Source organism: Acomys russatus, chromosome 23 (genome assembly GCF_903995435.1).
Source record: "Acomys russatus chromosome 23, mAcoRus1.1, whole genome shotgun sequence".
Taxonomy (NCBI): domain Eukaryota; kingdom Metazoa; phylum Chordata; class Mammalia; order Rodentia; family Muridae; genus Acomys; species Acomys russatus.
The window spans coordinates 10865883-10995717 of NC_067159.1; the positions used below are offsets into that span (position 1 = coordinate 10865883).

The 129835-nt window shown below is 47.0% G+C and overlaps 4 protein-coding genes and 1 pseudogene across 4 annotated transcripts; 2 read left to right on the forward strand and 3 right to left on the reverse strand.

Moving 5' to 3' along the window:
- Window positions 1-25978: 25978 nt before the first annotated feature.
- On the reverse strand, window positions 25979-36870 carry Ampd2 (adenosine monophosphate deaminase 2). The gene is made up of 18 exons (XM_051165635.1): window positions 36768-36870; window positions 32459-32589; window positions 32078-32208; window positions 31704-31772; window positions 31499-31610; window positions 31038-31224; window positions 30642-30783; window positions 30442-30531; window positions 30055-30184; window positions 28928-29122; window positions 28711-28842; window positions 28397-28560; window positions 27995-28121; window positions 27740-27903; window positions 27347-27467; window positions 26886-27059; window positions 26602-26712; window positions 25979-26504 (listed from the first exon to the last, which is right to left on the reverse strand). The coding sequence occupies exons 1-18, from the start codon at window positions 36853-36855 to the stop codon at window positions 26298-26300; spliced, it is 2475 nt and encodes an 824-aa protein (XP_051021592.1). The 5' UTR covers window positions 36856-36870; the 3' UTR covers window positions 25979-26297.
- Window positions 36854-38394, forward strand: LOC127206147 (uncharacterized; annotated as a pseudogene).
- Window positions 38395-45950: 7556 nt separating this feature from the next.
- Window positions 45951-53510, forward strand: Gnat2 (G protein subunit alpha transducin 2). The gene is made up of 8 exons (XM_051165796.1): window positions 45951-46068; window positions 47839-47881; window positions 48226-48367; window positions 49222-49379; window positions 50860-50988; window positions 51180-51309; window positions 52606-52759; window positions 53310-53510. Exons 1-8 carry the CDS (start codon window positions 45951-45953, stop codon window positions 53498-53500), a joined length of 1065 nt encoding a protein of 354 aa, XP_051021753.1. The 3' UTR covers window positions 53501-53510.
- Window positions 53511-61647: 8137 nt separating this feature from the next.
- Window positions 61648-101106, reverse strand: Gnai3 (G protein subunit alpha i3). Its single transcript, XM_051166068.1, has 9 exons — window positions 100931-101106; window positions 80563-80605; window positions 80325-80466; window positions 74658-74815; window positions 72297-72425; window positions 68868-68997; window positions 68364-68517; window positions 63406-63616; window positions 61648-63316 (listed from the first exon to the last, which is right to left on the reverse strand). Exons 1-8 carry the CDS (start codon window positions 101046-101048, stop codon window positions 63426-63428), a joined length of 1065 nt encoding a protein of 354 aa, XP_051022025.1. The 5' UTR covers window positions 101049-101106; the 3' UTR covers window positions 61648-63316; window positions 63406-63425.
- Window positions 101107-105051: 3945 nt separating this feature from the next.
- Gpr61 (G protein-coupled receptor 61) lies at window positions 105052-106553 on the reverse strand. Its single transcript, XM_051165878.1, has one exon. It carries the CDS (start codon window positions 106404-106406, stop codon window positions 105057-105059), a length of 1350 nt encoding a protein of 449 aa, XP_051021835.1. The 5' UTR covers window positions 106407-106553; the 3' UTR covers window positions 105052-105056.
- Between the last annotated feature and the right edge of the window lie 23282 nt (window positions 106554-129835).

Here is a 129835-nt window from a genome sequence, read left to right on the forward strand (position 1 = left end):
GCAGCCAGAGTAACCCCTACATAAATTATAATTGATTGGCCTTGCTGATGGCCTTATAATGACCTCAGGAGGAGCCTAAAGTTTTGCAAGACTGGAGATTGGAATTGATGATGTGAGAGAAACTAACTTCTAAAGGGGCCTGTTAAAGGGAATTTTCCATCTGAAGTTTAAAAAAACAAAAGCGGCTGTGAATTTTTTGTTGTCAGGGCCAGATGAGGGTCAAAAGTCTGCAATCTTCAGATCCGGAACTGCAGCAGTGATCTGAGAGGAACGCAGGCAAGGGTTACAGTCTCTTAAGTGACAGGTGGCCAGCACGCGGGATCAGACATAAAAGGATAACCATAGGAACTATGATTTTCCGGCTTTAGAGAGCTTCAGAGTGGAAAAGAAGATGCTTTATCAGTGTCTGGCACGGTCGTTGTCCTCCTGTGACTCAGCAGCTTCTGGAAGGTTCCTAGGCATTTCTTTTTAATATTTCCATGGGTGGCTGGAGAAATGACTCAGCAATCAAGACACTGAGGATTTCCAGCATCCACATCAGGTAGCTCACTACCTCCTAACCTACACCCACTTCTGGCTTCCACGGGCACTTACACACATGTAGTACATATACATACATGTAAAATAATAAATCTTTGTTTTTTAATTCCACTGGGCGGTGGTGATACACACCTTTAATCCCAGAACTCAGGAGGCAGAGGCAGGCGGATTTCTATGAGTTTGAGGCCAGCCTGGTCTACAGAGCGTGTTCCGAGTTCCAAGACAGCCAAAGCTACACAGAGAAACCTCGTCTCGAAAAAACAAAAGCAAACACAAAACATTTCCAATAGAATGGGTGCTCTGCGCTTTGGAGGGAATATGCATCCTTTGAGCTGATCAATTCTAACTTGCGGATAAATAACTTTGGAGCTTCATAAAATCCTTATGTTGGCTCAAGGAAAACTTTTCTCAGGCCTAAAACAGAGTCTGTTGTTGCATACAACAGGGAAGTGGTTTGACAGTGCAGCTAGCACCTCTTACTAACATTGGAGGTCCCTTCCGCTCCTTGGTCACATTTCATTGTCATCCCAGAGCATCTAAGACTGGGGGGTGAAACTTTCAAACAGGCGGCCAGCATCTTGTTAACTTCTCAGGAGGCCATTCCGAGGCCTAGGAGGGACCGATCTGGTATTCATTAAAGCTAATGGCTACGTGTTAAGCTGTGGGGATTAAGGGTGCTTTGTTCATGTAGTTTCACGGTTCTACTAGCTCTTTCTATTTTCCCCCAAGAATTAGGGATGATGAGAAGAAACTTTGCAGAGTGCATTAGCAACAACTTTAAATGACTGGGTTTTTTCTTAGAGAAAGAAATGAAATTCCACGTTGAAGAGAAAACACCAAGTCCTCCCCACCCCCTTTCAAAAACATTTTTTTTTTTTCCTCCTCGAAATTAAAACTGTACAAGGAAGGAAAAGCTTCACTTTGCTCTGTGGGGAAGGAGATGGGAAATAATCAGAGCTCATTGGCAGCGCCCTGCAGGAGGCAGTCACATAAATATATGTCTAGAGGCTAGAGGGTCCTCGGGGGACCTTGGCTCTTTTCCATGGTCCCTCGCTACACTGATTAGCAGCACACTGATGGCAGTAGGGCGGGTGCTTAAAACCTCTTTGGTAATTCCTGTGAAGTCACAGCTGCTCATTTTCTTCTCCTCATGAGACACTTTCTCAGCTACCTTTGAAGTTAACCTGGGAATCTGAGCAGACGTCCCGACTGGGCACCGAGCGCTCAAAGCTTTCCGTTTTTCCGCCTTTTTGAGTCACTTATTTGTGATAATTAGAAGCAATCTCTTCGAAACCCTCCAAAGCCAGTCTTTTCCGTATTTCTTTGTTACTGCCGCTGTGTTGAGCACAGGGCTCATCTGAAGCACTTCTCCGAGCTTCTAGGTCCTGTGCGCAACAAATATTCCTTTTAATTGTATTAAAGCTAAAAGTCCAGTTGTTGTTTTATAGCTTTTTTTGTTTGTTTGTTTATTTCTTTGTTTGTTTGTTTTAGGGTTTTTTGAAGGAGTGTTGAGGGGTGTTGTTTTGTTGTTGTCCTTGCTGTGGGTTATGTTTCGTTTTGTTTCAGTCTTAGGTGCTTGGTTTTGTTGAAACAGAGTTTCACGCTATGGCCCAGACTGTCCTGGAGCTCTATGAAGCACACTCTGACTGCAGCCTCCTGAGAGCTGGGACACAAGGCGTGAGCACAGCACAGCTGGCTTAAAAGTTTTTTCTTAATCTGTTAAGTTTTATAACTCTTGCCAAAACCAGAAAACCAACATTCAAAGCTGACAGATCCCCACCTCACCCCTAAATGAAAAATTACCTCCTATGACCAGGCATGCTTTTCCAGATGGAAAGCCAGATAAGGAAAATTATTTTAGATAGCAGAAGTGATTTCACTCCTGGAGTGGTCTATATTTTACTGGTGAATTTAGGTCTGTGGTAACATTTTTAAAGATTTTAAAAATTGTGTGTGTGTGTGCGTGTGTGTGTGTATCTGTGTGAGTGTGTGTGTGTGTGTGTGTGTGTGTGTGAGCACTAGTGCACATGGAGGCCAGAGGCGTCTGATCCCCTGTACCTGGAGTTACAGGAGGTGGTTATCCACGCAGTGTAGGTGCTGGGAACTGAACTCTGGTCTTTTGCAAGAGCAGTACATGCTCTCAGCCACTGAGCCATCTCTCCAGTCTCCATCATAACATTTTTGGGGTTTTTGTTTGTTTGTTTGTTTTTGTTTTTGAGAGAGTTTCCCTGTGTAGCCTTGGCTGTCCTGGACTCACTTTGTAGACCAGGCTGGCCTGGAACTCACAGAGATCTGCCTGCCTCTGCCTCCCAGAGGGCTGAGATTACAGGCATGAGCCACCACGCCCGGCTCCATCATAACATTTTACAATATGAGAAAATAAAATCAGGCCAGAACTCTCCAAGTGACTTTTTAACAAGAACATTTAAGAGTAAAAGAAAAGCACAGAGAGTTAACCGAATAATTTCATGAGAAAAAGTTCTAGGAACCCACATGTAAAATAACTAAGTCACTTGGACTGCAAACATCTAGACCCTAAATCCACCCCTTTAGTGCGCTATCTTTGTGACAGATTATAGTTGATTTTCACACATAGACAAAAACAAAAAAAGAAAACCAAACCCCCAAATTTATGATGTATATTTTTTTTTTGCATTTGAGGCATGATCTCTAGGTAGCCCAGGCTAGCCTCACAGTCTCTCTCTTTCAGCCTGTGCCTCTCAAGTGCTAGAATTACACAACGTACCATCACGTGCCCTGCTTAAAGCTTGGAATACGTTTTTCAGCACACAGTGTAGTTCTGTTAACTCTACACAGACACATAGAACAATTACCTTGGGTGGCTGAGACGACGTGCCCATTCAGTAACGGTTGGCATGCTCGGCGCCATCAGCCCCAGGCAGACTCCATCCTTGTACTGCTGTGTGTTTGTACAAGTCTACTTCTGTTAGACGTCTCCTCTGAGCAGACTAGTGCAATATTCATTTCCCTATGAATGGGTACTTTCACTTCCCTGGTGTATCCATGTTGTTGCATGCTGCAGAATTCCTTTCTTCCTTAAGGCTAAATCCTAGAGCCCATTTTCTTTATCCATTAACCCACCGGGGAGCATCTAGGCTGTTTGCATGCATTGGCTGTGGTTAGCTGTGCTGCGACAAACAGAAGGGTGGCGGTATCTCCTTGAGATATTGATTTCAACTCGGGGAGGCTTATATCACTGGACATGGGGAGTCTGGGATATGTGGTGGTTGTGTGTGTGTGTGTGTGTTTTTAACTACCTCCATACTGTTTCCTTACCACCTTCACCGTTTTCTATTCCTGCCAGCAGTACACGAGTATTCTAGTTTCTGAGCTTGTTATGGGGAGGGGCGTTAGCTATTCTTGCTGCGTGTGGAATGATAGTTTGTTGTGGTTTTGATTGCCTTCCCCCTCAGGATGAGTGCTGTTGAGAGTCTTTTGACATATCTGTTAGGCATCTTCATGTCTCCTTGGAGAAATGTCTTTTCTTGTTGTTTGCAAAGATGCCTCAACAAATGGGAATCTATCGGCCTTGCCATGTTAACAGAATGAAAGATAAAAATCACGTGTCATTTAAGTAGACACAGAAGTAGTATCATGTGGAATTCAACCATTCTCGTGATTAAAACACTCAGAAACTAGATAGAGAAGTTTCTGATTTTTTTTTTTTTTTTTTTTAATTATGTATACAGTGTTCTGCCTGCTTGTGTTTCTGGACACCAGAAGAGGGCACCAGATCACATTATAGATGGTTGTGAGCCACCATGTGGTTGCTGGGAATTGAACTCAGGACCTTTGGAAGAGCAGCCAGTGCTCTTAACCTCTGAGCCATCTCTCCAGCCCAGTTTCTGAGTTTTTTAGACCCATATGTCAACAAGTATGTCAACATAACAAAAACACACATGTAAGAAGCCTACATCATAATTAGCTATTTTCCTCAAAGAGCATATATTATCTCTGCACATGTGCTTGGTGCCCAAGAAGGTGCCCGAGAGAGGGCACGGAGTCCCCTGGAACTTGAGTCACAGGAATGGTGTGCTGCCATGTGGGTGCTGGGAATTGAACCTGGCTTCCCTGCAAGAGCAGCCCCTGCTCTTGACCCCTGAGCCATCTCTGCAGCCCCTTCCTCCAAAATCATAAACAAGGTGAATGATGATAGCTCTCACAGTTCCTTTTCCATATAGCACTGGAAGTCATGGCACAGTGATCAGGCAAGCAAAAGGGATAAAAGTACCCACAGTGCAAAGAAAGAAGAAAACTCACCTTGGTTTGCTAATTGTGTAATCTTACACCTAGAAAACCCTTGGTGTGTGTTTCAGTGGTAGGACACTTTCCCAACATGCGCAAGGCCCTGAGTTCAATCCCCACACCAATAAAACTAAATAGATAAGGGCTGGAGAAATCACTCAGCAGTTAAGAGTACATCCTACTCTTGCACACGACCCAAGTTTGGTTCCCAGCACCCATGTCGACGTCTCACAAGTGTTTACGACTCCAGCCCCAAAAGATCCAATGCCCTCTCCTGGCTTCCTGCACTCACATACACAGGCCACACACAGGTATACCTAGTTTTAAAATTAGATAAAAACCTTTGAACCCATTAAAAAAAGCACCTACTGCTCTTCCCAAGGGCCTGGTTTCAATTCCCAGTACCCACATCAAGGGCTCACAATCTTCTTCCTTTTTGGTGTGGGTGGGTACCTCTGACACTCTAGCCCAGAGAGATTTGACACCCCTGGCCTCTTTAGATGCCTGCCCTCACGTGCAGACACCGCACACAGACACACAGAGACATGTGGTTAACTGTAGAGCTCCATTGGTGGAAGGCCTGACCTTCATCAGTCCTCACTCTACAGTCAAAAAGCTAAGCTGATAGTGAGCATGGTGGCACACGCCTTGAATCCAGCACTTGGGAGGCAGAGGCAGGTGGATCGCTGTGAGTTCGAGGCCAGTCTAATCCACAAAGTGAGTCCGGAACAGCCAAGGCTACACAGAGAAACCTTGTCTCAAAATAATAATAATAATAATAATGGTGATGATGATGATAATAATAACAACCTACGCCGGAACTTTCTACCATCCTCAAGTCAATTCACACTGGCAAGGTTGAAACCTGAGACCTGAGTCTATAGAATCCTTACAAGAAAACACCTTGGGACCCTGGTGTCACTAAGCAAGACTTCTTGGAGGTGACACCAGAAGCAGACACAGCAAAAATTAAAAACAGACAAGAGAGCCACACCAAGCTTCAAAGCTTCAGCAAAGTACAGAGAGCGACCAACAGAGGAGGAAAAAAACACTTGTGAATTGCATGCCTGATGAGTTTCTAACTAAACACACAAGGAACACCCACTGCTCAGCAGGAAAATATGCCTTAAAGCCTTGAACTATACACATTTAAAATACAATTGGTTTATTGGCCACGCTGCCTAAAGCAGCTGAGTGAACGGCTGTAAGTTCTATAAACAAGCAGAAAACCATTCCCTATTCTGGGCACATACCTGGGTCTCTCTGTAACTACTGGACTCGAAGCAATTAACTGTCCAGCCTAATTTCTTTAATTACAGTAACCAATCTTTTATTTTGTTTTGTTTTCTCTAGACACAAAATAGTCCAAGAGGGAAAAAAAGTTTTAAAACTTTTGAGCTATTTTTAAATGTATTAGTTTATTTTGAAAACAGGGTCTTACTTATCTCAAGCTGGGTTCAAATTCACCTTGTAGCCTGGATGACCTTGAACTCCTGACCCTGCCGACTGCTAGGATCACAATCCAATACTTGGAATAGTAGGACTCAAATCCTGGGCATGCTGGGCAAACCTGCTACCAACCAAACTACATCTCCAGCCCCTTTAATTTTATTTTTAACTGATATGTAAAAGAGTATACGTGCCAGGCGGTGGTGGCACACGCCTTTAATCTCGGCACTTGGGAGGCAGAGGCAGGTGGATCCCTGTGATTTCAAGGCCAGCCTGGTCTACAATGCAAATCCAGGATAGCGAAGGCTACACAGAGAAACCCTGTCTCAAAAAACCAAACAAACAAACAAACAAAAAAGATTATACGTATTAATAGGCACCACATTATTTTTGGTATGTTTATACATCACGTAATGTTTAAATCATGTTAAACATATGTCACACTTAATTATTTCTTTATAGTTTAAAAAAAAAAAAAAAAAAAAACAACAGACTCAGGCCAGGCGTGGTGGTGCTTTCCTTTAATCCCAGCACTCAGGAGGCAGAGGCAGGTGGCTTACTGTGAGTTCGAGGCCAGCCTGGTCTACAGAGAGAGTCCAGGACAGCCAAGGATACATAGAGAAACCCTGTCTCGAAAAACCAAAAAGCCCAGACTCTTTCCTTGCAGCTTTCTGAAGAACACATGGCATTGATGTTATCTGTGGTCTCCTGTGCCATAACACACCAGGGGTTCTCTTTCCACATCTCATTGCTCAGACCTTCTGATAAAGCTAAAACAAACACACATGTGCTATCATCTCTAAAAGTAATTAAAAGTATGCATCATAACCTATGTGTTTGGCTCTTTTTCCACAACTCTTTTTTTTGTTTTTTAACAGATTTATTTATTTCTTATGTATACAGTGCTCTGCCTGCATGTACACCTGCACAACAGAAGAGGGCATCAGATCACACTATAGATGCTGTGGGCCACCATGTGGTTGCTGGGAGTTGAACTCAGGACCTTTGGAAGAGCAGTCAGTGCTCTTAACCTCTGAGCCATCTCTCCAGCCCCTCTCCACAACTCTTAAAAAGTAATTTTGTTTGGAATCAGGAGCCTCTGTCCAGCCCGAAATGGTAGTGACTTCACCTTGGACTAAACCCCACCCAGACAAGTCCCACACAACCATTCATTCGAGTCGCTCTTCTAAGGTTTGCCATCTTACACCATGTCCCCTCCGGCTGACACTTGCTCCCTTCATGTGGCCCCAGTGAAAGCAGATTCATGTGTCCACCTAACCACTGTTTGATTTTTTTTGGTTTTTGGTTTCTGAGGGGTTTTTTTTGTTGTTGTTGTGTTTTTTTTGTTTGTTTTTGTTTTTGTTTTTTTTTTTTTGGTTGTTGTTGGTGGTGGTGGTGGCTTTTTGTTTGTTTGTTTGTTGGTTGTTTGGTTTGGTTTGGTTTGGTTTTGGTTTTGGTTTTGGTTTGGTTTTTCGAGACAGGGTTTCTCTGTGTAGCCCAATTTGGCCTCTGTCTCCCGAGTTCTGGGATTAAAGGCATATGCCACCACTGCCCCGCTAAAATTGTAGCCCTAAGAGACAGACTCTCAAGTGCTATAATCTTACCTGTTGAAAACCCAGAAGACTAAAAATTTTAACCTGAAAGGTCACGACCTCAAAAGATTAAAAATCCCAAATGTTCCCGGGCATGGTGGCACACACATATAATCCTAGCAGTTGGGGAGATAGAGGCAGCTGGACCTTTGTGAGTTCAAGGCCTGCACGGTCTACAAAGTGAGTCCAGGACAGTCAAAGCTACACAGAGAAACCCTGTCCCAAAAACAACAACAAAACAAAACAAATCCCAAGTATTGAAATCGTGAAGGGTAAAAACCACAACTCTTGTTTGGCGGGGAGGGAGGCCCAATAATGGCAAAAACAGCTTGCATAAGAGGGGCAGAAAGCCAGACTCTGAGGAGAGAATTAGCATGTTCTGTGATTTGCCTGCTGTTCACATTGCGTTGGGTGGACATTAGGAATGTGGTGGAGCATTTTCAGGGCTTGCCTACATGTTCCCAGAGCAGATTACTGTGGGAGTTTGAGTGGACTAGCCAGCTGGGAAGATCCGCCTCCGTGTGGTACTGTTACCGACCTTAGGGTCAGAGCCTGGGATCTGGCATCCCAACAAGGTAGGCTGAGCCATCTGTCCCCGATACACCAATTAAAGAGACAAGTGATATTGAAAAGCAGAGAAAGGAGATATATTCAACAGGGCCACCTTGGAAAGAAGAACAAATAACAAGATTGGGTGACACTCAGGTTGGTCTTTGGGGTACTGATGTGAGAGGCTGATCCCGCCCAGCACTCACGCAATGTCTTGGCTCCTGTCTGTCCTGCCTGGAGGTCTGACAAGTGTAAGGCTGTGTGAAATCTCTTCATGGGAAGCAAGTCCCTTCACTGCCAGCTGGCACTGAGACTTCAGCCTTTCCCTTCCTCCAGTGTGGGATTCCCTGCAAGCTTTATCCTTTTCTGCAAATTTCACTCTGTGGAAGATCAGTCCCATCACGCTGACTCGCCGACTTTCTGTGCGAGCACCACCCGTGCATGCAAAAATGTTGAAACTTTCTCGGTGTGAGACGGCATGCTCTCTTTGTACATCTGCCTTTGTGGAAGACAAAGTTTTTAAGGATTCCCCGTCTTTGATCATGTGCTTACTCTGTGGTGACTTGCAGAGACTTTTGTCTTGTTACAGACTTGTAGTGCTGGAGATGAACACAGGGCCTCACACACTTAAAGAAGCTATAGCCCTGCACTCCATGTTTTGGTTTTCTTTTGTTTTGTTTGTTTGTTGTTGTTGGATGGGTTTTTTACTGGGTGTTTTTTGTTGTTTGTTTTCTTTTCTTTAGTCCTGATTGTCCTGAAATTCACCATGTAGACCAGGCTCGCCTCAAACTCACAGAGATCCACCTGCCTCTGCCTCTGCCTCTGCCTCTTGAACTCTGGCATTAAAGGGGTACACTGCCACACCCAGCCTGTTTGTTTGTTTGTTTGTTTGTTTAATGATCCAGAGTTTTACTAGGCTTGCTTACAGGAGTATGGGCAATCTGCCAGCAGCTACATCACTGAAGAACTGTCTCCCCACTCCCCACGCCAGCAACCATTAACTACACAGAAAGCCTCAAGGTGGTTTACTCTCTTTTGTGTCTGGAGACAGGCTGCCCTCAAGTTCCAAATCAGCTAGCCTCTCTGCCTCCCTGGTGCTGGGATGCCAGGTATATGGCCCCATCACTGGGCAACAGGATCGCTGGGCAGCTCCATTGCTGTGTTGGTCCATCGCTGTGTAGCCCCACTGCTGGGTTAGCCCATTGCTGGGGGGTGCCATTGCTGTGTGGCCCCATCACTGGGCAGCCCCACCGCTGGCCAACCCCATTGCTGGGAGCACCATCGCTGTGTGGCCTCATCACTGTGTGGCCTCATTGCTGTTTTTGACCAATCCTGTCAACAGACTTAGGTTGGGGCTTCTGAGACAACTCAGCAGGTTAAACCTATAGGCATCAATAAGTGTGGGGAGTTGGTTGTTCTTTTATGTAAAGGGTTGGTAGAACTTCAAAGCCAAAATTATTATGAGTTACCGTAGACTTAGTCATACCCAGTCTATTGCTTACCTCTGTGTGTGATGTAATATTCCTGTGAAAGGAACTCCAAAACTGCTTAATGAAAGTCACTTTAAGGACAAACCAATTCTAGCAAAAAAAAAAAAAAAACCTCTCTGTTAGTGGACCCTCGATAGTCAGCTTGAGGAAGCCAGAGACTTGAACTCAGTGTCCCTGACCCCTTGGGTTACCTCTTCGCTTTCCTATAAGGCCAATCCCTCTATTTCTTTTACACACACACACACACACACACACACACACACACACACACACACGCACGCATGCTAGAAATGTTAGACCACAGACCCCACTAGCTGCCGCCTCTCTGGCGCAGAAAAGAGGCCATGCCTCCTCTGCCGCTCAGCTCTCGGCCTCCTGTGGGTGTAGAGTGAACTCACAGGCAAACATTCGGTGCCACCACTCTGAACAATATAAAAGTAAGGCATTTCCTGTGCTGCTCTCAAGTCCTCTCTCCGTCTCTCTCCCGTTCTCACCTCTTTAGGTCCCCATCATGTCGTACATGCCAGCTTGTCCTCTTACTCTTTTCTTTCTCTCTTTCTTGGCAGGTTTTTAAGGAGAGCCTCTTGCACTAGTTGCTCTTTGTTGCTAGGATAAGCTACCATGATCAAAAAGCAACCTGCGAGCCAGGCATGGTGGCGTCTTTAATCCCAGCACTTGGGAGGCAGAGGCAGGTGGATCGCTGTAGTTCGAGGCTAGCCTGGTCTACAAAAGCGAGTCCAGGACAGCCAGGACTGTTACACAGAGAAACCCTGTCTCGAAAAACCTTAAAAAAAAAAAAAAAAAAAAAAAAAAAGCAACCTGTGGATGTCGTGGATGAAAAAGTTTACTTCAGTGTTTGGCTCCAGGAGGGAGCTTGCCTTCATTAATGGCGGAGGAGCCACAGCAGCAAGTAGCAGGAAGCAGAACAAGCAAGCACGTTTTCAACTGCAAACATGGAGCTGAGAAAAGCAAACACAAAAACGGAACAGCCTGTAAATGCAAAACCTGCTCCTAGTGACGGACTGGCTCCGCCTCCTACAGCAGCAGCCTTCCCAAACAGTGCCGCACATAGAAGAGACTGGGAGTTCAAATACATGCGCCCATGGGGAATCAATCCAAACCTCCATACCTCCTCTCTTTTCCTTGAAGGCTCTGCCAGGCTTGATAGAGCTCCGAATTGATGTCTCACCACAAGGTCCAGTCACAGACACACACACCCGACTCTTGACCACAAGACACTCACCTAATTAAGATCATTTGGAAGAGTAATTTCACATCGGCTCCTTTCCCAAAAATGCCACTCTGACTTTTTAAAAGTATTATTATGTGTATCTGTGTGCGTGTGTGTACCATGCATGCCAGTGTCTGCAGAGGCTAGAGGTCTGTTGTTAAAGCCCCTGGAGCTGCAGTTCCATGCAGTTGTGAGCCATCATGTGGGTGCCGGGAAGTGAAATCAGGTCCTCTGGAAACAGTCCTGCTCTTAGCCTCTGAGCCATCACTCTGACTTTTAACACCACACAAGCCTAATGACCTAAATTTGATCCTCAGAACCCACATAAATATAAAAAGAGAAAACAGGCCCCACTAAGTTGTGTTTGGACTTCCACATGTGTGCTGTGCTGTGTGCATGTCCACATACACACAATATAATAAAAAATGATTTTTAAAAGACTTCATTAAAATATTTTAGATGGCTACAGTTCTAAAGCGGGGTGTGCACAGTTCCCCACCGCAGTGGTGTGTATTTATACATTTTTGCTTCTTCGCTTTACATTACGAGTGCTGTTGATCTGCTCAAAGTAGCTATACCCACAAGACCAGCATTAATAAATCACAGTATTTACAGTTACAAAGCTATTTGTGTTAGCACTGCTGACTTTTCTGTGATGCACCTTGGTACAGTGCTCTGTTGTAATCTTATGTTTCTCAGGCAGTTTCTAAGGCAGGAGATTAGTGAGTTTGAGGCCAACCCATGCTAGACAGTGAGTTCCAGGTAGCTTGGACTATATAGGGAAATATCACCACCAACACCAACACCCACCACCACCACCACCACCACCCACCACCACCCACCACCACCCACCACCACCACCACCCACCACCATCACCCACCACCACCCACCACCACCCCCACCACCACCACCAACCATCACCACCATCACCACCTACCACCACCACCCACCACCACCATCACCACCACCACCAAACCACCACCACCATCACCACACCACCACCACCACCACCACCATCACCACCACCACCACCACCCACCACCATCACCACACCACCACCACCTCCATCACCACCCACCACCACCACCACACCACCACCACCACCATCACCACCACCACCACCACCACCACCATCACCACCACCACCACCACCCACCACCACCACCACCACCCACCACCATCACCATCACCACCACCACACCATCACCACCACACCATCACCACCACCATCACCACCACCACCACCCCACCACCACCACCACCACCACACCATCACCCCACCATCACCACCACACCCCACACCACCACCACCACCATCCCACCACCACCATCACCACCACCATCACCCACCACCACCACACCACCACCACCACCACCACACCATCACCACCACCACCACCCCACCATCCCACCACCACCATCCCAATCACCACCCCCCACCACCACCCCCACCACCACCACATCACACCATCACCACCACACCCACCCACCACCACCATCCACCACCACCACACACCACCACCACCACCACCACCACCACCACCCACCACCACCACCACCACCACCCACCATACACCACCACCCACCACCACCACCCCACACCACCACCATCACCACCCACCACCCACACACCACCATCACCACCACCACCCCCACCACCATCACCACCACCCACCACCACCACCATCACCACCCATCACCACCATCACCACCACCACCATCACCACCACCACACACCACCACCATCACCACCACCACCACCACCACCACCAATCACCACCACACCACCACCACCACACCACATTCACCACCATCACCCCACCACCCACCACCACCACCACAACCATCACACCACCACCACCACCATCACCACCACCACCACCACCCACCACCACCACCACCACCACCACCCACCATCACCACCACCACCACCACCACCATCACCACCACCAGCACTATCATCATTATCATCATCATCATCATCATAGGGCTGGAGAGATGGCTCAGAGGTTAAAAGTACTGCTTGCTGCTGGGCATGGTGTCACATGCTTATAATCTCAGCACTTGGGAGGCAGAGGCAGGTGGATCTCTGTGAGTTAGTGGCCAGTCTGGTCTACAAAGCGAGTCCAGGACAGCCAAGGTACAGGGAGAAACCCTGTCTCTAAACAACAAAACAGAGTACTGCTTGCTGCTTAGGGGGAGCAGATGATGTCTTGATTGACTGTCTATGCCCCTCAGAGACATAGGAGCCAGCAAGCCTTCCTGTCCATGTGTGAATATTGATAGTGTGTACAGAAAGCATGCACTGCAACGTCCTCCTCCCCTACAGAGACCTGCCACGGGGACTAGCTAACCCCAGACCTGCTGGGTCAACAAGTAGAACTGGGAAACCCTGACACCCCAAAGTTACTAGATTACCAGTAGACCCAGCTGCAAACTGAAGCAACTAGTATGCTGCAGAGACTTAAATCCCTATAAGGTTTCCGGCATCAACAACTCCTACAGCGCCCCCTGGTGTTCGAATGTGCAACTACAAGGCAATGGCCCGAAGGATCCTTTAAGACCGTTTTATGGAAGAACGCGTCCTCAATCAGCAAACACCACACAGCCATACAGCCACCGCTACCTAAAAGGAAAGGTATTTTTTTCCTTAACAAATAATGCCATCATCTCCGTGATCTATTAGGCCTATATCTTCCAAGAGAGCCTACCTTTTCCCGATTCCCACAAAGATGGCAGGGGATGAAGAACACCATGGGTTTGCACATAAGGCAAAGGCACAAAGGTGCACAGGACAGAATGAGGCAGAGGAGAAACAGCAGAATTCCCCTGCAGTGGAGTCCTTGGGGATACGTTGGTGTGAGTATGCAAAGCATGGCTGTGCTGGACCATCCCAGCTACACAGGTACTGAGCTTCTGTTTGAACAGGACTAGGGTGGTGTGGGAGCAGGGGTGGCTGGACCATCACTTAGGCTCATGTGGGAGGCTATCTGCAGCTTCCATACCCAGCCAGGTGGCAACCTCAGGCACAAGAGCCAGTGGTGAAACAGGGGTGAGGGGTAGATATGGTCAAGATATGCTGCATATATACATCTATATATAATTACCAAGGGATATTTTTCTAATTAAGAAACAGGTAGAAGCCAGGCGTGGTGGTGCACACCTTTAATCCCAGCACTTGGGAGGCAGAGGCAGCTGGATCTCTGGGTTCGAGGCCAGCCTGGTCTACAAAGCAAGTCCAGGACAGCCAGGGCTCCACAGAGAAACCTTGTCTTGAAAAAACAAACAAACAAACAAACAAAGAAAGAAAATGAAGAAGAAGAAGAAAGAAAGAAAGAAAGAAAGAAAGCCACTGGAGGCCTATTTCTTCAAAATTATTCTAAGCCAGGCAGTGGCTTTAATCTTTAATTACACCTTTAATCTCAGTACTCAGAAGATCAAAGTCTCTAAATTCGAGGCCAGCCTGGTCTACAGCTGGAGTTCCAGGACAGCCAGGGCTACACGGAGAAACCTTGACTAGGAAAGGGGGGGGGGAGTTATTCTAGTGGCATCAACAAAAGAAGGAAATGTCAAACTGATGAATAAAAGAAACAGAATAGTATAAAAAGTTTCTCTTGTTGACCCCTGGCAGAATGAATAACACAGAAGAAAATGCAGCTTGCCAGGCAGGACAGGCTAGCCAGAATCTGGTGACAAACCAGTGGATTGTGAGTTCGTCTGCTCTAGATGTTTCCCCGGCCACTAGCAGTGGGCACCACAGGGGCTCAGCTTGGGACCTGAGGTCAGATGGAATTTGAAGTCTGGCTCTAGCATCACTACGCTTAGGGGATTTTCCAGAGTCTTGCAGGTGAAGTTATCTTTGAGCATCTGAATTTCCCATTAAGATGCAGTGACACACGGCTGCTGCAGAATGACATTTACAGGCTGTGACAGAATCTCCATCTGTTAAATTAAGTAGATACTGTCCAGCGGGCTGTGTGGATTTGAAAAGGAAAGCAACCCAGGGAAAGGAGCAAAATAGAATGTTGGTTAGCTGGTTGGGCCTGGGAGCTCAGGAGCCCCAGGAGGCAGCCGGGGAGTCTGAGCTTCTACCAACACCCCATACTCATGGGGGCTCCTCGGGGAGTGCTCAGGGCAAAGGCTGGGGTATGCAGTAGAAACAGGAAGTCCTGAGAGTTAAAAGAGACAGCGGGGTGCTTGCTCTGATGGCGTCTGTGGCCTGTGCAGGACCAAAGGTTATGTTGCTGTCTGTGTACCATAGACCATGCTGAGGTTCATTGTACATGGTGACACTGGAGATCAAGTGGACGTCCATGGTCCCTGCTGTCATCGGAAGCCATGTGGACATCCATGACCCATGCTCCCACTGACTATAAAAGGTAAGGAAGCCGCTACCTTTGCAGTGGTTATTGATGACTACAGACTCACAGTTGAGAAAGATGGACATAGAAGGCCTCTGTGATGATGCCTGCCCCAACCCACCCCCCTAAAAGTAATAGCCTAGACAAAAAGTCATCAAAGAGAACTCTTTAAAATGGTGATAACAGTCAGGCAGCTTCTGGCAGGGGTGCAGGTGGGAAGCACTCAGTTTTCTTTAAGGGACAGCCCACTGGGAGTATGACAATACTCCAATGAGAATATGGGAAACACAAATTGGGTTACTTCTTCTTCTCCTCCTCCTCTTCCTCCTTCTTCTTCTTCTTGTTTCTCTTTCTCTTCTCCTCCTCTCTTCCTCCTCCTCCTATTCGTTTTTTTAGGGGGTCACAAGTGTTGGGGGTACAGGCCTAGGAGGATTGGGATATGAGTGTGATTGAAACTCATGATATGAAATTCCCAGATAATCAATAAAAATCTATGTTGTTTTTAAAAAAAAAAAAGTGGCCTTAGTGAATGCCAAATCCATCCTTATTCTCCCCTCCCCGATCCCCCTGGACTCTACCACCTCTATTCCTCACTTTGTCTTTTATTTTTTTACAAAGCCTGACCAAAATCTCCAGGATATCCCGAAAGGACTCAGAGATTAAACCCTGGGCCAGGATTCTGATGTCGCGTCCTCATGGGGCTCACTTCCTAGTTCTGAGACAGGCAGGGCCACGTCATTATCCATTCTGAACAATACTGACCCCATCTTGTTCTGACAGCCTTTGAGGCTATGGGTAGAATAACCACACTCCTGTTTAACCCACAATACCTCCGTAAAAGCGAAATATGGAAAGTCAGGTGCCACAAAACAGTTATATCATAATTTTTTTTCCAAAAAGTAATTGATCTTCTCTAGATCCTCCAATAGCATTTCGGACACAAGTCCCAAATTGTCCAAAGTCCCCCATTGAAGCTCACCTCTAAATACACAGAATGCCATCTCTACACTAGACACCTATGGTAGAGCCTGCACTGTGGTTTGGGTGTGGAATATCATTCACGGGCCCATGTGTTGAAGGCTTCTCCCCAGCCCGTGGCACCAGTGGGAAGCAAACAGTGGAAAACAATTTTTTTAAGAGTTATTTATTATTTATACAGTATTCTGTGTGCATGTATGCTTGCATGCCAGAAGAGGGCACCAGATCTCATTATAGATGGCTGTGAGCCACCATGTGGTTGCTGGGAAATTGAACTCAGGACCTTTGGAAGAACAGCCAGTGCTCTTAACCTCTGAGCCATCCCTTCAGCCCCAAACGGTAAAATTTTTAAGAGGTAGAGCCTGGCTGGAAGAAGGTGGGTAACTGGTGCCATATCCTTAAAGAGGACATTGGGCTCCTCCTTATGTGTGATACTTCCTGGTCTCCATGAGGTAAAGCGACCTTCTCGGTCACGTGCTCCTTTGCTGAGTACTGTGGGGCCCGCAGCAAAAGGAACAGGTGCCAGGACTGCAGGCCTCTGCATGGGAACCAACATAAACGTTTCCTGTTTTTAAGTTATCATGGGCACTCTGCCCCGTGACAGTTACGTCTCATAGACAAGAGAATGAAAGCTCAGAGTCCATATTCTATTCCCAAAGGCTCGTGTTGATAAGTGACGGCGGTGCTGCGAAACTGAGTTTTTTGTTTGTTTGTTTGTTTGTTTTTGTTTTTTTAATTAATTTATTCTTGTTACATCTCAATGTTTATCCCATCCCCTGTATCCTCCCATTCTTCCCTCCCTCCCATTTTCCCATTATTCCCCTCCCCTATGACTGTTCCTGAGGGGGATTACCTCCCCCTGTATATGCTCATAGGGTATCAAGTCTTTAACCCAAAACTTGTACCTCCCTGAGGCCCAGTCTAAGGCACCAGCAAAGACTTGGACTTGTCAGCATGCATATTTTGTCAGAGCATACCAGCCAATCATCACACACACACAAAGACACAGACACACACACAGAGACAGACAGACAGACAGACAGACAGACAGACAGACAGACACACACACACACACACACACACACACACACTCTAAAGGTCAGAAGACAACCTCAGATAGAATCCTTCGCAATATTATCCGCGTAGTTCCATGTGCATCTCGGATGTCTCGGCAGCTAGCCGGGCCCTCCCACACGTGGGCAGCCCATGTCCAGTGGAGCCCAAAGCACGGAGGGTTCAGCTCACATGTGGAAAGCCCTCTCTGACTTTGTGGCACTGCCCCGGGTGGGAGTGAGTGGGTAGAACGAGCACGCTCAACATTTTCCTGAAGTGGCAATCCGGAGAGGCCGAGAGGCTGGAGTTCATTGCCCATGCCCATCTCCGCATCAGGACCAAGCCCTTCCCCTGGTGAGACGGTAACCATACCCTCTTCCACAACCCCCATGTGAACCCACTTCTGACTGGCTACGAAGATGAGTTAAAAAACAAACAAACAAAGACAAAACCTGGACCTCCCCACAGGCAACAAAGGGACCACAGCACCTGTTTGGACCTTTACTCTGCGTGTGGACCACGAAAGCGCATAGGATGCTAAGCTCACCTTTCCTTGTATCAAATGGTGACCATCACACCACGCTTCCATCCCTTTGCTTGTAAGAGGAGATGGTTTTAAATAAATAACTTAAACTTAAAAAAGAAAAACAAAACAAAACATTGTCCCTCACATTTGAGACAATTAGCCTAGACTAGCTGGCCAGTCTAGCCCCAAGGAACCTCCGGCCTCCACCTCCGTGTTATGGGTTCAAGAATAGCCACACACTGACCACTGGAACATCGGACTCAGACTGATGGAAGTTTATTTGAACGCTGAACAAAAATTGGCCCATCAGGGACCTAATCTGGGCTTGAGAGCTAGACTATGACATCGGTCTGTTTCTAAGGCAGGTTTTTAAAAGAAAAACTGTAACCAAGTAACAACCAGGTAACCAGGTGGGAAGCAAGGGGAGGGCAGCACTGCATCATTTTGACTAGCTAAACACAAGAAGAATTGAATTTGTCTGAGCACAATGGATCCAGGTGGCTAGACAAAGCATTCTAAGCCGATTGGCTGGGAGTTAGGGTAGGGGAGCTCTCTGGGGCTTTCCAGCTCTCTGGGAGTGAGGACCATAGCAGGATGTTGTGGCCTTAACTCTAAAAGAGCATCATGTATCTTTAACCCAAGCACAACATGCATTTATCATCTGTCATCTTTTCTAAGCAGCAAGCATTGAACCTTCCTGGTTTCAGGCACCTAGGGCCTGAGAACTTAAACTTAATTTCATCTTATCAAAAATGGACCTTTACTCAAAATGGAGATTTGGGAGTAAAATGGCTTCTGATCAGCTAAGACTGGTAGCTGGCGTTAACAGAGGGGCCACAGTCATGCTAGGAACTAAAGTAGGTTTCAACAGAGGGGCAACAGGGTTTAAGCAGGTTAATCAGGTGACAACAGTCCCCAGCACTGGGATTCCAAACATGCAGCCCCAAGCCCAGATTTTTCTTTGTTTTTGGGGGGTGGGGTAGGGTGGGGTGGGGGAGGTTGTTTTGTTTTGTTTAGACAGGGTTTCTCTGTGTGCTAGACCTGGCTGTCCTGGACTCACTTTGTAGACCAGGCTGGCTTCAAACTCAGAGATCTGCCTGCCCCTGCCTCCTGAGTGCTGGGATGAAAGGCATGTGCCACCACTCCCAGCTCCAATCCCAGCATTTGTATGTGGATTCTGAGATCTGAACTCACATCCTTGCACTTGAAAGGAAAGTGCTTTACCTACTGAGTTACCTAACCAGTTAACTACTGACTTTTATTTTTCAATTGCACTTTTTTTTTTTTAAGTTTTTCAAGAGACAGGGTTTCTCTATGTAGCCTTGGCTGTACTGGACTCGCTTTGTAGACCAGGCTGGCCTCGAACTCACAGAGATCCACGTGCCTTTGCCTCCCCGAGTGCTGGGATTACAGGCGTGCGCCACCATGCTCAGTCATATTCATTGTTTTTATTTTATGTGTTTGGGTGTTCTGCCTGCTTGGATGTCTGCACACCACATTCCCACAGAGGTCAAAGGGTGGATCTCCTAGAACTGCAGCTGCAGCTGAATGCAGGCTGACATGTTAGTGCTGGAGAATGTCTGTTATCACTCAGCAGCTGTTATGTATATGGTGCTCTGCCTGCATGTACACATGCAGGCCAGAAGAGGGCATCAGATCACACTATAGATGGCTGTGAGCCACCATGTGGTTGCCAGGAATTGAACTCAGGACCTCTGGCAGAGCAGTCAGTGCTCTTAACCTCTGAGCCATCTCTCCAGCCCCATACCTTGGTTTTTCAAGATAAGGCTTTTCTGTGTAGCCCTGGCTGTCCTAGACTCACTCTGTAGACCAGGCTGGCCTCGATCTCAGAGATCCGCCTGCCTCTGCCTCCTAAGCACTGGGATTAAAGACGTGCGCCACCACCACCCGACTCACCTACAGATCTTGCCTGCCTCTTAATGCTCTGCTCCATTCCCACAGCTACCAACACATGCAGATCACTCATGCCAGGATGGAGCAGAACACTGTCCCTCCGCAGAGACAACTTCTGCCCCCAGAGACACCTACCTTCAGGGCCACACTAGAGTGGCAGAAAGGTCAGCTTTGCACTTGCCTGTTGAGTCATCTCATTACTCAACCTCGGTTTTCTCTCTTTAGAAGAGGGAGGAAGCCAGACCTGATGGTTAACACCTGATCTCCCAGCACTTAGGAGGTTGAGTGGGGCAGAATGGCTGCTGCTAATTCAAAACCAGCTGGGGCTACACAGTGAGTTCAAGCCCAGGATACAGAGAGAACCTCTGTATCCAGAAGGAAAGAGTGGGAATACGATGCTGGTTGCCACGCAAAGCAGCCCCTTAGTGCATGACACACACTCACACGGAAAGGACACAGACCTGAGTGTACTGAGATGCTTTATCCTGCTAGAAACACACTGGTCCCTTCATTATCTTTCTTAGGGCCCCAGGCTGGGGTCAGCTGGTCTTCAGCCCTTTCCCTACTACATGTCTCAGGGCTCACTCACTGCCCAGCTAATAGGCTCACAACCAGGCCAGTCTTTCACAACAATGATGAGATGGACACTCTAACCATTCTTGTGGCTACTTTGCAGCTGGGAGCTGAGGCTGCCACAGAGACAGCAGTTCCACTCAGCCTTTTCCAGCCAATGAGAAGCACCAACCTGAAGGCTGGACCTGAGGCTGAGCTGCTCTTCGCGGAAAGAAGGCTGGAGGCAGGGCTCTCCTCGCCCTGCGCAGACCCCACATCTGCCTCTGAGGACCCTCCCTTCTGAGAGTACCGAGCATCTAAATGCAGCCGTTCCCACACACGTAACTCTTCTTTGGTTTAAACTAAAGGGGCCTCTGTCGATTTGCTTTTGAAGTCACCCAACTATGAGTAACTCACTTAGAATTGGCTATGACTACAATCTGGAGCAGTTGCCAAAAGTACAGTTTACACCCTGTTTTCAGACATAATGACGTTTGTATGGATACTAAAGTTAACAAACATTGAACTTGACGTGCTGGTTTCTGAAGGCATTTCTTTAGACATTTGTTAGCTTTGAGTTCTTTTTCTTATTTTAAAGCCTCCAAAGTTCTAGCCACCGCCCCCCCCCCCCACCAGCTTTCTCTGAGCCTTTGATAGCCCACTCCACAGGTTTGCACCCAAAGCCAGAGATCCTGAGTCCTAACAACACCAGACACTGCGGGAGGCCCTGTTGCTTCTCCCTGCACAGACTACCTACCCCACCCAGGTCATCGGCCAGGCAATGTCAGGCTGAGCGACTTTACTCCCATGTAGGACACAGAGTGAATTATGGAACATTAGACTAAATGAGAGTTAATGTTTAAAATCTGATTGGACTTTCCTTGAATAAATTCATCCATGAGGCAATAGTGTGACAGGATTTGGATGTGCATGAAAGCTGTTGTCCTTCTCCAGTTCTCCAGGAGGGGGTGCTCAGAGAGCAGCCCAGGTTTACTGTCCACTTGGTCTTGCGATCGCAGTGTCTAGGTGTAGACTTCACTCTGTGCCAGCCCCAGGGCCGCAAAAGGGAAGGTCCACCTGCGGCTTGCATGCCTTGTTTGGGGCATTTTATTTTATGTTCTATTTTTAATTTATTGGCTTTACATTCCAAGTGCAGCCCCCTCTCCCTCTCCTCCCCCTCTCTCCCCTCCTCCAAATCCCACCCTCCCTCCCTCATACCCTCTCTCCCCTTCACCTAGTCCTCAGAAAGGGGAAGCCCTCCTCCCCTACCATCTGACCCCAGACTATCAAGTCTCATTAAGACTGCCTGCACCCTGCTGCCCACAGAGGAAGATCTAGGGAACAGGAAGGGCTGGCAGGTGGACCGAGTGAGAGGCCTGGCAAGGCAGAGGGCAAGCAAGCAAGGGAAGGGCTCTGCTTCACTTTATCAAGTGAAATGGGCATCCAAACTGGCAATTCTCCCTTATGGGCATATAGCTAGGGTGAGAATCTCAAACCTCGTGCAAACCGAAGTTGAAACTTACCAGAATCTTACCTAAATCCAACGGCGGGAAGAAACCAGCATCAGGAAAGCTCCATGGATAAGAATTCCGAGGCATGGAGAGGGAAGTGCCTTGCCCATGGTCACACAGACCAGGAGCACACCTAAGGCCTGGGTGCTATGTACGGCTCCACAGTGCACAGCCAGTCACACACCCCAGGCCTATTTATTACTAGTATATGTGCACATACACACATGCCATGGTGTGTACATGCCAGTGTGCACATGCCAGTGTGCACATGCCACAGTGTGGACATGCCACAGTGTGCACATGCCATGGTGCATGTTGCTGGAACACAGTTTTCAAGGATCAGCTTTCACTCTCCATGATGTAAGACCCAAGGATGGAACCAGGGTTATCAGGCTTGGCAGCCATGCCCTTCACCCACTGAGCCATCTCACAAAGCCAGGGTTAGTTATTCTTTTGTTGTTGTTGTTGTTTTGGGGTGTTTTTTGGGGGGATTCTTATTTTGTTTTTTGTTTGTTTGTTTGTTTGTTTTTAGACAGGGTTTCTCTGCGTAGCCTTGGCTGTCCTGGACTCACTTTGTAGAACTCACAGCAATCCGCCTGCCTCTGCCTCCCGAGTGCTGGAATTAAAGGCATGCGCCACCGCCGCCCAGCTTACTTATTCTTAACAGAGAAAAGCTATGACGGTAGCTCATCATGGGGCACGGCACAGCAATGAAATTTATTTATAGATTATTTTAACAAAATGTGAAAATGTTAATAATTTTAAATGAAATTTATACATAACATAATCTAGATTTTTTTTTTTAAAATCACCCGAAGTTAGTGCGTGGTGACACACACCCTCAACCTCTGCAACTGGAAAGGCTGCATAGAGGGACCGTGAATGGAAGGCCAGCCCGAGCTGCACAGGACTCCTGCCCTAAGAAACAAACAAAACGCTCCTTGCAAAAAAAAGAAGCTGGAATAGCAAGATGACTCGGTAAATGATTGCTGCCTGACAGACTGAGCTCCAACTCCAGGACCCATGTGGTGGAAGGGGAGAACCAGGAGACCTCCACAAACGCTCCAACACACACACACACACACACACACACGCACACACGCACGCACGCACGCACGCGCACACACACACGCATGCACACAAGCCTGAGCTCCAACTCCAGGACCCATGTGGTGGAAGGGGAGAACCAAGCGACCTCCACAAATGCTCCAACACACACACACACACACACACACACACACACACACACACACACGCATGCACGCACGCGCACACACACACGCACGCACACAAGCCTGAGCTCCAACTTCAGGACCCATGTGGTGGAAGGGGAGAACCAAGCGACCTCCACAAATGCTCCATCACACACACACACACACACACACACACACACACACACACACAGAGAGAGAGAGAAATAAATATAAATATTTTTTGAAGAAAAAAAAGACTAGAAGGAAAACACAAATACATAAAATATATTCATGCATACATACAGCTCAGGTACACAGGCTATAAGCAAATACTTGGTAACCCTGGTAGGCAAGAAGAGGCTTTTTACTTCCTATTTTTCTGTATCTTCAAATTCCTCTTCAAAAGCGCTTTTCTACTAAGGCATTTTACTTATATATTTTTGTTTTATACCACTAGCCAGAACCTTACCTCCTGTGTGGTTTCATCTTAACTTTTCAGTCCATGTGGCCATCTGAGGCTGTCGGTACAGTGAGACCAAGCGGCCCAGGTGGGAGAAGATTATCCTACCCGCTTTTCCGAGCACTCTGAACTGCACATCAATCAACCTGGGGCTGCCCATGCGTGCTTGTTTAGCCTGGCTGTGAGGTTCATTTTCCCAGCTCTGTGATCAGTGATTCCTAAGGTAGCCCATGCCTTTTAAAGATCATTTGTTCCGGGGCTACATGTGTAGCTCACTAACCTAGTACATGAAAGGTCCTATGTTCAATTCCTAGCACCACAAAATCAAATTAAAAAAAAAAACTTTTTCCCCCCCAAAGATTCACTCTTGATACATGTTGGAAAGAGAAATGTCTGCAGAACTGAAAACCGGAGTCCAGTTGATACGACATTTTGTTGGCCAGTGACGTGCTGAGGGTTGGGCCAAAGTGCAAACTGTGAAAAGCTGGACAGGAAAATGACAGAAAGGATCTGACTCAATGCCAAATTCAGCGAATGACTATGGAGACTTGGTGCTAGTATGGACAGGCAGCGCTGGCCTTCAAGGAACGCTCTAGAAGGAAAACTCCTAATCCTGCTTGCTTGATTCCAAAAGCTAGCTCCCAGCACCCTTGACAAGCATTGTTTAGGGAAGAATGCAGACAAGACCCAGTGAGATCCAGAGGACCTTAGACCATGGCACTTGTCTCCATCCTGTTGCTGGCGATTTCTATCTCCTCGGTCCATTTCTTTAGGCAGAAACCAGTTTTGTTTCGGACAGCCTTCTGCTCATGCCCCTAATGCCAGCATTCAGTTTAGATAGGTGAAAGGCTAAAATGAACTGGCTAGGAGCCAGTGGGAGGCAGACGAGTAAGTTATAACTCTGCCTTGGGGACAGGGACACCCACTACAGTCCTAGGCCAGATCCAGATGGGTACTCCTACCTGCTCAAAGTCAGGTGCTAGGGGCGTGGGGGCTGCTGCGGCCTCCATGGGCTCCCAGCCAGGTTCTCTCTCACACAGGCTTACAATTCTGAGGCAGGCGGCCCCTGGTCCCTGTCTACCCAGCAGCAGCTATCGACGCAGTACGTACTGTGTGCTGTTCGGGACCCATTTCACTTCTCTTCTTCCCACAGGCAGCAGACTCCAGCCACCTTAGTGGCAAAGGGGCGTTCTGCAAATTGCACCACAGACTCTAGGTTGAAGGTGGATTGCTAGAGACGTGTGCAAACACAAGCAGCTCCAGCGCCTTGCAACACAGTCTGACAGGTGTATCTGTCACCACACTTGCCACCTTTTATGTCAGAATCCCTGAGGGAGGGACCTGGAAAAAAAGCATTTGCACAGGCTCCCTAAAAGCCTCAGGCAGGCGCGTGTAAGGACATATGTTCTCACCCACTATGCTGTCCTGAGAGGCCTCATGGGACACATGAGCTGGCAAGAGTGCCATCCTTCAAGCTGGGGTGTCAAGAATACACTCTGGTCCTGGAGCTTCGTGTCCCCTTCAGATGGGGGGCTCAGTGGCATCTCCTCAGTCCATGTGCAAATGCACCAATCCACTCCATCCATGCCATGCATCCCAGACTGCACTGTTGGTCACAGACGTAGCAGCATACATTGTAATCCAAGCACTCAGCAGTGTTGGAGGAGGAACGCCAGCCTGCTACACAGCGGCCCACGCTGTACCCTACCCAGAGTGCCTTACCACCCTCCCGCCCTTCCTCTCCCTCTCCCAACAGAGACCTTCACATGCCTCGTTAATTAAATAATCTTTTATTTCTCATGCACTAGGAAAAATGGGTCATATGAAACACTGTTCTTCATAGCAAAGGCCTCAGTCTAGAACATAACACATGAGGCTAGCTGGGATCTGGGTCGGGTCAAAGACCTGGAAACCCCCCAAGGAAGGTACCACTCCCCAAGGCTAATGAGAGACCCAGCATCCTCAACAACAGTAGCCTCCAAATGTAGACACAGATCAGGGCAGCTGTCCCCTCCCACAGGGGTACAAGGGAGCTGGTAACATAGGAACATGTAGACTGAAGGAATTGACGTGGCAGGAGCAGTGGTCCAGCCCCTCAAAGCTAGGCCTCCAGGGCCATGAGCAAGCCTACCGCTTGCTCTGCACAGCACAGACAGGCTGGGACTTCACTGAGGCTGAGCAACCAGTGCCGCAGCACAGGGATAATGAAGACTTCCAGACTGCTCCACGGCCGCCTAACGAGAAGGGAATTCAACCTGAACTCTAGCCAAAGCCTGGATTTGCCGAGGTAGGGCTCCCGGGGCTAAAGGGGCCAGCCCCATACAACCATCCCTAGCCCCTGTGGACACTGAAGACACCAGAAGATAGCCAGACTGCCGACAATCCTGGGATGGGTCACTAGCAGGGCCAACCTTTCAATCTTAGCCATCAGGTACCACCTGAGCCAAGAGAATACTGAAGCCGATTCCTAGACTTGGTTTCACTGAGGTGACCCAAAGGCAAGAGACGATCAAAGACATGCGGGACAGAAACAAAGAACAGAGACATGCAGAGACCACACCAGGTGGGAGGGGTCCAACCAGACACAATCAAGTTGCTGAGATGGGGCAAGCACTGCCTAGGCCAGGCTCACTAAGGCCCTGGGCTCATGACGATGCCCACTTCCTCCGGGATGGTCTCCAGCATCTCACTCTGGACGGCCTGTGTGATAAGCGCCAGCTCCTGGCACAGGGTCTCGTGGCGGTAGCCCACGCGGATGTCTGGCACATTGGTACGGCGGATGTCATTGCCCTCAGGGCCCTCCTTGGTATAGTTGGGTCCCAGCCAGTGGCTCTTTACCTGCAGGGGGTTGTAGGTAACAGGCAGAGCTGCAGGCAGATCCAACCACCTCCCCAAATGCAAAGAAGGGGGAGAGAGGTCAGGTGGAGTGTCATACCTTGTGGGAGAAGCCACTCATGAGCACACTGTTACGAGCCAGTTCACACATGTCGCAGGAGCTGAGCTTCCACACCTGGGTGGCGATGCTGTACTCTTCCATCAGGGGCTCCTACAGAGGCCAGGTTCCTTGAGAGAAGCATCAAGCCCCTGCAGTCTCTCCTTCCTTTAAGGGCTTGGCTAGCAGTTGCCACACCAGCAAGGGGCAACACCAGCCCGAAAACACGCCAGGCTCCCCTAGTCACACACCCACCACCCCCGCTTGCCTGCTGGGCTGGGTCTGACCTTGGTGAAGTGGAACTGCAGGGGATCATCTGTGGACAGCGAGACCATGAGGCCACGGGACAAGTACTCAGGAAGAGGGTTCCGGTGGTAGCTGAGAAACAGGCTGTTGTTGCTGAGCGGGGACATGGCAATGCCAATCTGAGCCAGGTAGTACAGGTACTGCAGGACAGGGGCCTGGGCAGGCAGGAGGAATGGAGTGCTGCTTGTCATGCAAGGACATGCTGGTTCTGGGGCACAGGGAAAGTGGGGGTGGGGGACGCAGGCGACCAGGGTAGGTCTCACCCAAGAATGAGAAACCCAAGCTGGGCTCCTCAGCAGAGCATTGGGTGGGAAGAGCTAATTATACTGGGAAGGAGGAATGTGATCTCATGGCGAGGTGAGGAGGAGGGGGGATCAGGAGGGCAAACAGCTGCATGTGGAGGCTTGGGGCGGGGGTGGGGGGGCAGGATGTAGATCCTGACCTTGCGTAGCAGCAGCCCGTGGGAGATGTTCTCGGCCAGCATGAAGGCTGACACCAGGTGGTGGATGGGTCCAGCCTCCCCGCAGTGTGGCCTCAGCACAAACGTATGGAACCCTCTCTGCCTGAGGGGTGTGAGGAGAGGACTCAGCACCAGAGCCTGGCAACGCCTAAGCTCACCCTGACCCAGACTCCGCCCCCCCCCACCCCCACCCCCGCTCCCCCTGACCCCATACCACCAGGACACGTGTGCCCTCCAGCTAGTGACTCTGGGAAAAGAGCCTAGTCAGTCTGGGCACCAGGGGCAATGAGTGTGTGAAGGCACCCACTGTGGCCTCAGAGCTCGGGGCGCTCAAGCAAGGCAAGCAGGGGGGTTCGGCACTCCTCCAGGAAGCACCTGCGCAGGTGGTTCAGCATGGCCATGTTGGCAAAGGTATAGTACAGGTAGTAGGCATAGGGTGGGTTGTCTTCCTCCATCCAAGCTTCAGGGAGGGGACTCTCCAGGTTGAAGACGTGGTTCTCCGGCTTGGATTCATCATCCACGCTGTCAAAACCATCCACCTGGCAAAGAGCTGGTGGGTCAGGCCTAGAGCCACAGCTGGGCCCTCACCCAGCCACTCTGCTCTCACCCAGCCTGTGCCACCCCGCTCACGTGCTCCAGAAAGAGGTGCAGCTCTGGGTGGCTGGCAGGGTGCACAGTAGCCTCAAACAGCGGCAGGAAGATGTTCTCCAGCATCTCCTGGAAGTTGGCCAGCTGGCCCTTGGTGCGGTACACATCACTGCAGAGAAGACAGGACCGCAAGCATTACGCAGGTCAGGGCCAACAGCAGGCCAGAGTCAGAGTCAGAGCTGTCACGAGAAGCATGGGAGTGCGTTTGAACCGCAGTGGGAAAGTAGGACACCCAGACAGACCAGCCTGGACAGACTGTGGGCCGGCTTGGGAGGCCCCCCTCCTGGCACCTAGAGTGCCTAGTTTGGCTACTGAAGGCTCAGCCATCCTGGTACAGCAGGAAGCAGGCCCTGGCCACTCCCTCCCACGCTAAGGGACACTCACAAGAGGCGGGGCACCTGCACCAGCCAGCGCACATTGGGAGAGTGTACTTTGTGCATCACCGCCCAGCGTGCCAGCTTGTCCCACTCGTCCCTCGAACGCCCGTAGATAGACAGTCGGAGCTCTGCGTTCTGGTATTTGCTCTCTTCCAGGTCTGACATCACCTCCTAGACGCCAGAAGTAACAGCATCTAGGTTCCTCCCTGCCCCGTGTACCCATCCCACACGCTCAGCAGGCTTCCCAACTCCCTCCTCCCGTCCCTTGAGCCCTCCCTACACAGGGGCTGCAGCTCAGCCCCGGGGGAGTCGCCTCCATACCTTGATGATATGAGCAAAGTACTTCCCGGAAATCTTGTTGTCGGTTTTAATGAAGATCTCTCGGAGGACGGACTCCCCGATAGGGTTGTATTTGGCGTTGAATTTGTCAAATCGATGAAAGGTATTCCTGTCCTGGAGGGGATGGGAAGGCCCAGGTCACCCCTGACCCCTGGTCCCAGTGCGGAGCCAACACCCCAGCCCACGGCACGTGACAGACCGCGTGCACGTCGAGGGTGTCCACGCTCAAGTCATAGGCAGTGAGGTTCATGCTCTCGAAGACCTCACGCAGCGTCTGCTCCCGGCCCTGCTCGACATGCACGATCTCCTCCAGGTGGCGCTTCATCGCCCGCTTGATGAAGCGCAGCAGATGCTTCTGGTTCATGCAGGAGGAGGCATGGATGTGCGTGTCCACCTGCAGTGGGAGAGGAGACTGCCATGTCCACCAAAGGCTGCGCCTTGGGACTGGGGAGACGGCGTGGCCAGTAGGTGTCTGTCTGCTAAACAAACATGAGGACTTGCAGTTGGGATCCCCTGAGCCCACATAAATGCCAAGGATATGAAGCGGCCTGTCTGTAGTCTTTTTCCTTTCAGATTTATTTATTTATTTAAGTATACAGTGGTTTGCCTGCATGTACACCTGCAGGCCACAAGAGAGCATCAGATTTCATTATAGATGGTTGTGAGCCACCATGTGGTTGCTGGGAATTGAACTCAGGACCTCTGGAAGAACAGTCAGTAGTCTTAACCTTTGAGCCATCTCTCCAGCCACCACCACCTCCCCCCCGCCCGTCTATAGTCTAGGTTCAAGCGAGAAACTCTGCTTCCATGTATATAAGGTAGAAGACAGGCAATGTCAACTTTGCCTCCCACCACACATGTGTACACACGCATACATGCTTGCATGTGCACGCACGCACGCGCATACACACACACACACAATGTGACCACACACTCACAAACATGCATGTACACAACATACACACCATAACATATACATACAAAGTTGGGGAGAGATGGCTCAGCAGGTAAAGGCGCTTGCTACCATACCTGACAACCTGAGACAAGCCCCAGAACCAACTCAGTGGGAGAAATGACTCCTGGGAAGCTTCTCTCTGTGTCCCCATGCCCGCCCCACATACATACACAAATTAATTAAAACGTAATAAACTTTTAAAGGAAAGGTCCATGACCAAAGCAGCGGGTATGAAAGGGTTCTCCATATTGGATGCTGCGGTTGGTAGCGAGGGATGGGGAGAGTAGGGAGGGTGGGGTGGGGGTTGGGGTGGGGGGGAGAGTGGGGGGGACAGTGGATCAGGACACAGAGGCCACGAGCTGAGGGCCCACCTTCCGGATGTTGTAGAAGTCCCGGTGTGGCACCTTCTTCTGTGCAGCAAGCTCCTTCATCTCATTAAGCAGAACGTGCATCTGGAATTTGGAGCTCAGGTACTGCAGCCGGCGGTAGCAGAATGACTTTCTGGACAAGAAAAGAAAGAGAAAGACTCAGATCCTGGTGGAGGTTCCTGGGGAGGGACGGAGGTTGAAAGGAAGAGGCAGGAGCATAGAGAATAAGGTCAGCCAAGGGGGCAGCAAGCAAACCAGGGTTAGATGACCAGGGAGTGGCAGGAGCAGGAGACAAGGTGACAATTGTCTGAGGCAGGGCAGGGCAGGGCACGGTTGAGGCTGGAGAATCTCGTTTATGAGATGAGCTGAATGGGACAGGTGCAAACTTACATGGGGCCATTGATGATCAGGGCCATCAGCACGTTGACGTCAGCTACAAACTCCTGTAGGTCGGGGTACGGCAGCTCCACCTCTGGACAGCTAGCACACAGGAAGCTCAGGTGAGGAGAGCAAGCCAAGTCCTCCTGCCCCTCCCAAGCCAATGCATTACTCCATGGGGTATACCCCAACACACCCCACACCCCACTTACTGCTCATCAGGGTCCCTGCGGGTGTAGACATGCACCACACCACGCACCATACGCAGACCCCAGCCCAGGTCCCCAGGCATGGTGCTTGGCTCACAGCGCTCATACGGGTGCTGCTCCAGCACTGGGGGGTGCACTGGGGCATCTGCAAAGAGGGGAGGGAAGAGTCAGGGCCAGGGAACTTCAAAGGCCAGCAGCTGCCCAGTCTATGGGCTCCATAAAGGGCAAAGCATGTCAGCAGCCCCCCCCCAAAAAATAATTCCCCAACCTCCACCCTCCTAGATATCAAGAAGCCAGGAAGAGGCTAGGGCGGGGGAGAGGCAGGCAGAGCAGAAGTGCCGAGGCCCCAAGCCTAGACAGCCAGGGCAGTTGTAGTTGGGGAGAGATGGGAGCTCCCACCAGCAGACACAGGGGTATCAGGACTCTGTTCATAGGTTCGAGTCTCCAGAGGCTTCTCAGCCAGCTGCTGCAGGTAACGGCGAGTGGTAGCACAGAAGCTCTGCTGTGATAGGGCCATATACTTCTCCCGGATGAAAAGCGCCCGCACCACACTTTTGGCTGCATCTAACAGGTCTGTGAATGGCACCTGAAGACAAGGACAGGCAGTCACTCTCTTTGGTCTCTATCCACACTCGGGCTCATACTCACCTTCTCAGCGGTGGTCATCCCCAGACCTCACACTGCACACCCCACCTCCACCGGTCTCAAACCCAGGAGCGCACAGCCCTCTCTGGTCCCAGCATATGAGTGAGCCCAGAACCTCGGCCACTCCAGGCACCAGAAAAAGAAACACCCTCTCCAGCATGCACCAGAACCCTCTAGAACATGAGTGCAAACCTAAGGCTTCACCCCACACTCACCCCACACTTCTCCTCCCCAGAGATGATGACCCGCTGAAATTCCCGTTCGAGGACCACATCACGCTCCCAAAGGCCCCTGTCACCCTGCCCCTCTCCTTGCTCCTTGTAGAGCCTATAGGACAGGAAAGGTAAACAAAGGTCGGGGACAGTCACAGGGCAGACCCCAGCCCCACATGATCTGTGCGTGCCCCTCTGCCCTCCTCACTGTAAGTCCGAGTCACTGTCTGTCTTCAGGAAGTCTTGCTTGGCCCGAAGCAGAATATCCGGCTCCAGCCTAGAGGTGAGCGGAAGAAGGTCTGGTTGAGCAAAAGCAGCGGCTGCAGCATCCAGGTCGCAGCACTGCGCCAGCTGCTTGCGCACATATTGTCACCTGCAGCCCACGGGCAGGCCTGCGGACCCTTGGCTGCTCTCACCCCACTTCAGAGATGAGAAAGCAGCTCCAGAAGTAAAGTTATCCAGTAGACTCCGAGCCTAACGGAAGATGGAACCAGCCGTAGCCCGTCCCTGTATGCAGCCTCCCTGGTGGACCTCAAAAACAGACAATGGGACAGGGACGGGGCAGTAAGCAGACTGACTCACTTGACATCCTGGCTGATCTGCCTCTCCAGCCGCTGCCTCCTTTCCTCTAGCTGCTCGATGGGGCTTTCCTCTGGGAACTCGTAAGGGGCGCTGCGGAGCTCACTCTCAGCCAGTGAGCGGCTGAACAACTCCTAATACCAAGGAGGGAAGGAGGAAAGGTGGGGGGGGGGGGTGCTCTTACCTTCAAGCCCTCTGCTCCTGCCCTCTCCCCCCCTCCCCCGCCCCACTTCAGAGCCTGGGCAAGGAGTGAGCACAGGAGCCAGGGTTCCTGGGAAAGGATCAGGGACTGCCAAGCATGAGATGAGGGGTGGTAGAGGTAGAGGGGGTATAGCAAAAGAGGCAGTGTTTGAGGTGAGGTGGTGCCAGGGTCCCAGGTGGTACCTCAGCAATCTCCTTGCATTTGCCATCCATAGACGTGCGAAGGTCGAGCGGGAAGTGCTTGAGGCAGGGGGCAGTACCCTGCAGGGAGCGGGCAGACTGCAGTGGTGAGGTCCCCAGACCACTCCGTGCCTCTGCAGAGACAGAGATGTCAAGGTCAAGGGGAGGAGAGACAGGGCCTGGATGCCTCTGAAAATCAAGAGCCTGGGGCCACCCTGGGGCCAGACCCTATTAAAAAGCCAGGACCTAGACACTGGGCAATACTTCCACTGAGACAGAAGAGCCAGCCATATGGGACTCCTAAGGGTATTCACCCACATCCACACAGAGGCCTGCTCAGGGATGAGGTCCTGTGCCTGCCTGTGGAGCAAAAGGTCCCCGTCAAGCCTGGCGTGGTGACGCACGCCTTTAATCCCAGCACTCGGGAGGCAGAGGCAGGCGGATCACTGTGAGTTCGAGGCCAGCCTGGTCTACAAAGTGAGTCCAGGATGGCCAAGGCTACACAGAGAAACCCTGTCTCGAAAAACCAAAAAAAAAAAAAAAAAAAAAAGGTCCCTGTCAACCCGCAAACAGAACTTGAGATGGCGGTGGCCCACTCCCTTAGATCAGGAGAAACTACCTGCACATGACTATTTTCCAGAAAGGGGTACATACATACACACATACACACACACACACACACACACACAGACACACAGAGCACTCATTTAGAACTAGTGGTTACACCACAAATCGTCAACTTCTACCAGGGTCAGATCTAGCCCGGGCCTAACAGATGTCTCACTGAAAAGTACAGAACCTGGACCTGCAAAGCACAAAGTACAGCAGCCACCCAGCTCCGACCTGAGAAGCAACCCTTAAGAAAGAGGACCTGGTTGGCAAGGAACCCTGTCTCCCTCTGGAGGCCTGTCCTCTCTCTCCCAGGACCCCAGAGCTGTCAAGATAAGGGGCTGATCCTAGGCTACCCCTCCCCACTGCTGGCTGCCCTTCCAAAGGGAGCTGCCACGGTCTGAGCCACTTAGGATCTAGGCTGGAGGCCTCATGGAGGGCCCTGGGAAAGGCAGACTTGGAAGCCAGAGGGTTTTGTACTCCAACATGGGCTCTACCTACTACAAGGCTAACCCTGGATGTCTGAAGCTGCTAGTCTCCTGGGCGGCCTAAGCTCCCACCAGCCCACCAGGAAGGAACCTCTCTGGCTCCTTCAACCGTCTGAGACTCCTCATGCAGGAAGCTGTGCACAGACCATTTGGTTCTCCCAGCCAGCTGTAGACAGTGCATCCCTCCAGAACCTTCTCCATCGCCTCCACTCTGACTTAGAAAAGGACTCAGGAGCCACCTCTAGGCATTATGCCTTAAGGTCTCTGTACCCACTTCCTAGGATTCCAGGTATGGTCCCAAAGCTGGACAAAGAGAGGGGTGCTTACCCTAGATCAGAACCCAGTTACCTACTTGCCTTGGTCCCTACTGGAACCCTACCTGCAGAGTTCAAAAGTGCTCTGGTCAGCAGCCCTGTGCCCCTTGCCTGCCTGTTTTGCCTTGTGAAGCTGCAGCCAGTCCCCCAGGACAGCTCAGGGGCTGGCATGGGCTGTACCAAGTGCAGCTATAAGCAGGGGAGACCCTGGGATGGCTGCAAGTAGGGAGCTGGGAGAGTTCAGGGGAGTTCAGAAGGGGGAAGGGGCAGGAATTGGGAGGTGAGAAGAACTCATTCTAAGTGGGCCTTAACCTCTTCAGTGCCAGGAGGCCCACCCAGATCCCGGCATCTCAACAGGGAGAAACAAGACAGGCTGACACAGCAAGGCAGCCTGGCAGGGGAGGAGCCAAGTCTCCTTAAAACCACAGCCCTAGGAGACAGAGAGTGGACACAGTCTGGCTGGTCAAAGGGTAGGAGGAGAGACCATGAGGGAGGCCAGCCATCCTCCCTTGAGGCCTGTAGTCTCTGACCAGCTTCATCTGCCCACCATTGTCTTTGGGCCCTGACTACAGACTCTTCGGGAAAGACAGGGCCTTTGCTACACACAGGAGCTAACTGATAGTTTGACAATTAGCCTAATATTCCTAGCGCACACACCAGTTCCAAGCCCACCATCAGAGTGGGAACCACTTGTTCAGGAAGAGTACTTTGGAGTATGGGAGGAGCATTTGGAAGTCATACGGGACTCTCCTTTTGTTTACTTGCTTGTCTTAACCTCTGGACACAGGCTATAAACGGGTGAGAAAGTAGCCTTGTCCTACCTGGCGGCAACCCCAGGAGACTCACAGGGGAATGCCATACAAGCTTCTGTAAAGCTTAGGTCCCTACTGGAACCCCATGGAACTGCAATTAGGGATTCCTGGGACCCTCAAAACACTTCCCGTTGGACGCCCTTCAGTGAGGAGGGTGAGAGCTTCTCTGAGCCCAGTGCAGGGCCAAGGCTGACAAACAGGGAAGAGCAAAGAGAAGAAAGAAACCTTGCAGGGGTGAAAGGTAATGCTGTTCCTCTCTTGCAGGAGAGCAGAATAGGGGGAGAAGCAAAGTCAACACCTACCCACCCAATCCAGGGTTTGAAGTCTTTGATCATCAAGATCCTACGCAGGGTGTTGGTGGCACAAACCTTTAATCCCAGCACTCGGGTGGCAGAGGCAGGTGGGATGTCTGTAAATTCGAAGTCAGCCTGATCTACAGAGTGAGTTCTAAGACAAATAAGGCTACACAGACAAACCCTATCTCAATAAAATAAAAATAAAAATAAAAAAGGAACCCAGAATCTTCTTAAATACAGATCCAGACCACTTGGGAGTTTTGTTTTCTATCTTTTGCTTTACTGGACCACACCTGAGGCCTGGATATGCCAGGGAAGTCCTCCACCACCTAGCTGTATCCTTATCCTTTTTTATTTTTACTTTCAGGCAGTATCTTACTAAGTGTCCAAGCATGCCTGGAACTCATGATCCTCCTGCCTCAGCCTCCTAAGTACCTCATCACAGGTGTACATCACTATACCAAGCCACCAACCACCACGTCTACGCCCCTGAAGGCAGACCGCAGACAGAGCTGCAGAAATGAAGCCAAACCCTCTCATCTGAAACCTTTTCCTATCAGACAGCCCCTGGCCTTCCACAGAAGTGCTGGGTGAACAGGAAAGGACCCAGCAGCCAGAGTCATCCTCCTAGTCCAGTCACACGACTGCAAAAGACTACTAGGGGACTCACCAGAGGTGACAAACAGGCACTAACTTCCACACTTTCTCAGACCAGGACCCGTCTCCCTGGCCCTGTGCCAAAAGGTGGCATCCTCAACACCACACCTACACACAGCCAGCCAAAGGGGGACCATCCTACCAGCTCCAGGATTCACTAGGCCCTGACCCCAAGTACAAGATGCTCTCATGGTCTGACCACCTAAGGGTCTCTGATTCAGCACAGAGCTAGCCCCAGGGCATACACCTACAAGACAGATCTGAGCACAGAGAATATATCTCAGCACAGTACAAAGCCTTAGTCCAACACCTTCAGCAGTGTAAGATCATGCTAGAGGAGGGCAGTCAGGGTGTGAATACAGGCAGCCATGAGGGGTTAATGAAACCCAATCAACCACCCAAAGGTCTTTCTCTAGCCCTTAGACTTGAGAGCTACAGACACCCTAGTAGCTAAGTCCTCACCAGGACGGACACAGCCGCCACCACATGACCAGCTGCAAATGGTGCAGAGATGCCCACAAAGTAGGAGCCAATCCGAAGGGTGCAGCGTACACAGCCCACCAGCCATCATCCCAAGGACTCCCCCACTCTGCTAAAGAGACTCACAACGCAGACCAGGAACAAGCAGACAGGAAGGATGATACTGGCACCGGAGCCCTAGCCCTGGTGTGTGTGCCAGCAATGCAGGACCCCCACATGTCACCAAGGAGGGAGTTCTAGATCTAGGGTCTTGGATGAAGTGAAGGCAGGACAGGCTGAGCCTGCCTGCTATAGGCACAGACACCAATCAGAGTAGCCAGTCCGCAGTCAGTCCCACACCCCCCCCCACTCCATTCACATAGGCGCCACACGCAGTCTTGGCATCTGCACAAGCAGACACGTGTGCATTATATACCTCTTCTGCACCCACATCCACACCCACTCCTTGTTACGGTGGGGAGCAACCCTGACATGGTAACCTCAGGCACCCCCTCCCACCTCCCTCCCTGTGCCACCCAAGCCACCTAGCCAGCCCTGGAACGGAGATCTAGGCACCACTGCAGAGAGGGTGCTTCAGAAAGAAGCCCCTCTCTGAGGCACTCAGTGGCTTGGACAGGCGATGGGAAAGCCCAAGCCTGAAGCCAAAAAACACTCACCTGGAGCGGCAGCGGAAGCTTGCAGGCTGGCCCGCTTCTTAAAGGGATATTTGGCCTTGGGTTTGCCTGGTCCAGGATAGGATGCCATGGCTAGGGCCAAGGCGACAGCGGAGGAACCTCACCAGCTGGGGCCAAGCTCTCTTACATCCAACCCCTTCCTCCGCCCCGCCCCCAGCGGGAGTGACTGATGCAGGAAGCAGCGCCCCGCAGGCGGAAGAGGCCCTGGCCACGATTTCTTATGTTGTCTAGGCAACCTCGGGGAGTGGGGCCTCCATCCTGCCCCTTATCCCTCCCTTCCCACTCTAGTCGCGAGAGTGACGTGACTGATGGTGGCTGGGACCGGGGTTGGGGGATGGCGTGCAGAGAAAACAGATGGAGCAACGCCAGCTCTCAGCCCTGCACCACCCTCACCCAACCTCGGGAAGCCTCATCCCTTGCCAAAGCTTCAAGGCAAAGAAGCCAAAGGCAAAGAAGCCAAAGTCCGGGCTAGGCTGGTCCGGCCAGCCAGAGAGAAAAATAATAAGCAAGAATACAGCCTGAGCTTCTCCAAGCTCAAACCCCATTTCCTAAAGGGACAGGGCAAGGGTTCTCATGAAAACCAGGCGCCTCTAAGGCAGAGCCCCCCTCTTTTCTTCTCCAAATGACCCCTGCTCTAGGGACAGCCCAGCTCCGGGAGAAGGAGGCAGAACTGAGAACTCGAGCCCAGGAGGGAGGGGCCTGTCTTGGGAAAATTCCACTGACCGGCAGAAGCTGCCGCCTAGGAAGACAGGAAGAGTAGGAGGCAGGGTTCTGTCTGAGATCTGTTGGAAAGACCCCAGGCTCCTCAGACTGGTCCCCTTGTCTGCACATTCAAGGTCTGCTTCCCTAAACCCTTCTAGGAGCTGTTCACATCCCCTAGGTCTTGGAGGCATTGCTAAGACCATCACCCTCTTGTCCACGGACCAAGGCACCTCTGTCCTGGGGTGCCTCTATCACCAACACAGGCGCCACACACTTACCTGAGGCCATACTGCCCTGAGTCCCGAGTGGCACCAGGGAGGCTGCCTACGAAAGTCTGCACAGCGAGGAAGCCCGGCTGAGGAGGGGAGAGGGCACCCCACCGGGACGAAGTCACGCCACTGGCCCCTACACCCTCACTGAAAAGCGGAAAGGAAGGCAGTTTTTCAAAATGGCTAGCTGACCGGGGGGCGGACTCCCCCGCCGACTTCAGAGGCCAGACTGACCTCAGGAGACCCCGGAGTCGCGACCCCAAGCCCACACTCAAGAGGAAGCAGGCCACGTGCTCCCCAGAAAACCGGACCCGGAATTCGCCTAGGGTTCTTTCACCACTTTGTGGGTATCAATTAGGGATCCAACTCCCGTGGCCCGACTACGGGGGAGTCACGCAACAGGTGCGACCCCGCCGAAACCTCCCCGGCAGCGCGCCAATCTCGCCTGCCCCAGGCCCCGCCAAGTCTGCGGCCACGCCCCGTTCGGCCACGCCTCCGGCCCCATAACCACGCCCCCACCATTTTTTCCTGTTCGCCAACGCCACGTGGGCAACCTCCTGGCCAGGGTTGGCCAGGTTTGGCCCTTTGGTCTTGGGCGATTTCTGTGCGTCAGCTTCCTCATCAATAAGATGAGATGAGATAATAACAGCACCTCATCCAAAGGAGTTACAGACGATTGGCTCTAAAGCCCCCTTTGCACAATGCCTGGCACAAAGTCAGGTAGCTATTATTAGGGTCCCAGAATCCGTTTTAAGCAGAAGCCCTGCCCTGACATTCTCTGCATTCCCACCTGAGTCTGTTTCCTTCTATCGAGCATTGCAAAGCAGGGTGTGCCCATCAAAGCTGGCTCCCCATCCCACATTAGTTTCTATGTTGAGGTTAGCCTAGCCAGAAGGTCTAGGTTCAAATTTAGGCGTCTCCACCTACTTCCTGACTGACGCTGAACTTCTCTGTGGGGTTTACAGGTTAACTTTAGCTCTTACACCTGCTCTCTATGATGCTGGTGAAGATAAATGAGTTAATTATAAGTGCTGGCCTGCAAGTTACTACTCAATCATGTACCCTCTGCTTTGGCCTGGGATCCCTGTTGCCAACTCATTAACTCTCTTTGTGGCTTAGGTGAAATTGGGCTGCTTGAGTGAGGGCCACAGTCACCCTCTCAAACCAGCATTCCCATGTCCAAGGGGGCGGTCCTACCTAAAGGAAACCTGCAAAGGAAAGTCCCCTCGGTGCAATTGATCCTGTCCCTATCCTCTCTTCTTGGAGGAGTCCTTTGCCCCCTCACCCAGCTGATTGAAAGTTGTCTGTGCAACTGCTTTCAGGTTTCCCCATTGTATCCCTTCCCTCCTCTCCCCACCCTGAACTCTGGGGTCCTGAGCCCCATTCTTAGTCCACAGAGACAGGGTTTTTCCTGTTTAGCCCTGGCTGTCCTGGACTTGCTTTGTTGACCAGGCTGGCCTCGAACTCACAGAGATCCCCAGCCTCTGCCTCCTCCCAGTGCATCTGATGAGGCCTGGAGGGAGCCTCCTATCCACTTTTTTTTTTTTGGAGACAGGGTTTCTTTGTGTAGCCTTGGCTGTCCTGGACTCAATTTGTAGACCAGGCTGGCCTCGAACTCACAGAGATCCACCTGCCTCTGCCTCCCAAGTGCTAAGATTAAAGGCATGCGCCACCACTGCCCAGCGTGTCCACTATTCTTAAAACAAATTAAAAACTATTGCCTTGGGCTGTGGGATGTGGGCTCAGTGATAGCTTGTGCCTTACAGGTGGGAGGCAATCCTGAGAACTGGGAGAAAAAAAAAGACAAAAAGACAAAAACATAAACAAAAAACCCCCTATGGTGACCTCCATAAATTTGGGAGAACAGTGGAGGGAATCCAGCTCACAGAGAATCCGTAGGACTAAAAATAGAACAAGGAGATACCTTGTTCTTACTTTATTATGTTTAAATATCAAAACAGGAGCTACTGAAAGCATCCAGATACAAGTGAGAATGAACTGAACTGTGACACACATTATGTGGCCATAAACACTAATATAATCTAAGAGCCATTTAGCAAAATATAGTCAAGTATCTCAATAAGTTTTACTGTTTTGACCCAGTAATCAACATCTAACAAGTCTCCCCCCTTTTTTTAAAAACACAAAAATAATTTTATTAGCAGTTAGAGGAAATGGTCCAGGGTATGCAAATTGTAACTCTCAGTTGCCTGGAAGAAAAGGGGGAAATGTGTTGTTTTTGAAAAAGAAAGAGAAAAAGCAACATTTACGCCTTTCTGAATCCTTTGGACTCAAGAAGGGAAACAGAGCCTACAAATCTAGGGATGTCCTGGGTGGGGCTGGGGGGTGGGCACAGACCTGTTCTGTTAAGAAAGGGCTGTCTGGAAAATAGTGGCAAAGTTGTTCCATATTGCACTGTTTACCACAGAAAATTTGGAAACATGGAGGCTCAACAACAGGGGAATGTTTAAATGAATGCAACAAAATAAAACCATTAGCTGGGCAGTGGAGGCACACGCCTGCAATCCCAGCACTTGGGAGGCAGAGGCAGGCGGATCTCTGTGAGTTCGAGGCCAGCCTGGTCTACAGAGTGAGCTCCAGGACAGCCAGGGCTACACAGAGAAATCCTGTCTCAAAAAGGACAAAAGAAAAAGAAAAAAAGAAACACAACCATTAACATTCTTGGAGAATTGTTTTAATTGTATAAAGACCTTTAGACCATGAAGTTAGATGGAAGAATGGATTTCTAGAACTACACAAATAGGATGGCCCTAATTATGTGACATCTATATGTGATATACACACAGAAAAGAAACACACAGAAAATTACAGTGGAAATCAACAAAAATCTTATAGAATTCTAGTCACCAACACACTCCCCAGACTTAGAAAGTGGGCTATTCTGAATATGGCCTTTAGGCATTGAGGGAATTGTTGAGACTTCCAAGAAAAACCAAAACAAATCCCCAGATTAACAAGCAAACACCATGTGACCATACAGATGCGTATTTCTATTCTGGTAAAATACGGGTTTTGGCTTAATTTTAAGGGTCACGGCCGTACACTGGACCAGGCCTATATGAATCCCCTAATCCAGATCTGCCTTCCCACCCAGCCAATAGGTGCCAATTCCGTTCTCCACCCATCCCAGGCAAACCAGTTCATGGGCGCCTTCATCTTAACCTCCCACCAGCAGCAACACACCCTTTACTGCCTTACCCTCCCCCACCCCCTCATTTCCAGGTCACGTGATCTGTAGCGGTTGTTAGCAAGTCTCCCCGGCTTCCGGGTAAGCATCAGTGTCCCACCTACTCAACACTGGCAAGAATTTCAGGGGGTTGTATTGTCTATGCAGAGCAGAGCTTGGGGAACGAAGGAGTGAGTCATCCTGTGGCCTTGGGCTTTCTGGTACTGAAGCCTTAATAATGCTGTTGCAGTCTCTGGAATCTTCTGTGCCTCTAGGCACAGCTTCCTCCTCCTAACCTCCTCCCACCATGGCATCCCACCTGGACCTTCTTGAGCCCAGCAGGCTCCTGTTTCCCTCAAGACCAGCTTCCCTGGTTTCCGGGACTGTCAGCCCTGGTGATGTCAGGCCGACAGGGACAGACCTCTACGAGCAGATACAAGACTTGGGAGAAAACATCCAAAGCTTGCAAGGGATACTTGCCCAAGGTGATTTCCTGAGCCCCATCTTATTTCCAGATCTTTCTAGAATCAAGCTTGACACGGTAGCCAGCTCCTCTTCCTCCCTCACCTCGGTGGCCGAACACTGCATTTGTATCTCATGCTTGTCCCCAGCGATTTTTCAGACAAATCCTTTAACCTGTCACCCAAGGCCCTTCACTAGCTAGCCTCAATTTTCCTTTCTTGTCCTCATCTCCCAGAACTCCCACACTCTCATGCCTTGTCACATCAAACTTTCTAGCCTATGTCCACATTTACCTCAAACCTTCTTTCATCCTCTGTCCCCAGACTCACTTCCTCCATTCTGCTGGCTCCCTGTGGGAAGTCTGTCCTCCTCACTACCACCCCTTTCTTGAGATATTGTTGTTATTTGAAAGGGTGTCCTTCTGTCACTCAGGCTGGTCAAGAACTCAGGATTCTGCTTCAACCTACTGCATGCTCTGTACACACACACACACACACACACACACACACACACACACACACTAGATGTGTATATAATTGCCTCTCCTACCAGGAGGTGGAAACAGGGTTTTCAACTGCTCTGAGTCCCCCAACATTAGCACCAACCCTTGTTACTCTGCTTTCCCAGCCTCCTCCTGAGGACTACAAGTCCCCAAAGGCAATTCTTCCTGTGTCCGTGTCCCACACTCCGTCTGGGGCACAGCTTCTCACTGAATGTGAGGCAGATCCTGAGATCGCCTTCACTTAGGAAACTTGCCCAAATTCCTCGGGGGAAATAGCGATTTGCTTTCACTCTAAATGATATGGCCATCTAGGGATGTCACTCAAACACCCTCATGCAGAGGGGGACCACTGCTCTAGGTTTCTCTTACCTCTAAAACAGGCACTGTACTTCCTAGCCCGCCCACCCCGCCCCCCTCTCCTCACTAGAACACTGTCCCTAAGTTTAATAATCAAATATGACAAGTAGCGAGAAGGCAGGAATTTCCCTGTACCCTCACCAGCCGGGGGAAGGCCACGAGTCTCTCAACTCGAATGTGAGGATAGGCAGCTACAGACAGAGCACAAGCAGCACCAGAGGCTGTGGCAACAGCAGATGGTAAAAGAAAAGGGGCGTGCCCGCCTCCCCCCAAGTGAGCCAAGCAATGGCTTCTCTCCTGCCACAGGCCCACTGGCTGGCCAGTTTCCTTATTTGTGCAACTGTTCTTTTTCTCACCCCGTGGCATGAGGGCTAGGAAAAGGAAGACTACCGACTTCTCTATTGACTAAGCTAGGTGACCTGAAATAAGCTGCAGAGCCACTTGCAGCCAAGGCAGCCATGGCCCAGCGCAGTCCTAGGCGGTCCCTTCTTTTGAACAGGGCAGCAGCGTTTCAGCACAGCTCTGGTCTTGGTGTAAGTTACCAATGCTGTGGGCTGTGGGCAGGGCAGGGCGGGGCTGATGGTGAGGTATAATTACTGGAGCCTCCTAGCCAAGATTCCAAACAGTCACAATTTCAAAGAGACTCTTGTTTTTCCCTTAAGACACTCCGCACTTGCCAATTCGGATGGGGAAAGCAGGATTACCAGGGCAGGCATCTCCACAGCTACTTCTCATTGGTCTGCAAAGTCTGGTCCCCCAGATACTAGCTGAAAGGAGGGCAGAGGAAGATGATAAGGCACGCTTCTGGGGTCCCAGTGTCTGATTAAGTGGGGCCCTAGCTTCTCTTCCTCTTCTCTCACCGCACTGTCACACAAATTTGGCTCCAAAAGGCACAAATTCAGTCTGTTTACCTTAAGGGCTCTTCCACCTTGGCTGTCCCTGGGGAAGAATTTAAATCTCATGCCTGCACTGCACTCTAGTCCAATTTAATCAGTCTTTAAAACAAACACCTGGGGGCTGGAGAGATGGTTCAGTGGTTAAGAGCACTGCCTGTTCTTCCAAAGGTCCTGAGTTCAATTCCCAGCAACCACATGGTGGCTCACAACCATCTATAATGTAACCTGATGCCCTCTTCTGGCCTGCAGGTGTCCAAGCAGACAACACTGTATACATAATAATAAATAAATCTTTAAAAAAACAAAACAAAACAAAACACCTGGGTGGTAGTAGCACCAGCACTTGTGGGGTAGAAGTAGGCAGATCTCTGAGCGTTCGAGGCCAGCCTGGTCTACAGAGAGAGTTGCAGGGCATCTGGACTACACAAAGAAACCCTGTCTCCAAAACCAAAACCAACCAACCAAACAAGCAAAACAGAAAACCTTTTAGGCTGGGGGTGTGGCTTACTTGGTAGAGGACCAGCCTGGAATGCCCACGGGCCTGGCATGCACAGGGGCCTGGGTTTGATCTCCAGGGTGTGGGGACACATAACTGAAATCACATTACTTGAAAGTGAAAGCAGGAGGATCAGAATTTCAGGGTCTACCCTTGGCTACATGAGACAGCTTTAAAAAACAAAAACAAAAACAATAAAAACCTTTCTAAGCCAGGCGCAGTAGCACATGCCTGTAATCCAGAACTCGGGGAGGCAGAGGCAGGTGATGACTGTGTGTTCGAGGCCAGCCTGGTCTATAAAGCGAGTCCAGGAAAGCCATGGCTACATAGAGAAGCCCTGTCTCAAAAGAAACAAAACAAACAAACAAAGAACCTTTCTAGCAAATACCAGTGTACATACCCCAACTGCACTTCTGTAAAGCAGTTTTCAAATGTGCCAGATGATAATAACCATTTATATTAGGTTCCAAAATTCACAGTTACTGAAATTTATAGATTCTAAAAACATACCCTTTTCAAATATTTTTAACTATTTTAACATGTTTGAAAGACCTTATTTCAGGAGACAGACATAAGGAATAGGCAATTTCTCAGGACACTTCTTCCCAACTTTTAATGACTGTGGGCCAGCTGAGGTATTGTTCAAATGCAGATAATTTATTGAATTTTCTGAGCTGAGGTCTGAGACTGTGTTTCTAACAAACTTCCAGGGCATCCGATGTGGCTATTCCCTGCAATACATATGGGTTAGCAGTATTCTAAGGCACTGGCTCTCAACCCATGGGTGGAGAGCTCTGCACAGGAGTCACATATCAGATATCCTGCATATCAGCCATTAAGATCCATAACAGTAGCAAAATTATAGTTATGAAGTAGCAATGAAAATAATTTTATGGTTGGAGGTGGGGGTCACCATCCATGAGGGACCGTGTTAAAGGGTTGCAGCATCGGGGCGGTTGAGAGCCACTGAGCTAAAGTAACTCTAGGTGAGGAGGCTGCACTCTGCGCTCTGTAGTCTCATCTTCAGTGAACCACTGACCAATGAGGTGTGTCCAGTGTCTCCAACCGCTAGGTCACACCCTTACACCCAGGGAAGGACAGCCTAGATGAGGGTGAGGGACAGAGCCAACCCAGCCTCTTAAACTACCAGCCTGGCGTCCAGCTGCCCAAGGAAGGGGTCTGTTGTGTGAGGTGATACTGACATATTACCCCCACACAGAACACCAGCGACGTGTAACCAGTGAAGCTGGTGTGGGGCGAAGGGAAGCAAACACAATCTCTACCACATATCCCCTTCCCTTCTTCACTTGCCAAGAATTTGCTGAGGACCCACTAGTAAGCCACAAAATCCAAGGTAAATCAGACTTAGTCCCTGAGTGGGAAATAAATTAGGAAAATGAAGCACTATATGAAATCACTATATGAAATGGTAAAGTGGCGGTGCACACTTTTAGTATCAGCACTCGCTTGGGTGGCAGAGGCAGGCAGAGCTCTGAGGTTTTTTTTTTTTAGCCTAGTGTGAATAAGATGGCTACATAGTAAGACCCTGTCTCAAGAAAATAAATAAATAAATAAATAAAATAAAAGAAAGAAAAGAGAAAAAAGAAAAAGAATACTCACACACACACACACACACACACACACACACACACACACACACACACACACGCTGCTAAGGACAGGACAGGCACCCTGAGAGATGAGCCAGCACAAAGGAACAATAATAGGCCCCTGGAGCAGCACAAGCCTTTGCCAGCCCTGGCCCTTTGATCCCTTAAAACCAAGACCTCATAATCTGAAGACTCAACATGGGGGTACCCATAACCTTCAGCTCTTCAAGGCAAATGAATCCACCGGGACCAGAGACTCTTAGGAGATGGGCTCTTCAGACGGGAGAAGGTGGCCCTCTCCTCCCAGAGCTCCAGTACCTTGTCTTTTACCCTGCTGTGTCAGAACCCAGACCATTCCCCTCACTAAAACAAAACAAACAAACAAGGCACGTTAGAGTCTTTGCCCTTCATCTGACTGGCAAAGCTTTTAATTGGCTTGATCTGTCATACCCCTAGACTTAAAGCGGACAATCCCTAGATTAAAAAGTGGTTCTCCAGCTAAGGGAAGGAGTCTCAAGCCAAGGTAGGAAGGGTGCAGGGGCCAGCAGTCTGCACTCTCACCCAGCAAGGGAGCATGATGCTATACCAACCTATTTTCCCTTTTTTCTCTATCTCAGACAGGAACCTTACAGGAAAAATTTTAAGAGCCAGAGAAAGCAGCTCTTCTCTGAGGAGACTGCAGAGATGGGCAGTGGAATCAGCGCCGAGGACAAAGAGCTTGCCAAGAGGTCCAGGGAGCTGGAGAAGAAGCTGCAGGAGGATGCTGACAAGGAAGCCAAGACTGTCAAGCTGCTGTTGCTTGGTGAGTGACGTGAGCAGATGACCTAGTGGAGGGGAGGGTTAACACCCCTCTTTGCTTCTCTGGAAGGTTGATGGGGTCTGGCCGGGTATGCTCTTCTCATCCTGGGCCAGCCTCAAGCCAAGAAAGCAAGCAAAGCCTAGAGCTAAGTTAATATGGAGCCCGCACAGTCACCACACGGAGACCCAAAATGTCAAAGTTACAGCAATTGTTTTACTTTCCCCTGAACTGTGAATAGTGCAAGGACAAGTCTAGGCTACCCAACCACAGTGATACCTTCTTTTGGTTCAACAATTACCAAAGCACCCTGGCCATGCAGCACACACCAAACCTGTAGTCAGAGAACTATGCCACAGAGTGAGTAAACAGGACTGTCTCCCACCAATGGATTCATAAAGCGCCACCACCCAATCCCAACACACAACCTCAAGGTAAGCCTACTGGGTCGCCAAGTAGCCGGGATCCTTCTCCTTGCTTTCAAAATAAGTGCTGGCAGCAGAGATACCTGGTAGGGAGCCGAAGGGCAGAGGGTAGGAGACTTTGACAACGGACACGCCTTCCTGGCTATTAAGTAACTGCTCTAAAGCACCGCCTCCCCCCGCTCTCCCCCACCCCTCCCAATACACACACATCTGAAAGGTTCATCAATTTGATACGCTCCAAACAGATCACTGGCTGGTGCAGAGATGATAAAAAAGTCTTAGTGGCTCAGTCAGGAAAACTGATCATGGCTTCAAAGTCAAAATAAGAAACTGAAACCTGGCTTAATGAAAAACAGCCATGGTACCACTGAAGTGGTATCTGGCTCTAAGCCTCAGCAGAAGGCTGGCTGCCTGGGATGGGGTTTCCACTGAGAACCTCGAGACAGGAGCAGGAAAGCCCAAGCTCACACTAAAGGGGCCTATCTGTAAGCTGGACCCAGACCCCAAAGAATCCCAGAGTTACACACAGGGAGCAGAGACTACAGAGAACAGACATCTTTTAAGCCTAAACAGATTGTCTAGGTTGAGGATAAGCAGCTTAGGGGACAAGCGCAGGCTAAGTGGGAGGTGACTGAGGGATCAGGCCAGTAGAAAGGCCTGAAAGAACAGGAGATCTCGGTGGGCAAGAGGTCAGCCTGAATAGACATTGGAGTGTTTTAGCCAATAACAGTTCCCATCAACATAGCAGGGAAAACAGTATTTCAATGAAGAGACCCAGCTTGTTCCAATCCTACCCAAGACTGCTTGCCTGCATCAAAAACAGGCACTGTGAATATTTTAAAGGAATTTCCATGAGTCTATCAGGGGTTCTCAATGGGGAGACTTTCAGTCCCAGGGCCACTAGATATGTCTGGAGACACCTGGATGTCACAAAGACTGGGATGCTAGTGGCCTCGAGTGGGGAGAGACCAGGACAGTGCTAAACATCTTACAGTGTACTGAGCAGCCACAACAAAAGAAAATCCCCACAGCTGGGGTGGTGGTGCACACCCTTAACCCCAGCACTCAGAAAACAGGCAGGTGGATCTCTGAGTTTGAGGCCAGCCTGGTCTACAGAATGAGTTCCAGGACAGCCAGGGCTATACAGAGAAACCTTGTCCCAACCCCCTCCCACCCCTCCAAAAACTCCAGCCCTCAGTGTAAATAGTGCTAACGGGAAGAAGCTGTTCTAAATCCGGATTGAATGGCCTGAGCTCAAGGTGTGTCTCCCAGAAAGCACTGTTTACAGAGCATCTTCTGTACCACTGGGGAGAACTGGTGGAAACCGGCAGTGTGAACGTTTCCCTTCCAGGTGCTGGAGAGTCAGGAAAGAGCACTATCGTCAAACAGATGAAGTGAGTGGAAACACAACTCCAAGGACTGAGGTGGGGGTGGGGGGTGGGGGGTCAGTGGAGCTGGCAATGGTGTCGAGCAGAAGGGTCTTAGGTTCAAGGAATCCTGAGCTAATGTCTCTCCCCTTACCCTGCACTTGGGGACAGCAGTAAGAATACCAGTGTTTTCCGATGGCCCTTATATCCTGCCCGCCGCACCCCCGCCCCCGCAGTCCTTCATCCCCACCCCGCCCCCACCTCCCCCTTCCCGCCCCCACCCCCGCGCCCCCCCCCACTCTGAGTCAGCCCCAATCCTTTAGCTCTAGTTCCTCAGGTCCAGATAAAAGTTTAGTGTCTGCTTCCTGAAGGATCATTCACCAGGACGGCTACTCGCCGGAAGAATGCCTAGAGTTCAAATCTGTCATCTATGGGAACGTGTTGCAGTCCATCCTGGCTATCATCAGAGCCATGCCCACGCTAGGCATTGACTACGCTGAGCCAAGTTGTGCGGTACGTGATTAATGTTATCTGGTTCAGGGTGGAAGCAGGAGAAGAAATAGACCAGACACCAACAAACCACACGGAGAGGCGGGTAAGGAAAAGTTCTGCGTAACTCAAATCGCATCTGCTAAGCTACAAATCATCTAAGTCCTACAAGAGGAAGCAACCCTTTCCTTGAGCGGGGCCGGGGGGTGGGGGTGGGGTGGGGAGGGAATGGGGGTGGGTAGCGCACTTGGGAGGCAGAGGCAGGAGGATCTGTGTAAGTTCGAGGCCAGCCTAGTCTACAAATCGAGTCCAGGACAGCCAAGGCTACACAGAGAAACCCTGTCTCGAAAAAAAAAAAAAAAGAAAGAAAGAAAAAAGAAAAAAGAAAAAGAAAAACCCTTTCTTATAACAAATGCTTACAAAACTGGCTCCCAGCATCTTTTTGGCTTTTCATCTTATTTTTATCACTTAAATTCCCTTCTTGAGCTTCTTGTCCTAGCCATGAGACTCTCATGAGCTAATATGCTAGCCTTTTCCTCGGTTGTGTATTGCAGGGCCAATGTAGCTTTTACATTTCCAGTCCCTGCAGCACAGGACCTGTATTTTCTAGCTGTGCACTTTCAGCCTCATCTCAAGTCTAAAACCTGAAGGAAGCACCTAGGACTCTCCTCCAGGCACCTCAGGGTTAGCCACAACTACAGAACATGCTCAAAAGTAAATTACTGTGTTTCCTTAAACTGCATCTTCATTCAGACTGTTCTACCTCAGGCTTTGGGAGCCATGCAAAATATTTTGCATTCAGTAAGTTCCCAGAAACCTCCTGGAAAGCTACTAAACTTCTCCTAGCTCATTCTCAGCCAGATTTCTGGATTACACAGGATGCCGGACGACAGCTCAACAACCTGGCTGACTCCACTGAGGAGGGGACCATGCCTCCTGAGCTGGTGGAGGTCATCAGAAGGTTGTGGAAGGACGGTGGAGTGCAAGCCTGCTTTGACAGAGCTGCAGAGTTCCAGCTCAACGACTCGGCATCTTAGTAAGACTCTGGGGAGGAGAGGGGACGGTGCTCAGGGGAGACTTCGCCCACCCTGACGCCCCAAGCCTGTGAGAGATCCTCAAGATTTATTTCTTACTACGTATACACTGCTCTGCCTGCATGTACACCTGCCGGCCACAAGAGGGCATCAGATCACATTATAGATGGTCGTGAGCCACAGTGTGGTTGCTGGGAATTGAACTCAGGACCTCTGGAAAAGCAGACAGTGCTCTTAACCACTGAGCCATTTCTCCAGCCCCCAGTTCCCACTCATTTGCATCCCTTTACAATGGCTCCTTGTGGCCTCTGAAGCTGAAGACATCTCATTCAAAATAGGGGCTCTGCTTAGCAGCCCTTTGCCCTATCTCAAGAGGCAAACCAAAGAAAGATGGTCAGGCACTAAGGGACAATCAACTTTGCAAAGCTGGTTCCAAAAAGATAAGGGACAGAGTTATCAGCCCACAACAGGACGGTATCAGAAGTGAGGGTGAGCTGTGTCAGGACCAAACAGCCCATGTTTACTCCCTCTCTCACCTCGCCTTGAAATAATGTTATCATTTAGTTTCTGGAATCTTCCCTTACTAAGTTTCTGTTCCTGCTGGGTGCACAACATACAGTGTATCTCGGGACCCTTTACTTATTTGTACACTTGCCTTCAAGGTGCATCAGCCCCATTTTCTAGTAGAAAACCTGCAGTCCAGTGACGTTGGTTAACTTGGTAAAGGTTGTGTGCGTAAACAGCAGAGGCTGCACCTAAGTCCAGGTTCACGTGACTGCTTTTATAGTATGCCATAGTGGTAAGGGTTGTGACATGGTGTCACCATGTGGCCACAGCTGGTCTGAAACTCAGCCCTTGTGTCTCAGTCTCCCAAGTCATTCCTCCAAAGTGTTCCTTTATCTGTAAAGTGGGAATGTGAACCTCAAGTCTTTTAAGATTTAGTGAGAATTTAAATGTGAAAATACATGGGACATGTTCAGTTTTCATTCCCTTTCTGTTTTGTCACTTTATCCCACACCTGTCCTCTTAAAAAAAACAAACAACTCTCATGTTCTTATGGAAACTTTGAAACATACGAAAGTGAAATACAGTGAACCATCAGTTTATAGATGACCCCTCAGATCTCCAAATATTGAAATGTGCTCACATGCCCGCCTGACTCAGGAGATACGGGCCACACACTGCCTTTGTGGCTGCTGTGTTCAGTCTCTTAATCTATTTCCTGTCTCTTGATGGGCCGTTGGCCATTTACTTAAGTCTCATTCAAGGGTCTAGAAAGACGTAGTCGGGAGGACAGAAGGCTTGCCTCATCAGGGTGTGGCCCTCAGCTCTGTCCTTTCCTGAGCACACAGCCTTCCCAGAATCTTGGACTCCAGTCCTGCTTCTGTCCCGTTTTAGCTGTGACTCAGCGGGAGACCCTTTGCCTCCTTTAGTCTAGGCTTTGGAGGCTGTTAACGTCACTGATGACACTTTTCTCACTAGCTACCTGAACCAGCTGGACCGGATCACACATCCTGACTACCTCCCTAATGAGCAAGATGTGCTTCGGTCCAGAGTCAAGACCACGGGCATCATCGAGACCAAGTTTTCTGTTAAAGATTTGAATTTCAGGTCAGCATTGGGTTCCCTGGGCATCTCAGGCCTCATAGCGTGTTTCTTGGCCTTTGCTGAAGCCCAGTCTGAATTACTTTCTGCCTGGCTTCCTGCCTCTACTGTATCTGATTTTGCTATTAAGTGGCCACTCAGGGCGAAGTGAGTGACATGCTGGCCACAGCCGTGAGACCAGCTGCTTCTTCCCTTAGGATGTTTGATGTTGGGGGACAGAGATCGGAGAGGAAGAAATGGATCCACTGCTTTGAGGGAGTCACCTGCATCATTTTCTGTGCTGCTCTCAGCGCCTATGACATGGTGCTGGTGGAAGATGATGAGGTGGTGAGTGGCCTTTACGCCAGTTTTGGTGGGACTGGTTTTCCTCATGATCCTCCTCCAAACCTTGTCATCCCACTGCCCCAGCTGGCTAATATTGACAGCCTGGATCTGTCCTGGCAGAGCAACCTGTTCCACGTTTATTAATAACTCCAGAAAACTGTTTTTCTGCTGCAGGGTCTAGGTTAGTACTGCAACGCTCCAAATTTACCGAGCTTGAGTTTGGTCTGAGATTAGAAATCTAAGCATTACAGACCATTATCACAAAACAGGAGGAAATGATGCTAAGTGTCATAGATGGAGGAAACAGGCAGTGCAAGAAGACTTTTGATGTTCATCTTTATGCCAGTTCCCTTTTCTTGAGTTTGAGATAAGAAAGTCCAAGATTTTGTAAAAACACTAATTTGACTTAAAAATCTATTCCATGTTGGCCAACTAGCTGCCAACAGAAAACACAGCCTCTCTCCTCCTGTCACTCCAGCTCTGGTCTATCCTCCTGTCACTCCAGCTCTGGTTCTCTTCCCTTCCCCTTAACCAGTGGGGTACACAGTAGACCACACTGTACCTTTTAGCCAAAATGTCTTATAGCATTATTCACATTCCAAGATCTCTTCCATTTCACCCTGAGTTTATGAGGTATTGAAGTGTCAACAGCAGGTGCATTAACAGTGAGGAAAGCTACGAGATCAGTTTTCCCCCGATTAGATGACAAGGATGAATTCAAGTTAGCTAGTAGTGGCACCCTACAGGTCCCTAAAGGCCTATTCCCAAAATGCTCACTTGAGCCCAGGTTAACTCCGGACTCTGCAGACATACAGCATGTCTCGCCTTCTCTCAAAGTAGCCATGAGAGAAGAGTAAGTGTTGGAGATACAGCACTGGGAAATCCTCCAGCCCTTACCTGTGACATCAGAGCCAAAGAATCCATGTCAGTCATGCCCCAGCCGAAATTTGGGATTCCCCTGACAGGAGCCCAGCAGAATCATCTTGGAGATGCCAGTGACAAAGTGCTCATTGGGGCCTGGTTTCAGCTTAACAGCAGCACTATGGGTGTTACTTTTGCACTCTGGCAGCTAATGACCTCCACACTTAGGTATTCCTGTAGTCGCCCCCAAATCAAAGCTAGGAACATGACAGGAAATTCAAAGGAAGCTGAATGTTTGGTTGTACCCACCACATTAAAAACAGACAGTCTGTTCCCTTGCCTTCCCGTTATATTTGGAACGCTGCTCTGTTCAGTCAGAACAGGAGTAAACAGACATCCATCTGACAAGCTCATCTCACCACCCTGTCTCCTCACCAGAATCGCATGCATGAGTCTCTGCATCTGTTCAACAGCATCTGTAACCACAAGTTCTTTGCGGCCACTTCCATCGTTCTCTTTCTCAACAAGAAGGACCTCTTCGAGGAGAAAATTAAGAAAGTCCACCTCAGCATTTGTTTTCCGGAGTATGACGGTAAGAGCGGACAGGAGTGATGCAGTGATGAGATTGTCTCATTCCATAGGCCAAACACACGAAGGAGCTTGCCTTACGGGGGGAATGGGCTACAAGGTTCAAGTTCAGACATGTCTGGAATAGAGCAGATGGATACACCAGAGCCACCGACGGTCCCCAGGATACCTACCAGAGGGCAGAAGTGGAGACACAGAGACCTCTTTCCTCCATTTCCTTGTTCCACTCAAGTGAGAAGCACCTACGTGCATGAAAGCCCCCACCCCCCAGACAGACCCTGACCGCACTGTCTAACACAGTGGTTTTCATCCTTCTGAATGCTGAGGTGACCCTAACCATAAAATTATTCCATTGCTACTTCGTAACTGTAATTTTGCTACTATTACGAATGACAATGTAAATACGCCACCCTCTATGGGTGTCATGACCCACCGATTGAAAACCACTGGCCTAACACAATACTCCAAGGAGCAAATTAGTCAACTAAAAATTGAGCACTTACAGGTTCACTTATTCCATCTTTCTTTCTTCCTTCCTTCTTTTTGAAAACCAGGAAGCAACTCCTATGAGGATGCCGGGAATTATATCAAGAGCCAGTTCCTTGATCTCAACATGAGAAAAGATGTCAAGGAAATCTACAGTCACATGACCTGTGCTACAGACACACAGAATGTCAAGTTTGTGTTCGATGCAGTCACAGACATTATCATCAAAGAAAACCTCAAGGACTGTGGGCTCTTTTAACGCTCAGCTTGACGGGTATGCATTCTAGAAGCAAGCACAGAATCTGAGACTCTGTGCAGAAAACTAGTCAATGCCCCCAGAACACGGCGAACAAGCCCATTCTGCTGGAGAAGGCATGGAAAATGCTGGAGAAGGCATGCTTCTGACTGTTGTCAAGTAGTACGGCTAGTGCACGTTAAAGAATGCATCCCCAGGGACCCCAAGGCCCAGGCTCCAGTTCTGCTTAGTACAAGAATAGCCACGCTTCATTTCTCTGAAGCCAAAGTCGCTCTTCTCTATAATGAAGGTAACTTCCCCGCCTACTTTATAGGGTCATTGTGAACAGCACAACCCTAACAGAGGGAAAGCACACGACAGATGCTGTGGTTGCCCACGGAAAGCCACCATGAAGGCTGCAATTGATCAGACTACCGCACTGGGTTATTAGAATAAACTCTCAAAGGCTGAGAGCAAACCTTGCTTACACTGGGTGATTAAGTATTAATAAACCCGTCCTGTGTTTTTACTGGCAGATGCATATGCCTCAGCGGACAGAAGATGTAAGCTTGTTTGTTTCTAAGAAACTCATTCAGAAACGATTACCTTTATTAAAAACAAAGCATCTTTCTCTCTCTCCTGCCCTGGATTTGCAGCTCCTTTTTTTCTCTATAAATGACTGCTTAGTTCTCAAGAGTGTCTGGCTGGACTTGAGGATGCCAACACACTCCTATTAGGCCTTTCCTGCTGACACTTCTTTATCACACAATTTCAACAAGTGAGCAATCTGAATTCTCATTCCAACTGCTCCGTGCTTCGCAGGAACACAAAGGATTGCCGAGCTTGCTTTAGGCACTGGAAATTTTTGCAGCTGGGTCCATGTAATACTGGCTGCAAACACTTCCCCCAAACAAACCAGTGGCAAATTATTCCTTTGAACTCTTCAGAGGGGAAATGAAGCTTGCATTTATCTTGACAGGAGGCAGTGAAGCCATGTATAGATTTAGCACTTACAACCACTAGTGAGGAAAGCACTTGGCATCCATGGTTTAGTATATAAAAGAAAGTGCCAATTAAAATGAAAATCTGCTCCTTGCCAGAAACACCCATTCACACGTAGCTGCTTCCAGCAATATTAATAGTATAGAGCCAGCCAGGCTCATGAGCTTGAAATGCACCCGAGAACCAAACTGTGACCACTGAAATGTTCACACACACACACACACACACCCTAACCTGCCACAACTATCACAGGAACTTCTCTAGGTATCGCTACTAACAATTAAAAAACTAAGACTAAAAACAGAAACAAACTCCACTTGGGCAAAGCATCTTGCAAACAAACAAACAACCCCCCCCCAAAAAAAACGCAGAGTGGTGCTGCCCCCCCCAGAATGCTTTAAAATGCATAAAATAAAATCCAGAATTGCAAAGGAAACAAGCAAATGAAACAATCTTATGTGTAGACTCTGGAGCTCAAGAAGCTGAGGTCTAGGCAGGAGTAGGTGTCACACAGCTCTAGTTCCAGCTGCACCCAGGAGGCAGAGGCAAGAGGATCTCTGTGAGTTCTAGGCCAGCCAGGGCAATATAATGAGACCCTATCTCAAAAAACAGAACAGAGATTGCTTACTCAGACCACAAACAATTTTACCTCATTTGCTGCACATAGGAGAGTACCCCTCCTGCTCTGTACTAGATGGTTAGCTTCTTATTCTTTAAAAAAAATAAAATAAAATAAAAATTTTAAATTTATTTATTTTATGTATCCAAGTACACCTGCACGCCAGAAGAGGGCATCAGATCACATTCCATATGATTGTGAGCCACCATGTGGTTGCTGGGAATTGAACTGAGGACTTCTGAAAGAGTAGCCAGTGGTGCTCTTAACTGCTTAGCCATCTCTCTAGCCCATTTCTTATTTCTTTGGCTACTAATATTCACACAAAACTTGCCTCTAGTGTAAGAGCCAATGCAGTAAGTCCTCTGGCAGAACCATCAAATTCTCAAGCCAAAAAGAGTTGCATTTTAGTCTCTTCCTGTTTTCTGGTAGACATTTTAACTGTTTTTAACTGGCTTGCAAATTCACAGAATCTACCTGTGTATGCCCATCTCATAAAATTATTTTCTCGGAAGTCAGAGGGGAAACAGCAGCTCCTTAAAGGGCCATATTCCCAGCTGGTTTTCAATTGCATTAGGGCATAGTTACACACACAGAAGAATGCTTTTGAAGTGCCCTGCTACACGGTCTAACGCCTTAGGCCCTACTCACCCACTCATCTGTACCTTAGAGCAAAGTCAGATGGCTTCTGAAACTCAGCCTGGGCTCCCCTCCAAGGAAGCGGGAACTCGCCTGCTGCTGCCACCTTTAGTCATTACTCTAGCTGAACTGGACAGGCTGAGGACATCCCTCACTCCACTTTTCAGAGCTACAAAGTCAACATGTACTTCTGCATCAACAGCCTGCTTTTGGCTTTTTTGCTTGTTTGTTTGCTTTTTTGAAACAGTGTCTCACTGTGTAGACCATGCTGGCCTCAAACTCACAGAAGCCCACCTGTATCTACCTCTCAACTCCTGGGATTAAAGGCCTGCACAACCACGCCAGGCTAACTGGACTTTTTTTTTTTTTATCTCAGACATTTTGATTATGTACATGAAAAGTTTTGTGTAGAAAACACTAAAACATCTAAAACCAAATCTACACCATACATTCTGCTGCCTTTCTCTTCTTTTGTCTTATTAAAAAAATGTACATTAGTCATTACTGTTAAACGTCATATTCTTCATAAGGCAGCACAAAATTCTTTTCACTAACAAGAACAAATGGCCAAGCTTATTTTCTTCTACTGTGATCTTGGTTCTTAGAATGCTGAATTCAAAAGGAACTCAGCTAAGATAAGTGTGTTCCCAAACAGAATTTAGCAGTCACAAAAAGTGTGAATAAATTGGTTTGGTTGACAGTGCAAGTTCCTGCTCGTAGCCTTAGGTGGCAGTGAGTGAGTGTTAGGCACGTCCCTACCACAGCATGACTAAAGCGTACTGCTGGCAGCCTGCATAATGACCACGAAATTTCACACAAATCTGATGGGTTGTTGTTTTTCTTTAACACTATGGTGATGTGATAGGACAAATATTGTATAGGTCAACTTATCCAAGAAATTTAAGACCATAAAAACAGAACAAATGATGGTTACCTGGGCATAGAAGGAAGTGGGAAGTGCAAGTTACTGTTTAGTAGGTAGAGCTTCCAATTGGGAGAAGAAATAATGGATGCGGTGATAGACGTACAATAGTGGGGATGCACTTAATACTACTTAACTATATACTTAATTATAAAACCTAGAGTTCGTGTTATATATCCTTTCCTGCAATAAAAATAATGGGAAAATAATTGTAAGTGTGCTGGCACACTTTCTTTTTTCTTTTCTTTCTTTCTTTCTTTTTTTTTTTTTTTTTTTGTTGTTGTTGTTTGTTTCGAGACAGTTTCTCTGTGTAGTCATGACTGTCCTGAACTCACTTTTGTAGACCAGGCTGGCCTCAAACTCAGTGATCCCCCTGCCTCTGCCTCCCTAGTGCTGGGAATAAAGGTGCACGCCACCACTGCCCGGCACACTTTCTGTAGTTAAGGGATGATGCATAAAAGGGGCTCCAGTCACTCGGTCTTAAGAGCAATATAAAAGACACATATACTTTAACAGTTCCTGCTCTGACCACAGTACTTAGATTATTCCCATCAGTATTCCCAGATGCTCTCAAGGCGCCACAACAGCATTCCAGCCCCGCTCTGTCCTTAGACATGCACAGACCGGGGTGTGCTGGCAGTGCTGGGAGAAGGTGGTCAAAGGTGAAATGTGCTCACCTCCCACTGCCCTCTGCACCTGGCACAGCCCTCAGCACAGATTCCGGCAGGACTTCCCAGTTGGCCAGAGATCAGGAGTACCACAGCCTCCTGTGGTGCGGCTTGGTGACCTGAAGTTTCTGTGAGGTCAGATAGGAATACCGAACTAGTGGAAGGGAATGTTAGCAGTGTGAGTGAAAAATGAAGATGGCTGAAATATAATACTAAGAACCAGAAATTCAGGATCGGCTCTAATTCAGGTCCTCAGAACGGAATATATGGGAAGCAATGCTGTGCACTAGCCACTATAAGTACATGTGTGGAGGACATGTTTTTGGTAGTGTAGTGTAATCCTGATTATAAAGCACATTACATCTCTAAATGTTCGTTCTATCTGGCTGAATTATAGAGTATCACACCTAGAGAGAACAGTTTAGTGCAGCCCATATTTGGATCATAACAGAGAAAATTTAAGACTGAAAATGACCTGTTCAAAAGTTCACTGCTTCCGGACACGCTGCTGCAGCACTCAGAGAGGCAGAGGCAGGCGACTCTCTGTGAATTCAAGGCCAGACTGGTCTACAAAGTGAGTCCAGGCAAGCCAAGGCTGAACAGAGAAACCCTGTCTCAAAACACCAAAAAAGGAAAGAAAAAAACCAAAGTTCCCAGCTAAGCCAGGTGGTACTAGTGCATGCTTTTAATCCGAGCATCTGGGAGGCAGATAGATCTCTGTAATTTGGAGGCCAGCCTGGTCTACAAAATGAGTTCTAGGATAGCCAGGGCTACACAGTGAAACCCAGTCTTAACATCCCGCTATCCGCACCCCAAAAAGGGTTACGGTTTAAGTAGAAGCTGGGAAAAGAGCAGAACCCAGCCCTGCAAATAATTCCCAGTCTCCTAAGATTTCCAAGAGGTCTTCTCATGATTTTGTTCTACATGCGCAGAGATAAGACGTAAGAAAAGGTGATTTTGGCTGGGTGTGGTGGTGCACGCCTTTAATCCCAGCACTTGGGAGGCAGAGGCAGGCAGATCACTGTGAGTTCGAGGCCAGCCTGGTCTACAAAGCAAGTCTAGGACTGCCAAGGCTACACGGAGAAACCCTGTCTCGAAAAACCATAAAGGTGGGGGGGGGGGGGAGAGAGAAGGTATTTTTTGTGTTCTATCTTTGGGAAATCTCACGAACTGACTTGTCAGTTAAAATACATGAGTAGCCCAACAAATAGATGTGGGCCTGGAGCTAGGCAGAAGGTAACTTGATAGTCTAGACCACACAGTCAATTTAGCCCATGCTAATGCCCTGCACTAGAGCATCACTGCTTACTTATTACTTCTGCCACCCTGTGATCCTGTACGTGCATATTCACCTGTTACTACATACGGTCATCTGCCACATGATTGTTAAATCTTTCATTTTATATATAAATTCTATAAACAAATACAGTAGAAATAAAGGTTTGGGTGCCCCAAGTCTCTTTAAGCACCTAAGATGCAGAAAATGTTTTGACCTAACAGTCCTCACATGAAAATTGTTTGTATGAAAGGCACTTTACAGACATGTGAAAAAAATAATTAAAGGACATTTTTATTTCCCGTGTAGGAGTGTTTTGCCCACGGGCATGGATGTGCACCACGTGTATCCGGTATTCACAAAAGAGGGCGTCAGAGTCCCAGGAACTGGAGTCTCAGATGGTTGAGTTGCCATGTGGGTGCTGGGAACTGAAACCAGGTCCCCTGGAAGAGCAGAGTACTCTTGACCGCTCAGCTGCCCCCTCCTCCCGGCACTCAGAAGTCCTTCTAAGTTACAGATAAAAATAAAAGCTCAGTCACTCACTGGTGACTCTGAGGCTGTGCATATTCTATAAGGGACACCTGTGTTCTCTTTCATACTAGTCTGTTTTGTTGCCCTCAACTATTGGCACAAGTTGCTTAAGGAATTTAGTAAAAAATACGTTTTCTCAGAATGTCTTTTTGAGTTTTAGTTCAGTTTAGCCAAGGCATCTGCATAAGTTAACCATGTATCCTGGGGGGGGGGGTGGGAGGGGCGGGAATCACCTTTTATTCCAGGGAAGATATGAACATCAGGTCCAGACATGGTGTCAGAGGGGGAAATGTACTATCCCGACTCATTCCAAAGTATGTTATCCTCCACAAAAGTCACTCAAAACAATAAAAAAGCAAGTGAGCGAGTGAGTGGGTGGGTGAGTGAGTGAGTGAGTGGGTGAGTGAGTGGGGGAGTGAGTGGGTGAGTGAGCGAGCGAGCGGGTGAGTGAGTGGGTGAGTGAGTGAGTGGGTGAGTGAGTGAGTGGATGTGTGAGTGAGTGGTTGAGTGAGTGGGTAAGTGAGTGAGTGAGCGAGTGAGCGAGCGAGCGGGCGAGTGAGTGAGTGGGTGAGTGAGTGGGTAAGTGAGTGAGTGAGTGGGTGAGTGAGTGAACACTGGGATGAAGGAACAAAGACCTTGATGGTTCTGGAAATCCATTTCCTAGCACGTAGGAAAACCTTTATTTTCATTTCCTAATAATTCATGTAAAAACCAAGTTTCTGTGGCAAGGTTCCAGATGTCCTATGTTTTCCCTTGTGTTTACTGGCAACAATATAATAACATGCTGGTGGTCACAGAGCCACAGGCAGAGTTGCATCGGATCCTGGTCAGGTCTCTGGTTTGTGCCACAGAGCCTGAGGAAGAACACCATAGTTACCTGACAACAGAGGCAAAGCAAGCCTCTGCGGGGCATTGTGGCGCACACCTTTAAGCCCAGCACTTGGGAGGTAGAGACAGGCGGGTCCTTGAGTTTGTCTACAGCGTGAATTCTGGGACAGCCAGGGCTACACAGAAAAACCCTGTTTCAGAAAAAAAACTTTTATAATTTTTTTAAAAAGTAAGATTCCCAAGCGCTAAGACTCAGCAGCCTGAGTGCTAGGTTAGCTTTGACTACAGGACTGTGACCCTTACCATCTGAAGAGGGAAAGGCAAAGGGAAGGCGTTTAACTGAATGAGAGACTGGCTTCACTTTCTATGTTGCTGCCATCCACCGAGGAGTCCTGCAACAAGCGCTAAGTGAAGGGACAGAGATGACTGACAAGTTAGGCCAAAGAAGCCCCGTCTAAAGGCACAGTTAAAGCAAAACCTGAGGTGGGAAAGGGGCATATGCTGAGTGAATGAATTAGAAAAGCCAGCAGTTAATTTTGGTCTAAAAATCTAAAATGCATGTTTAATAATTCATGTGAGAATTCTTTTTTAAAAAGCCTTTAAAAAAAACAAGTCCATTTATTGTATGATTTCATTTTCTTGCAAATAGTAGTCCATCAATTAAATGATACAGTGAGCTTGCACTGTACAGCTCAGAGTTTAAACTAGCCAAGATGACAATACCGCATCAGGACCCACTGATGAACAACTGCAGTAGGTTTTGGAATGTCACGACCGAAGGTAGAGTCTCTTACAAGCCTGAACTGGTAGGGAAGCGAGGAGTCCATAGGGGACCACCTATCTGCCCAAGCTCTCACTGAGGAGAAAATGTAGTTGTCAACAGCAACGAGTATTGCCGCCATCCTCCCAACTTCAATCATCTACTGCTTTTTATTAGTTAAAGGTTAATTTTCTTAGTTGACTTCTTAGATGGTCCAAAGGTCTGACCCATCTCAAAACACCAGCATTTTCCAGAGATAACACCTAACTTTTGGCCTCTTTAATTATAAGAATCAATCTTTTTTTCCTCCAGGCTAATAGGATGTTTAACTCCCACATTCTGATTCTGCCTAAGAAATCCTCTTCAAAATACAAATTAGCAATTTAAAAGCTTCACTGAACAGAAACACTTAAGAATGTATAGGTGAAAAACCTCTTCAGGCAGCTTTGGTGGTTTTATCCCCAGGCTACATCTGAAAAGTCAAACTGCCTCCCTTCTGTTCTAAAGGAAGGTACCTGGATAGAAAGGTAAGAACAATTTCATATACACAGAAAGCAAATAAAAGTGGTGCGTAGAGGCAAAGAAGTGGAGAACTTCTATTTTAATTAACAGAAAGGTTTAAAAAATAGACAGATTCAAAAGAAAATACAAAATGCATTCTGAAGTAAAATTAAATTGGGGTTATCTATTATTTTAGATTATCCACACCATTTCATTAAACCCAAAGTATAGAAAAACTATGAAAACAGCACTCTACTATTTCTCATTCCCAGATGCTGCTATATTACAGAATACAACAAAGGAAAGATAAACTCAGAGTGACATTTATCAGCCCTGTCCTGTGGGAGCCAGCCAATCGCTGGCTGAAGTCAATACTTTTCTTTTTCTCAGGTGACATTTTCCTAGCCCTAAAGAAATGTTTGTTGTCTGCATAATAATGATTTTACAAAACACATAAGGATTAAAAATGTTAAAAGCTGCCAGCAAAGGCACTAGTCACTGTGGCTTGCTTCCCAAGGCAGTTCTGACCACCAGCTTTAAGTGAGTAGGAGGTAACATCAAAAGATGAAACAGATCCAATCCACAAAGACTGGACCTCAAAGGCACTGCTCAAACTACTGATCTGAAATGCTCAAACGCAGTCTCTGCCGTCCCTCAGTGGTCCACTCAGTGTTTAGTGACATTTGTTAAAAATTGTACAAAAGGACTATAGCTCTCAGCACAAGCAAAACGTGAATCAGGAAGCTGGATTACGACTCTTATCATTTGTACACAGACTGGACATAAAGCCCTCAGCCCATATCTGATCATCTATTACATCAAGGAACTAGACTTTCAAAGACCCCTTCTACCTAAACCCACTCTCAGACAAAGGCCAAAGAACACTCAGCAGGGGCAAAAAGGAACAGAAGACAGGGTTTCCCGAGAGGACTAGTTACAAACAGGAGCAATCCTGGACTCTTTACTCACCATTTTAATACTGCTGCCAACTGTAACAGATTAAAATCTGTACACATGGCAAAGTGGAAAAAAGTCCCAAAATCCAAGTTTTAGAAAAAGAACATCCTGCCTAAGGATGACTACTCCAGTTAACACTGCTACAGTAAAGACGATGGCGACAGGGATTTGGCACCACATGTACGAAGGAAAAGCATGCACTGTTAATACACTTTTAGATGTCTCCCAACAAAAAAGGCCATGGGGATAGAAAACAAGGGCACCTTATACAGAACTCCCCATGACTGAGACAAACAGGCAAGAATCAAAGTGGTCAATTTAGTAGATCTGTAGCAGCAAGCCAGTAGTTCTCAACTTAGCAGTTTGCATCTCTAATTGACAGCTATCCTGGGTGTGTCTGTATCCAAGAAGCAGAGCTTATCATGTTCCATCAGTATCAGCCAGTAATTTGGTAATCAGCATAAACAAGGTTAACCTTCAACCATAAGCTTAAAGAAACAAGAGCGAGAGAGAGTCTTACTGCAGAACTCTCCAAAGCGGCTGCTGTTTTAGAAACCATCATGGTACTTTAAACGTGACAGTAACGTAAAGTTCATTCAAAAAAGCTGTATTAATGTAGTCCCAATAACCAGGAAGAATTTTCATTATGGAAATATTACTCCTGACCATTCCAAGAGTTAAAAATGAACAGTTCCTACTAAGAGGAATGTTTTCAAGACATCTGGTCGCATCGTGTGCATAGGTAAGACTGAGTTCTCAGAAGATTCTTTTGCAAACAAGTAAGACTTTTTAGTTAGTCTTCTCGATGAGAAAAACCTTAGAAATTAACTACTGGTGATTTATTATGAAGGAAGGGGGAAAAGTCAGCTACATATTTAAGTTCTGGAATGCAGCACCTCAACTTCAATATGCTCTAAACATGTGAGATTATAAAATCAAGTGATGCCCTGATGATCCAGTCATACTTTGCAGGTGCTCCAATTCCAATGTCTGACTTGAACAACATTCCCTAATACAGAAGATTGTGCTAAAGAGTGCTAAGATTCTGCATGCTGCTGCCGTTCCCCGGCTCCGTCATGCTGGTGGCTGACCCAAGAGACAGCAGGTGATGTCTGCTCTCAGCACGCCTCATTGTAGTAGCTAAAAAAGAAGGACACTGCTAATTAGAAAACATTTTCAAACCTATCAGCCCGTCACAGCAACCGTAACTAAACTGTGCAGAGGTTTACCTTTTAGTGATGCCGTCCTCTCAATAAAGTCCACATTCCTTTAAGTTGTTTTTAATGATGACATCTGTGACAGCATCAAAAACAAACTGCACATTTTTAGTGTCTGTGGCACAGGTGAAGTGAGTGTAGATCTCCTTGGTATCTTTTCTTCGGTTCAGATCTTCAAACTGGCACTGAATGTAAGCAGCTGCCTCTTCGTATGTATTGGAACCTGGGAAAGATAACCAGCACTGTCAGCTCGAGTCCTAACAGCTGTCTGCACTCAGCAGTTACTTAAGAAAAGCAACACAGCCCAACTGAACACAAACAGAACCCTTCCTCGATTTCTATTAGCAGTAGGATTCTCTATAGTCATGAGATTCTTCATGAGACAGACTCACAAAGAAACTAAAATAAAATCATCACACACAAGGAATGAGGAAAATAACAAGTTTCACTTCCTTATCATTTAGTTTTTCAGCTGGAAAAGAAATCTAGAATGTACAGAAAAGAACTAGAAAAGTAGGTTGGGTGCGTTTCTAGAGAACGCAACTGTTTAAAATGTCACAGCCTGCCCCCTGGAGTGATCCTGAAACAAGCTTCCAAAAAGGTAGAGCGTTTATATCAAAATCATTCCAATCCTCAAGCGGCAGTGGCACAGGGTACCAGATGGGAAACAAAGGGTGCTCTAGCTACAGACACGCGCTCCCCTCTACCCTGGCTGGCTTCAAACTCATGACTTCCTACCTCATCTTCCCAAGTGCAGGGATGTAGGCATGATCAGCAGGCACAGCTAGTACCACACTTTAGAGGGTGAGCTCTTGTCTCAATAGAGATGTTGCTTTTTTTTAGAGTTCGGGCAATGGAGAGCAACAGTAAGCCTTCTTTCTAATATATACAAGCAATAGCCATCCACCTTCTACGCCATCTTTTGGCCTGGGGAAGCCGTGGAAACTGCCTGCTACGTCAGGGAAACTATAAAGACAACATACAGCTCTTTCTATAAACCAAAGGCTATTTTCAGTGAGACCAAACATGACAAGAAATATGAACTAAGTGCATAAAGAAGACTGGGAAAGAGAAAGGAGCTCATGAAAGCAAGACTACCACATAAAGTAAAGAACTGCTTGATTTTAGTTAAAGAAAGAACTAAACTCCAAAATAAAGGAAGACTACTTTGTAGATGCCTAAAGCCCCACCCCCACACCCCTCCCTCCTTTGCATGTTTCAAGACAGGGCTTCTCTGTGTGGTCTTCACTGTCCTGAACTCACTCTGTAAACCAGGCTAACTCTGAACTCACGCTGGGATTAAGGGCAATGACCAGGTAAGCACATCCCTTAAAATCTAAAGAAAAGCCTTTAAATTCCAAAGGGCAGACAAGGGAAAGCAAATTTTATCCAGTGAGAACACAGGCTGACACCTAAAGTCAGAGCAAAGTCAGTGGGAAACAGCCTTGGAAGTCGCAACAAAATGGCGTGGCATTGAAGGGGCTTTCCTTTCGTGTAGGGAGCCATTCAACATCAACTTTTCTAGCCCAGATTTCTTCCCCCATCCTCAACTAGTTCACTTTCTTTAAACACATCTAATTCTCATGTCCTGTTCCTTACTCTGAACAGACATTTCTAACATTCCTCCAGCTAAAGGCCTTCAAGTCCCCTCCACAGGTCAGAACTCCAGCATCTCTTCTTTGGTCTATGGCATCTTCCACACGGCTAAGGGCAAGGGCTCTAGTGCTGAGGCCAAGGCTGGCACCCTCAGCCTTGGGGTGGCAGGATGGGGAAATCAAAGCCCTATCTCAACATTTTAAAAATTGTAAAGTTTTTGGTTTAAATTTTGAAGTGTTGGTACATGCACTGAATGTGTAGGTGCCCACGGAGGCCAGAGGAGGGTACTGGATTCCCGAACCCGGGGTTACAGGTGGTTGCAACCCACCACTTGGGTGCAGGAACCAAGTCTGAGCCCTCTATGCAAGCTGCCTGTGCTCTTTATCACTGAGCAATACTTCCAGCATCACTTGGTGATAAGGACATGTCACCCAATGTATAGCTAACCATTTTCAGTATGTTACTCTAGCGCACACACACACACACACACAGAGCCACTACCACCCTAGTTTCAAATTATCATTATCATTCAAGAAAAATATTGTTACCATTAAGTAACACATCCTATACTCCCAAACTATTCTTTTTTCTAAGAATTTGGCTATTTAGACCCATTACATAAAAAGACTCACATGATAAGTGACTTTTGTGTTTGCATTCCTTTACTTAATACAGTGTGGTTTTTGTTTGTTTGTTTGTTTGTTTTGTTTGTTTTAGGTTTATCCAAGATGGAGCACCTACTAGTATTTAGTTTTCTTAATGACTAAGTTAATATTCTACATATATGCCACAATAGGCTTCTTCCTTTATGCTAACTTGAACCTTTGTTGTTGTTGTTGTTTTGTTTTTGAGACAGGGTTTCTCTGTTTAGCCCTGGCTGTCCTGGACTTTCTTTGTAGACCAGGCTGGCCTCGAATTCTACCCTCCCTTGTGCTGAGATTACAGGCGTGCACCACCACGCCCAGCCCTAACTTGAATCTTAATCCTCTCTTTTCCCACCTGCTTGTAAATATTGTTCCATCAATTGGCTCTGCTTTTCTCTTTTGTTATAGGATTTTACCACTTGGCCTATGAACATTTTCTATCTCTCCTTCCCCTTTAACCCACACTGCTCACAGGTAACCTAGGCTTGCCTGGTTCTTCACTTTGTCACCTCTGTTCCTAGCTCTACTCTCACCACTCTACAAGAACAGCACTCCGGAGGCGGAGGCGGAGGCGGAGGCAGGCATCTCTCTGAGTTTGAGGCCAGTCTGGTCTACAAACTGGGTCCAGGACAGCCAGGGCTCTGTTACAGAGAGAAAGCCCTGTCTCAAAAACCAAAAAGAACAGTAAACTCAACAAGTCGTTTTCATCTGCACATGACTCTGCTGACTACTCCCTACTCTGCACTTAGTAAATGTGTTCCTTGCATTCTTAAAAAAAAAATATTATAGTTCTTTTTATACAAGCAGTTATGGGTGTGTAGGTATATGGGTCATGTATGCCACAGAGTACATGTGGAAGTCAGAGGGCATCTTTCAGGAATCGGTCCTCTCCTTCTATAATGCAAGTCCAAGGGATTAAACTCAGGTCATCAAGCTTGGCAGCAAGCACCTTTACCTGTGGAGTCACCTCACTGGCCCACTCCCCTTACTTTTAATATTACTGATTATTTTCTTTTATATCCTTTACACACCTTTATTTCTTTCCTGTTGATAGCTAGTATTTATCTCATTTTATCTTTTGCTCTCCTGACCTTCTAGTCATCTCTCTGGACACCTCATCTATCTCCAGTGTTAATTACTACTTTCTCAAATGTCTGCCTCTAGCCTCTCCCTCCATTCCCAGCATACAAATCACCCCCTAATGGACATCTCTATACGGTTATTCCACAGATGGTTCTGAACCAGCACTCCTAAGTAGTAATCAGATCATAGCAAAAGCATCCAAGTGAGAGAGAAGTGCAGACACTTTTGACTTCCCTTTCACTTTATTATAAAAAGAACATAGTGTCTCACATAAAGCTAACCCTGACCTTTCACAGCTTCCATGGTAGTCAGGCCTGCCATCAATGTGATCCCTGATTTCAAGTAACCATCTGGCCTACAGCTTTTCACCTGCTTTAGCCATAGCTAGAATCTTTTTCCTAGAAACTTAAATCTGAAGCTAAGCAATCCCAGTGTAGCCTCATTGTTTTCATGGAGGAGGCACAGAAATGGTGGCAATGCCAGCTTTCATCTTAAAACTGAGTAGCAAAGAAATTGGTAAATGGACAGAGAAGAGAGAATAAACATGGAGCTGAGGAAAGAGATGAGGTGAGTGACTTCCTTTAGAGGAGCCTAGCGTTGATTTCATAGTCTGAATTTCATCCTTAGACCCACCCGTATCCTTGACCTTGGCTTCTCGGATGCACCTCTGAGCTCTCATCCTAAGCAGCTCTCACAAACCACCTTACTATCTTCAGTACACCACAGCTGAAGTGCTGTTCTTACAGCAGGTACCCACAAAACTCTCCAGCAGCTCCTCCCTGCCACAGCGTGAGGCACAGGGCCAGCCTCTTCCTTGCTACCGCTCTAAACTCCACTCCAACATATGCCATTTCCACAGTTCAGAGTAAGTCAGGCCATTTTTTAGCCTCCATTTTTCTTTTGTTCTGCCTAATGACTTCCATGTCATCCTTCATAACTCACACAATGCCACTGTCCCTGGAGAACGAGTGCACTGGCCATACCAGGGCTGAACTATTATTATCTCTACTTCTGGTAAGACTATTTTTACATAGTATGACATATGTGAGTTTCTTTCTGGAAATGTTAGTTTCTTAAGGAATTTTGTTTTATCATCTCTTTGGACACATGCCTAACTTTAATTTTTTTTGTTTTGTTTTGTTTTGTTTTGTTTTTTGTTTTTTCGAGACAGGGTTTCTCTGTGTAGCCTTGGCTGTCCTGGACTCGCTTTGTAGACCAGGCTGGCCTCGAACTCACAGCGATCCGTCTGCCTCTGCCTCCCGAGTGCTGGGATCTAACTTTAATTTTTATATTTCATTTGCCTCAAAAAATTAGGATATTAGCTGGGCATGGTGGCACACGCCTGTAATCCTAGCACTCAGGGAGGTAGGCAGATCTCTGTGAGTTTGAGGCTAACTTGGTCTACAATGTGAGTCCAGGACAGCCAAAACTACACAGAGAAACCCTGTGTCAAAAAACAAACAAACAACAACAAAAAAATTAGGCCATTGATCTCTAACATTACACCCCAAATTTAAGGGATCTTATTCAGATGCTTAATTCTGGGAGCACTGCTAGCGAATGCATGCGTCGTCAGGCAGTTAGTTGATGGCTAGCTCTGCAGCGCTGGCCTAGGACACACACCTCCAACAGAACCCTGCCCTTTACCTGTGTACTCTGGATAACAGATTGTTAATGGACTCCTCTTTATTTTTTCCTCAAAAAGGTCTTTCTTATTAAGGAAGAGAATGATTGAAGTGTCTGTAAACCATTTGTTGTTACAAATGCTGTCAAACAGCTTCATGCTTTCATGCATTCGGTTCTGAAAAACAAACAGGGTTATGACAGGTTAGCAGCAAAAGTGAAAAGCAGATTAATTTATACACCATGAGGTTTTCAAACAGCAAAGTGAACTCATGGAACTAAGTCAGGCATTACTGTAGCTTGAAGCTGAGCCAATCCTGCTTGTGTAATTCTTGGGGCTAGGGGATGAGGAGGAGTGGCTGACATGGAAAACGGGGAATGGAGCAATTAATGTGGGGAATGTAACCTCACTGACAAGAAAGTAAAGGACATTACGTTTTGGTTCCATGATGGCAACCCATCTTCCTAGAAGTTATGTTCATTTCCGAGCTGTGTCAAATGAACTTTTTACCCCAAGCTTCAACATACCATTTCTTCATCCTCGGCCAGAACAAGGTCGTAATCACTGAGGGCCACACAAAAGATAATTGCTGTCACTCCCTCAAAACAGTGAATCCATTTTTTTCGCTCTGATCTTTGGCCACCTACATCAAACATTCTGAGTAAAGAAAGAAAAGCACAGATTCAGCAATGTCACATTTCTGTTTCTCTCTAGACTGTCACGGGTAAGAAGCACCCCATTATCACACATTCAAACCCTATCTGTGACAGAAAAGACAAGGAGCAAATCAAATGTGTCTAAGTAATTGTCAGTAGCTAAAAGTAGAGCCCGCCGCTGAGCCTCCTCCCTTTCAGAACAAATACTGGCCGTGCCAAAAGTAAGCAGAGTTAAGAACTAAAAATGGATTAAAGGAAGGAAGGATAAGTGAAGAGCCGAACAGTGCAGCTTAAGATAACTGCAGCCATAGCAGCTGGTGTGTGTTTGGTGTTTACCATGGTGCCAGGCGCTACCCTAGACCATCTGGCTCTCTAAGCCCAGTCTCTAGATACTTTCCATAGCCTCACTCTAACTCTCAAACTGGCTTGACTCTGAATAACCAAACTGTATTCTGAATTCCAAGTTTATCTGCCTTATGTTAATAAAAAGTATGAGGAAAATTATGAAAAAAATTAAATTTTGTATAGGATTCTAAGAATTTGATTAATAATTTTTTAAACTCTTGTTCAATGACTATAATTTTGGTATTTATTTAGGTGGCTGAGACAGAAGAATAGCAAGCTCAAGGCCAGCCTGCACTACACAGCAAGATTGCCTCTGAAGTCAGTAAGAACCAGTATTCCCCAACACCAAAGTTTGCTTGAGCCTTAAGTGCTCACACACTGTGCTCTGGTCTAGTCTGTTTAGTCCTGTAAGTGCTGAGTTTATAGCCACAGTGTCCACACTTCCTACAGTGACAGCAACAGCTGTCCTACTGTCTTAGTCAGTACCTGAGTCTGATGGAGTCAGAGCTCAAACGCTCACACACTCAAGATCTGTGTCTGATAGCAATGCTAACGTTTTAAAAGGCTGACGTCTGCTACACTGGTTTAGTGGTTAAAATCTCCAGTAACTTTAACCTAAACTTCCAGAAATTTTGTTTTTGTCTGTACAGAGTAAGAGAAGTAAAGTATCCGTGAGTACCCTAAGTACGTTTGACATAAACATTCATCTTATCTCTCCCTGACCCAACTCTTCCTTCCTTGCCGTTCTTCGCAACCTTTGGTTTTGCATGACAGCTAAATAATGTAATCACAAACTGGCCTTAATACAGGGTCAGCCTGTAGGTTTTAGGAAGACTAACATTTAACCTTACAAATCTTTCAAAGAAAGGCACATTAGTACACCAATAGTTCCAGTTTACACCCCAGTTTCTTTCTTCTTCTTCTTCTTTTTTTTTTTTTTCCGAGACAGGGTTTCTCTGTGTAGCCTTGGCTGTCCTAGACTTGCTTTGTAGACTAGGCTGGCCTTGAACTCACAAAGATCCACCTGCCTCTGCCTCCCAAGTACTGGGATTAAAGGCGTGAGCCACCACGCCCGGCTTTACACCCATTTTCTATAAAGTCCATAAAGCTAACAGAATGCTAAAGTCCCAAGGCTGACTTTTAGTACATAACAACACAGTATTATTCACTGACAGATCAAATTTTATAGACATTACCTCATAACTGAGAGGCAAGTTAGCAATTACACAATGCCTTGCATATGGTAGATGCTCAATAAATGTTTGAATAAATGGATAGTGGCTTTGCCTAGAGAGAAGAGGAAAAGGAAGAGTGATAGTACTTCATAACAAGATATCTACATGCCAATAATAAAGTGCACATGGCGCTTTAGTCTGACTTGGCTACTGATCCGAGCATAGAAAGACAGAGTTACCTAGCTAAAGATCAACCTATGACATCAACCAAGAATGTTTCCCACACTAAATCCTGGTTTTGGTATTTAATTAAAACTGAATTACTAATTTCAGAGTACACAAAGAGACATCTCTTTCCTGTGGCTTCACAGGGTAATCCACACAGTTTCTGTTGATTTTGTTAAGTCCATCAGTACTTAAAGTAAGCAGCCAGTTTACCCTAAAAACCATCCACCAGGTTTCAAGTCCAGCTTAGTGTGCTAAGACTCCAATACTTCAACTGGTAATAGTATTTAAGTCCTGTGTGAACTCACAAATCCCAACCCTCACCAAGGATCTGAGGTGGTAGTTCCCTTCATATGCAATAATGCTGACTTTCTCAAATCATACCTAATCATAACCAAGTAACTTCTTAAAAACATATCATACATTGAAGGAGAAAAGTTTCTGTCACAAACACAGAAAAAAGAAACCAAAACAGTTTTAGTATTTTTTAAAGACCATTAAAAAAAAGCAGAAGCAGAGGCTTTTCTCAGAATTACTGGTGCTATAAAAAAATCCTTTTAAAACACTAGAATGTCCTCTAAACAAGTCACTATCTACATAATCACACCATAAAACACCTCTACCCCAAGCCTGCTTTGCAATGCACTACAAGCTTAATTAAGCATGACACTATTATGCATGTATCAATCCAAAAGCCAAGCAAGTTTAGCTCCACCCCATTAAACTTAACAGGAAAGGGGAACCAGTAAGAGAGTTTTGCTGCTAAGAAAATATTCCTCAACAACAAGGAAAAAAAAAAAGAAAGAAAGAAAGAAAGAAAGAAAGAAAGAAAGAAAGAAAACATCCTATTTTAGTATCACATATGTCAGAACAAAGCCATCAATATAAGTCATTTTCTACTGATTTAGTATAGTTGTGATCCTTCTTTTTTGAGACACTTGGAACTCACTTTGTAGACTAACTAGACTGTCCTCAGACTCACAAAGATCTGCCTACCTCTGCCTCTCGAGTACTGGGGTTAAAGGTGTGCACCACTGTAGCCAGCTTGTTATGATCCTTCTAATAATAGTCTATACATATTTGGCAGCTAACAAAAAAGTGCTGAAAATAAATGTAAACTAACACAAACTGGTAATTCTATGATTAATTCTAATGGTAGGTAAATTATTTAATTTTACATTCAACATTCTCTAAATGGATATAAAAACTGATGCTATCTGGAGAAAAAAATAAATATGTGGGCGGCAATCAGATGAAACATTAAGCTAATGGCCAGTAAGTATTAAGTTTCTAAACCAAGGAACACTGACTGCTTACAAAAACCTTACCCTAGGCAGACAGACCAGGGGAGCGAGTAAGCCAGGTGTGTGGTGTCTGACTGCAACCCCAGCACTCAGCAGGCAGAGGTGAAGTGTGCAAGCTTGAGGCCAACCTGGTCTACACAGCAAGAATGAAGTCATCGAGGGCTACATTGTGAGACCTTGTCTCTCACACAAAAGCAAATAAATGTTGGCTATTGGTGCCAGGCACAGGGAGGAGAGGGCCTGTGACTTACTTGAAGTATAGCTCCTTGAAGGTGAAGTGCGTCTCCACAATGCCTGTAGTCTTCACTCTTGTCCGAAGAACGTCTTGTTGAGTTGGAATGTAGTTGGTCTGGGATATTCTATCCAAATCATTTAGATAACTAAACAAAACACATAGGTTTTACTTGGTAAAGCCAACCATCAACACCACAGGCCAACAGACTAAACTAGGCACTTGGCAAAAGTAGATTCTGGGACTAGCTGAATACTGGCTTGTGTAAGGCCCGAGGCTCATTCCTAAGTGTTAACAAACAACAGAAGAGGAGACCCTGAAACTCACTGAAGAGGAAGAAAAACAGTAAATCTTCAGTATCACAGAATGAGAAAAAATAGGGAAATTAATAGGTTCTATTCATAGTAACAAGAATGGTCTTAAATACACTATAAAGACAAAATTATAAAACACAGCAATTTTATTCTTGCTTAAGAACAATCCCTGAAATCTAATATGAAATGAACTATATACTATACAGTAGAAAAAACAAACCAAATTGGGACTGTGGCACAGACCTATAACCCTGGACTCAAGAGTTCCAGGAAAACCTGGGCTACATAGCAAGACCCTATGAAAATAAAACAAGAAAAAGCTAAAACAAGAATTCTTAGATATTTAAATGTATATCAGCTGCATTCGTAACTTAACTATTTGACAAATCCTTACAGAATGATATTTGAATTATGAAAATTAGAAGAACTACATTGGTGGACATGCTAGCACACGCCTATAAGCCCGGCACTTGAGGATGTACAGAGGCCACAAATCTGAGACCAATAAGGAAGATACAGCTGAAGTTCTAGGCCAGCCTGGGCTATGTAACAAGACCCTGTCTCAAAAGGGGAGGGAGGATGGGGGTGGGGGGATAGAGACAAAAAGCTACATCTTCACTGACAAACCCTGGAGAGCAGGTGGTAGTGCTCTGAGGATGCCAGTCATATCTTCTACAAACCAGACAACTCTGTTAACAACATAGTTGAACTGGGATGAACAATCACAGAGGGAGACAGTTCTAGAAACAACATGTAGTTTGGGGGCCAGAGTTTACTCAATACAGGACAGAGAAACAATTAAAAATCTACCTTAGATGACCACTGAACTGCCTAAACTCAGTATGTGCACATAAAGACAATCTTTTTAAAAAGGCAAAAATCTTTTTACTGTTTGCCAAATCATTTCCTCTAAAAGAGGAAATAAGCTTTATAAATACCATTTAATTTCTTGTAGCGATCAAAAGTCCTTTATCTAGTTCAGAGAGGGATACAGATGACAAGTACTCACCAGGTCCCCCAAAAAATACACTTAAAGATACACCATGAATGTAGGCCCTAAAAATTAAGTGTTAGGGAATCAAATCATGATCACGTGCAAAAGTAAATAAAAGTATGAATTACCAATTCCCTAAAACTTAACACTCACGAGAACTTCTTGACAAGGAAAGAATCTGCTCCACGCTATGACAACATTCTCATCCCACAGAAGCCCACCCCACTGTGGTCTGCCATGAGATGCATGTGGTGCTGGCTTCTGTGGTACAGGCTTGTGACTCCAGCATTCAGAAGTCTGAAGCAGAGGGATCACAAGCTCAGGCCTGCCAAAGCTTTATTATGAGTTCAATGCCAACATGAGTGAGAGACTGTGTCTCAACATAAAAACTAGGAAGAAGGCTGAGGATGTAACTCAGTGGTAAAGCATTTGCCCAACATGCACGAGACTGGTTCAATCCCTAGTACAACACACACATTCACAAGATTAAGTGGTAATTATTACTACCACAAAATTCATTGCACAGCCAATACAGAGAGGATAAAAAGGACTGTCACGCCAGATGTGCTGCTCCGCATCTTTTACCCTAACACGGTGGGCACAGGCAGGTGAATATCTGTGTTCAAAGCCAGTCAGTACTGCATAGTGAGATTCTGTCTCAAATACAGCAATAACAAACCAGGGGTGGTGCATGCGTTAGGGTGTGTGTATGTGTGTGCATCTCTCTCTCTCTCTCTCTCTCTCTCTCTCTCTCTCTCCCTCTGGAGACAGACAAACTTACCTTCCTCCTCTAGCTGGCTATCAGTGCCTCGTCCTATACAGGGGACACCTTCCTCTACTAGATGTCCCATCATCACTTGCTTACCTTCCTCTACTAGATGTCCCACTGTCACCTGTTACTATAAAACATAGCACGAAGATAGCTTTAAAGTGAGACAACTGTAATAAAGGATCCTATAGCCTTCTGGACATTTCTAGTCCTTACACATTTCCTTAAGGATAGGCACTGAACTGTTTCTACAGTCACCAATTTATTTTCTATTATACTTTCAAAGGAAAAGAAGTCACTTACTATGAAGCAGAATCATTGAGCTGATACTCCCTGGACCTGCTGAAGCATGCTTGCACCCCACCATCTCGCCATAACCGTTTAATCACGCCTGCTAGTTCTGAGGTCATGACTCCTTCTTCGGCACTGCCAGCTAAAACAAATAGCTGCCGGGCATCATCCTGAGGGAAACAGTTAAGCGAAACAGGTGAGTTTCTACTTTTTTGAGACAAGGTAAATCTCCTTTTACACACACTCATGCACTCACCAGGGACAGAATCATACTGTAGATGTTACGGAGACCTTTTCTGGCATGAGGAAACTTGCAACTAAGCCTCCATGTCACCCTTCCACTGGGAAATGATTTCCTTTCCTCCTATTTCTCATGTCACACCACCATCCTCAGAAAAGATGTCTTCTGATGAACTCACAAACCTCTATCTTGATGACTTATGATTAATGACGGGTGGGAGTGGGGGATTCTGGTCTGTGAGACAAGTATGTGCAGTAAAATTTCCATTCTGTTAAAGTAAGCCCTGGATGAAGACGGGGAGGATGGGTCAGTGGATAGAGAGCACGCTGTGCAAGCATGAGGACCTGAGTTCAGATCCATCTGAAAGATGCGATGGCACAAGCCGGTAACATCAGTGCCGGGGGAGCAGAGGCATAGGGGCCTGGAGGTCACTGGCCTGGCCAGTCTGGTCAAAACGGCACGCTCCAATCAAAGAACCTCCTTATGGAAATGGCTTCAAATGTGGCAGACAAGCCACTGAGCAAAATGTCCTTGTTTCTACCACAGACAGAATTCTGCCTAAAAATGGGCAAGCTTGGATGCAGGCAGAATCAATGGCCAAACTCTGCCAAGATAAGGTAAGTAAGAACTCAATAGTTCCTGCCTCACAAGTATGTCTGTCAGATCTGAAGACCATGCTCCAATGTTAAAGAGAATTTTGGGTGACTGTTCAGTTAGCAAACTGTCTCTGTCATCTTCTCATTTGGGAAGCTACTAACCTGCACTCCCCATATAGTCAGGTAATCAATTTTATTTCTTCTCAAGTCTCTGATGGGGTTGAAGACCAGATAGTTTAGTTTTGCAATTAAGCTTAGTTGTTTAGGGGTTAAGATGTTTTTAGGTCTAGATAGATGTTTTAAGTTGATAATAATGAGATATGATAGATGTTGATTTACATTCAGAATTTTAGACGCACCAAGATAGGAAAGATGTTTTCTTTACGGCTGCCAAATGCAAATAGCCAAAACACTATGAATGTAACATTTATATAACTCCTGATTGTTTCATGGTTCTTCTTGCTGTAGGTAGTTTATCGTATGTATGTGTAATAATATAAATGCATATGTAAAAAATATTTAATTTTTTTTTTAAATGGCATGCCCCAGATATGCAGAGACACTGTCTCCAAACATACGGTGGAAATGGTAGAGGGAAGCACCTGAAGTCGACCTGCAGCTTCCACATACTCATCTGCCCACACTCACACATGCCTGCAAGTATGTACCCTAGGACTACTGAAGTGTAGCTCAATGGTAGGGCACTTGCCTACTACATAGAAATGAAAAGATTTGCACATAAGAAGTAAAGTCTAAACATGGTGCAGGGAATAAAACATTAATCAAGTTTCCTTCCCCTTCATTGCAGACACCAGAACTGGAAAAGGAGGTAAAGACACATAAAGAGCAGAAAGCCTAGTAATAAGACTCAACCCCTCAGGAAAAAGGGAGCGAGCACCAACAATGTTCTAAGACAGGAGAAAGAGGCAGCAGGAGGGTGAAGCAGCAACAGAGCGATTAAGATCAGAATGCCATGACTTTCAGGCAGTAATTTCATTAGTTTGTAAGCCTTTAAGAAGTCAAATGACCATTTTGATGAGTTCACTTTACTTTGTCCATTCCTGTGCGCAAATTTAAAACTGAACACAACAGGGCAGTGGTGGCACACACCTTTAATCCCAGCACTCAAGGTAGCCGAGGCAGGCAGATCTCTGAATTCAAGGCCAGCCTGGTCTACAGAGTGAGTTCCAGGACAGCCAGGGCTACACAGAGAGAACCTGCCTCAAAACAACAAAATTGAACATCGATTTCAAAGATTTCTCTATATAAATCTATTATTTATAACCTTAAAAAAATCCAAGTAACCATAAAGTTTTTTGGATTTTTTGTTTTTGTTTTTTAAATCACGTAACACAGGCAGCAGAGGTGGTGCACGCCTGTAATCCCAGCACTCAGAGAGGTAGAGGCAGGCAGATCTCTGAGTTTGAGGCCAGCCTGGTCTACAAAGAGAATCCAGGACAATCAAGGCCCACAGAGAAACCCTGTCTTGAAAAAAACCAAAAAAGAAAAGAAAGAAGGAAGGAAAGAAGGATGGAAGAATGGATGGAGGAAATCACATAATACATAAATAAAAAGTAAAGGGAGAAGAGAAGCAATCATTCATATCTTAAGGAGCCATTAAGACAACAAAACTAGCAAGCAGAAGGCACTGCGGAACACAGACACAGTAACACCTACGACTTGTACGTTTACCTGATCACCCACAAAACCATCACACTACTTTCAAATTAACATTCCCAAACTCTGTTTGATACTCTTTCTAGTAATACTGTCGATCATCTTTATAACAAAGGTCATGCACGATCTGTATTTCCTCTCTCCCTCTCGACTCTCTTCTCGTGTGATGTGGAATGTTGAGTGTTATATGTAAGTGTATGTGCATACAGGAGACCAGAGAAAGCTATCGGACGTCTTCTATGGCTCTGCCTTATTCCCTTGAGACATGCCTCTCTCACTGACCCTCAAGCTTGCCACTGAGCTAGAGCGGCCAGCCAGCAAGCTCCCAGGACCTGTCTGTCTCCATCCCTAGTTCTGGGGCCACAGCTACATAGGTCCATATGTGAATCTCTTCTAATGAGAATAACTCAGTCCTTATGCTTCCACACTGAGCCATCTCCCGGCCTCTCTTTTCTCTTTCAAAGTAATGACAACAATAACAACAACAACAACAATTCTTAAATACAAGAGCAAAAGATTAAAAAATCCTTAAGCATTGTACAATTGCCAAAAACACCAAACTACAAATAAGACTTTTTCCGTACGTAGTATACTGCTTTATCTAACATTTAAAAACTACACAGGTCCTGAAATTTGACCTATGCTCAATCAAGTATACAAATAATTAAGCACCTGGTTTTTTTTTTTTTTTTAATACCATGCTACTCAAATTTTAGAAACTCCAAAATAGAGAGGGTCGTTACTACATAGTGGTGCTGCTGCTGCTGCTGCTGCTGCTGCTTAGGGAAACGCTCTCCCTTCCTACTTCCCTGCGCACCAGCCTGCTCTCCCTCCTCACATTAAACCCTTCTCCACGGCTCACAGTGCCCTCCTTACAACCAATGCTGTACCTTCTACTCTTAAGCAGCTACGAAAGAAAACTGTCCACTACTCAGCTATTTTCTTTACATTCTCTTAGCAACCATTAACAATTAAGAGGAACAGAAAGATAGACACAAATATAAACCCTTACCTAAGAGAGAGAAAAGAGAAACTGTCAAGGTTTAAACCTTAAAAAGGAGTGTCGGTTAGGCTAAGTGGATGCGGTAAAGCTAGACGACTCAGGAGCCCCGAGAGAAGCTAAGAATGTCAGCTCCGTCAAGTGACACAGGATTACTCATGGTAACAAGTTGTGTCTGTGCGTGCACAAGAGCATGTGTGTGGAGCAAAGGACAATCACAGGCACTGTTGCTAAGGAGCCATCTGCCTTGTTTGTTTGCTGTTCGGGGCAGGGTCTCTGTGGCCTGTGGCTCACTGATTCAGCCAGGCTGGCTGGCCAGAGAGCCCCAGTGAACCTCCTGTCTCTGTCTCCCCAGCACTAGTTACGGTGCACACCCTTAGCACCTGGCTTTTTTCTGAGTTCTGGATGTCAAACTTAGGCTGTCACACAGAGTAAGTACGTTACTAACTGAGCTCTCCCTGCAGCACCTGATGACATTTGATGATGGAAATAAATGAAACAGAGATGAAGGGTCAAGAGAAATGAAGGTGAACAGAGGGTGGGAAAGAAGGAAGAAAGGCAAAAGGAAGGTAGCTGAGAAACTAAGAGGAATAAGTAACAGGAGAAAAAAATCATCAGTAAAAAACTAATACAGTATTATTAACTAATTATAAAATATAACAAATATTATAGACAAGCAGTTAGATGACATGAAGGAAAGAGAAAAAGAACACAGGAGAATTCTAGTACAAAAAAGAAAAGTCAACAAGAGACAAAGAATGGAAAGGAGCTAAGATATGAATAGAAACTTGACTTTACTTGAACTATTAATTTTCTCTAAGAATAGAAAACTAGCCTGGGCAGCAAGACTACCGTGAGTTCAAATCCAGCCTTGACTACAATTAAGACATTGTCTCTAAAATCCAAAAAACGGAGTCTAGAGAGATGGCTTAGTAGTCAAGAGCATGCTCCGCCTTGTGGAGGGCCAGAGTTTGGGTCTCAGCACGCACAGAGGGAAGCCTGCAAATGCCTAGAGCTCCAGCTCCAGGAAAGCCAGACACCTCTGGCCTCCACGGGGATCCACACACATATGCACACATCTACATGTGGATGCATACAGACACATAGTTAAAATTAAAGTTTTTTAAAAGGAAGAGAGAGAAAAGAAAAACAGGGAAGAAAACAGCCTCTGGGCTAAATGTTGCTCACTTACTCATCCAGCACTGCTGCAGCGCTGACTACAATCCCCAGAAGGGAGGAAAAGGCCCTAAACTATGTCATATGACAATGAAAGTCACTCACGTATTTCCCCTCCCTTTCTTTTAAGCTAGGTTCTGTTCCTTATTTCACCTCAAAGATATATCCTACTCAAGAACAACTCAAGCCACAACGGCTCTTTCAGTATTTTCCTCTTTGACTTCTTGGTAAACTGAGCAGCCAGTAAGAGTCCCTAGGCTGCTCACAAGCATACAGGCAAAGCCCCCAGGTACCTTCCATTTATTTTCCCACAGCACGTAAGTGTGGTGCCACGGAACATGGCTGACATCCTTTGATGTGCTCTCTACTTCTCTAGCATTTTCTTGAAATATGAAAAGTCTCCTGTCTTCTTTTTCCATTGGCATCAAACACACGGCCCTCCGAGTGCACTAAATATTATTATTAGCCAACTTTTAAATTCTGATGTGTGCAAAGCATTGAAGAGTTATATTAGAGTAAGAATAATTCAATTCTATAATCTAGAGCTCAGTGGAAGATGATGATGTAATGATCTTTTTGAACACCTGAAATCACTTCTAAAAATTGGAGAGTTTGTATTTATGTCCTTACAGAATTTACTCTGGGAAACTATTTTTTCCCTCTGACCCCTTGTTCTGATAGCAAGCCTAAACAGACAACACGTGCTTGAGAGTGTACATTTACTATCTGCAACTGCTCTAAGGTATCAGTCAACCGTGCTGAAAGGGAGCACCTGAATAGAGGCATCACAGGGCTCTACAGAGGCCCACTTGCAGGGCTCCCCTGCAGCACTGCCTTACTGTCTGCCGGGTCGCATAGCTAGCACTTTGAAAAAACATTCTCAGTATTCTGCACCATCTTCTCTCTTTGTTCCCTAAAATATGACACAAATGTGGCTTAACTGCGTCTACTGAGGAGCAGCAAGTGAGGAGGAAATGAGAAGCGCTTACTGCTCTGGCAGCTTCCCCAAAATCAATCTTTAGCCGTCCCATGGCTCTGATGATGGCAATGATGGACTGAATGGTGTTGCTGTAGACGACAACTTTATACTGCTTGCACTCGTCCTCCGAATAGCCATCCTCGTGAATGATCCTGCAAAGAGAAAGCCGCAAGTCAATACATCAGCAGAGAGGGAGCCATGAATGCTTTATGAGAGGATGCCCGGGCTGGGAAGGCCCCGGAACTTACTTCATCTGCTTCACGATGGTGCTTTTACCAGACTCCCCAGCACCTGTAGAGCAAACAGACAAGCACAGAGTTGGAATGGCTTCGGAATTAAACAAAGGTGTGGAATAATGGGATTTATGCTAAGTCCACACTAGTAGAAAACACAGATCCGATGGAAAATTTTGTGAGCTTTCATTTCTATCGGCAAAACTTGTGAGTTTCTCAATTACAGCATTTGGCTTTTTTCTTTTCTTTTTTTTTTTTTCTTTTTTAAATTCTGGTATCATTTGTACAAAATAGACATTACTCAAAGATAGCAACATTTTTTTTTTCTTTTCTGGTTTTTTGAGACAGGGTTTCTCTGTGTAGCCTTGGCTGTCTTGGACTCGCTTTGTAGACCAAGCTGGCCTCGAACTCACAGAGATCTGTCTGCCTCTGCCTCCCAAGTGCTGGCTACCACATCTGGCTAACACAGATAGTTTTAGTAACATCATAAGCCATGATATACTCAATGAACACAGGCAAAAATCCAATCATGAATTTGTGGCCTGTGGCGTATTCATAGTTATAATTGTGACCTCCCGTAGACCTGAGGACTCTCAGTCACAGGGCTAGGAAGGCTCCTAACATCAGCAGAACCCACACTGCCTCTACCTTTCAGGATACCGCTCCTGTTGGGGGATGGGGGGAGAACACGGCACTGCATGGCCTCTTGGACGACTGGAATCATTTAAGCTAAGGAGCAAAGGTCAAATAAACTTTCAGATTTGACAGTCTTCCTGCTAGGTCTTCCCTGGTCAATAATTCTTCCACCTCCCAAAATGCCTCTTTCAACGCTACCACCCCTCTCCAACATCAAGTGCTACTTGTGACTCATACATGACAATCCTGCTTCTTCTTTTTAGAAAAAGTAAGGCAGTCAGAGAGCATTACCTCACTGTCCCCCAACCAACTCTACTACTCTCCCTGTAGCTCCATGAAAGTTCTCTAACTTTGATGGGCGAGCTGTCTCTTCAATGTCCTGACACTCTGATTAATACTTATCTCCTGCATTTCACCTCGACTTGTGGCTTGCTTTCTTTTTTCCTTTCTTTCTTTCTTATTTTTAGATTTATTTATTTAGGTATACAGTGTTTTGCCTACATGTATACATGCATACCAGGAAAAGGCACCAGATCTCTTTATAAATGGTTGTGAGCCACCATGTGGTTGCTGGGAATTGAACTCAGGACCTCTAGAAGAACAACCCGTGTTATTAACTATGGAGCCACCTCTCCAGATCCTATACTTACTTTCTAACGTAAGCTAACTTGATGGTTTGAAGCACTGTTCATGAATAAAAGTTACCTTCCAGTGAGTAACATGTATCAGGATGTTCTGTGTCCCTTGATAATATGAACTCATCCAACGCTCCCAGCTCTGTAAGGTAGACACTACTGCCCTCCTTTCCTTTCATAGTGAGATAAACAAAGCAGAAAGGTCAAGTAAGCTGTCCACAGTTACACAGCAGGCGGCAAAACTGACATTTCCACCCTTTCACTTAAAAGTTGGCATGTGCTAGATTCCCAAACCTAGATCTCCAATCTCACTTTCCAATGTTGACTTCAAACTCATCTCCTGCCTTCTGTATCACAGCAGGTGTCCAGGAGGCACCTTACACTTAATGCTCAACACTGACAGAATTATTCATTCCCCATTTCCACCCCAAACAAACCTGCTCTCCCTTCAGTCTCTCATCCCAGAAAGTGGTACTAACATATAACTAACTTGCTATGGTCGGAACTGGCAAGTGATATAAAAGGAACACAGATGGAATGGGGCTCCGTGTTAATACATGTTAAATATTAGTATAATTTAGTTTTTAAAAAATACAGATATAATCTTAACAATTTGGTCCTTGTACACTGGAAACCACACCCTACCTAATTCAGCAAAGCTTCCATACTTCTTTTTTTCTTTTTTAATTTTTTAAGATAGGGTCTAGCTACATAGCCCTGGAAGTATGAAAATTCTATGTACACCATGCTGGGTTTGAACTTTTTAAAAAATCCTCTTCCTTCTGCCACCAATAGCACAATGGCTGGGACCACAGGTGGACAACACTCCTGTCTGGATCATGTGACAACATAGACTAGAGTTGCCCGTGGCCTCCATTTACACCCAAATTATAATGTGTGGGCAGTAAAGTCTAACATACTCTGGTCCCTGCCTACCTCCTCATTCTCATTTTTCTCTGTCTCTACTCTACCCTCAACGTTCTTGTCAGACCAGCTTTTTTGTGTTTCCTCTACATGCAAAACTGGTTCTCACTGGGCCAGCTTCTGACTCACAGTGTTCATATTTGCTGTTCCCTTTGACTGAAATAAATTCTTTGCAAAATCTTCTTCTTCACTCCCATTTCTGCTCCCGTCAGAACAATTCCTGATGAAATTACCTGAACACAAACCACTCCACACTGTGTCACATTTTTTCACAGCACGTACTTTTCTCGTCTTCCCCACTGAAACTAAAGCTCTGCCAAGCCATTTTCCCCTGTACTCCTGGGGGGCCTCAACTGGGCCCAACATCGATTAGTCAAATAAGTAATCAAATAAATATTGAACAAATGTGCATTTAATAAGCATGATAATGCACTAAATATTTTTCAACTTTATCAACACAAATTTTAAGTTAAAATAACATCTGAATTTAAAAATCCAAGATAACTGCATTCTTGCAGAATAAAGAAGTGTGTGTGTGTACATATGACTTTATTTCTGTTCTTACTACAGAGTTGACAACTGGGTAGCCAACTACTGTAGTGAAACTATTTATACACAGTTACTGTTCAAGTAACACATTGTCTTTCTCCTGACACTGTCAAAAATATTCATTCCACTATTCATATGTAGAAGAGCTTTTCAAGGTTGGGAGTGATGGCACACACCTTTAATCTCAGTACTCAGGAAGCAGAGGCAAGTGGCTCTTCATGAGTTCGAGGCCAGCCTGGACTAAATGTGAATCCAGGACAGCCAGGGCTACAGAGAAACCCTGTCTCAAAAAACAAAAACAAAACAAGCATGTTCTTTTTAAATTGTTAAATTCAGAATTCCCAGACTATCCCATATGAGCAATAGTGTAGTGAAGTACTGAGTGCTCTCTTTTCAATATTGAAAATGGTATTCCTACTGCTCATGTCAGATAAAATGGCATACTGCTCACGTCAGACTATTTTGAAATAAATTATAAATAAATCTCTTAATCTCACCACTAATATATCACCACTCATATCATTATGTTCTACTCTATGAACGTGTTCTATCTCTCTCCCTCACTCACCCACTCCTATATTTCTCAAAGGTTCTGGGGGTTGGGAATACAGTTCAGTGGTAGAACACCTGCCTAGCATGTGCAAGGCCTGGTTCCACCCCCTGGATTGCAAAAAGAAGAAAAGAAAATGTCTGCTTGCCCTTCCTTTTATTATTATATTACTCTGTATATATCTCCCCTAGGCACTAGGCATTCAGTCCATCTCATAAATGAAGGCATCTCTTATCACCTGCAGGGTGTTGTTTTCAGTGTGTGTTAGTAGGCATTTAATATTCATAAAGAGTGAATCACATTTCATAGCAGAAGGCCTTGGCCCATTCAACGTGCAGACTCTCATGAAAAGTGCCGCCATTTTGCCCATCTTCCAAGTACATTCTGAAATCTAAGAGGCATTTGGAATTTATTCACTATTCTAGATGTCTCAGTTGGGGGGTTTCTATTGCTGTGAAAAACATCACGACCAAAAAGCACCTTGGGAAGTAAAGGCTTTATTTTGTCTTCCATCTCTCAGGTCACACTCTGTCACTGAGAGAAGTCAGGACAGGAACTCAAACAGGGCAGCAACCTGGAGGCAGGAGCTGGTGCAGACCACCGGGGGTGCTGCTTACTGGCTTGCTCCTCTTGGCTTGCCCTGCCTGCATTCTTATAGAACCCAGGGCCACCAGCCCAGGGTGGCACCATACACAATGGGTTGGGCCCTCCTCATGATCGCTAATTAAGAAGATGCCCTACAGGCTTGCCTACAGCTGGATCTTATGGAGGCATTTTCTCAACAGAGAGTTCTTCCTCCCAGTGACTCTAGCTTGTGTCCAGCAGGCACAAAACTAGCCAACAAGATAAGGTTTACCAAGCTGGAACGTAATTTCCTCTCTCCTTGAATATGTCTCAAATCCCTTGCTTAGCCTCTTGGACTCTTCACATACCTGACTGGAGCTAACACTGGGCCTGCTTCTTCGCCATTTCCAAACAGCACGACTGTAGAAATCATCAGCTTAGTGACTTCCAACTTCTTCAAACACCTCGTCTGACTCTTTCCTCTTGAGGTCTGGGCTCCAGTTGTACCTCTGAGATACAGTGCTCAAGCAGCACCTCCTCCCACAACATCTGGCTCTTAGGCTTTGCCCGTCATGCTTTATACATTGTACTTCCCTCCCCAGCGACATGTGGACTTTGGACCTTCTAATTTACCTACATCTTTTTTCCTACATTACTTCAAAATGCAGTGTGTTAAAAGGAACCTTTATTTGCCTACCTTCTACTGTGAGTATATATATTATCACAATAGAAGGACTTGAATAGCTATAGACCACAGCAGAGAAAACCTACAGCTTGGAGTACTGGAGTATGAGGAACTGAAGATGACCCTGTAGATAATAAGAAGGCAACCCCGGGGGAGGGGAGGCCGTAAGGGAGCAAAGGTTGGGAAGGTCACCGCACGCTATCTCCTCTTTCATCTAAGTAAAGACAGTCCAGAGTATGTCTCAAGTGTATTGTGTTCTTTTCTACTTGTAGGCCATGAAGCAAGACAGATTCCAAGGTGTAAAATGGGCTCAACAGAAGGTGTTGGGACAGTGCCTGGTCTGCAGCGCTGCTTAGCGACTGCTAGCCAACTACTGTGTGTAACAACGTCCTCACTGGTGAGGCCATTGCCAAGTAATGTCAGGGCCTCAAAGGAGCTTACTTCCTAAAAGCTACTTTGATATTGATGTTGATGTTAAAAACTCCAACAGAAATAAATGGCAGTTGTATTCAGAAGTTGTTTCAAAGTAATAAAACTCTAGATGGATCTGGACTCATGCATGTTTAAAACAAAAGGAAACTGTAACCCTGAGAACTCCAGCAGACTGCGTCCTGGCATTAGTCACTCTCTCCAGCCCACCCTAGTGTGTCTGTGGCCCTTGTCTGCTATCTCTGCTCTCACACTTCATGCATCTTGGCCTCAGAGCTTTTCTTTCCCCCAAGTGTCCCCACAGGTCTACCCCATGTCAGTAGGCATGCCAGTGGCACCAGAGATACAGTTTCCTACACTTAGTTCTATAGAGAAATCTTGAAATTTCTAGAAACTCTGTGTTATAACTAGAGCAGAGTCTGGGCGCTGAGTCCCAAAATGACACGATTTGTGAATAACCTAGCAGTGCCAGGTGAGACTCTCTCTTTACAGACCTATTGCATACATATAAGCAAAGACAATCTGCAGCCCCAAACACCAAAATGAAAGCTTGACCAACAAATAAATTTGATTTTTTTTTTTTTTTTTTTTTTTTTTTTTTTTTTTTTTTTGCCTAATTTTCCAGCTGGTGACACCAGATCATAATAAACTCAATGGAACAGTAAACTTTGGTGCTACTAGGCTTTGTCTAGCTGTGTGACTGGGTAAGTCACCTGACTGCAACATCTGCCTCCTTCTCTATAAAACATGAAGAGCTTCAGCCTAGATGTGTTCTACAGTTACACTCTAGGCTAACTAATCTCTTATTGTAACACAGGACTCAAATCAAACCACAAATCCACATCATAACCACTCAACAATTCAAAACAGCCGCTGTAATGCAGGTACTAGACTATTTTCAAGACAGTGAGAAGCTTCATATAAGGAGGCAGTAAGAGCGGTCTGACACGTCAGCTCCTTCATTCATGCTTGAAGACGACCCTATCTAGCAGAGCAGTCAAGTTTCCATGGCTACAGTTAGGGTGGAATGGGGATGGGGTGGCAGCACACAGAAGGGAGGGACGAAGGGAGGTGAACTATGAATCCCTACAACTAAAGACCAAAACAGTACAGCCCACTGCTTCCAATAGGGATGGGTACCTATTGCTTCCACTGCTTCCTACTACGTGGTGGGAATCAAACTCAAGCTGGCAACAAGCACCATCCTGTTGGCCCCATGACTCATTTATTTCAAATGTATGTATGTGCATATATGTCTGTACAGGGTATGTTATATGTGTGTGCACACACTTAATTACTTAATGAATTAATATGCAATAAAAATTGGGCTGGAGAGATGGCTCAATGGTTAAGAGCACAGGCTGCTCTTCCAGAGAACCCGGGGTTCAATTAGCAGCACCCACATGATGGCTCACAGGTGTCCATACCCCAGTCCCAGAGGACCTCACACCCTCTTCTGGCCTTCAGGCTTCGTATGAACATGGTACACCTACACAGGCAAATCATCCTTATACTACCTAAAACAAAGCTACGTCTTTTTAATATGATAACCCTGAAAAACAAACAAAAGGTCAGGAGTTACAGAAGGAAAAATGTCTCTGCACAAACAAAAAGTGTTCTTCATTTCTGTTTAGTAAACACATCCCGCATGCCTGGAACTCCTGCACGCCGTAAACAAACACATCCCGCATGCCTGGAACTCCTGCACGCCGCGGCTTCACAGTCAGTTCAGTTCAGGGATTCTGGTCTGGTAGGAGACATTGGTTTCCATGTACAATTAAAACATTTCCTTGGCCTAAAGCACAAAAGCAGTGTTTCACCCCGTCTACCAGCCCTCTACGTGTGCCAAGTCTGTGTGTGTGTGAACATCCTGAAACACCTACTGCAGACAACCTTCAGTTCTCGCTGAGGCGGTCCTTCAGTTCCCAGGCACAGCGATGACTCCTATGGTGCTGGCAAAGGTTCCTCTTTAGTGTCTGAAATTAACTCAGGATTGCTCCTCCCACCACTCACGTCATTTACCTCTCTCTGGCCTGCCCTGCTGCTCTGAAGTATGTAGTTGACTATCATCCTCGCTCCTAACCTGGCTTGTCATAACCTGTTAATTGGTTTTCTTGGTTTTGATTAGCATAGTTACGAAACCCTTTTCAGCATGACCTGGGAACTCTTCCATGCTTGTATACTTCTCCCTTAAAATAGTCCTAACTAGGCTTGACCTGGCCCCATAGGACAGTGTTAAACCCTGTAACACTAGCACCCAGGCAAACTTGTCTAAGTATCTGAGTTTGTGACTGGTTAGAACTCTAACCGCCCTAACAGTGCCTTCTTTCTGTGGCCCACTCCTCCAACCCAGAGCACAATCTAGGGCCGAGGAGGGATTTAGCAATTAGCTGTGGGGTGACCGACTTATGGGACTATGATATTTGGTGGTTGCCCAATCACATTTTGTAAATGCTACTAGCAATGGACGGAATTTTCACTGTGGGCAGTTAACAGAGAAATTCCCACTCCTCTGCTCTCTGTACTCGGCCGCCCACACTACAGACTATGCTTTCAGCTTTCATCCTATGACCAAAATGACAATAAATTTGGACTCAGCGTTTGCCTCACTCCCCTCTATCCTCTCCTGGCCTCTTTTGCACACAACTACTGTGCTACCCTGGAAGAAGCGGCTATGAATCTGTCCATCCACCACAGTCCCAGCACGCGAGGGTGTGAAGCAGTGAACACTTAAAGGTAGTTGTCCTGGAGATGAATGGATATCCTGAGTGTAAAACAGGGCAGTCAATTGCAATGAAGGCAGAGATCATGGGCGTCTCTTTTTTGAAAGTTACCCATCACCAAACAGGCTTAAATGGTATTATGAGAAAAATGTTATAAAAGGTTGATTGGGCATCCAGTTTTCCACCAAAGTTTCAAAAACATGCATTGGAAAAGACAGCCTTTACAACAAATGGTGCCTGGGAAACTGGATATCCAAATGAAAAAACTGCAACTAGCCTGTATAAAAAAAACTCAGCCTGTATAAAACCGGTTAGAAACAAATCAAAGCTTTAACTTAAGACTTGAAACTCCAAAACTGCTATACAAAAGCACAAGGACAACACTTCAACACATAGGCTCCAATAGCCCAGGACTGTAAAAATGAAAAATTGGAGAATTTTAGCTCCCTGTATACTAACAGGATATTAACATACATAATCTAATATGTGTAATAATATACATGTATATGTAAAAAATTTGCTAAAAAAAAAGAAGAAAAAACATACAGTCTATAAAGAACTCACAAATTAAATGTCCTAAAGCCGATTTGTCTATGACTATGCAAATGAACTGAACAAACAGTTCTCAAAAAAGAAATACAAATAGCCAATAAATATATTAAAAAAAAGTCTCCCTAGCCATCAGGAACATGCAACTTGTGACACTGAGATTCACATCTCACTCCAGTCAGAATGCCTGTCATCAGGAAAACAAACAACATCAGCGAAAATATAAAATAAAAAATAAAAGAAAGAAACCAACTACAAAAAAGCTGGTATAGCCGTGGGAAAAGAAGAGCCCATATATAATGCTGTAAGGATGTAGACTGCTGTAATGACTATGGAATCAGGGTGGCAGCTTATCAAGCAACTAAAAATAGAACTACCGTGACCCAGCTATACCACTCCTGTGTATATAAGCAAAGGAATCTAACCCAGCATATCCCAGAGACGCTTGCATTTCAGTGTTTACTGCTGTACTATTCACAAGAACCAAGGTATGGAACCAGCCTAAATGGCCATCGGCAGATCAATCAGTGAAGAAAACTCTATAAATTGTGTATAAATACACAATGGAGTTTAACACAGCCATAAAGAATATGCAATTACATCATCAGCCACAAAATGAATGGAACCAGAGATCATCATGTTGAATACAATAAGTCAGATTTTAGAAGGACAAATATGTTTTCTCTCATAAGAAAGGTCTAGATCTACATATATATACATATGTATATTGACATGAAAGTATTAAGGGGACCCTGAGAAAAGGATCTAAAGAGGAAAGGGCAGACAAGATAGTAAGAGGGGAGAGAAAACATTTTCTCTCATACTTGAAATCTACCCTTAAATAGATATTCAGATATTTCACACTTGAGGCCTGCTTTCATACTATGTGTGTGTGTGCCTGCGCACAGGCATCCATACATGTAGGTACAGATGCTGGCCATTGTCCACTAAAAATATTGATTTTCCTAGAAGGGGATTTTGGGGTAGGCAGGTATTCTCAAATTCTCCCTCTTTCCTCTCCCCTTCCTCCCTTCCTCTCTCCCTCCTCTCTCCTCTCCTCTTCTCTGCTCTGTCTGTCTCTCTCTCCTCTCTCTTCTCTGTGTCTCTGTCTCTCTTCTCTCATCTCTCCCACCCTCTCTCCTTCTCTCTCTCTTCCCTCCCTCTCTCTCTGCCTCCCTCCCTCTCTCTCCTCTCTCTGTCTCTCTCTCCTCTCTGTCTCTTTCGCTCCTCTCTCCCTCTGTGTGTGTGTTTACACATCCATCCATCCCTAACAATATTTCACTAATTTACAAGGCAGCAGTATGTGGTTTATTCAGTTTCATATCTTTTACAAGTACATACAAAAACCATAAAACAGAACACTACTCAAGGCTCATCTGGGAAAGCACTTGCCTAGCCATGCAAGGTCTTAGGTTTGATCACCAGCACCGTAAAATAAAATAAAACAAGTAAATAAGTAAATAAAATAAAGGGGACTGGGGACGTAACGGAACTGGTATCATGCCTGCCTAGCAGGCAAAGCCCTGAGTTTAATCCCTGGCACTGTATAAACTGTGTACGGCAGCGCACATTTATAATCTCAGCACCGGGGAGGTCAAAGAGCAGCAATTCAAGGTCATCTTCAGCTACACAGCCAATTCAAGGAATTCAAGGCCAGCCTGGTCTACAGAGTGAGTTACAGCCAAGGACACACAGAGAAACCCTGTCTAAAAACCAAAACAAACAAACAAACAAAAAAAAAAAAAAAAAAAAAAAGAAAGAAAGAAAAAAAGAAAAAGAAAGGGCGTTCACTCAGGTCCCCAAATATGTTATTTCTTGAGACTGACATAAGCAGAGCGCTGGCAACGGGCTGGAGAGGCAGGCTTTGCTCCTCACCTTTGCAGAACATGAAACTGTCTGAGAAGCAGTCAGTTGTGAGCCAGGAGCCAGATTATGCTCTGCCTGCCTCGGAGTTCTAATTTTGGCCTATGGTGAGTAAGTTTCCTTTTTCTTTGAAAGCAAGGCAACAAAAACCATCTTGGTGCTAAATCATGTTATTTATGTATGCTATGACTTAAAACTATCTTTATTTGGAATAAAAGGAAATAGAAATGCCACAAATGACTGTAATTCATCAGCAGTCCAAAGATCTCATTTTAATTCATAAAAATAATTCTTTATTATAGTGGGAAGTGGTCTTCAAAGCTAGTAGCAATGCTACGTTCATTAAAACACACAGGTTTCTTGGGAGGCAGGCAGATCAGTCTGAGTTCGAGGCCAGCCTGATCTACAAACTGAGCTCAGGACAGCAAAGATAACAAACAAACTGTGTATTGAAAAACCAAAACAAAACAAAAACCCACATATATTTTAAATGCTAGAATCACATCCTAACTCAGACCCTCAAATGATGATGGCAGCACAGAGCACTTCTCCATGCTGGTGTAATGAAATGTGAACACCACCCTTTAGAGTCATTTACAGTAAGACAGACAAAATGAGCAAGGGCCCACAAAATGGAAGAGTCTTCTATTTTAATCTCCTTTACTATATAATCCCTCAGCAAAACTCAAAGCAGTCTGGGTTTCAAAATGCACTTACTACTCTTTTCAATCTTTTGTGACAGTATTAATTGTGATGGTATCTACAGGAAAAAGCTGGTGGTAAAAACAACGCAGACTCTAGATGCCCAGAATCATATACACTTGTGTGTGGAATAAAATATGCCTTAAGATAGCTATAAAATTTTCAATAAAGGACCAACAAAATGATGCAACAGGTAAAAAGTACTTCTGTGCAATCCTGAGGAACCAAATTTGATCTGTGGAACCCAGGTGGACAAGAACCAAGTCCTAGAAGCTGCCCTCTGGCTTCCCAAGTGCACAGTGCCACCTGCATTCAAACTCTCCCCGTCACTCACACCAACACTATAATATATTTGAAAGTTTTTAATGTTTCAAATATGGGCTACAGAGATGGTCCAGAGCTAAAGAGCACTTGCTGCTCTTGTAGGTCAGAGTATGGTTCTCATCACCCATGCTGGGCAACTCACAACTGCCTTTCACACCTGCATGTGGGCACAATACCTACACACATATACACATGCATGCTCTCAGTTTAAACATTAATCTTAAAATGTTTCAAATAAGCTAGGCAGGTGGTACATAGCTGTGATCCCAGCACCTGGAAGGTAGGAAGATGGCCTCCTGCATCCTGTTCTACACCAATCATCCAGTCAGATCTACCTGCTCACTCATGTTCTGAGCCTTTGTGCACACTCAGAGCTGCAGGCAGTTCAATGTAGAACACTTCCCTAGTGTGGGCTCCATCTCCAGCACCACAAACCACATCAAAAGGAGCGCCTATACCCTTTAAGGAGCATCTCAAACCCCGTGTCTTCCAGGACTTCCTTTTAAAACCAATTCCTATGTCAATCACATTTGACTTGAATGTGCACAAGTTCAAGGCCATCCTGCTAGATAAATTGTCTTAAAAAAATTTTTAAGGGGACTGAGGGAAAGAGAGAACCTTTGTCTATGAAATACAATTAGAAATGCGTAAACATAAATAATGCATGAGCCTTGTGCTGGAGAGTACAATGCTGGAAAGCAGGAAGGTCGATAAAACCTTAATTAAATACAATGTAGCATCCTAGATTGACCCTGGACCAGAAAAAGAACATAGTGAAAAAAACTGATGAAATTGAAATACTGTATTAAAGTTAATGTTTATATAACAGCATTAATTTCTTGGTGATGATAAATGTACCATGGTTATTATTTAGAAAGGCAGCACTAAGGAAAATTAGCCAAAAACTACACAGGAACTCTCTATATCATCCTCGCAGTTTTCCTTAAAATCAACCCAAAATAAAAAGCTTATTTAAATATTTTATTCTAAATTTTTCTTTTCACTTACTTATCTTATGTACATGAATGCTTTGTCTGCATGCACATCTGTACCCAGAGAGTTCAGAAGAAGGCATCAGATCCCCTGAAGTGGAGTTACAAATGTTATTAACTGCCATGTGGGAACTGGAAATCAAACCTAGGTCCTCTGGAAGAGCAGCTTTTAGCCTCTAAGCCATCTCTCCAACCCCACACTACAAATACACTTTAAACAAAGAAGGATTCTGCTGCTTCTCTATTATTGTTGTTGTTGTTATTATTATTATTATTATTATTTTCTGAGACAGATCTCTATTATGCGGCTCTGGCTATTCTGGAACTTACCATGCATAGACCAAGCCTAGGTCTGGAACTCCCAGAGATCTGCCTGCCTTTGCCTCCAGAGGGCTGGGGTTAAAGGTATATGCCACCATGCCCTGCTTTTCCCCAATGAGCTTAAAATACCTTTAATCTAATGATTCTAAAGCCACATTGATAAGCCTTGGTCATATCATAATATACTTACTTGGCTTTTAAACTAAATACACTAGGGGCGCTGAGGACATGGTTTAGTGGCTGAAAGTGTTTGCCATACAATTCTGATGACCTTAATTCAGATCTCAAGAGTCAGCACAAGGAGCTGGATGGACCACAAATGTGTCTTCCCACCAGCACTGCTATGGGAGCGTCATGGAAGCCTGCAGGCCACCTTCCTGCTGTATGTAGCGCAACAGCACAAACAAGAGATCTTGTCTCAAACATGACAGAAAGCAAAACCTGGTTCCTGAAGCAATCCTCCACATGTGTGCCTTAGACCATGTAAGAGCCCCACACAGCCCCTGACATCCGTACGTGACTAAAACAAAGCAAAATGCAGTACACTGTAGCACCGCCCTGGTTCTTGGGATTTAGTAGAATACTATTTAAATTTTAAAATCAAACTTGAAAGGGGAATTTTTTTTGTTATTTAGCCCCCTACAAGCAGGCTATGTAATCGCTAGAGGATGATTAGTCACACGATGACAGAAATCAAGCAACTTTGCTAAGTGTAAATAGTCCAGATTAAAATGGTCATGTTAACAACAAACTAGACAAATAAAGTACAGTTTCAACATGCAAACAGACTTCTGACAAGATATTTGGGATTCAACAGGAAGAAATTTATATGATCAAGTAGAAAACCCTCTCAAGGGCTAGGGAGATGGCTCAGTGGGTAAAGGCACTTGCTGCCAAGTCTGATGACCCAAGTTCCATCTCTGGCTCCCACAGTGTAAGAGAAAACCCACTCCCACAAGTTATCTTCATACTTTCACATGTGTGCTGTGGTGTGCACACCCATCCATACCCACACTCATACCCCCCCACCACAAAAATACATCAGTCAAAAAGAAAGGGAGTGATCAGAAAGCTACTCCCTCCCATTTGAGATAAGGTTTCTCCTTGTAAACTTCGCTGGCCAGGAATTCACTATGAAGACCAAGCTGGCCTTGAACTCACAGATCTGCCTGCCTCTGCCTCCCAAGTGTTGGGATGCAACAGAAGCGTGCACCATCACACCTGGCAGACAACTACTTTAAGTTAACAAGAATTTTCTGAGCAGGGATCAGGCAGTAAAGTGATTTTTAAAAGAAAAGAAGAAAGAAAAAGAAGAAGAAAAAGAAGAAACAACACTGGAGCTGGAGAGATGGCTCCCACGTTTAAGAGCAATTGCTCTCTTGCAGAAGTCTTGAGCTTGGTTCCCAGCACTCACACAGCTTCTCACAACTGTTTATAACTCTAGTTCCCTGGGTCCAGTACCGTCTTCTTACCCTTGCGGGCACTGTGCACACAGGTGGTACACCCATACACACGTAGCAAAACACTCATACACAAAAATATAAATAAACAAACCTATTTTTAAGACAAAAAGGAATTTTTGAGATGTAAAATACTACTTTCCTTCAAAAATCTTTGTATATGAATATTAAAATTGTCACCAGGCGTGGTGGCACACACCTGTAATCCTAGCACTCAGGGAGATAGAGGCAGGAGGAGTTCGAGGTCAGCCTGGTCTACAAAGTGAGTCCAGGACAGCCAGGGCTACACAGAGAAACCATGTCTTGAAAACAAACAAACAAAAATTGTCCACTTGAAAAAAGGACTCAGTAATAAAATGCCCATGGTGTGCAGGAATGGTGTATCAATAGCACAGACATGAAACTATCTCAGCTCACTGTTAGCGTGCTTTCTTAACCTAAGTTCAAGGTGACATCAAAAGAGGTTCATGTCTAAAGACTATCTCCTAACATTTACTTCTAAGCCCGAAGCCATTATTCAGGTACAGTCAAAAGTGGACTTGCAAGCATCTTCCTCTTTTGCTGAGTTCACACCAAACGTATTAGTTCTGTTACAGCCAAAGACCAAAAGGAAATCCATTTACATGGAGTACTATAGCCAGACTAGAACAACTGCCCCCTGTTCCTAACAGTGTTATTGAGTTCACACAGGCTGAATTACAGCAATCATGCAGCTGATCACTAATCAGGCAACAGGATAGCCTGGGCAGATAAGAACTTAAAGATAATGCCAACTCGCTCTAGCCCACACAAGAGCCACACTACAGTGAAGACAACACAGAGAAGTGCATTCTGGAAGAACGGATTTCCTCAGCGCTCTGCAGAGCATTTGTACCGTGGGCAGTTCGTGACGCATGTCTTTAGTTTTCAGCTGTCTTCCTAAGCGGCTCTGTGATGTTAAACTAATTTCGACCACACAGAACAAGAAAAATAACACAAAACCAGCCCTCTTTATAACTTGTTAAATTACATGAATTTCAATCAAGGAACTCCCAAGGCCCGATTCAAATGCCTCACTGGTTCAGAGAAGGGAAAATGAAGCTTAAGAGATTAGAACCAACCTCATAAGGTTTCTCTGTGCCCTGTTTTACACAGCGTCTCCATGTCCGAACTGAGTTATTACCTCTAAGAGATTTATAAACACCAGTGTGTTAAATTCTGCTGGCTAGAAAACACGTCTTAAAATTAATAATCAGAGAGCTGGGCGTGGTGGCGCACGCCTTTAATCCCAGCACTCAGGAGGCAGAGGCAGGTGGATTGCTGTGAGTTCGAGGCCAGCCTGGTTTACAGGGTGAGTCCAGGACAGCCAAGGCTACACAGAGAGACCCTGTCTCGAAAAACAACAACAACAACAATGACAACAAATTTAGCACCCGTGGCTCCAGATGCTTCATAGTCCGAGACCCCATCTTAAATTGGCCTTTACTATTTATACGCTAACTCCTGGAGCGCCTCTTTCTCCTCACTTCCCTTAAGCTTCACCTGAGGAAAAAAAAAATCGGCCAAACCAGATGCCACAAGAAAAGGACAACACAGAAAGCATCTAAATACCTAAATGTGTATTGCTGAATGTTTTCACCTACCCTTTAAGAAAACCTGTAAGCAAAGGTTTTAGGAACAAACTAGTCTGTTTTACCTCTTTCCTTAGTTTTGTTCACCCCACCCCCATTACTCTTAAAAACAGCAGACAGAAACACTAGCTTGAGAGAAACTATTTCTATTTTTTAACTGTTTACTTTAAATTAAAGGTAACTAAATCCAGGTGACACTGACTATTGTGAGTTAGAGCTTTTGAGGACAGGACATCCTGCCTGCAGGGAATTTAAACCTACCTGCCAACTACACAGAATGGCATCTTAACGCTGAGAAGGATCAGACTGGAACGAGGGAGAAGCTGAGGCAGTGATGCGCTTGGTTCTTCGATATGCTCACCTCACTCCCCTCTGTCTATTAGGCATAGACACTGCCGTTTACTAACCACTAGTTCTATAGCCGTGCCCTTTTACTAGAGAGCCTGGCCTGCCGTGACACTGAAAAGGGTCAGCCTTATAGAGCTCTGGTACTCCATCAACTCTGTCACACACGCACCACAAACAACTGGATCATGGTGGGTACCTGGCAAGGTTAGACCAGGCTGATGCTTTTCCTGGAATCTGGATGAGGGACCTAATAAAATCTAAGAGTCTATACGGAAAAGGAAATGGTCGCATTAGTACAAGCAAATGAGGGGTTTATAGAAAAGACAGACTAACTAGGCAGCTTCACAGGCAGCTGGCATCCAAGCATAGGTAAGTGATGAAACAGGACAGGCTGCGTGCTCAGCAACTGTAGTGCCCTCCTGACTCCTGGAGCAGGACGTCTGCTTAACTGCTTCTTCATAGCATTTCTCCACTTCCTTATACCTCTTGGTCTCCCACCACACCCCAGTCTTCAACTCTGGCTGTTCTGGAACTTGCCCTGTAGGCCAGGCTGGCCTTGAACTTACAGAGATCCACCTGCCTCTCTCTGTCTCCGCCCCCTGAATGCTGGGATTAAAGGTTTGCACCATCACCATTTGGCTTCTAAAAAAATTTTAAGGCTTATTTCTACTTTTTATTCCAGTTTCTCTCTTTTTTCTCCAGGTGGGATAGATCCTCACTCGAAGCTGAGCTTCTACAAACCTTATCCTAGAGATGTGGCAAAAAACTACAATGACAAGAGAATCAAAGGAGAATCCTCAATAATCACATTCCATCAGTAGTTTGCAAATTAAATATAAATAACTAATTGTGTAATACAAAATTTAAATACAGTATTCCAATTCTTTGCATACAACCTAGTTTTGCCATACAATATAAATTACTATCAGCACAACATTGAGAATTGAAGATCCTTGCACATTAACATGAAGAATGTCAAGTGTCTGTCTGAAACATCCCTCAAAAATAGAAGCTAAAATGATAGGCCTCGCAAGCAGCCAACAAAGGTTGCCATTTACTGATTGGTATCTTCAAGACCAGGCATTCTACACGCATTATGTCATTTCTTATTATGAAACAGGAAGAATCATTCCTACTTACATATGGTTAAGTGACTTGTTCTGGTTTCACAACCAGTAGACGGAGGTGGGAACTTAATTTGCTCTTGCCTGAATCCAAAAGCTGTGTCTTTGTAGATTACACTAGCACCTCCCAACTTTTGTGACACCATGGCATATACTGGAGAGGACTTTAGTGGAAGAGATTTTTTTTTTCCTTACAAGAGTATGCCATGAAAATGAAATGTAAAGTATTACAGGTTACTAAATACTGACTGGTATAAACCTTGTAAATAATCTCAAGTCATCAAACTGAAGAAGTTTACCCAAACTGTCCAAATACTATTTCACTTGCTGTAAATTCTGAAGCTATCTCAGAGGGAGGTGGTGTTACATCTTCATGATCCTATACACTGGAAGGCTGAGGCAGGTTGAGAGTTGCAGGTTATATACACAATAAGCCCATATCAAATAAGCAAGACTTAAAATTGAACATTCAATCCCAAGTAGCACAGCTACACCACCCTACACACACCAGCTGGGAATATGTATATAATACAGTAGCAAACTGTGGTTAAATGCAATTTGACATAACAAGAACTTCCCAATAACATCTAAAGGAAATCCAAAGGCGGGAAAACAGTACTGAGGTCTTCCTTAGTACTGAAGCCTATGCAAACTTACTCATTTGAACATCCGTAGTGCTCTTACTCTTTAACACTGACTTTTAACAATAATGAAGTTAACGGTGCTCGGTATGTTTTGCTTTGTATTCCTACCATATTTAATCCTCTCAAAGATTCTGAAGGACGTCTATTTTCTATATCTTTAAAGAACTGAGGCCAATGCAAATGACCTTCTAAGGTTACAGTTGGTAAACACGTATCAGAATTTGAAGCATTCTGACTTCAAAGCCCATGCTGCTCATCCCTACATGAGAGTACAGCTGCGTAAGAAAGAAAATAGATGAACCAGGAGAGATGAGAGCAGTGGATTTCACTTTAAACTAAACTGAATAGTCTCATAGTGCTAAAGTAAAACGGCTCACACGACCAAAGGAAACTTTCTGCTACCAAAAAAAGGGGGCGATGGGGATAACTGCAGTACCACTTAGGGTGCTTTTAATATATCATATAGGTAAATTTTACTTTAATAAATACCATGAAAGATCTTTTTTAAAGCTTTAGAAATACTAACTTTCTGTGCCTGAATGTTTAATCTGCACATATGCACATGCGCCATGTGTGTGCCCACAGGTGGTGGTGAGCGCTGTGCGCGATGAGGACCTAAGCCAGGTCGTGTTAGGACGGCATGTGCTCTTAGCTGCTGAACCACGTCTCCAGCCCAATGGAGGACTGTCTCAACTCCACATCCGCCATTATGACACAGCTCAGGTAAGACCAGCTGTTTCCGTAACCTACTCCAACTTACTGGTTTACTTTGCTCAAAATCTGTCCTTAAAAAAAAAAAAAAAAAAACCTGAGAGAGGGGGAAAAAGTTTCATGAATTTGGAGGCCAAGATTCTGTCTCAAAACAAAAAGCTTGGAGGGTGGGGGGAAGAAGCTGGTAAAAATTAAAAACAAATGTTTCTGTACTTTGACCTTTACTTAAACTTTTCAAATTCTGTATGCTATCACGTGTTCTTAGTTAAAGGAACTAAAGGTCTTGAATAAAGATTTTTCCAGATACTTGGATAGTTCTGCTCGCCCAAGTTTTTTCAATGGTCAATATTAATCAAATCACAGAACATGAGACTACACTTTTAATTTCACAACTGACTGATCAATATAGAAAATGCTAAAGTCACTGGTGTGGTAATACGCACTGGAATCCCAGCCCTGGGGAAGCTCACTGCAGGAGGATGAAGACTTGGAGGCCAGCTGAGGATGCAGGCTGTCTTGTCTCAAAACACAAAAACTAACGCAGGGGAGAAAACTAATACTCTTGTGTTTTATTATCAGACTGAGAGGCCCCGTGAACCAGCACAAGCTTCAGCAAACCTATAGGTAATAGTAAAAGCTCAAGTGCCTGCTAAGTCCCAGAAGCCATGTCCAGCCACAGAAGACACCTCTTATACAGACAATGGTAGCCCAGAACCATGATTTGAATTTGTTTCTTCTGGAAGCTCAAACTCCGCTGTGTATCTTTTCCTTTATTTTCAAGCTGCCACTTAGAGCTTCTGCAATACACAAACAAGCACCTGGCACATCTTAAAGCACAAAGTGTCAGAGATGATGGTGGTGGTATCTGTCCTTTGAGGTGTCACAAAGTGAAACTGGAACTTTCCAGTGACTTCTTGGAACATGCTTATAAGACCCTGCGACTCATACTTAGTCTCATCTAACAGATTCCTCAGAAATACGAATAATGAATATGCCTGGATGTATTGGTAAGCTAATACCAGAGAATTTTATATGGCTTACTGGGCCTATCAAAGTTTAAAATGAAATTATCCTGACTAAAACATGTCTGACTATACATAAAAGCCACTTGAGTATAAGGCAACATGCTGTAGTCTGGAAGCCAATTTTTTTATTTCGAAAAACCCAATAAAAAAACAACTCCCTCCCCCGCCCTGAACGTATCACAATCGTTAGGGCTAATATGCCCCACTCCGTATGTTACCCTCTACCAACTCTATTCCTACAGCACCTCATTCCTAGATCGTCCCCACTGTAATCTCCTGCCCTCTATCACAAGCCTCAGCTTACACCATCCCATCCCTTTAATAAAAACAGGAGTTATAGAACCTCAAGAGAAAAACAAAAGTTAGGAAAAGTTTAAAAAGTATAGCTGCCCTCTGCACCCAATTATTATTATTATTATTATTTTATTTATTTATTTTTTTTTTTTACCCAAGAACTTGCCATTTATTTCACCCACCTCCCTCTTTTACGTTCCTGGACAAGCCACCTTATTAGCAGTACAAAAATACGTGCGCTCTTTTTTTACAAGCAGCACGTTCTTTATGTGACCTCTCTGTCCCAGTTTCTCTGTTTAATCATTCAATCCTCCCGGCTTTAGCCTGCCACCAAGTATCAAACTCACACAAACGCCGGACAGGCCCACCAAACACCATTCCCTATCGTCCTCAACACGTTCCAATCCAACGTGAAACCTCCCCTAAATCTCGCTCCCTCCCTTTCCGAGCCTTTCCCGGATTTCCAACACAGTCTCCGAGCTCCAAACTCCCCAACTCTGCTAAGCACCGAGCCAAGCCGGTTACACCCTCTACAACCTGAAATCCCCACGCCTTCCGGGGCCTCAATCATCAAGCCCAGCACCCGCCCCATGCCGGGCATTCCCTCCCGGGTCCCCTTGGGGGTCCTTTCTGCCTGCCTGGCTAGACCCCTACGGGCTCGGGCTGCTCCCGGGACCGGCGCAGGGGATCTAACACTCCAGCTCCGCCCCCAACCCCTCACCGAGCAGCAGCAGCTTCACTTCTTTGGCCGCCTTCTCTCCGTCCTCCCGCAAGTTGCGATCGATCATCTTGCTCCGCTCCACCGCCGCCTTATCCTCGGCGCTCAACGTGCAGCCCATGGCGGCGGCGGGAGAGGGGAACCTGGCCCGGGCTCACTCACACACCGCGGGAACCGCGACTCCTCCGGCTGAGACTCCGTCTTCTGCTGGGCGGTGGCCTCCTCCGTCAGCTCCCCTAGCGCCCGGAAGAACCGGATGTCTGCTGTCGACGACACTTCCGGCGACGCCCAGCGGCCGTTACCACTTAGAGCTCTGTGGTGGTGGGAGGCGGAGGAGGTGCGGGCAGAAGGCGGAACTCCCCGAGAGACTGGCTGTGCCCGTGGAGTGATGGAGATCGGTCGCTCCGCATCTCCCAGCCATAATACCCTTTTACTTATTGGGCTCTTGGACTTGGATCCCAAGTGTAGAAAAAGCGGGACTTCCAGCTCGCGATGCCTTCTTGAGGACGCACAGGTTTGGCGGTGAGGACCGGATTCCTAAATAAGAGCTCACAGCCCTCTGGGAATTTTACCTGGGAAGTCTCCGTCTCCAGAAAAGCCCTTTTGATCTGAGATTGTAGAGTCCGGGTCTTTGCCTAAAGTCGAGTGTTGAACACTTCAGCCAAAGTTCTCTCAGTCTGATCTTTGCGATAGGAACAAATTTCCCAGCCTGGGTTTTCATCCTTTCCTCACGCTGCACCCATTTTGCCAAGACTAGGCGTAGCCTCCTGCTCTTAAAAGTGTATCTTAGTCCTCCTGCCACTACGTACGAATATCAGTGAGCTGTACATTTGCCTGACACTCCTACGTTAGCAAAGGATCGCTCGGCTGCTAGCAAGTAATAGAACATAAAAAATAAGTGTAGTTCATTTATAATATCTCTGTGCTTCCCTTTCTCCAACGTAAACCAATGGGCCTTAGTCCCATACCCAGAAGCAAACCAGCGCCAGCATCATTCCTTAATCTAACAAGAGTTCCTTTGTGATAACCACAAACTTGTCTCTCTAGTGTCACCTGAACATCTGTAAGTCATAACCCTGTGAAGGTAATCCTGAAATACCTTTATTGACAAATGGCCCCACGCTGATTCTCACCACCTGTTTTAGGAACGGGCACTTTTTGCAGCCGTTGAAACCTTTCCCTGGAATTTCGAACATGCTTCTCTTGTAGAAGCTAAGCTTAAAAATACAAATCCCCAAGGGAAAGGTCTATACAGTGAAAATGAATCAATTAGAACATTTAATTAGGCGATGAACCTCAACCACTTCATAACACCAGTTCCAAGGCTGAAAAGTCCCCCACTCATTTCTGAATGACCATTAAAAAGAAAGAGGCTGCTTCTCCTTTATGGTCGCTTCTGGGGGGGGGGGGAGGGTTCAGAAGGCAAAAGGAAAGTGCAGCATTTATTGAGTACCTATTTGCCAGCTATGGCTAGGTGCTTCCATGTCTCAGGTCTACAACCCTGTGAGGTAGGTAATATTGAGCCGCATTGTCACCGAGGAGGAAATAGGCTCAGAGAAATTGAGCAGCTTTCCCATGTCCACACAATAATTACATCTCCCTTCTTTGAACTGTCGGGCCTCTAGAAGGTATTGCATGGGGACAACTGATAACAGAAAGCCTAAAGTTTTTACTTAGGGTGGCAGTCACCTCAATACCAAGATATAGGCAAAAATAACAGGATGATTGTCTCATCCTGTTGCTTCCTCAGCACATAAGGGAGGTTTTGTCCAGGAGCGGCTTTCAAGAGCTAAGGATTGTATATTGAACTTTACCAATCTGTCTCGGGGACTAGAAAATTCCTGGAAGGTTGTCATAGAAAAAGCTGTAGGGAAAATTCTTTCTGTGATAAAAAGGAAAGTTTTACTTTATGATCTGTTCCTATGGGGGTGGGGGAGGGGCATGGGGAACCAATATCTTAGTGTCAGGTTATTTCAGTATGAGTTAGAAATCTCCTTGCATTTAAAACATCCTTTTATGTGAAGCAAGGATTGGAGGGCAAAATTAAAAAAATTAACAAAATGGCTGCCAAGCAATGTTTTACACACACACACACACACACACACACACACACACACACACACACACACCCCTCTTCCTAAGTACCTTTCCTGTTTTTACTGGGCACACAGTGCCATCTACTGGCAGTTTCCATGTCTACCAGCTGATTGGTGGATTGATAGTATATCAAAGTTTTTCCCTGCTATAGGAGGAGGGAGATTTTTCAGCATGAGTTTTATCTCAAAAGAAAGAGAAAAAGTCTTGACGTTGAGAGGACTCTCATTGTCTGTGTATATTTTGTGAGGGGTTTCCTCGGTGGAATAGGCAGTAGACTAGAACACACAACTGACAGGAAGATAGAAACCTGGAAATTTACCTAATCCAAAAGGGGGAAAAGCAGTTTGGCCAGTTTTATTTAGTTGGTTATTTTCTTCACTGAAGAGTTGTGTTTACACACCTCACACTTTCCACAGCCTGCTGAGCGTCTCTGTGCGTCACTTCAATGGCCCCTCAGAAGGCGGAAGCATGGATATCTTCTCCAGGCTGTACAACCTCATCACACCTAAATGCTCTGCAAAAATGCAGGTATCTGATCAAGTTAGACCTTGAACTCCTTGAAGGCGGAGACCGCACATCATCTGTGTGTGTCTCGGGGGATGTTGGTGTTCAACTATTTATGAATTGAATAGAACTGGAGGAGTCGGTATTGATATAATGTAACTTTTATCATAAAATTTATTAGTTGCTCAAAGGGGAAACTACTCCGCTCCAACCCACTTTCCCCCACTGATGGGCGATTCACCAGAAATGTGTTCAGCTATAGACCACATCGACCTCTGCTTCTACCTTGACCCTTCAGTATTCAATCGAGGGAAGTAGAATGGACAGGATCAGGTAGGTGGCCTGTCCGGCTTTCAGTTACTCCCTATCCATTGAAAATTGCTGTTACTAACCAACATGGTCCCTATAGTCTTAATAAACAGCAAAGCCCAACTCTCTGCCCTCTCTCCAGCCTAGGGCTGAGGCAGGAGACAGAGTGAAGTCTTTATCACAGAAGCTAATTTTGAGAGCAATGAATTGGGAGAGCGGGGAGGCATCTCATGGACTGTGGAAACCCCGCCCTTCCTGTGCCCGACCTTAGTCTCTTGTACCCGAGTGTCCAGGGGGGGGCTGGAAGTGGGTCACTGCCATGAGGAGAGAGATCAAGGAGGCCAGTCCTGGAAAGAAAAGATTGGCAGTATTATTGATCAGAGTAATTTACCTGGCCTTTCTGTATCCAGCCACATTACCAATTCAAAGACTAACGTCCACCCTCATCTCTTTGATGCCCAGTCACTCTAGTTACTCAAAAGACAGGGAGGAAAGAGGCATCCTTTTCCACACTTGTCTCTGCTGAGATCAGGACCCACACTTGATCTCCTACATGCAGGAGAGAGCTGCAGAGCATTCTTCTGTCTTCTCCTACACTACCCTAATTACAGTTTTCCTTGCTGCTGGCCAAATTCAGGAAAGAGTTCACCCTACAGGCCTTCTCACTTTAAGAGAAATCTTAGACATTAAAAAAATAAATAAAATAAAAACGCTCTATGAACTTGTGGAGACACTTGGCTAGTTGTTGTTCTCTTTTGTTTTGTTCTGTTTTGATTTTCAACCTAGTAAGCAAATGAGAAGATGCGGGCCATTTTCTTACCTTGTTTCAGTGTATTACTCTGGACTATTACACTGGAAGGAAGTAAACCTCAATGGTCCCCAGAATAAGAGCGCCTAGCCTGCTGCTCCAGTGCCTACCCTTCAGAAGCTCCCCTGTTTCCTGAGGCATGAAAAGTTCACTGGTAGAAAGGCTTTACCTCACCTTTGTGACCCTTTTCTCTCATCACTGTACCCAGATCCCCTCCCCCAATAGTCAAAGATCACAGCCAAGTCCAAGGCTTTTTGCCACACGTCCATCCTGTTGACTCTGGTCCCTGACCCAGGAAACGCCAAGCAAAAGCTAAGTCCAGAGACCCCCAGCCCAAACCCCAGGCAACTGGAAAAGCGGTCCATGAGATCAGAAACCGGCCCCAAGCCTTAATTCTCTCCCAACTGTCCATCATGACTCCAGCCTTGGTGAGGGGGCAGGACGGAGGTAGCTGTCCGACATGATGATGTCGCTTGTGAGTTGCTGTTCCAGGAACTCCGAGGTCTCCTCAGCAATCTGGCCTGGGATTCGAAAGTCAACAGCAGGTGGTGGCTCCTGCTTAGGACTGGGTAGGGGCCGGGAAACCCAGTTCTCAGAGGTCCCCTGGAGGAACTGCAGGAAATTCTCTTCAATGGAGCCCTCCCGACTAGGCAACCTTAACTCCTCCTCCGGAGCTGCCTTAAAGAAGCAGACAAACTGTTTGCTAAGCTCGCCCCGGATCTGACGGTTGAGACATCCGTAGAAAAAAGGGTTGGAGGTAAAGCAAAAGTAGCCGATCCAGGTCACCACGTTCTCCACCTGTCCTGTGGAAATGGGCTGAGCGCTCAGGGCAACGTAGAGATGGAAAGAGAAGTAGGGCAACCAACAGAGCAAGAACTGTCCCCCAACAGCCAGGAGAACCACTGCTGCCTTCCCACCCCCAAACGTCCGGTGTGGAGTGGTCTGGTGAGCCCCGGAGCTGGTGACCATAGTAGAGCGGCTACTGAGAGACTCGGAGCGTTGCCGGGGCGTCTCCATCCACGTGGGCAGCGGCCCGTGTTGCATGGCAGCCACGCGAGCCACTCGGAACATGCTGCAGTAGACCACAAAGATCAGGATCAAGGGGAGCAAGAAGTAAAGGACAGCAAAGACTACCACAAAAAGCTGGCAGTAGGCACTGTGGCTCCATTGGAGAGAACAGCCTGGGTTAACACTGGGAGCTCCTTCCTCCCAGGCGACCCTTCCCAACACTGGCACGGAAGCCATGGCCAAGGCCTTGACCCACACGCCCACCAGCACGGAGGCCACCAGGCCCAGTGTCATGCGCACCTCGTAGCGCATGGGGTGGACCACGTAATAGTAGCGCTCCACGTTAATGGCGGACACGGAAAGGATGGCCAGGCTGACAAAGCAAATGCTCAGGAACAGGTAGAGGCGGCAGGCCACCTCCCCAAAAAGGGCATGGTCAAAGAGGGCGGAGCTGGAGAGCATGGCCAGCGGCATGAGGGTGAGGGCGGCCAGCAGGTCCACCAGACAGAGATGGAAGACAAAAACGAACTTGCGGAGGGCAGGCGTCTTGGCGATAACAGCCATCACAGCAGCGTTGCCAGCCACAGCCGTGAGGTCCAACAGGAGCATGAAGAAGAGGGCCACTGATTCTGAAGCCACGTCCCGCAGCCCCAACTCTGGGACCCCGCTGGCAGTAGAGGGACCTGGGGTTTGAAGGGACCTTCCCAAAGTGGACGAATTTCCTGATGACTGGGGGATGGGTGAGGACTCCATGGGGCCGAAAGAGGACACCCAGGGCACTTCCTGTCACAGGCCCATCCCCCATCCTACTCCACAACCCTGGGATGTCAGCCCAGGCCCAGGCTTCCCAATTTCGTTGGGGGCCTTCTGCTGGAGCCTGTAGGGCAGGCTCTTGTCACCAGCCAGGTGACAAGCTGGGCTCCTGTGTGAACAGAGCGCCAGGACAGGCAGCTCTGAGCTCAGGAGCTCATAACCAGTTTCTGTCAGGAGGTAGCCCGCAGGGCCAGCCCCGGCGCAGGGAAGTAGCAATCACACGAAGGGTGGATCCTCACATGCTCTAAGCCACCTTCCCAGTGGCCTCTGGCTCCTCTTTTCCCATTTCCTTTCCTAGTTCTCCGTGTTTTTCTTCCCCTTTGAGGGCACTCCTAAAGCTGTTTCCCTCCTCCGGGGGTCCGCGCTTTACTCTAGGACGGTGATCCGGCTTTAGGGTCGCTTGTGTAAATTTCCTGAGATGTCATCAGCTTCTCGTTCCAGGTCTCGGCATTACTCACTCTGCAACTCTTGTGGACTCCAGTTTCCTCATGAAGGCATCTGCAAAAGGAAGGCAGGACACCTGTTTCATAACTGTTCGCTGAGTCCGCTCTGGGTGCACAAGCGGTCATGGTTAAACAGCGCCCTCCACATGCCGGGCTCTGCCCTACGCATGCCGTGTCCATCAGCTCTTCTTCTTCCTCACATGATCCTATGAGACAGATGACACCATCTCCATCTCTCCACAGGTAGACTGGCCTGCAGCCTAGAAAAGTTAGGGAGCACACCTAAGATCACACAGCTCAGGTGAGACCAGCTCAAAGGAGTGTGGCTCCAAGGATGGTTCTTTTGCCATCTGTGCCATTCCATGCAGAGGAGTTGCCTCATATCAACCAGAATCTAGCAGGCTTTCAGTAAATCCTTGTTGGACTTGAACAGACCCTACTGATGTCTCCCACTGTCACCTAGACAGGACAGCTGTACTTTAGTCCCTACTGACATCATCACTCCCCAAATACAGGGCTGCCAGCTTGAGGGTGTTGAGGCTGCAGTGGAGACCGAATGCCCAGCTGCTAGGAATGCCGCCTCATCTGCCCCTGAATTCCCGTGGCCAGGGACACACAGCATTTGAAATCTGTCCCTCTTCTCCTTCTCTGTAGCTTCTCAGGGCCGCAGTGTTCTGATGGGTGGAAGCGGCTAACCTCCCACGCCCAGCTCCCCGTGTGGATGGACACTGCAGCTAACGAAGGATTGCTCGCCCCAGAGCTCTCTCGGTCATGACCTCTTCCCACAGTCACAGGACCAAGGGTGAGAGTCAATGTCCAATGTGAAAAGGATGAAGGTGTAGGGGCCAAGGTGGGGGACTGCAGTTACAGAATTAAGTACACAGAAAGCAGAGAAAACCAGACTAAATCAGCAACCCCATATCTCCCAATCAAGTGACAGGTCACATCTGTTTTGTGTGTCGTTACCCACATTAAGTTTGCATATAATTGAAACAGATTGTCCCCAGTGTAATTAACACACACACACACACACACACACACACACACACACACATCCCTCAACACAGTATGCTGAGTTACACAGCTTAGAGACAAGCCACAGACATGCCAAGTCTGATGGCCATTCTGTAGGCAAGTAAATGTTTTCTGGGCCACACTTTCTACAATGTGACATGGAAGGCTTGGACTACAGGACCCTCAAGCTACTTCACTGCTCTGCAAGTTCCTGGGATGGGGACCACTTGGTGGTTGCTCCACTTAAAACAACTCATCCTTTTTATAGCCACAGTGAAGAGAACCCCATAACTGCCAGAGCCCTGTTCCTCTCAAAGTTATTTCACAATCACCATAGGTTTGGGGTGTTACCATAACCCTTGCACTAACCCACTTCTAAGTACCATGCATGCATTAGGTGTTCAGTGTAATTCTTTTTGCTTTGTTTTGTTTTGTTTTGTTTTTTGAGACAGGGTTTCTCTGTGTAGCCTTGGATGTCCTAGACTCACTTTGTAGACCTGGCTGGCCTCAAACTCACAGCGATCCACCTGCCTCTGCCTCCAGAGTGCTGGGATTAAAGGTGTGCACCACCACGCCCGGCTGAGTGCAATTCTTGTGAGTTGAATCAGACTCAAACTGACTAATTGATTCCTGGCCCCAGAGTACAAACTCCTGAAATATTCAGTTATCTGTGTGCCAGCCAGAGGAGTCTCTCCTGAGGAGGATAGCCCAGGCTCCTGAATTTGTGGCTTCCCTAACTTTGGACAACTGCCTAGAGATGTGCTTCTCTCCAGGGAGATGTCAGATTCTCATAAAGCGGTCTACCAGGAAAAGAAAGAAAACCTAGAGGATACCTCTTTAACCTTTACTCTCTACCTCCATTCTCTCCAGGAGTGGGGCCTCAAAGATGTGGTACCCAAAAGAGGGAGAGTCCCACTGTGTGTGGATGGACAGCAGGAGTCCAACCCAATAAGGTACAGCTACAGTCCCTGACTGAGAAAAACACACATGGCTTTCATGTGGACACATGGACACGGAGGGCTGCTGTGCAGCTGTGATGGAACCTTAGGCAAGAAAAGCACTGGGTACTTTTCTTTCTTATAGTTCCACCCACCCCCAAGTCTTGTCAAATTCCAGGATTCCAGTTTACCTTGTCATCGACAGACCAAAATAGTTAGCTACTCTCCCATTGACGGAGGGCGGTGGAGGGGAGGGCCGTGGTGTGACGGCTTCATAGGGGGAAACCCAAGGAGTCTGACTCCACTCCTAGCTCATGTCATCACACCTTCTACCTCAATAGACACTTGCACCTTCCCACTGTGTTCTTCATCTCCTCCTCATCTTCAAGACCTTTTAGTACCTGGAAGGCTTTACCACTCTAGGGTCTGAGGTCTGGCCTCTGACAGGGTCAGGGGACGGATATTCTCATTTCAGGATGTAGGATGTGCACACGTGCCTAGCCCAAGGCCACACATAGGTGCTTCTGGGATTCACACGTACCTGTGTCTCACATGCAGAGCTTCTATGCCAAGGATCAAGCCTGGCCTACCTTCAGGCAAGAACAAGGCCCTCTCAGTCCAGGGGAGATTTTTCTCCCTAGCAGAGCTGCCCACGCCCAGGACTCAGATGCCCATCCTCCTGGAATGCCGAAGGGCCTATTCCTAGGATGTGGGGACCTATCTCTATGACACACAGCAAGGCAGACAGAGGATGCTGTCTGTTGCAGGATGTAGTTACTCGGGCCATGAGGAGATGACCAACCTCCCATTTCTTGGCTCTAGAGATGCTCACAGGCCAACACTACCTTTGGGACACCTGGGAGCCCATCCTCTGACAGAACTGCCCACCATAGGACAGGGTGGGCTGCCCCCTTGGAATGCCACCCTTCTGTAAGGTGAGGCGGCACTGACCACCAGGCCCTGGGTCTGCCTCTCCCCCCACGCCCCCATTCCTGGCCTAGTCGGCAACTCCTACCTTTGCTGAGCAGCTCCCAGCTCCTATGTGATAGCTGCTCTCAGCTGATGCTTCTCCAAGGCTGCTGAAGCCTGAACCACTGCAGTAAGCGGAGAGAGGCAGCCAGCAGAGCAGGATGCTCAGAGAGCTTCTGGGTCCTAGTGGCCTCCTGCTTTCTCCCAGCCCCTTAAAGCCACTTCTGGAGCAAACAGCTGGGCCTCAGGGGCTCCCAGGCAGAGTGCCCAGGAAGCTCTGTTCCTCACATTTCTTTCAGGAATCTGGACTGTATCTCAAGAGCTTCGGGGAGCCAGCTGATGGCAAGCAGGCAGGGGAAACCCTCCCCAGTCAGTCTGGTAAAGAAGAAGCGCTAGGCAGTTAATCGCTGAGTTACCTTGGGCGAGTCATTTCCATTTGGCCTTTGCTTCTTATCTGCTCAATAGGATTCAGGGGTAGATGATCCCCAAGGTTTCAGACAGCCTTATTGTTTATTGCATGGTTCTGTATGATACCAGAACCAAGGTGCTTCTGTAGTAGCCAGAACTCCAGGATTAGACGTGGGAAAAGCCAAGGCTCCAGAGGCTGATGTATCTATCCACGGTCCGACCCCTTTAGAAAGGGACACATTTGTATAGCAGACAGATTAATGAGAATCCCTATCTTGACCCTATACTTGTCCCCCACTCAAACCACATTGCTATTATTTGCTTAAACTGTATGTTTATTTGGAATAAAGCTTGACAGGCTTACAGAGACAGAGGAATCTGATCCCTCCTGAACTATCTTCCGCATGTCCATGCCCGCACCTCTGCTCCCTGACGGCAGAGGAGAAGATTCTCAGGAAGGCTCAGGTTGGTCTGCATGTGTAGGGATGGACAGAGCTGGGAACATCACTCACAGAGTGGCAGCACTGTGTGACAATCTTTTAGAAGGGAGAGCAGGGGTCTGGCCTCCTGCTAGCTATGACGGATATTGCTAGTGACCGATACCAAGGATAGGTTCCCATCATGGCAGCTTAAAATTTCCACAGAGCACAACCCGGGCTCAATCTTTTCTCTCTTTTAAGTTCGTCTTATGTGCACGGGTATTTTGCCTGCATGTATGTACGTGTGCTGCCTGTGGTGTGCAGGGAGGTCAGAAGAGGGTAGGTATTGGATTCCTTGAAATTAGAGTTATGGAAGGAAGTGAGCTATCATGTGGGTGCTAGCACCAAACCTGCGTCTTCTACAAGAATCACAAATGCTGAGCCAACTCTCCAGCCCCAAGATATCCACATTCATTCATTTAAAAAAAAAAAAAAAAAAAAGCAGGGTTTTTCAAGACAGAGTTTCTCTGTGTAACCACGGCTGTCCTGGTACTTGCTCGTAGACCAGGCTGGCCTTGAACTCAGAGATCCATCTCTGCCTCCCCGAGTGCTGTGGTTAAAAGCACCACCGTCTCCCGGCCAGTAGCCATATTCTTGGGGTGAAGACATTGCTTCACATTGTTTCACATTGCTTCACAGCCCCACCAGCAGAGCCAGGAGCCTGGACAGGGAATTCCGATCGGATCCGAGGCTGACACCAGAGCCTTGTGGGGAGTCTCCTGCACATCCAACAACTCCTTCTGGCTCCAAAAGGGAACTCTAGGATTGTTTACTAGATCCAGACAAACGGCTATGAAACTAGTGACTTACCCAGGGGACTCAGACGGGGGGAGGACAGGCTGGCTGCTTTAGGCCCCAAACCAACAACCAAGAAAACCAACTAGCCTAAAGAGGATGAGGAGTGACCTCTGTTTCCACCAGCCGCACTCCCTGACTTCTCAGTGACTAGCAGACTCTTGACAGACGGCATGTTCGGCCCTCACACCAGTGTTTAAGGCAGCAGTTACTCACCTCTGAGGATAAGAGGGCATGAGGTGAAGTGACCATCTCCAGACCAAATACAAGCCAGAGCCAATAGTCTGAGCCTAGGCAGCGCTGTGAACAGCAAAGGCGCTGCTGCTTGCTCCTGACGTCTGCTCAGTGAACATTCAGAGTAGCTACTGGCATCACGCCTCAGCTCGAATCCATTCATTTATTTGGGATTTTTTTTTTTTTTTTTTTTTTTTGAGAGTATCTGGCAGTGTAGCCCAGGCTGACCCTGTATGTGTGATCTTCCTGCCTCAGCCGTCTAGATGTCGGAATCACAGGTCCGAGCCACCATACCCTCCAGCACAAGGGAGGAGGTAAGAAAACCAAGGGGGGAGGAAACTGGATCCGACCCCTCAAATCCTGCCTGCAACCTTTGGTCCAGTGTGCACACCTGGGGGTTCTGTCCCCACAGGGTTAGGGAGACCCCCTCCCCATAGTGCCATGCTCCCCTTGGTCTGGTGTGCACAGTTGGGAGCTAAGCTACAAGATGAGGGAAAAGCCCCCTCCCCACATTGCCTGCCTCTTTTTGGGGGGTCAGGGGGAGTCCTGAGAACTGATTGCTCTTTCCTAAGCTCCTCATGAGCTCCACGGGTTTCCATCCCACCCACCGTTTTCTGTCCAGGATGAAAGCTAAGCAGATTTATCCTTCATCTGTGTGTCCTTTACTCAGCAAATGATGCCGCGTGGCTTTCTGGATGTCCCTCCCCGCCTCCCCGAGGGCCTTCTCTGGTTAGTGGTACCCGCGTCTGCCTTCCCTGACCCTCTGTTTTCTGTCAAAACCCGATCTCAGGAAAAAGTTTATCAATCCGCTCACACCGGAGAGCTGCTGCACGTGACCTCTCTCTGAGGAATACTAACAGGAAACAAAGGGAAGGCGCAAATATTAGGGCTACAGCCAGGAGCAGGAGTGTCTCTGAGATCTCATCATTTTATACCAAGTGCCTGTTAAGCCTCCAGTTCTCCTGTCTGGCCTCCCCCCAGGGTACCAGCATTGTATCCTTTCTGTACCCATCTCCATCCACTGGTCACCCCAACACAGACACCCAAAGAGCGAGCTCCCAGCTGGGGCCTCTCCACTGTGCCTCAGGTCTCAGCTCTCCAGAGACCTGGAGCATCAGTACCAGAGATACCTGCTCCCCAAGGCATCCATCCGCCTCCTCCCCTGCCCCCATCTGAGAGGGCTGGGCTGAGGGGCTGGAAGAAAGGCAAGGAAGGCAGAGGTGAGAGCCTTTCCATTCTTTTTGTTTCCCCCACAGTCTGGCCCACACCCCCTGCCAGGAGCCGAGATCCAACAGTATATTCAGCCTGCAGATGCCACTGGTCATGTGAGCCCATTGCTAGGTTACAGGGACCCAAAAATAAATCCTTCCCAACCAGATTAGAAACTGGGGGCCTCGGATGAACCAGGCTCCAAAGAGTGGCAGGAACATCCACAGTGAATGAACAGGCCTAGCCATGCTGGCTGCTTCCTTTCCAGCAGCCAGTCTCAAGCCTGAATCCTGCCCCCCTCCTTCCCCCTACCCCCCCCCACCGCCGCTGCCGCCCCCCCAAAGGAAAACCGCAGACAGCTTCTGGTTCCATAAAACACAACGAACAGGTTTATGGACGGAGTGGCCATCTCAGTGGCAATCAGGATCGGCTCAAGCCACATTTCTCTATCGGGGGCTCCCATCCAACACCCTCACCAGCCTGTCCCTCCAATGGGCCTCACCCCACACCAGAGCCCCATGCAAAGCTCCACTGACCCTTCGCCTGGGACCCTAGGGGACAATGGGTACCAGTTGCTCTTTTCCAGCCAAAAAGCAGGCACATACAGGCTGTCTTCTGGGTCCGGTTCAGTATCTCCAAATGCAGAAATGGAGGAGGCTCGGAGAGGCTCAGTGACTTCCTGCGCAGCCACAGTTGCTAGGGTTCAGTGTCACTTTGTTAAGGAACCGGGTGTGGAAGAGGACAGGAAGCACAGTAGAGGAAAAGGGGAGAGGGTCACTCAAAACTCTTCCCTGGGGCTGGGCACGGTGGCGTATGCCTGTATTCCCAGTACTCGGGGAAGCAGAGGCAAGTGGATCTCCGTGAGTTCGAGGCCAGCCTAGTACAAAGCAAGTCCATGACAGCCAAGGCCACACAGAGAAACCCTGTCTTGAAAAACCAAAAACCTCAAATCCAAAAAAACAAAACTCTTCCCCAGGGCCTGTCCAGGTGCCCCTACTTGCACTGAGTTGGGGAGTTGTCTCCACCTGCACCCTGTGTGCCTCCTCCAAGTGAGGTCACAACTTCCCTAGGACACACGTCACATGCAGAGCCCCGCCTGCCCCTGCCCCCTGTCTCTGCCCCTTCCCCTGCCCCTGCCCCTGCCTCTGTCCCTGCCCCTGCCCCTGCCCCTGTCTCTGCCCCTTCCCCTGCCCCTGCCTCTGTCCCTGTCCCTGCCCCTACCCCTGCCCCTACCCCTGTGGCCATAGGCTATGGTCCTTTGTGGGATACTAGCTCTACCATTGAGGCCTGGGGAGCAAAATGGCAGAGCAAGAGTACCAGAGCTGAAAGTCCCTGAAGGCTGGGAGTCAAGCTCCAGTGTTATAGCCGAACAGGTCCAGAGGGGAACATATTTGCCCCAGGCTGTACAGCTGGAAAGTGAAGGAAGGTCAAGCAGACCCCAAGCTTCTAGGTTCTAAACCCACCCACCCACCCACCCTTTTATTTTTCTTTCTCTATCACTAAGGATGTGTAGATTTGGCTCAGGGCAACTTGGAATCCTTCCCAACACCCTGGCACCCTTCCTCACTGTACAGGCCCCGCCTCCCCATTCTGCACACCCCTACCATCTCCTGCAGTCACAGAGCACCCCCTCCCCAAGAGCCCAAACTGCAGGCTCCAATTTTCTCAATAACTATATGTTGCACCCCTATCTCTACAGGTACAAAGGCAAACCGACCTTACCCTTTGCTGCACAGAGGGTGGGCCATAAACCACAGGGTGTGTCAAACTGCTGTGCAGAGCCAAAGGAAAAAAGGAACAAACACAGACAGATAGACAGACAGACAGACAGACAGACAAAGCCACTCCTTCATGAGGGACCAAGGAGGGCTTCATGGGGTGGCAAGAGCTCAAAAGGAAGGATAGGGTTGTATTCAATTTTTTTCTAGAAACTGGAAATTTACCATTATTAGCCTGGAAATGAGGCTCAGTTGGAGCGAAGAGCACCTACCTGCCTCACATTGCTCAAAGGCCTGCGTTCGATCCCTGCTACAGAGACGGCATAAACTGAGAATAGCAACGTGCCTGGAATCCCAGCCCTGGGGAGGTGGAGGCAGGGGACTCAGAAGTTCAAGGTCCTCCTTAACTAGAGAACAAGTTCTAGGCCAGTCTGTATGCCATGAGAGGCTGTCTCCCAATTTTGTGTGTGTTTGTTTGTTTGTTTGTTTGTTTGTTTGTTTGTTTGTTTTGAGACACAGTCTGTCACTGGGGCTGGCTGCTGGCTGGCCTGGCCAGTAAACCAGCAGGCATCTACCTGTCTTTACCCCCCCAGGTGCTGAGATGACAAGTACACAGGCCAAGCCTGGATGCTTCTGTTTGACTTGCTTTCATTTTCTGAGACAGTGTCTCACTGCGTAGCTCTACATATGCTGGAATTCACTGTGTAGACCAGGCTGGCCTCTGGACACACAGAGAGCCACCTGACTCTGCCTACCAAGCGTTGTGATTAAAGGTGTGCACGATCACATTAAAACAAAAACAAAAACAAAAACAAAGATTCTGGGACTCAAACTCAGCCCCTTAATGCACTGCAAGGTTTTACCCACCTGAGCTATCCCCTTGACCTCAAGTCAGTCACATATAGTAACTATATGTTTCACAAGGCACAGTGTCAGATTTTGACAATTGTATACAATCTGTTAATAGTTATATCAGAGTAATTAACAACACTGCAGGCATTTATAATTTCTTTCTTTTAAATATCTACTTATTTTTATTTTATGTATATGAATGGGGGTTGGGGATTGGGTTTTGTTTTTTGTTTTTCTTTGAGGCAGGTTTTCTCTGTGTAGCCCTGGCTGTCCTGGAAGTCAGGACCAGCCTGGCCTCGAACTCATAGATCTGCCTGCCTCTGCCTCCCAAGTGCTGGGATCACAAGTGTGCGCCACCACTGTCCTGCTGTATGTGAGTGTTTTGCCTGTGGTTATATGTGTGCACAGTTAAGTGCTCTTAACCAATGAGCCATCACTCCAGACTCCTTTTTAACTTCATGTGTATGGGTGCGTTGCCTGAATGTTCATGCAGTACCATCAGAGGCCAGAAGAGGGCGTGGGATCCACTGGGACCGGAGTTACAGACTGATACGAGCTGCCATGTGGGTGCTGGGAATTGAACCTAGGTCCTTTGAGAGAGCAGCCTGTGCTCTTTAACCTCTGAGCTATCTCTCCAAACCAACACCCATTTATCATTTGTTTGTGCTGAAACATTTAAGGCCCTCTCTAGGAGCTATTTTGTGTATGCTTTGTTTTGTGTTTGAGACAAGTCCTTATGTAGCTTTGGCTGACTCTGAACTCCCAATCTTTGTACCTCAGCTTCCCAAGCGGTAGCATTGCCGTCATATGCCTCCATGCCCAATCCTAGAAGCTATTTTGAAAGAGTCCGTTGGTTGCTGACCGCAGGTACCTTGCTGTGCTATAGGAGACTAGAAGCTACTTCTGGGAGGGATGTTAGCTGTGAGTAACGGATGAAGTTGAGAGTTGAGGAGGAGTGGTTCAGGAGAAAGGCTTAGCAGATCCTGGAGAACGGTGACTCAAAAAAAAAATATATATATATATATATATATATATATATATATATATATATATATATAGTATATATATTATATATATAATCAGGGCTGGGCAGTGGTGGCGCATGACTTTAAGCCCAGCATTCTGGAGGCAGAGGCAGGTGAATCTCTTTGAGTTCAAGGCCAGCCTGATCTACAGAGCAAGTTCCACAACAGCCAGGGCTACAAAAAGAAACTGTCTCAGAAGAAGAAGAAGAAGAAGAAGAAGAAGAAGAAGAAGAAGAAGGAGAAGTAGTCAGGCCCTGTGCACGCTGCCTCACTCTCTGGAGTTCATGTGCTTCGATTCTGTTGTGTCTATGGCTCCTTGGTGTCCTCTGGCTCTTACAACCCTTTCTGCCTCCTCTTCCCCGGGGCACCCTGAGCCCTGAGAAGAGGGGTTTGATGAAGACATCCTGTTTAGGGCTGAGTATGTCAAAGGCCCCTGCTGTCTGCGTGTTGTCTATGCAAATGAAACTTAGTATTCTCCAGGGAGTCCCACTAGGGAAACAAACTACTCTTTTTTTTTTTTTTTTTTTTTTTTTTTTTTTTTTTTTTTTTTTTTTTTTTGCTTTTTCGAGACAGGGTTTCTCTGTGTAGCCTTGGCCATCCTGGACTCACTTTGTAGACCAGGCTGGCCTCGAACTCACAGCGATCCACCTGCCTCTGCCTCCCGAGTGCTGGGATTAAAGGCATGCGCCACCACACCCGGCGAAACAAACTACTCAAAGGTAGGTAGGCTATATGGCCAGCACAAAACAAGGTCATTGGCAGCAGCTTTGGAGGTTCCTTGCCTATAATGTCTTAGAGATTTTTTTTTTTTTTTACTTCTTTAAATCCCCCCACCAACCCCTCTCTCTCTCTCTCTCTCTCTCTCTCTCTCTCTCTCTCTCTCTGTGTGTGTGTGTGTGTGTGTGTGTGTTTGTATCTGTGTGTCCATCTGTCTCCTCTCTTTCCCTCCTCTTCTCCTCTTTCTCCTGCTCCTCCTCCTCCTTCTTCTCTACCCCCCCCCCCAGGTCCTTTGCGTTTACTGTGGCTTTTTTTTTGTTTTGTTTTTATGGGATTCCTGAGTGCATGAACAAGTGGTTCTCTGCATGTATATCTGTTTCTTATGAGTTTTCTTGAGATCTTTTCCTTTAGTTTGCTTGTTTTGTCCTATTCTCATTATTTTGTTTGTGCTATATTATTTTTGTTTTGTTTTCTAATGAGAGACAGAATGAGACTGGTACCAGATGAGGGGAGATGGGGATGAACCGTGAGGAGTGGAGCGAGGGGAAGTGGTAATCAGAACATATTGTAAGGGGGAAAATCCTATTTCAATAAAAGAAAAATATATCAGGAGCTCAGAATGGAGGAATACTCTTGTAATCACCGCACTCAGGGGGCAGAGGCAGGAGGGTCACGCATTCAAGGTTAGCCTAAGCTGCGAACCCACACTGCTGGTTCACTCAGGAGTTTAAGTTTTATTCCTTCTCAAGTCTCTGAGGGGCATTGAAGACAAGATAGTATAGTTTTACAGCCAAGCTTAGTTCATTAGGGGACAAGATCGTCTTAGATTAAGTTAAAGAAGTTAAGCTATTAGAGTTGAGATAGGATAGATATTGAATCTCATTTGGAAATTTAAACCCAACAAGACAGGAAAGGCAAACTGGATGAATGCAGAGGGTCAAGTCACTAGGAATGTAACATGTATAGAACTCATTAGTCTCATGATTGTCACATGGTTCTCCCTGCTGTATGTAGTTTGTTTTATACATGTGTAATAAAAGTATATATATATTATATATACATACAAACATACATACATAAAAGAGACTGTCTCAAAAGAAGAGATCTGAGAAGATGGCTCCAGTGTTAAAGTGCTCATGGTGCAAGCATGAGGCTCTCATCCCCAGAATTCATGTAAAAACAGCAAGGGTGGTAGCAGGTGCATGCAACCTCAGCACTGTGGAGGCAGAGGCAGGGGGATCCCCAGAGCAGCCAGTCTCGCTTAAAGGGTGGTGAGCTCCAACTCCAACTCTGTCTCAAAAGAGGTGTAAGGCATTTCTGAGGATGACACTCAAGATTGTTCTTTGGCCTCCACATGCTTGCACATACATGTGCACACACACTCATATATGACCACTCACACATACAGAGACATGCACACACACACACACACACACACACACACACACACACACACAAGCATACACATGTACACAAAGAAAAAGAGAGGCCTGGCAAGGGAGAAGGCAGGAAGGCAGGTGAAAAAGGAAAAAAAAAAAAAAAATCAGTCTTGAGTTGTCCATTTGATGGGGAAAATAATTTGCACCTAGGAGAGAAGTGAGAATAGCGAGGTAGCTCTGCAGGTCGCAGGGGGTCTTGTGAGCCTGGCTGCGAGGCCAGACGTGGAAATCAACACAGCTAAATAAATGCTGTGAGCAGGGAGATGTGGGCCCATTGCCAGCAACTTTCGTGAGTCAATGGTTAAGTATTGCTGAACCTACACGATCCAGAGAAAAGGGGGCTAAGCTAGACACTGGGCGTTTTCCTTGTGTTCTGGGACCAGAGAGGGGAGCGTTAAAGTGTCTGTGTCATGAAGGAGCTAGGACACGGGAACTGACAGAAAGGGAAGATCAGAGTGAACACAGAGAGAGAAGGGCGGGTCAGAGGGAGGAGACGCGGAGTTAAGGAGCCTAGGTTTCCAGTGGGGCTTTCCGAACTTTGGCCCAGGCAACTGCGTGCAAGCTGCCTGTGCGTTCTTTGGGGAGGAGGTGAAAAAGGGGTGGAGCTGCAACTGTATACCTGGAAACCACCGGTATAGGGTCCCTGATCTCACAGGAAGCTGCCCAGCCTGATCTGCAGGGATGTGCCACCCACGGCCCATCCACTGGTCATTCCAGCTTGGGAAACCCAACTCAAGACTAACTTTAGCTTTGGCCCAAGAACAAAAAGCCTGGCTGGGCTTCCCACGGGGTCACCCCTATGCTCTGTCTCTGGGGCAACTGTCCAGGTGTCTCATGTTTAGCCAAAGCCAGCCAGGCCCTAATGAGCCCCAGGGAAGCCTAATTCTTCCCTCTCCAGGCTGGCCACGGCTTCCTAGCTCTCTTCCCAAACGTCTGAACTGCCTAACAACAGAACTGCGCCTCACTCGCCTCTCCAGCCCATCTCACCACACTGAGTCCTAGAGACGCTCAAAGGCTCCTTAAGGATAGAGACGGCTTGTGAACGCCCCCTCAGAGGTGGGTGATAATAAGTGGAAGGTGGCATGTGCAATCTCTTACATACTGACCCGCAGAAATAGCCCTGAGAGAGTCTATATCTGTGTCACACCAGGCTGGGTCGCTGGATGAGACTTTCAAGACAGGAACAGAGGACCCAGCGGCGATCGGTCAGGGTCCTTACCCTGCACTGGTAGATTTTAGCCACAAGAGGGCAGTGTTGGCCACAGAACTATGAAGAGTTACTGCAGCGTCTCTCCATATGCAGGTTTGCCAAACCCACACCCACTTTCTTTATCCTGGGGACTTGTGGTCCTGTGGGCACCTTTTCACGCTGCTGCAGTCTCTCAGCTGTGAGGGCTGGACAGGAGGGACAGAGCTCCCAAGAGAAAAGGCTGTGAGGTGTATCTGATGAACTGAGGTCTCCGCAGCAGCCCTGTGTGGACAAGGTAGGGGATCCGCTACACTTGCGGACCCTCTCCTAACTTCTCTAAGCCTCAGCTTTTTAAAAAAATTTTATTAATTTATTCATATTACATCTCAATGGTTATCCCATCCCTTGTATCCTCCCATTCCTCCCTCCCTCCCATTTTCCCCTTACTCCCCTCCCCTATGACTGTGACTGAGGGGTACCTCCTCCCCCTGTATATGCTCATAGGGTATCAAGTCTCTTCTTGGTAGCCTGCTATTCTTCCTCTGAGTGCCACCAGGTCTCCCCATTTAGGGGACGTGGTCAAATATGAAGCACCAGAGTACGTGAGAAAGTCATATCCCACTCTCCACTCAAATGTGGAGAATGTCCTGTTCATTGGCTGGATCTGGGTAGGGGTTTAAAGTTTACGGCCTGTATTGTCCTTGGCTGGTGCCATAGTTTGAGCGGGACCCCTGGGCCCAAATCTGCCTATCATAATTGAAAGCAATGCTAAGAGGAAAATTCATAGCACTATACCTCAGCTTTTAATGAATGCTGACTTAGGCCTGCTGACCGCGAAGGCCCTTTCCAGTATGTATTTTGAGTCTTGAGTCAGCAGCTCCGGCCCTTGGGTAGCTCCTATTTCTATGGCCCTGAGTGCTTCAGCTGCCCACTGCCTCCTCAGATGGGATAGAAAAGGAATGAGTGAGCACTTTAAAAAATTATTTATTTATTTTCATGTATGCAGTGCTCTATCTGCATGTCAGAAGAGGGCATCAGATAACATTACAGATGGTTGTGAGCCACCATGTGGTTGCTGGGAATTGAACTCAGGATCTCTGGAAAAGCAGACAGTGCTCTTAACCTCTGAGCCATCTCTCCAGGCCCAAGTAAGCACTTTTGATCCCTCCAAATGGGTCGTTCTTCTTGGAATCACAGCCAGGTAGAAATCATGCCCAAGAGCCAGGAATGCGCCAAGAATTGCATGGCCATACTCAATTGTGTCTGGTTGGTTTGTGTTTGACAGTGCAAATAGTATAAGGGCTGTGAATACATGCTCTTCAACACAGGCTACCCCTAAAAACTGCAGGGTCATATTGAGCTGTGTTGGTATATTTTTTATTATCTATTTTATTTTGTTTTCTTATACCTCTACCTCCCTTCCACCCCCCATCCCTAGGTAGGAGAGATAGAAGGCTAGTGGGGAGAGGGGGCGTAGTTTTCCTTAGCTACTTCCTGGTGGTTAGGGTCATCGGTTCTTTGGGGCAATACCAATCTCAGTCATCAGGTTATCCAACAGTACAGCTAATCAGCAAACAGCAAACGCACCAGCAGCCTTCTTCCTCCTCCGACAGTCTCCTTGAAGCAATCCCCGAAGCCCTCTTCCCCCCCCCCCCCTCTGGGCTCTGATATTTATATCTTCTTGAAGTCCTCAAAATTAAACTATCTGCACCTGGCAAAGACCACGGCCCTCTTCGAGCTTGGTGAAACACTTATCAGCTGTGGACAAACTAAAGCAGCCCTATATCCTACACTCGGGATTAAAACAAAAGCATATTTACATAACATAACTGAGGTTTGTTTGTTTTTACTTGTTTTTTTTTTTTGTTTGTTTGGTTTGGTTTGGTTTTTGGTTTTTTGAGACAGGGTTTCTCTGTGTAGCCTTGGCTGTCCTGGACTTACTCTGTAGACCAGGCTGACCTTGAAATCACAGTGATCTGCCTCCCCAAGTGCTGGGATTTCAGGTGTGCTCCACTGAGGCTGGCCACAAAACTGAGTTTTTTTTTTTTTTAAGGAAACCAAAACCTGCGGTACAGAGCTGCTCTGAATTAGAGGCTATAGAAACCGTGGCCACTCCCTCCAACCTCCAGCCTTCTCGAAGACCTCTATAACTACTCCTCTGCGTTTCTGAATCCTCATCCTACAGAGCATAGCTCACTGGCCTGCCCATCCCTCAAGCCAGCCCCTCCCACGTGCCCCCCCCCCCCCCTTCTTGCCTTGTGCCCTTCTGACCCCAACCATTCTTTCCCTGGTCCTGAAATTACACACCAGGCCCCTGGATAGTCTCTGCGGCACCTCAGCTTCCCTGGTGGGGCCATCTGATCTGACACTTGGGGCTTGACCCTCCAAGGACAAGCTGTGGCCTGGGTCTACTCTATCAGTTCGTATTTCTTCTGAAGTGTCCCATTTTCTCACCTTTTCGGCCTCTCTTGTTTGGCTTTGTTTGTTTGTTTGTTTCGCTACTTTGACATTCTGTGTGTGTGTGTGTGTGTGTGTGTGTGTGTGTATCTCCCCACCCACCCCACCCTGCTGCCCCCATTTGCTCTCCGTATCCTGTTTGCAGCCTCTCCAAGTTTTAGGCCATGGGCCCCAGCACCCAATTTTACCCCTGTCTTTGCCTGAATGTACACCTTTCACTTCCTCCTCTGCAGGGACATACACCAAGGCGCTGATCCACGCCACCTCCCTGGATGAGGGTATAAACAGCAGAGGGAAGCTGGGCCAGCAGCCAGACTTGCCTTTAGCCCCTGACTTGGGCATCTGGGACCCATGTCAGGGAGAGTACTGGGCAGGACCTCAGAGCTATGAGACTGGAGGGGATCAAGGTTGAAGACCATTGCACGGAGTGACTTCGGCAAGCAGAGAATAGGATATGACAGCAAGCAGGGGTGGACACACACACACACAACAGAGAGAGAGAGAGAGAGAGAGAGAGAGAGAGAGAGAGAGAGAGAGAGAGAGAGAGAGAGAGAGAGAGAGAGAGAGAGCTTGATTCTGTAGCCTCTGGGGAAGGAACTCTGGGCCAGAAACCCTCCCAACGGCCACTGGGGGGCCTTGCCTACTTATTCCTCCGGGGCGCAGATGCAGGGGCCCAGGTGGCTGCCGGCAGAATGCAGCTGGGGACTGGAGTGGAAGCTGCGCCCTCAGGAAACAGGCCACACTTTCACCCCAGCCAGTTCCCGGCCTAATTAGAGACCGGAACGGCATTGATCGTCCCTGAGCTCATTATGTCACAGCTGGGGAACAGCTGGCCAGTCTTTTCCAGGCCATTAGCTGCGCCATGAAGTGGAGAAAAAGGCGGGGGTGCGGGGGGAGGCGGGGGGGGGGGGGAAGCAAGCAGGATCAATAATACCCTGTCTGTATGTAGGAGAAGCAGCTTGGTGGCTGCCTCCCCTGGCACTCTGGGCTGTGTTTCTCTCAAAGGCTGCCTCCAGCTCGCAAGCTTTAGGTTCGTGTGTGGCAACTCTGACAATCCGGGAGCCTGGAGAAAACAGATTCGCTTTGGGGCCCAGTCCTGGCCCAGTTCTGGGGAACCGCTCCAATCTTCTCGCCCAGGGCAGTGGGAGGGGAAAGGCTCATATTACCCACCCTGTCTCAAAGGGGACTTTAAAAGTTCAGGTCCCCTCCTGTCCTGCAGCAAGATGACACCCAAGGCAGCTGTTTCTCTTGGCCCCTGGCCACTTCAGTGTGCCCCTGGGCTTGGTTGGGTTTGGTTTCCTGTGGGATGGGGAAATGGCAGCTCTTCTGGTCCTCAGGGAGTAGGGGTGCTAGAAGCGGGGAGGGGGGAGGTGATGGTTCTCTCTAGTTCCTATCCCTGGCCTGAGGCTCAGCTGGGTGGCACCGGAGCCAAGTGTGTATGTCTCTAGACCCCAGAAGTCTGAGGGAGCCCAGCGCGGCTTAGTACACTGGCTTTTTCCCTTCAGAGCTTTAAAGTGTCAAACCTGCAAGCAACCTCTGAAATATCATGGGCTTCTCGCCCACTTGGTTGAATGAAAGAGATAAACTATCATAGACTTGAGCTTTGAGCTCGGCGGCAGCACCTGACTGATTCTTCTTCCGGGTGCTCCTTTTTGGCCCCACCCACCTCTTACAAGCATCCCACAAAGAGCTTTCCTATAGCCCCCAAGGTCTCCCCAGCAGAGGGTGGGAGAGGAGGAGTGCATCTGTTAGCTCTTGTCCTCTTACTCGGCACCAGTCACCAGACCTCTCTCCCGGCCCCAGCAGCTGCACTGCCAGACAGTGATCCCGGCCCGCCCCTGCTGCACAGAGGCCAGGCAACGGCACAGCATCCTCTGCGCTCTGGACTCCCGTGCTGGCCCCTACCGAACCAGCAGAGAATGAGGCATAGACAGTGGTCTGAATTCTAGACTTGCACTCCATCTGGGTCCAGCCCCAGCCCTTAGAAACCAGCACTTGGCTCTAAGTAGAAGCACATGAAAGCAGAAGGGCACTCGGAATTTGTGTTACAGATGAGGAGGCTGGGACTCCCAGCGAAGAGGCTTCGCTCAAGGACATCCACAGGTTGACTGGGAATCGGATTTCCCCCACTCCACCAGTGTTGGTAGGATTCACCGCATGGCCTATCTCTGAGATCTCCAACAAACCAGAAAACATCCTCTACTCCTCATCCCCACCCTCAACTCCTGACTCCCCCCCACCCCACCCTGATTCCCTCACCCCCCCCCCACTCCCAACTACCCCCTCAATACTGCCCCCCCCCACACACACTCAGGGCTCTTAGAACAGTGAGGAGACCTTGGGCTGTCACTGGCAGTCACACCACCGCCGCCAGAGTCGTCTATCAGATGAGCAGCAATAAAGGAAGGAGAAGTGACTGCCCAAGAGGCTTAACACAGACCACTGGGCTCCGCTCTGTCTGCTGGGAAGCCATCTGGCTGGCTGCAGCCAAGCAGCGCTCAGGGCCGACAGAGCTTGGTGATAACTTGGCCTCAGCTGAACTCCCTCCAGCCAGATGCAGAGGAATGGGCTAGAAACCAGAGTTGCTCTTCCTTCTGACACTGGGAGGGAAGGGGGTGTGGGCAGGAGGTAGAAGATGACATAGCAACAGGACCAGGAAGCAGAGAGGGCACGGAAGGGAGTTCTGGGTCAGCTTCCTGGAGCCATTGGCAAGGGCCTTTTCTTCTCTTGGCTCAAGAACAGGGAGGGAGGGAAGGAGGGAGTGACAGCCTCAGCCTCAGGGACAAAGATGCCCTAGCTGGAGGGTGGGGCTGGAGAAAGGAATGGCTGGACCAGCTACAGTAGGAACCCCAGAGCAAGGTCTTTCAGGGTCCAAGATCTAGCAGGGGAGGTCTTGTGGTTGGAAAGAAGAGCGCTGATAAGCAAGAAAGAGAATCCACTTTTCAGGTGGGGAGGGAGCCCAGGAAAGGGAACCAAGGGAGATGAAAATGTCTTTTCTGAGGAATACAGCCAAAGTCTCAACTTCAGACCCTTGGGTGTCATTTATTAGCTCTGTGGCCTCTGACAAATCCCAGGCCTGATCAGGGCAAGTTCTGATCTGTAAGGAATACAACCAGCAGTTCTTGCCACCCCGGTTGCTGTGGCTTTGCCGCTTACATGAAGGAATGCGGTTGAAAAGCCTTGGGACACGCTCAGACCTCAGCAATGACTTTCATTAGCCCCTGCCGCAGTCTACCTGGGGGGCATTAGGACCCTGCTTCCTAAGCGGTCAGAGCAGCTGACATCTGTAACACTGTGTGTGCACAAGTATTCCTGTCACTCGTGACAAAAGCAGAGGGCTTTCCTTCTAGAAGGGACTGCTCAGGCCACTTGAGCAGCAGATGTTTAGGAATCTGTAACAACGTGCATCAGTCCCCACAGAGCGCTCCGGAAACCAAGGCTTCCAAGACTTGTGCACTCAGACAGCTGCACACATGAACACACACACACACACACACACACACACACACACACACACACACACACACCATTGCTAAGCCCTGGTGGCTGTGCCAAGGACATCTTTCTGGGAGCAGGGTGTCCTTAGTTCCAGTCCATAAGAGAGGTCATGGCTTTGAGAGTGACCAACACTGAAATGATACTTAAATGAAAAGTGAGAGACCTGGGGGCTGAGGGATCACCTGGGCATTCATGGGCTGTAGTTTCCTGAGAGAGACAGAGACAGAGACACAGAGAGAGACAGAGACACAGAGACAGAGACACAGAGAGAGAGACAGAAACAGAGAGACAGAGACAGACAGAGAGAGACAGAGAGAGAGAGACATTCTTACTGCCATAAATCATGACTTACTAAGTTCTGTAGCATATATTATGTTAATATTTAAAGCCACCTATTACTCATGCTGGGCGGGGCTCAGGCCTGTCAGCTGAGGCTCACCAAGGTGAACTGGCTTCTTCCAGCTCCCCTGACTGGAAGAAGACAAGACCAGAATCTAGATCACTGATCTCAAATCCATTCGCTCCCTGACACGACTACCTCCTTCTCACTCCTGTGAAGCACGCTGTTCACTGTGTGTGGGTTTTGTTATAAATAAAAATATTTACTAACAAACAAAAACACTTATTACTCTGCAATTTTATTTATTTTTGTTTTCTGTGTGTGAGTGCTTTGCCTGCATATATGTCTCTGCTCACTATGTGCAGGCAGTGCCCAGGAGGCCAGAAGGTGGCATCGAAGTCTGTGGAACTGGGCTTCTAGAGGTTGTTAGCCACCGCAGTGGGGGGAGGGGGCTCTAGAAACTGAGCCTGGGTCCTCTGGGAGAGCAGCAATGCTCTTAACCACTGAGCTGCCTCTCCAGCTCCAGTTCTTTTTTTTATTTTGGGATCATTTTGAACTTACAGGAAGGTTCAAAGAGCTCTTGCACACCTTTCGTTCAGTTTTCTCGTTTTGTTTCACATTTCAGTTTTTCTATTTTCTCTGTGCCTCTGTCTCTGTCTTCCTCTTGTGTGTGTATATGTGTGTGTGTGCATACATACATATATATATATAATATGTGTATAATTTCTGATATATTGGACAGTAAATCACAGACATAATGTCCTTTTATCACTTAATATCTCAGTATATACCTAATTTAAAAAAATCCCAAAGGCGTAATGCATAATCCTAGTGCTACATTGCAGTTGGGCAGCTAGCCTTGATCCAGAACACTGCTCAATTCATTGATTGTCTAGTGACTTCGCTTACAGATCTGGGTTTTAATCCACATCTAGAGTCATGTGTGCTGCATTTAGAATTGTCTTTTAGTCTCTTCTGATCCAGAACGGTATATACCTCATACACACATCCTTTTTAAAGAGCGCCTTTCTTGGTTACCTTGTGGACCGCCTCTGATTTTGCAGTTGACTGACGCGAACTTAGTGAGTGGATGCAGGTTACACGGGCTCTGTGTACAGGAGTAACGGTGTTCACTATTGTTTTCAGCTCATTCCACCCAGAGGCGCACCATGCCGAGCTGTCCCACGCTGCCTTGTCACTTGGTTGGGTTGAGGCCAGCCAAGTTTTTCCACTAGAACGTCAATAAGGATTGTGTACTTATCAATCAGCGAGTATTTGTGGGGAGACATTTTGAGGTTGTGTAAACATCTAACTCCTCATCAAAATTTTACCCAGTGGTTCTTGACATCCACAGATGAGTCTTGCCTAAATTATTTATTACTATGATAGTTGTTGCCAAGTGGTGATTTTTCTAACTTTATCCTTTTTTATATTTATTGGTTGGCATTCTATTGTGAGAGAAACACTTCACTTTGCCCTTTATTTATTAATGCATGTGCCAATCCATTCATGTTGTATTCAATGGGTTATAACCTAATACTACATTGGTTTGTCTTGATGCATAACTATTGTTTTAAAATTACATGTATTATCTGTAGGCCCAGCTAGCAATCAATTAAGACACAGACATTTGTTATATTTTTAAATAGCCTTAGTTAACCTGGGGCAGGACAGATATCAATCTTCTAAACTACCTCCCATAGTGGGGCAGCCATGGGATCCCTGCCTCAATCCCATGCCATCTGTTTCCAATAACTTCTATCACGCTACCTCCCATCCATAATCCCAAATACTTGCTAATGTTCTTCATCTGGGCCGGATTCTCCATCCACGCCGGCCACGTGCTTCTCCTCCAGCTAACCCATGGCAGCCTTCCTCTCTTCCCTTCAGGTCTCTCTCCTTTCTCCTCTTGGAGATCTTTCTTCCCAGAACTCCTCTCTCTCCTAGCCCTATCTATCTCCTTTGCCCTGCCCAAGTGAGATGGCGTTTTAATTAAGCAAAAGGTTGGGTCACACAGACAGCAAGCCGTAATAGCATCAAAATACATCAGACCATCCCCCAACACATAACTGGTCTCAGATTTGACCCGTGAGCACCCCAGTTAAGCTGGATTTTCTATCTTTTGAGAAGTTTACATCATTGTTTGACATTCCTTTCTTTCTAGTGTAAGATATTCCAGGTTTACTAGTAATTTATAGGCTGAGCAGCTGTGTGTGTGTGTGTGTGTGTGTGTGTGTGCACGCATGCATGAGTATGTGTGTGTAAAATGATAGAAGCCAAGATTTGGATGGCTGTGGTACTTGCTACACACACACACACACACACACACACACACACACACACACACACACACACATATCTTTCAGGACACACAAATGAGTTCTTAGATCACAATAGAAAAATAATTGTATAAGTGCTGAGGAGGCGGCTTAGCCTCATGTTGGCCACACAAGCTCGAGGGCCTCAGTTTGGACCCCAGCACCCACATAAAAGCCAGGCTTGGTGACACACATCTGTGATCCCTAAACTGAGGAGGCAGAGACCGGAGAATCTGTGAGCCTCACTGCCCAGCCAGTCTCACCGAATTGGTGAGCCCCAGGTCCAACGAGGACCCTGTCTCAATTGCTCAGCTGGTGAGCAATTGAAGAAGACACATGATGTTTGCCTCTGCCAACCACAAGCGCACGACCAGATGGAAACACACTCACTCCATCTAGACCGTAGACAAAAAGAGATATGAGTGTACATACACACACACACACACACACACAGCTACCCCTATTTATATTGCAAACATGAAGGTGGAATTAATTGCCTACTTCCTGCCAAAGCCCCTATGCACGCGCCCTTCCACATGGCTAACTCCAAGATTACTAACCAGGAGAAACGCTGCTCTCATCCTCCACACACCATTTGTTTGTTCAATCTCTTTGATCAAAATCAGTCTACTGATCACACACAGGCTGCATCTCATCCAGTAGGCAGGCTGGGGCAGCCAAATCTTAATCACAGCCACACTGGCCACTCTGAGTCTTCCATTCAGAACACGGGTAGGTAAGGAGGAGAGAGGAAGAGCAAGTACTGCGATTTTAAGGGTCAACTTAGAGAGTTCATTTGCACCACCCCATGAAATCAGTTCCTCCATCATTCCAACACTTGTCATATAGCTCCAATATATTTATTTCCGACTGCCGAGAGCGCTAATGGTTCTAATAAAGCCAGAAAATTTAAAGTTAAAGGGAAAAACAAAAAACAAAACAAAAAAAAAACCCAGGAGACAAAGCCTCACTCTGCAGCCTTGGCTGGCCTGGCATTTGTTATGTAGACCAGGGTTTAGACATGTTAATTATATGCTAATCTAAAAAGCACATGCTTATATCCACTCTGCGTTTGTGAAGCTGTGCACCCTGTCCTACTTTATCCCTTGCCCACTCAGATGACAAAACACAGGCTCTCCGCCATGCAGAAACAGAACTTCAAACAATGTGTGTCAGGGACTGACTAGCTGTTTCCCAACCTGTTTGCTTTTTACCTCCTGTGCACAATAGCTGGACTACATTTCCCAAGGTCCCCTGCAAGTCAGCTGTGCTCCTCTGACCAAATCTTGGTCAGGGGAATGTGACAGAACCGATAAATGCCAGTTGC

Coding starts and splice junctions, on each gene's coding strand:
- Ampd2 (XM_051165635.1), bottom strand. CDS start 36,855: ATGGCATCCTATCCTGGACCAGGCAAACCCAAGGCCAAATATCCCTTT. Junction 30,185..30,441: donor CTGATCATCAATGGCCCCAT/GTAAGTTTGCAC, acceptor TTTCTTGTCCAG/AAAGTCATTCTGCTACCGCC. Junction 28,122..28,396: donor GTGCAGGTGCCCCGCCTCTT/GTGAGTGTCCCT, acceptor TCTTCTCTGCAG/TGATGTGTACCGCACCAAGG.
- Gnat2 (XM_051165796.1), top strand. CDS start 45,951: ATGGGCAGTGGAATCAGCGCCGAGGACAAAGAGCTTGCCAAGAGGTCC. Junction 48,368..49,221: donor ACGCTGAGCCAAGTTGTGCG/GTACGTGATTAA, acceptor TGGATTACACAG/GATGCCGGACGACAGCTCAA. Junction 49,380..50,859: donor CTCAACGACTCGGCATCTTA/GTAAGACTCTGG, acceptor TTTTCTCACTAG/CTACCTGAACCAGCTGGACC.
- Gnai3 (XM_051166068.1), bottom strand. CDS start 101,048: ATGGGCTGCACGTTGAGCGCCGAGGATAAGGCGGCGGTGGAGCGGAGC. Junction 74,816..80,324: donor TTGGGGAAGCTGCCAGAGCA/GTAAGCGCTTCT, acceptor TGTTTCCCTCAG/GATGATGCCCGGCAGCTATT. Junction 68,998..72,296: donor TTCAAGGAGCTATACTTCAA/GTAAGTCACAGG, acceptor TTCTTTACTCAG/AATGTTTGATGTAGGTGGCC.
- Gpr61 (XM_051165878.1), bottom strand. CDS start 106,406: ATGGAGTCCTCACCCATCCCCCAGTCATCAGGAAATTCGTCCACTTTG.